At 41.5% G+C, this 144,179-nt stretch overlaps 2 protein-coding genes across 4 annotated transcripts; one reads left to right on the top strand and one right to left on the bottom strand.

Moving 5' to 3' along the window:
• Window positions 1-25,009: 25,009 nt before the first annotated feature.
• SCML2 (Scm polycomb group protein like 2) lies at window positions 25,010-98,144 on the top strand. 3 transcript variants are annotated; one of them, XM_060234036.1, is made up of 16 exons: window positions 25,010-25,324; window positions 33,412-33,505; window positions 45,748-45,850; window positions 48,660-48,728; window positions 59,077-59,147; window positions 60,586-60,820; window positions 70,402-70,490; window positions 72,759-73,002; window positions 79,991-80,253; window positions 81,156-81,288; window positions 84,675-84,878; window positions 87,062-87,244; window positions 89,535-89,651; window positions 92,100-92,381; window positions 96,206-96,369; window positions 97,654-98,144. In XM_060234036.1, exons 3-16 carry the CDS (start codon window positions 45,829-45,831, stop codon window positions 97,777-97,779), a joined length of 2,202 nt encoding a protein of 733 aa, XP_060090019.1. In that variant the 5' UTR covers window positions 25,010-25,324; window positions 33,412-33,505; window positions 45,748-45,828; the 3' UTR covers window positions 97,780-98,144. The 3 variants fall into 3 exon arrangements, with proteins under 3 accessions (XP_060090019.1, XP_060090020.1, XP_060090021.1); XM_060234037.1 differs by lacking the exon at window positions 25,010-25,324 and having other exon boundaries at window positions 33,398-33,505; XM_060234038.1 differs by lacking the exons at window positions 25,010-25,324; window positions 33,412-33,505; window positions 45,748-45,850 and having other exon boundaries at window positions 48,658-48,728; window positions 60,586-60,660; window positions 97,654-97,873.
• A 4,755-nt stretch (window positions 98,145-102,899) lies between these two features.
• On the bottom strand, window positions 102,900-143,824 carry RAI2 (retinoic acid induced 2). Its single transcript, XM_060234026.1, has 2 exons — window positions 143,377-143,824; window positions 102,900-105,033 (listed from the first exon to the last, which is right to left on the bottom strand). Exon 2 carries the CDS (start codon window positions 104,935-104,937, stop codon window positions 103,282-103,284), a length of 1,656 nt encoding a protein of 551 aa, XP_060090009.1. The 5' UTR covers window positions 104,938-105,033; window positions 143,377-143,824; the 3' UTR covers window positions 102,900-103,281.
• Window positions 143,825-144,179: the final 355 nt, after the last annotated feature.

The raw sequence follows: 144,179 nt of genomic DNA, 5'->3' as shown, positions 1-144,179 counted from the left end.
TGGTACGGTCAGAAAATCTATATAGGGACAATAGGACTTGGAATATGTAAAACCAAAGAAGGCAGGAGAGCACATGCGACGGGCACAGATAATAGTGCTGTTTAAGTCCCACTGAAAGCCAGGAGTATTGAACTCATTTGTTATGAGGTCCAGTTCTTACATAAATGAGACCTTGTTGGGCCAGGCCATGTGTGTTATAAAATGTAATACTAGGTAGTGGAAATATAGATTGTATAAAGGACACAGACACAATTAAAGTTTTTTTTTAAAAAAACTTAAAACATGCTTAAAAGATTAGCACTCCTGCAATATTTTGTTTATTTAACAGACTCTGATAATTGACACCTTTTGCTCAGAATTATTGCATAAAAATCTGGAGACAATGTTTGTGCTGTAGCAATCTTTTTTTTTCATTCTCTTTTTTTAAATTAAATTTTAAAAAATGACAAGTGCAGTCAATTTTGAGTATGCTGTTCAAGTGTTGTTGGTGTGTTTCTGTAAGTTGCAAACCTACTTTTGATTTATTGACATTAATTACAGAAATCTCATCGTCAATCCTTTGAGCCTAAGACACAGAGGAAAACATTAAATGGATGGGCATTGCGAGCTTTTGTACATAAGTTGCTTCATGTGCTGGTCAAAAACATGCGAAGACACAATGATTTTGTCTACAAAACTATAGTCTTCTCCAGAGAAATAGCTACAGCTCTTATGAAGCAGTGCAAGAATACAGAGACAGCAATGTATAGTGTTCAGGATCAGTGTAATTATATGGGAAGCCAAAGTTAAACCCCCCCAGTCTGCAAAGGAAATGTACTGGGTAAACTTGGTCTGGATGCACACTCTCAACCTAATCTACCTCACTGGCTTGTTATTCCTCATCTAAATAGTTCACATTGCTTTCCTACTGAGAAAGACTGTATCATGAAGGCATAAATACAGTGAAAAAGGAGAGCATCCACGAGAGCCCTGGAATAACCAACAAAACTTTTTCTCTCTCTCCAAAAAACCTGTTGGCCTTAAAGGTGCTTTGTATCTCTCGGTTGTGATCAAGGGAACTGGGCAAAGGAAGCTCTTGCACTTTCCCTCCCTCCCTGGGGATGAGAAGGGGAAGGAGCCTCAGCCAACAGAAGGAAGAGAGGCTGGCTCAGTAGCTCTGCCGGCAAAGTCTGGCAAAGCAAGCTCTCCCTCCCTCCCTCCTCCCCAAGGGAGGAACCTCAGCCAATGCAGAAAATAAAGGCTTTGCTCTATAGTGCCTGTGTGATTGAGAAAGCCTGGCAAAGCAAGCAGTGATGCAGAAAAAAGCAAGACAGGGAGAAGGAAGCAGATGACAGTTAACTGCTTGTGAGCCCGATAAGAGCCTCCAGGGGCCTGATAGGCTGCGGGATGTGCATGTGATGCCCCTGTTCTAAACTCTGTTTGCCTACCTATCAACATGTCCTACGCTGTGTACCTTCACCAGCTAAAGAAAGGAGAGTAGCCACCAAAGACAAAGCCTTTCCTGTTATAGTATTCCATTTATATGATGTCCTCCCCAATGTTCACATAGCAACTGACTTGTTATCTATCAGGCACTAGATAAACACTTTATTTATCCTAGAATTTGGTTTTGTGTAATTATGTTGTATTCCTTTGGTCTCATGATAGTATTTCATCTGTTCACACAGTAACTTCTGGGATCTTTTCTATTGCTTTCATTTGCTACTTTTGAATTAAATCATTTTATTACAGGGTTTTATTTGATGTTTTATCTGCTGCACAAAATAGTTTTATGTGCAATTTCTAGGTTGCTATTTTTAGTTCTATTTATTGTTGGACATGAAATTTGTCTCTTTAGCTTTTTATTTTGTGTCATGAACGTTTCCATGGAATATATGGCTTATAAATAATCTAAACAAAACAATGTAAAAGTAAATTTGTTTCATGACAAGAGTTTGTTTTAAGAAAGCAACAAAAGGTAACAGTACAACAATGATATTTACTAACACTGTAAAATGCAGCATTTGACAGCAGCTTGTAGCATATGGTAATTAATTCTGCCTGTTGCTTTTTGTACCGCTTTGTTCTTCGGTTAAAAGGAAAAAGAATACATGGATAAATTCCTCTTGCTGATTATGGGCTTGTTGTGTAAACTTCAGAATCTAAACTTTTGTGCCACTTCACACTCCTTTACCCCATTCCTGCATGGAAGCAAGTTTCAAATATTTATTTTAATCTTTTATTTTATTTTGGAAATGTGTGAAACATTCACCAGGTTGACTGGAGGAGGATTGGGGTACACCTTTCTACATGGGCAAGTCCCCAAAATCTGTTCTGGGAGATCCTTCCTGCCAACACAGGGCAGGATGGATTGAAAAGGTTGGTAACATTCATGGGTTCTGTAAGGGAAGATCTTGCCTCACTAACCTGTTACATTTCTTTGAGGGGGTGAACAAACATGTGGACAAAGGAGACCCAATAGATGTTGTTTACCTTGACTTCCAGAAAGCTTTTGATAAAGTTCCTCATCAAAGGCTCCTTAGAAAGCTCGAGAGTCATGGAGTAAAAGGACAGGTCCTCTTGTGGATCAAAAACTGGCTAATTAATAGGAAGCAGAGAGTGAGTATAAATGGGCAGTCTTCACAGTGGAGGACGGTAAGCAATGGGGTGCCACAGGGCTCAGTACTGGTTCCCATGCTCTTTAACTTGTTCATAAATGATTTAGAGTTGGGAGTGAGCAGTGAAGTGGCCAAGTTTGCATATGACACTAAATTGTTCAGGGTGGTGAGAACCAGAGAGGATTGTGAGGCATTCCAAAGGGATCTGTTGAGGCTGGGTGAGTGGGTGTCAACGTGGCAGATGAGGTTCAATGTGGCCAAGTGCAAAGTAATACACATTGGGGCCAAGAATCCCAGCTACAAATACAAGTTGATGGGGTGTAAAGTGGCAGAGACTGACTGGGGTCGTGGTAGATAACTCACTGAAAATGTCAAGACAGTGTGCGATTGCAATAAAAAAGGCCAACATCATGCTGGGAATTATTAGGAAGGGAATTGAAAACAAATCAACCAGTATCATAATGCCCCTGTATAAATCGATGGTGCAGTCTCATTTGGAATACTGTGTGCAATTCTGGTCACTGCACCTCAAAAATGATATTATAGCATTGGAAAAAGTCCAGAAAAGGGCAACTAGAATGATTAAATATAATTTTTTGGGACATTATGTGGGCCATTGGACTGGATGGGCCATTGGCCTGATCCAACATGGCTTCTCTTATGTTTGTTCAAATGCTTTGTCCAAATGCTGGGAATCAGAGGCAGGAGGAAGTCATAAGAACATAAGAGAAGCCATGTTGGATCAGGCCAATGGCCCATCCAGTCCAACACTCTGTGTCACACAGTGGCCAAAAATATATATATATATACACACACACACATACACACACTGTGGCTAATAGCCACCGATGGACCTCTGCTCCATATCTTTATCCAATCCCCTCTTGAAGCTGGCTATGCTTGTAGCCGCCACCACCTCCTGTGGCAGTGAATTCCACATTTTAATCACCCTTTGGGTGAAGAAGTACTTCCTTTTATCCATTTTAACCTGACTGCTCAGCAATTTCATCGAATGCCCACAAGTTCTTGTATTGTGAGAAAGGGAGAAAAATACTTCTTTTTCTACTTTCTTCATCCCATGCATTATCTTGTAAACCTCTATCATGTCACCCTGCAGTCGACGTTTATCCAAGCTAGAGAGCCCCAAGCATTTTAACCTTTCTTCATAGGGAAAGTGTTCCAACCCTTTAATCATTCTAGTTGCCCTTTTCTGGACTTTCTCCAATGCTATAATATCCTTTTTGAGGTGCGGCGACCAGAACTGCACACAGTACTCCAAATGAGACCGCACCATTGATTTATACAGGGGCATTATGATACTGGCTGATTTGTTATCAATTCCCTTCCTAATAATTCCCAGCATGGTGTTGGCTTTTTTTATTGCAATCGCACACTGTCTTGACATTTTCAGTGAGTTATCTACTACGACCTCAAGATCTTTCTCTTGGTCAGTCTCTGCCAGTTCTGGAGATACATTTGTTCTACAGACAGCAAAGTGCAGTTGTCAAGAGGTAACTGTTCTGCATTGTTAAATTAGCTTAAACTAAAGTTTTAACTTAGACTAATGTTAGACTAATGTTCTGCCTTAGACTAATGTTAGACAAATGTTTTCTGTTCTTTTCATTAGAGCTGTAACCAGTAGGCACTGATAGCTTTTCCCCCATGCCCTGGCTTAATCTGTAGCAATAAAGTGTTTTCCTGTTTAAGAACATAAACTGTGCTCTGACCTGGATAGCACAGGCAAGCCTGATCTCATCAGATCTCAAAAGCTAAGCAGGTTCAACTCTGACAAGTACTTCAGTTGGAAGCCTCTTTGGAATACCAGCAGCCTGGAGGCAAAGGCAGTTTTTATTCAACCACCCTCCTGAATATCCTCCAGGCCCCCAGTAGGGGTCAGTTACCAGAGGTCACCATTAGGGATGGGCACAGACCCGAATACCGAACAAAAGCCGGCCCGGACTTTACCTTGTTTGAGGCTCAGACAGTTCGGTTCGAAAGTCACATGTTCGGACCAGGAAGTCTCCGAACTTTCTGCCCGATTCAGAACCTCTTGAGCACTCTTGGCAAAGAAACCACCCATGGAGTTTTGTGCTGAAAAGTGGGTATGGATAGGATATTTCCAGCCATTGAGGGACCAATAGTGACAGTCCGAAGCTGACGGACAAGTCTGGTTTCCAATGACAGGGATCAATCTGACTTCCTCAGGAGGGGGGGGGGGATGTATATAATCACTGGAGGCGCATTCCTGTCCTCTGTTTGTATCTGGTTTTTGCAAGTCTTGTTCTCCTTGTGCATGAAAGAATATCTTTGGTGTACTGAAGGGGGTGGAATTACTGGGGTGGGTGGAGAAACCTGTTGAATCTCCTGGTCTCTATACCTGGAAAAGAGGGTTGGACATTGTCATCATATAAATTCTGGAAGAAAACAGTCCATGTTTCCGCCGGAATAAACATGTCCAGGGGCGAGGCTATCTTAAACCCCCCAATCTTTGTTAATTTCCAAAAAAGCGCAGAATTTTTTAGTTTTACAGCCTGTATAAGTTCCTCCCATAGTTTCTGAGTATACTCTTTCTTCTTCCTTTGAATAATGCCTTTATAGGTTTTTTTATGGCTCACTAGGGCACTTTGTGTCTCTACCCTTTTTTCTATGCTACTTCTCATAGCAAGATGATACAAACGATTTAGTTCTTTTTTTGCTTGGACACATTCAGAATCAAACCAACGTTTTGTTTCCTATAATGCTGATGTAATCTATTCCCTGCTGGCACAGTCATAATAGAGTAAATCTCCTGGATTATATCTTGGTAAACTATTAACGGGTCTTGGTTTTCCTCTAAAGCTGTGAACACTAACACATGCTTCTGCAAATTTTCTGGAGTTAAGATTTCTTTCACTTTTTTATCCAATTCCCCACCCCACCTTACTCTTTTCCCCATAATTCCTATCCTTGTTGTATAACATACCTCATTTTGGTTAGGATTTAATGGGAGAGCTATCTGCAGACATAGAGGTAGATGGTCACCCTCCAAGTATGGGAGTACTTGGAAATTTTTAATCAGAGGTAATAGAGAATTGCATACCAACATATAATCAATAGTGCTCATTCTATTCCCGGACAAAAAGTATATTCGCCTGGATGATCGCCATAGAATGCCCCATTTAGGATATGGAACTCTCTTCTTCCTGCTAATTTAGCTACACATAGGCCGGCAAAGTTTGCCTTACAATCTTTAAAATCTCTTGTGAAGGGAAGTCCATTCTGGCCTTGTTTCTGCTCATTTAGTAGGGAATTAAATTTATTTGCTAAGAAGGCATCATTCATTCCCATACAGGCATTGAAATCCCCTGCCAGTAAGATTTGAGCTTCCGGGTGTTCCAGGGAAAGATTTATTATAAATTGGTCTAGTGACGCCCAGTTTTCTTCTATAGATGTCTGTTTTGTTAGAGGTGGGAGGTATACATTTATAATAATCAGGATTCCCCTATCCCATCTCACCAATATAGCCATAGCTAAATGGGACAGCGAGGGTTTCAACACGCATTGAACCTTAAGGGCATTGGAAATAAAAATGCCCAAGCCTCCTCTTAACCTCCCTGGACCTTTTCCTGGAACTGCTGGTAAACTATAGGGGGGGTATTCTCTCTCCTCTCCCACACAGGCACCCAAACTACCTACAAATTTGGGGGGGGGGGCTTAGCTAACTGCCCTCTTCCTTGGCTGTGGGGTACTCTTTCTGCTCCTCCAAAAAGCACCTCATTTCTTCCTGCATTGCTTGAGTCTCTGCCTGGAGGGTTTCCTCTCTGCTCTCCCACTCAGGCACCCAAACTATCTACAGATTTCTGTGGGGCTTGGCTAACTGCCCTCTTCTCTGGCTGTGGGGTACCCTTTCTGCTCTTCCAAAGAAGCATCCTTTCTCCTCTGCCACATATTCCCACACATTCCCTTAGCTAGTCCACAAGTGCCGCCTCCCACAGCTGTGCAGTGAGTCCCAGTTGCCAGGCTTGGTTGTTCCTGTCACCTTCCCAGGTAGGATAGAAGGTTTGGTCCCAATCAGTTATCATGTCGCCAGGGCTGGATGGCTGGTCCCTGCAGCCATGTGGGTGTTCCCTGGGGAGGTACTCTGGGAGTCTGATGCCTGTAGCTTAATCAGGTCCACACTGTAGTGTCTCAAAATGACGCTGGACAACTCCCCCCAAAAGTTTCCTAGATACACCTTGCTTGGTGGTCTGCTACTTGGATCCCCCCAAATCTGATATGCATGTAACATGTGGGCCATGTGGAGGGTCAGCCCAAGGAGGAATTATGTGCGTTGAAGGCCTCTAGCTCACCCAGGTCAGTTTTTGTCACTCCTGAACCAGCAGAGGTAGCATCCTTTTGAAAAGCATTGCACTGAATGACCTTTTTTAGGGGTCTGTAACTCAGCCCCCTGAAGTCCAATGTGGACCAAACTTGGTGGGTACATTGAAGAGAGTGATCTGGAGACAACCTGCCATTTTGGAGTCTTGAAGCCCTGTGTGGGGCTTTTTAAAAACAGGACCAGTTCACAAACTGGTTTGCGAACCAAGCTGTCGTTCGGTTTGTGAACTGGTCTGGGAACTGGTCCAGTTCTGTTCGTGAACTGAACCAGCATTTTCTGGTCTGTGCGCATCCCTAGTCACCATATCTGCCACATGCACGCAGTCACACTCACATTTAAAAAATACAAAAATACCACAAGAAATGGGAAAAAAGACTGTGATTCAAACTCCTCTCACGTTGTTGTAGATCACTTACTCATGCTTAGTCACGCTCACATGCTTTCACACAGGATGTGCTGAGGTAATTGCAAAGCTCTGCCCTTTGTACTTGCTCAGAAGAAACATTTACTAGAGTTTTCCCAGTCACCAGTTTTGTGGGAGGCTGGATTTTATCTTGGGGTGGTGGCACAACAAATAACACATTTTTCATTACACACATGCAAGTACACAACACACATGTAAGAACACAGACCCAGTATGGATTTATGACAGCTCCTTCATTATGGAATGGACTGCCTAAAGAGATCAGGATTGTTCCCATGTTCTTCTAACTCTGGAGAAGATGTAAAATAGTACTGTTTAGAAGAATGTGTTTGTTCAGTCAGGAAGGCTTCCGCTCTCCTACCATTCTGCAGAATGTAAAATAAGCCTTTTCTGGAGGGCATTTGAAAAGAGTAGGATTGCAGCTAATTTAAGGTAGTCTTCATTGTGCATATTATGCTTTTTGAAATGTTCTCTAATTTTGGGAAGGCATCATTACTCTGTTTATTGTATGTAATATAATGTTTCACTGTATTGATTTATAGTCCTTCAGTCCTCCTTATTGGTATTTAGGGCTACCATAGTGGGAGGCTTCATGCTGTCAGCCCTTATTGCCTGAGGCTGCTCTGAGTAGCAGTGGAGAAACCTTTTTTTAAAAAAATGGCAATGTCAGTTACATTTTTAAGTCACTGTGTCTCTTCTGGGTTTGCCCCATGAGTGATGTAGAAACATAGCCAATGTTGCAGCTCCCCCATATCTCAGTGGTTGCTAGGTGTAGGTATTATATTGTATTTTCAGTGCAACTTTGTTGGTTGTATGTATGTTACTGCATTGTTTTTAGTTGTACTCCTGCATGAGTCTTAGTTAGAAAGGTGGACTATAACATAAATAAACAAAAAGGGCACATCAACTGCCAGGGGCTCGAAGCCTCATACCAAGAGACAGTCCTTGGGAAGGAATCAGCCTACCAAGCCTGAAGTTTATCATTCTGCTGATTCCCATCATACATAGGAAGTAGCTTGTTTCTGCACCTTTAAAAAGGAATCTGTCTTCTTTGCTTGCCTTTCTGTTTCTCATCTCATCCCTTCATATTTCTTTGGGTTTTTGCTTCTCCTTATGCCCACAGTTCTCATTTCCCCTGTTCTCTTTTAGAATTATTTCCTTTCCTTTCTTTTTTTTTTTAAATTAAGAAGCAATTTTCCTTCAGCTTTTCTTCCTTAAGAGATTTCATAATTCCCCAGGAATTGCAGTTCATCTCCAGGTGACAGATATCAGTCCCTCTGGAAAAAAAATGGATGCTTTGGAGAGTGGACTCTACAATATTATACCCCACGGAGGTCTCTGTCCTCCCCAGGCTCCATCCCCAACCTGGATCTGGCCACTCTACCCTTCAACCTCCTGCTGCAGGGAGGACTTGGCAACCCTAAAAAAAAGTGAAAGGGAGAAGGATAGTATACATTACTTTTGCAAACTCTGACTTCCCTTTCTGGTCTTTTTTTTTCTTCTTCCCTTGCTATCTCATCAGTTTTCCTCTTTAAAAAATATTCTCTAAGAACCATTTTATTAATTTACCTACATTATTGTTATTCCTTCTTTTATATAAGTATTTTCCCCCATCAAGTCAACTTTTGGCAACCCCGTAGGATTTTCAAGGTGTTTTGCCATTGCCTGCCTCTAGGTAGCGACCCTGATATTCCTTGGTGGTCTCCTGTACTGACCAGGGTGAACCCAACTTAACTTCTGAGATCTGACAAGATCAGGTTAGCTTGGGTTATCTAAGTCAGAGAGACATAAGTATTACATATGTATTAAAAAGGTTATGTGGCAAATGGCAATTGCATAGAAATTGGATAGTGAGGCCAAACGGGTCACTGAATCATAAAATTTATCACATTTATCTGTTTTTCTTAAATGGGAAGAGATTACATATTTGCTCCTGCAAAAGTAATAAATGTTTAGACAGATAAAATATCTAAATATAGCTTGGGTTTTTGTATTCATCTGTGAGCACACAAAATGTCATCCATCACTTAGAGGACAGTTGTGAACATTCTGAACACACACACACACACACCAGCTCTTTGACAAAGCTGGTCATCTGTTTAGGGGATAGGATTGCCATCTCTTCGTTGGGAAATTCCTGGAGATTTGGGGGAGGAGCCTGGGAAGGGTGTGCTTTGGGCAGAGGAGGGACCTCAGCAGGGTATAACGCCATCAAGTCCACCCTCCAAAGCTGCCATTTTCTCCAGAAGAACTGGTCTCTGTGGTTTGGAGATCAGCTGTAATTCAGTTAACCCCAGGCCAAACATGGAGGTTAACACAACAAAAAATGCAAGCTAGTGACCAATTTACTAAGAAGTATATAGAAATTTACTAAGAAGTATATAGAAATCAGTCCAAATATCCAAAACATGTATATTCAAGTCCCAAAGTAGCGCGGTGACAAGCCAATCGATTAAGTACTTGTTTCTTTCCAGTCTTCATCAGACCTGGGACCAATATTGATTCAATTATATGGATTTTTTACACAATTTTCAAAAAAGAGGGATGCGGAGTGTCTCCAGCATCAATTTCACCTCGGCTACAGCTATGTGGCTTCTTGTGCCACCCTCCAAAGCTGCCATTTTCTCCAGAAGAACTGGTCTCTGTGGTTTGGAGATCAGCTGCAATTCAGTTAACCCCAGGCCAAACCTGGAGGTTGGCAACAATAATAGAGAATGAATCTAGGCATGTCTTTTCTCTAATAACAGTTTTCAGCAGAGGTAAATTCCTGTTTATTTCAGTGTGCAAACTGTGTGCCAATGTTTGCTATAATTCCAAAGAAATATCCATGTGCACTTCTGACAGCACTTAGAAGGCAAAGAAAATTAATTTCTCTTCTGTTTTGATAATACTAGAAATGTATGCTGTTGGACTGAGGCAAATAAGGATGTCACATCCACAACTTTTTATCACTGCATGTTCATTCTTTGATAAACAAGTTTGGTGACATGATTTTTCTACCCATGCAAGCATTTTAAAAATTTCAGCAGTCAGAGAAACTTCTCCAGTTATTACTCAATTATTGTGCAAAACAGACAGTAATATATAAAAGATGAATTTCCAAAGGCACTGAACAAGGATATTTGATCAAAATAGAATGAAAGACAAAACAGAATGAAAGACAAAACAGAAAAGACAAAATTTCAGTGGAAAATGCTTAGAAGGGACATTATTATTGAAAGCCCTGAACAATTTTCCTTTTAAAGAGAACAGCAAAACACATATGACTTTAATGAAAGCATAATTGGATAAATTATACTGTGGACATTTGTTTTGCTTCTTCATGTCCTTCATAATCTCATCACTAAGGATGGGCATGGACCAAACCACAGACCTAATACCTGGAGAAGTTTCTCCGACTGCTGAAATTTTAAAATGCTTACATGGGTAGAACAGATAAAAGGAAGAACTTCTTCACACATAGGGTGAAATTCACTGCCACAGGAGGTGGCGGTTGCTGCAAGCATAGATGGCTTCAAGAGTAGATTGGATAAACATATGGAGCAGAGATCCATCAGTGGCTATTAGCCACAGGGTATAGATGGAACTCTTTGAATGGCGCAGTAATGGTCTGCATTCTTGGTGCTTGCGGGAGGGGGGAGCACAACAGTGGCAGGGCTTCTAGTGTCCTGGCCCCACTGGTGGACCTCCTGATGGCACCTGTTTTTTTGGCCGTTGTGTGACAGAGTTTTGGACTGGATGTGCCATTGCCCTGATCTGGCATGGCTTTCTAAAATTCTTATGTTCACAGGTAGGTTCCTAGTCTGTTTGCTTAGTCTGTGCATTTTCCCCTTTTGAAGGACTGCCCATGGACCATGTTTTGATTTTGGGCAGTCTGTTTGGTCCATTTTGGCAGTCTGTGGGCCAGACAACCTGGTGCCGAGGCATTAATTGTTCTACAGCCCTTCTGTAGTTGTGGAGTGTTGGTAGGACTGGGTAAGTGAACTGTAAACATTTAAAGTTTAATTGCATTCATTCAACACAATCCCCCCCCCTTTGCACATGGACCCTAGGATGTCCCTCCTTCCCCAAATTTCATCTGCACACAATGGAGGACAATCCCTCTCCCCCAAAGCCAATCTGCACACATTTTGGAGGGTGAGTAGATGGGCATCCTAGGGAGGTCTGCTGCCAGTTTGATGCCTCTAACTCATGGAGGGGCATTTGACATACTCCTCTCCCTTTTGCACATTGGACCCTAGGAACAACCCCTTCCCCAAAGTTAATTTGCACACAACTTGCTGGCTGCTAGAGGGGCATCCCAGAGAGGTCCACTGTGAGTGTGATGGCTAGCTTGCAGGGGTCCATTTGACATACTTCTGAACTTGCAGTTTCCTTTGACGGGTCATAACTCAGCTCCCCCTAAATCCAACCTTCATCAAACGTGATGGATATGTAGAGGACAGTCAGTTGGAGACTAGCTGCAATTTTGGCATCTCTAGTCCACAGGGGGGCATTTTACTGCATCTGGAAGTCACTAACCTAATAAACAATGGACCGGTCCATTAAATTAGAAGGTTCATCGTGGTCTGTGGTCCATGAAAACCCATGGACCACACACCCATACAAGCCTCCATTTTTTTTGGTTGGTGCCCATCACTTATCACTATCTACCCCCTTTCAAATGCATGTAGTTTTAGTACAGGGGCAAAATATTAGTATGGACTGGGCAGTACAGAGAAAGCTGGTATCTAGTGCTTTTTATACACACTGTTAACACAAAAAATGTATCAGCTCTCACCATGTGTTCCCTGGTATATACTAATGATACACAGGAATGCATGGGGTTGCTTAGAGTTTCCAGCTGTAAAAAATATTCATGCTTATTCTTTTGAAGCTATATATATTTATGTGGAAGATGGTATTTTTCTAGTTAGGGCAAAACATGAAAGCATCATGAAAAATATGATTAAAAACATGTCAGTGTTATCCATTGGTGCTTTCAGTAGGACATCTGAAACTGTGTTATAAAGTTTCAGCTTAATTTCTACTCTCTGCTTCTATCCCCAAAGCTGGATCAAATGTTTTCCTTGATGTAAACAAATGGATGAACATCATCAGGAGCTGAATTCAATTTATGGGTAATCTGCATCCTTTAAAATCAATTAATATGTAACCATTGATTACAATGAAATGCAAACTGTGGACAGCACCTTTTTTGGGTGTAAACTATTGGCACTCAAATAATTTGCAGTATATAATTCCGTTGCTACTTACAATACTTACATAAAAGATTCAAAAGTAACGAGATATGGCATGAAGGCAAATTTAAACTTCAAAAAGAAAGTTTAAAGGATCTGATTGAAGCAATGATATCTGCAGAGAGCAGTAGGGGTCTTTCAACAAGGTCTCTGAATCATTGCAAAAATATATATAATGCAAAATATAAACCACCAGAACCCAGTAGGTTTTTTTCAAAGTTTGGTAGAGAGCACATATGGGATTAATAATAATACTTTGCATTTATATAGTACTTTTGAGTTATGGCAGTGTCATTCAGTAATGCTATTCAAAGTTTTAAGAGGCTTGTTACATCTAAAAGTCTCTGGGAACAAATAGTGGATTTGCTTCGCAAATAAATCACTCACACCTGATTGAACCTGGACTTCACAGTTTATGCAACCTGACAGTGTGGAAAGGATAGCCAGAGTTCTGAGGCCCATCATTTTGTTATCCAGGTGCTGTATTTACTGGCTAATAAGATTTTACAAGAAGAGAGAGTTCTATGAATCATTAATATTATCACTTCATCATCTTCTGGGAGAGGATCCACACCTCCAAACTTAAAGGAGGCAATCTTCTAAAGGCCTCCTTTTAAAAAGTTTGATACATTAGCTTTACATAATTATCAGGCTGTGTCTAATATTCTGGAGAAAGAGGTAGATGCTTATTCAAGTACTGATTAGACAAAATGTCTAAATCCTTTTTCAGTCTGGCTTTTATCCTGTGTATGGCCCCACCTTGGTCACACTGATGGTGATCTATGCAGGTCAACTGATGCTGGAATACATCTCCTGGTCCTGTCAGTGACCTTCAGTTACATCAACCATGGTAGGTTGCCTGATAGGAATGTTTTAGAGGTGTGCTTGTTCTGTTTTGTCCCACCTACCCCCATTAAGTTCTAAAAGGTGAACTATGAGGACTTCTGTCGTGTCCTTTGCCTATGAAACTGCTGTGAAAGATAATCTGGGGATTGCATGAGAATCCATTTAATTCCAGGTAATAGTGGACAGGGGTTGTTTTGTAGAAAAACAGGTGGCGAAGCTTACTCGTTAACATATGCCGTCCCCTCCCCCCAGCCAAAAGCAACCCAATGCAAGGAAGGAGAGCTCTGGGTGAGCAAGGCCTGCTTGGGCTAGCTAGAGAGCCAGCCAGCCCAAGCAGGCCTCGCTTGTCTGGGGCTCTCCTGGGCCACTGCCCCCAGTCAAAAGGCCAGCAAGCCACCTGCCACCCCAAATCACATAAGAAGTGAAGAAAGGGTGGTGCGGGCTTCTCCAGGGGTTAATGAGGACTGCTGGGGACATGGCAAAACCCCGGTGGCTGTCCACTCTCCTAAGCCAGGGATTCCTTTGGGTGGGGGGAGGTTCAGAGACAAAGGAACCTTGCCTGCTCATGTGGGACTACCATTCTCTGAAGTCCCACAGAATTTTGGTTTCAAATCCTCAAATGGGATGCGCTAAGGACAGAAAATTTCTGGCATAAAGGGCTGAGGCTTGCTCATGTAGGAGTGTCTGGAGCAAGTCCTTGCTAAAAGGAATACCTTGTGCCATAAGTGTGGAACTCTGCATAGGCTCAGAGACCACATTTCCTTCATGATTCTGGGGTAAGAGAACTGAAACAGGGACTGTCTTCTCATTTTCATGGGGGAAAGAAGTCTGGGGCTGCACAGCTGGGTTTGCCCCGCCATATCTCCTCTCTGTGGTCCTGCAAGACTCCAGGACATGCTGCTGGAGACTGGCAGTTTCCTTTTCTTTAATACTAGCTTCTAACTTTTGCTGAAGTTCCTGATTTTTCTTAGCAAGCTGTTTGATTTCTAAATCTTTTTCATGAGTAGGATTTGTAAGTTTCCCTACCTTTTCCTTATTAGGGAAATCTTCCAAAGCAGTAGCTTTGGGGAAGCTATATCCATTCTCTGCAAACCCTGTGGCTTTGGGAGCCATGTGCCCTGGTGGCTTCATGGCATCTAAAAGGGCAGTAAGTAGCACATGTGTGGGCTGCTTATCAAACTGCCTCATGTCTGCTCCAGTGGCTCTAAGCTGGGACCAAGCTGCCATTCTGACTTTGTCTCGAGGGATCCGCTGGGCTGAGTGAGGACAGGGTTGCTTTAAGGCTGACTGTGTCTGCCTCGGAGCATAAGCCTGCTTGTGGAAGGGAACCCTTGGGGCAAGCTGGGGATGGCAAGAAGAGCTGGAACCAAGGCCATTGTTTTGGAACTTCCAGTTCTGACTTTCTTCTCCATGCCCATCTTGTTCTTGATTCCAGTAAGCAGGGTGCCTGCCTCTGCTATTCTTATATTGTGCCTGAGTGAGCTGTGTTTCTAAAACAGCAACTTTCTGTTCAGAGACTTGGGCATGCTTTAAAGCATTTTCCAGTCCGCATTTGACCTCCTGGAGGGTGTGGGTTAGATTTTTTGTTTCTTTTAGGTACTCATGTTTCTCAGCCCTGAACCTTTCTATCTCCTTCTCATAATCATTTAATCTAGCTGTGTAGTCTTCTTGCATAGTCAGCTTTCATTCGACTCTTTTTTAACATAAATTTGCCAATTTGGTAGAGATTAGCCTCTAGATCTTTCCAGGTGGTTTTTCTCATGGCTGCTATGCCTAACAACTCCAAGGTGGGTCTATTGAGACCTGTGATCACATCAGATATGAAATCTTGATTCTCATAATCTGGTTCCACACTGTCTTTGGGTAAAATTATTTTAGCTGCTTCTGTTAGGAATTCCTTCCTGGTTAAATATACAGCAGGGACCTCGTCTGGGCTCTGCACATGGTGGTAGTAGATTTGCCTTATGGTATCTCCATCCCACGTGTAAGATATTACCTCAGCCATCCATTCTAAGATGGTGGTATTAGAAGGGTTCAGGCGATCCATTACATTTCTTACTTTGACTAGTTCTGGGCCTGAGGCGCATAATCTCAGCACATGGTTTAATTCAGTTATGGAGGCTTCTTTGTAGTGAATTCTAGCTCTGGCCATCCACAACACTGAGGTGTCTATGTTATAGGGACCGAGGAAGCTGGCAGTCATTTTAATATCCTCTGATCCCCAAGCTCTAGTTTCCTTCACTACTTTTACAGATTCAGATCCATCCTGTGCCCTGGTTGTGGTCTTTTTAGTGACCACAGGACGGACTAGGGCTGACTGTCCTGCTCTGAACTTCCCAACTGCCTTGTCCTCACTCTCTTCGTCTGAGGAGAAGTCACAGAGAGCAGGGGCCGACACAGTTGCTATCTATGTCTTTTTAACCTTTAATTTCTTCCTAAGCATGGCTATTTCTTTTTGGCAAGCCTTGTGACTGACTGCGTCACGTACCTTCCGGCTTTTCTCAGTCATGTACTTGATAGCATGCTGCAATTTACTATTTTGCGCCTTAAGTTGCTCTAATTCCTTTTCCAATGTGGCTACCTGCATTTGGGACTTTTTTTGGGCAGGTAGTGTGTCTTGTTGTGCCAAAGTTAAAGCACGTTTCTCCAATTTAAGTTCCTCTATAGTTTCATTTGCTTTTTGCCATTCAAGTTCTAGATTATTATTTTCCTCCATGAGCTCTTTTACATATATTTCATGTCCTTTACTCAATTGTTCTACTTTTTGCTCTTGCTGCTTAACTTGTTCCCTGAGCTGCTTAATCATAGCTGAGCTATCCTGCAAGGCTGTGAACAACCCCCATGATGCAAAAAGATCTCTCTTCCCTGAGCTGATCTTTTTATTAGCACAATAGTCCTGGAATGTGTCCCGAAAGAACTGGAGGGGATCGGGTTCTTTAAAAGCACCCAATTTCCAAGGGTTGTCTCCCTTCTTCACAAGCCACTTCTCTAGCTTGGGAAGCTCCTGTTCTTTCTTGGCCAGAAATTCCATGGCTTACACTTTAGTTCCTCTCAAAGTTCTTACTTTACTTGCAGGGCTGGTTTTCCTGCACTGTTAGGTGCCTAGCCAAAGGCCACCAAAATTAACTGATGCAGGAGCTTTCCCGGGCACTTTCCTGACTATTGGGAAGCAAAGAACTTGCAGGACACCTCTGTGTGTCTCACAAGTGAAGGAGGGAGTTGCAGGACCTTCCTTAGTCCTCTGCAACACTAACAAATGTGTGTGGCATGGGCTTATGGCCTTGCACACATTGCTGGGCTCCTCAGGAGGGGCTTTTCTCTAGCCTCTGCCTCCAAACGAATCAAAAGTCACTGCCCCTGCACCTTTCCTTGGTGGGGCAGTCCTGAGTTCACCAAAAGGTTTTAAAAGTCTCAGAGCCTGAGCTTTTCCTCAGTTGGCCCTAAGCAAAAGGGAAATTTTTTGGCTGGGAAGAGTGCCTATCTCCTCAGACCCAGGACAAATTATTAACCCTAAGGAAGAGCTTCTTGCTCCTTTCACTAAATTCTCTTAAAGGCACAGCCAAGAGAAAGAACTAGCAGCATATTTCCAGATGCTCTCTGGCTCCTATGTGCTATTTTAACACTTGGGTTGGTTTCTTTGATTATGTTCCCTTCTAACCTAGCGGATTGCTACACCCAGCAATTTTGTCTAGGACAGTGGCTCAAACTAAAGGTCACAGTGGTAGCTAGTCACTGGCCCCAGGACTTTTGGTTTCCTTACCTAGTGGAATGCTACTCCCAGCATTTCCGTCTAGGACAATGGCCCGAACTAAAGGTCACAACAGTGTCTTATCCGCTGGCTCCGAGACTTTGATGCCTAGGGAGTTTATCCTAACTGGCCTAGGACTTGTTTTGGTGCCTTAGACTAGTCTTATCCTAGACTGTGTAAGGACCTAAGGTGTGTATGAGTGTGTGGATGCGTGTACAGTGTGTGTGCATGTGTGCACTAGGCTCCAAGAAAAGAGGAAAGAGGGACGGGTTCTCTACCGATCTTAAACAGTCCTGACCTATCCTGATGTTCCCTCCCCAAACAGACGTGTTTAGAAAGGCCTCAGGACGACGGCTGGGCTTCACGAGACTCTCCCCTTGCATTCTATCTGGCTCAGTCCTTTTGCAAGGTTTCTGGCCTTCTAGGTGCGGCTGGAGAGTCTGCGCTGAATGATAGAGTGAGAGCAGCCCAACCCACAAGATAGAAATGCTCACTAGAGCCGTTCACACAGATCTCAATCACTCATTCGCTCATACAATAGCCTAACTAGCAAGACTTTCTGGGTGGTGTAACCTCACTTCTGGCTATGTGAAGATACGCATGTTGACTCACGTGTTCACACAGTCAGGGTTACCCGCGTTCTCCACCAATATCTGTAAGCCGAAATTCCCTCAAAACGAGGTTGGGGAATTAGTTAGGTGGGCACCTGGCTCACTAGGGATCGTTTTCCCAATGTATACAAGATTAACCAACCAGAGAGTAATGCTTAAATAATGGGGACTCTAATTTAGTAAAATCAATTATAATCTATTGATTTATTAATTTATAATTTATCTTCCATACAAGATAAAATGCTCATACAATCATACATACAGTCCTAAGAAATATAGAGAGATATATAGAGACAACACATGGGTAGACAAACAGGGTGATATTCACCTATCGTAGTCTTCAAGGAAGGCTCCAATGGTGACAAAAGAGGACGGGGGAAATGGACCCCAAACTGTGGCCAGAATTGGGGATGGATCTAGACAGCGGAACTGGGGTACTGCTAGATGCACACATGAGTGGAGTTGGGTCAGAGGTTAAATAGACTACCTTAGACCCTCATGGGCTGGGAGGTATGAGGGAGGAGAAAGGGGAGGCTCTGCAGTGACGATAAGGGCTGGACTACTGCAGTGACACCTTTGGTGACACCTAATTGGGTACTTGCTCTTGACCAATGGACTTGCCTGGATCCTGGATACCTGAGAGAACTTTCAGATTGAAACGGACTAGGGGGAGACTCCAAAGTGACAGTTGGGAAGAAGAATAGAAGTGATTACTGGGTGGGGAACACTTAAGATTAAATGGACTTATCTGAAAGGGTGACAATGGAGAGTCTAATTGTGGCTTAGGTAACACCCAGCATGTACAATGGAACTTGGCTCTTGGCTGAAGATGGTCTTCCTCTTCTTTAGTCTTCTTGGCACCAGTCTTTGTCTTGAGTTCCATTAGACAAAGGCTTGAGTGGTCTGGCAGGATATGCTTGATTGCCTTATGCAGAAGTTGAAGCAGCTGTTGGATATGGAGTCAGGAAAACAAGATGGATTCTGGTGGTGTTAGCCTTTGGTTCATGGAAACGAGCTGGAAACATGGTGGCATGGCTTCTTCCACTGCAGCGGCCAAGACTGGGCACACAAGGAGCAGCTGGAAGCTTGTCTGTAGTTCTGGCTAACACCCATCCAGAGATGTAGAATGCTGCTGAAAAGCTGAGGCTTATAGTATCCACACAAGCCTTAGAAACTGTGGGCAAAGTCCACTTCTTAGAGCAGATGTGTGTGAGTCAAAACTCTAGGCACCCTGGCAACCATACTGGTGATCACGATGTCCATGTGTATGAAAAGTAGGGGGCTTTTCCTTACATTACGCAGCTGCACCTACTATTCAATGGACAAGGTAGGTGGGGAGGAAGAGGGGGAACCCTCAGAAAGGTTCAGGAGCTCCTGTGAGCTCCTGCTGAATCTGATGCCTGATGGTGGACATATTTATCTAGAGACAGTGAGAGGCTGGGACAGACTGAAAAACTTAAAATTAATACAGACGAAATGTGGATGGGGTAAGACTAACTGGGCAATAGGTCTTCATCCTGTTGTACTCTCCTTGAAAGAACAAACTTGTAGGCTGGTAGTATTCTAAGGCTCCTGATGGAATCGTGATACCCAGGTAACAGAATTGGCTAAGAATGCTTTTGGCCAGTTTAAGCTGATTTACCAAGTGCAGTCATTCTTGGAGAAAGAGGATCTTACAGTCATATATGTCTTGGTAATATCCAGGTTGGAAACTGTAATATGTAGTACATGGCCCTGCCCTTGAAAATGGTTCAGAAGTTTCAGCTGGTTCAGAATGTGGCAGCCAGAATGTTAGTGAAAATTTACTGCAATGAGAATCTCCTGCCTGATGCCAAATATAATGGTGCCCATTTTATTTCCAGTTTTGATTTGTAAATGCCTTTTTGTTTCTAATGGTTCTAAATGAATACAACTTTGGGTCCCTTTTTAGGTTGCCAATCCCCGGTTGGGGGCAAGGGATCCCACGGTTTGGAGGCCCTTCCCCTTCTTTAGGGTTATCAGAAAGCAGGATGGGGTGGTTTGAATATCTGCTGGGCACTCCATTATATCCTATGGAGACTAGTCCCCATAGGTTATAATAGAGAATCAATCCATGGATTTCTGGTGCTCTGAGGAGGCTGTTTTTTTAGACAGAGGCACCACATTTTCAGCACAACATCTGATGCCTCTCCTGAAAACACTCCCCAAGTTTCAAAAAGGTTGGACCAGGAGGTCCAGTTCTATGAACCCCAAAATAAGGTGCCCCTATCCTCCATTATTTCAAATTGAGGGAAAGCATTTAAAAGGTCCCTTTAAATGTGATGGCCAGATCTCCCTTTGGAGTTCAATCCTGCTTGTTGCAACCTTGCTCCTGGTTCAACCCCCAAAGTCCCCAGATATTTCCTGAGTCACACCTGGCAATCCTAGTCCCTTTTTTCAGGGGAAGAAAACTAAGCAGGCTGAAAACATTGACATAAAGTCTTCAGTGCATTAATGTATATTTTGATCTATAAAGCAACTGAAGAGTGTTATTGTCATGTTGCAAATGGGGTAACTTGTTTAAGATTGTCTGTTCTGTAGTTCAGTTGGACTAGTCTCCCTTCACCCACAAAAAAAGCAAAGAAATACCAGTCAGGGTTTACTGTTATCCTTACCATTTAGATTTGATTGTGTTGCTATCGCATTGTCAGGAAACAACCTGGAAAAGAAACATAAATAAAAAACTAAGTGGTATTTAATGAAGCATAAAATGAGATGGTGCTTCCACACTGACCCCTTTCCTTAGTATTAACAGTTTACTCACTCATTTGTTTCTGAAAAGCCAGATACAATTCTTTCTGAACTACTACATTCCCATGTTCCTTTCTACACACACTCCATTTTCTCTCATTTTTCGGCTAGAAACTATTTTTGGAACTTTGTAGTACAACCCAAATATAGTACTGTTGTATCCTTCGGAGTGGAAAAGTGTTTTGGACACAGAGTGACCTTTCTCAATTTCCTAGGAATTTCTTTATAAAATTTCAGTTCAACCTATTCTGGAATTCGAGTCCCATGTAAATCTGCTCCCTGCCCTACAGTGACCTGAAATTCATAGAGTTCCTCAAATTCTGCTAAAATTTTGTGCTACTGTTGTCAGTGCTTAATATTTTATGTTGTGGTAGACAGGTAAAATACCTGTAAAATCAACCAGGATCATAGCTTTGCTGTGAAATGCCTGCACATCCTTTCATATCTTTCTGGATTGCCATAACTTTTTCTTCTGAGAGAGGAGAGGGAATGTGACAGAGCTTACACAGGCACACACGCATATGTATATATGTATGTATCCCAGCATGGGGGTGGAGAACATGACACAGCAGCCCTGCTAGAGCTAAGAAAGTCTCTGGATGTAGTCTGTGGCTACATGGGAGACCTCCTGGGAATCCCATATGACATGGAAGAAAGGCATGATATTAATGCAGGGAAATAATACAAATATGTTAATTGACTGCATTAAATTAGTATAAGATAATAGAGAAGAGCTCTGTGGTGCAGAGTGGTAAAGATGCAGTACTGCAGTCCTAAGCTCTGCTCATGACCTGAGTTCAATCCCGGCAGAAGCTGGGTTCAGGTAGCCAGCTCGAGGTTGTCTCAGCCTTTCATCCTTCTGAGGTCGGTAAAATGAGTACCCAGCTTGCTGTGGGTAAAGTATAGATGACTGGGGAAGGCAATGGCAAACCACCCCATAAAAAGTCTGCCATGAAAACGTTGTGAAAGCAACGCCACCCCAGAATCAGAAATGACTGGTGCTTGCACAGGAGACTTTACCTTTACTAATAGAGAACACATAGCTCCACATACACATATTTTTACAATTTATTTAATTCACTTAGACCTCATTTTTTCCCCTAATGGGAATCTAAAGCAGTTTACATTGTTCTCGCTCCATTTTATCCTCATAACAATCCCATGAGGTAGTTTAGGCTGAGAGAATGTTACTGGTCCAAGGTCACCCAGCAAGCTCCCATGGCAGAATAGACATTTGAATTTCGGTCTCCCAGATCCAAGTCTGACACTCTAACCACCACACCAGCTGGCACACTGATTTACATACTGCCTTGAATAACAGAATTTTATTTATTTGGGTCCTTTATAGTTTGGCTTTCTAACTGAGAGTCAAGGTGGATTACACAGTGCAAAACAATTTAAACTGGCAGGAATGGGACATCCAGTAAACACTGCTATAGAGTAATAGACAGTACACACTAGACATAGTAGCATAGACCACAGTCTCTATCCCTTTACCAAAGCATCATTCTGAAATATTTAATTACAGTATACCATTACCTATGTAAAAAAGCCCTCCCGAATAATTCAGTTGTGCATAGTTTGCAGAAAGCAAGAAGACCGGGAGCCTTCCTGACCACATGTGGCAAGTCATTCCACAAAGGGCCACAATGCAGAATGTACATGTTCAGGCAGTTGTTGATGTTGCCAATTTGAAGAATGGCAACTACAGAAGACCCTGCTCAGATGAGAGGAGATGATCCTGCACATGTGATGGATCCAGGCCATGAAGCACTTGGTATGTGGGATGATGCCCGGTTTCTTGAATTGAGCCAGGTAGCTGATAGGCTGCCAGTTGAGTGATTGCAGAATGGAAGTGATGAGCTCCTGACAGTAACCAAGCTATGGGGTTCTGCACCAGTTGGAGTATCCAGGTTGACTTTAAGGGGAGACCTATACAGAGTGCATTGCAGTAGTCAATGTGTAGCAATACAGTAGTTAATATTAATTCAGTATTACTGTGGAATGGATCCAGGTGGCCAAATCAGCCATGTCTAGATGTAGGGATCAGGCATGTCAAGGTGTAGGGCAAGACTGAGTTGGCAGAAAGCATTTTTGTTGCTGCATTACTTTGCTTCTCCAGCATGATCTCTAGGCTCAACTAAATTAGCAGGGGTCAGCTGAATCCCATAAAAAATGGGAAGTACAGTGTTTTTCAAGATCTCTGCCTTTCCAAAGAGCATCACTTTCATTTTGTCAGGGTTCAGTTTCAATTTTTGTTGTTTGGTCTTCACTTTTGCACAGAACATATAACATATTGTTTAATATCTAAAGAAAGTTATTAAAATAAGTGGTGGTGTTATTATGCATACATACTCTTCATACAAAATGAAAGAGTCTTGTGGCATATTAAAAATAAAATATTTGCAATTGTAATCAAAGTTATCATTTTAAACCACTGAAACAAATGGGGTTAGGAGGGTATAACTATGATTAGAAGTGCATTATGAGTGAACATAAGATTTGGTAGGCTAGAGATTATGCTTCAACCAATCTGTTGCTTTTAGGGTACGATAAGGTACAATTTGGTTTTAATCAAACAGCAAATAGTGTTATACCACAGTCACACAATTGACTTTGATGGACTTAGAAGGGTGTAACTCTGCTTACGATTGTAATGTGACATGACTCCCCCAATAGCCTACTTTTAATTGAATCTGAAACCTCAGGACCAAGATTGTCCTTTCTTAACCACTGGAGAAAGCTGGATGGATGATGGCTAAGCAAGCAGAGCTCAATCTAAACAAAATGGAAAATATGAGGGTTGGAAATCTTTGATATCTGGGTATAATCATTCATGTTATGAGACCACTGTGCAGCAATCACATTCACAGTATGCGTAAACTGTTGAAGCCCATTCCCAGACTGCTTCTCATACTCTGATTTCAGTCATGTCCATATTTAGATTCTTGTCATCTATGTTTGATTAGGGGGCAGCAGATTTATCTGAATGAAACAGGCCACTATTCATTCTTTTGAAAAATCCAAGGATGTCTAATGCAAAGTGCTCTACATATGAGTGCTGCTGAAGAACATCTGCCACTACTGTAGAAAGATACAACCCACTTTCACATGAAAATTAGATACTGAGGATCGAATAATCCCATGCTTGAACTGCAGGTTCTGTACTGGTTGCCACTGACTTCTGGGTATAAATCAAGCTATTAGGTAAAGGTTAAAACCTTTAAATCCATAACTGAGGGAACTCTTCTTCCCATGTGAACCCTCCCATCCATAGATACCAACAAAGACATGTCTGTTCAAAATCCCGAAGAGATGTATTATCCATTAGGGCAAAGGTCAGGGTTTTTAACAGTAAGCAGGGCTTTTCTTTTTAGCAGGAACGCACAGGAATGCAGTTCCGGCTGGCTTGGTGTCAGGGGATGTGGCCTAATATGCAATGAGTTTCTGCAGGGCTTTTTCTACAAAAAACCCATGCAAAACAATGGTGACCCCCAAGGGGTGTGGCCTAATATGCAAATGAGTTCCTGCTGGCTTTTTCTGCAAAAAAAGCCTTGACTGTAAGCCACCTCTAACAGGACTCTGATAAAGTGGCAAAGAAATATTGGAAAGGAATAAATGTTATAATTAAAGTGCACTAGATCAACAGATCCAATATAAGAAAGTTACAGTTTAACATTACTAAAAACTGAAATGCTGATTAATAATTTGTAAAGTTTCTGCAGCCTTTTGATGGTTGTCGTTTGGGAGTCCTTTTAGAAAGTGACTCTGGTGAGATCTCACCATAACTGTTAAGTACACACAGAAGTACCCCTTGCAACTGGGATCTGTTCAGCTCTATAATTTCTGTGGTATTATATTTCCCATTGACCTTCACACATAGGTTATTCTAGCATCTCATTCGCTCAAAATACCTTATATCTTAAAGATTTAATTTTCTCTTCTAAAGAGCACTATGTGGTTCCCCTACCGCCCACCTCTGGCTGTGAAGGCATAGGTTGCAGATTCTTGTTAGGTAAAGACAAGAGTTTTTCTGTAACTACTTGGCTTTTATGGAGCTTCTTCATTGACCCACTAGGTGCCTAACACAGATTTTTTAAAAGTCAGAGGTTTGGAGGGAAAACATTCAGGAAAAGCATGCGATTGATTACTGGAAAGCATTTCATTATTGCGGATAGTTCAGAAGATTTTAAATACAAAAAGTGATGATTTTTGTATTGTTATTTGTTTTTTGCATTGTTCAGATTATCATATTAATTAATTTTTTTTTTTAAAAACCCGATATTAAAGCATTCCGATGTCCAATTTCCACGGGCCGCTATATATCAAAAGGTGCGCGCGTGCTCGATGAACGCGCGCCCGCTCAGCGCGCTCCCCGCAAGGCCGAGCAAGTGCAGGGGAGCAGCTCTGCCGCCGCAGAGTGTGGTGGGTGTGGACAGCTACCCGAGCGCACTCGCCGGGTCAGTAGTATGGTGGCAGCGGCGGTGGGCGAGCCGCCGCCAGCCCCCTCCGCTCCCTTGTCAGTGGGCTGCTAAGGGAGGACGCGAAGGCGGAGGGAAGCCCCCAGTGCCGCTGCCGGGCATGCGCGGCGCCCCAGGAACATGGCGGAGGCGGCGGCGTGAATCCAGGCGACCGGAGCAGCGCGCAGCTGACAGACACGCGAGCCGCGCCGCCGGCGCTTGGAGGGGGGACCGGCGGCTGCCTTCGCTTCCCTCCTTCCCCTTCCCCTTCGGTGAGTGGCGGCGGCTCCTGAGGAAGGTCTGCGCGGCACTGGCCAGGGAGCCCGCCGATTTTGTCCATGAGGAAGAAAAGGAGGCAAAGCCGGCGCCGCCTCCTCCTCCCCTTTGCCGCCGCTTGCCTCCTCCGGCTGCTGCGTGCGGCGTCTCGGGTCCCGTGCTGGCAAGGGAGGGCAAGCGGCGGCCCGCCCGCCCGCCTTCCGGACAAGGGCTACGAGAGGGGAAGAGAAGAGTGCGTGGTCGGGACCGGGTGGCTGGTCCAGAGCCTCGCCGGCTCTCTCGTAGGCGGGTCTGGCGGAGGAGGGAAGCGGCGGCTCTCCCGAGCGGCTTGGCATTTTGCACTCTCAGCCGCCCTCCGGCCCCACTCCAGTTTGGGGGTCTCTCGCCCTCCGTTGTGGTTTTCTTTTTTAAACGACGGAGTGAGGCTGGCTCTCGGGGGCGCAGATAGAGCGAGCAGCCCACCCGGGAGGGGGGGGGTCTTCGCTCTTTCCCTGCTTCCATCTCCTGAACAGCCGGTCCACCTTCCAGGGATGAAAAGGAGGAGGGGAGGGGAGGGGAGGGGAGACACGCATTCCTCTTTGGGGAGAGGCAGCAGGAATGGAGGAGGTGGGGGATCTGGCGAAGGGCGCTAACCTTCTGTCTTAGCCAGGGGGCATGGCAGGTCTCTCTCTCTGTCTCCCGCTCTCTCCGGAAAGCCCCCTGGGAGTAGGCTAGGAAGAGAGCAGCAAGTACTGGGTTGCCCGGGAGTAGAGATGGAGACACCAACCATATGCATATATAATCTTTAAAATATGATCTGCCGGAGGAGCTGAGGCGTGGCAGCTGGTTACTCTTAGCCCAAACTGTAGCAACCTCAACAAACCTCTCTATTTGTTGCTTGCACTGGTCATGTAACTTTAGCAGAAGTAGAAGGACTTGACAAGCTTTCAGGGAATGGAGAGGTCAAGCCTTAAAGGTGTTCACAGGGCTCTTCACTTTGAAATAAATTTGCTTTTCCTTCTTGGAAGTCTCCCTCTACATTGCCACCTACCCCCATCAGCCTTCTTGTTTTTGGGGAGGGGGTATCTTTTTGAAGTCTGTTTGACAGGACCACAGAGAAGGACACTCCTCCTTGAGCTGTAGCTTCCTGCAGGCTGAATGTTCCCCTCCCTCTTTCCTCCTTAGCAGCAGCAGGAGGAGTGGCGCCTAAAATTCACTTGCTTGGGGACCGGTTGCAGCTGTCGATCTAGGGCAGGCGCCTTCAGCCTGGCAGATGGGCAGTTGAGGCGGAGACCAGCTTTGCATCTCCTCTCCAACGAATCTTTTAACACGCTAGGATGTTGTGCTGCTCCTTTTCTTTACAATAGAGCTCAGCAGAATATGGCTAAAAGTGTGCTGATAATGGGTGAAAGACATTTAACAAAGGAGTACAGTGTAGTGTGTATCTGGCTTTTTTCATGCCAAAACAGCAGACTTCAGCAAATGTGAAGTTTCCCTCCATCATAAACACCTTTATTTAGAAGATATTTAGAACTTTATAAGTTATTGTAGTTAGGTCTGTGATCATATATATACTTACCTGGTGGTTGAAAATGCCTTCAAATCATAGGTGACATGACTGCCTCATACTGTTGATGAGACATCCAAAGGTGGTTTGCCATTTTCTGCCTTCATGTCTTGACCCTAGTGTTCCTTGGAGGTTTCCCATCTGAATACTAGCCAGGGCCGACTGCTTAGCTTCCGAGATCTGACAAGATTAGGCTAGCTTGGACTATCGAGGTTAGGTGGTAAGCCTCATTGAATAAAGGGGACTACCCTCTGAGTAAACATGCATCCCATTGAAGATAACAGTGCAGACTGATTACTGTGAAGCAAGACACAGTGGAGCAAGACACTGTGAAGCAAGTACAGTGGGATTTGTTTCCATTTAAATTTAGCATTACAACCGTAGTTATTTACAAGAGAAGTTTCAACAACATGCTGAAGATGATTTCATTGCAAGTTAGTCACCAGTGCTAGAGTAGTTGTGCAGACAGTTTGAAAGTTTAGAATATTGATGAAGACAAAATATTACAATTGTTTTGATCAGTTAATCCTTACCACTTCTGATTTGAATATTGAGCAAAGATTTACAGCATAATTCTAAATGGAGTTTTACTTTGCTAAATCATTTGAAATCAATGGATTTAGAAGAGTGTAACTGTTGAGGATTGCTGTCTAAATGAAACATTTTAAAAAGTGGATGTGCTAAAATAAATTTAAAGGACACAGATTACTGTGAGTATTCTATTCCATATATAAGACACAGTTTAGACGTGGACAGGATATCTTAATTTCAGTGTGGTTTAGGGTGGGTTGCATCTAAATAGATAGAAATAAACACTGAGCGATTAACATGCAAAAATTGTTTGACACGTATTTTGCAGAGAGACACAGTTTTAGATGCTGTGTGCATAGACCAAGTTTGAAATTAAATCCCAACTTTGATGCTGTGAAATGTTACGGATTAGCTACTGCCTGTGGCTCAGTAAATTGCAGTACAGATTGCCTCATGGTAGTAATTAAGTAGAACCTTTACTTTATATAGCGGTGTTTCATGCTCAGTTAAACTTCAGTAATAAAAAGCACTTTCTTGTGTGTTCCTTTTCTAAATAGTTACTTATTGCAGCCTAAAATATGTTAATTTTTTTCCGCTTGCCATCACATTTTCTTAATTATTAAATTAGTTAGCAGCATAATTTGGCAATGAAAGACATCTTAAATCAAATAATTCTGCACAAAGCACAGTAAGAAACAAAGTCCTTATATTAGTAATATCCTCAGAATTTTAATTTGATAATGTGGATCACAAGAATATTACCTTGCAACAAGTTTGCTAAGAGGAAAAATGTACATTTGCAGATCTTTCTATTCCAGGGGTTGAACTACTAATCTAGGATTAGCTGTTTTAATTGAATAATTTATATGTGCTTTTTATTTCTTTAGTAACCATTACAGTTAATGACAAAATATATTGAAATAAGAATAACTAAATTTTAGTACAGCATGAAAAAGCACACAGGTAAAATCTCAGTTCAATAATAGTATAATGTGTCTTCTGATTATCCTATTTAAATTTGTTTCTGCATTATCATGCATGGGTTAAGAACATGAACGAATTGCAAATGACAATCAAGGTGATCAGGTGAATAATATGAAAGCATTGTGAAGAGGACATTTGTAGTAAGGAGTGAAGTAACCTAACAACTAGAAACAAATGGCTACAAAAAGCTTTGCCTTAGCTAACAAGTTGTCTGATTTCCCCTAAGATGTATCCTTTATACCCTCACTCTAAACATGGTCCTCCCAATCCATACATGTGCAGGCACACCAATGATGAATGAAACTTCATTAGGGTTTGTAGAATCTTTCGAGCTCAAGTGCCGTGTTCTACTGGAGAAAGTTTTCCTTCCAGACGTTTCGTTCTCAGCTGCGGAGAACATCCTCAGTGGCATTGCAGCTGGAGTAGGCGCTCTGACCTTCTTGGCTGCTGTGCATTGATGCACAGCTGAGAACGAAACGTCTGGAAGGAAAACTTTCTCCAGTAGAACACGGCACTTGAGCCCAAAAGATTCTACAAACCCTAATGATGTTACCAGCCGTGAAAACCTGAAATCTTTGATGAATGAAACTGTTAGAAAGCATGCCAACTGCCTAGAGCATGAGCATGTCTAAACAGGTGGCAGTATCTGTCAACACTTTTTTGCCAAAGTGGCCACCTCTTAAAGGCAAGAAGCCTTTAATAGAGGTTTTATGGCTGTGACATTGTCGTGTGATTGTCTGACCTTTCAGTAATACGGAACCACCAGTCTCTGGCATAGGGGAAGTAAAATTTAATATACTCCCATTCACAGGAAGTATGCTTTGTAAAATTCCACTTGTAAAATGTGCAGAGAAAGTGGATTCCATTACAGATAATAGTCTAATAGTTGCAGAGAGCCCAGTCTTGAATTCTGCTGTGCATAGTGCAGCATGCTGCCAATAAAATGCTATCCAAGAAGTGGAGAAATGTAGATTTAGCGAAGCTATCAAAGGCACTTTTATCAGGGAATGTGTTCATTAAATGGTTTTCCTCCATCTTGTGAATCCAACAGGGATGACCTGCTTCAGAGTTACTGGTTTGCAGAAACTACCCCCCCCCCCCACACACATGCTCTTTTTGATTGCAAGGAAGGTAGTGTGCAAATAATGTTCTGCCCAGGTTTGGAAATATCAAATTCTGTAGCATTAAATCGTGTGCCACCATCAATCAGAATTTTTTTCCTGTGTAAATCCAGTTGAAATGAAAGGAAGCCATGCTGTGTTGCAGGCTCTTGTACATTTTCTATTCAGTTCAGTGGAACCTGTGTGGGAATTTATGGATTTATGATATTGCATATGAAACATGCAGGAATTTACCAGCTCCAGTGGTTTGACTTATAATTTTTAAAATATGTATAATTTATTTTATTAGATGTCATAATGATAATTGAAGATTGTAATGCCCCTTCATAGATCTATGATGCAGCCTAATTTAGAATACTGTCTGCAGTTCTGGTTACCATATCTCAAAAAAGGACATTGCAGGGCTGGAAAAAGTACAGAAGAGAGCAACCCCAAGACAATTAAGGAGGTGGAATACTTTTAAAATGTGGGGTCAATGGCTGAAGAGTCTTTTCCGTTTTGAAAAGAGATGACGGGGGGGGGGGGGACATGATAGACGTTTATTAAATTATCCATTGGGCCGAGTGGAGAGACCCTGCCCCCCTCGAGACTAGAACTTGGAAACATCCAATGAAATTGGTGGGCAGTAGATTGACGACAGATAAAAAACACTTTACGCACTGGAACAAAGTTTTGAGTCCAGTGGCATTTTTAAAACCAAAAAGGTTTTATTTGAGGTATAAGCTTCAGTATGCATGCCTACTTCTTCAGATACAGAAGTGTGCATGCACGCAAAAGCTTATTCCTTGAATAAAAGTTTGTTGGTCTTAAAGGTGCCACTGGACTCAGACTTTGTTCTGTGCTTCAGACCAACAACTTGAATTCACTTCACTCACTGAGTAATTCAGACAACAAAGGTTCATGGAGGATGCATCTGTCATTGACTACTAGGCATGGTGACTAAAGTAAACCTCCACATTTAGAAGCACTAAGCCTCTGAATAGCTTTGTCAGGAGGCAACATCAGGGGAAGGCATTGGCCTCTATGCACTGTTGTTGAGGCTTCAGATTAATGGTTGGCCACTGTGAGACAGAATGTTGGATTAGGTGGTGGGCTGTTATTAAGTTATTATAAAACCTAATCTAAATTGTGTTAAATGTTACAGCTGAAGAGTTAAATTTAGAAATTTTTTGAGATATTTTAATTAAATCAGGACAAGCTGCTGTCTTTTGATTATAGGAATGGAAGCAATTCCATTTGCTAAAATATTCTTTTAGATTTTCAGTGGTCAGTATATTTGTATTCACTTGCATGTTAAGCTACAGATTTCAGCATAGCACTGTGTAGTGAAGAATCCAGCTGCAAAAAACTACCCAGCTGCAAAGAACTATCATGAGTATCATTAAATTCCAGAAGTGCTTAAGGTTAAAAATTAAACTTTGCCTTTATGCATTAGAAACTATGATACCAGTTGCTTCTTATTTGTACAATTAATACATTTATGTTTATTAACTGGTCTAAAATTCTGTTCATTTTGTTTTTAGCTAGACTATAGGCATGTTCGTACAAAATAATTATCTTGAAGAAATATTTATGAGGCTTTAACATTGCTGAATCTCTCAGTAGGTAGCTATTCTTGGTTTAAAGAAAGGTCTGTTATGCTACTGCTTTAAATTTGTCACCCTTCTGTCCTTTACAAAAATCAGATACTATCAGAAAATCCTGTGATATTTTAGAAATCCTTGGACCCACAATGTTTCCATTTGTATTTATGGGAAAGCATTAAACTTGGTGGGCAGTAGATTCAGGACCGATAAAAGGAATCCCTTTACTCATGAACAAAGTTTGAGTCTAGTGGTACCTTCAAGACCTTCAGGTTTTATTTAAGGTATAAGCTTTTGTGTGCATGCACACTTCTGTATTTGAAACTCCTCTCCTGTAGAAATCAGTGAGTATTAAATGTGCTTTTGTGTGCGTGGATCACACTCTTAAAATCTGGAGACAGTTAAGCCATCAGGATAAGATTCCTTAGCATACCATTTTAAAATAAGAAGCAGCTCTTACAGTGCCTTTTTTTAGACCATTGAGTGTACCTCTTGTAGCTCTTGCTTAGGACTAAACTGTGAATCATGACAGCATGTGGGAAATGTATATTTAAAAGTGAGTCAGTTCTTATATAACACTTCTGTTCCATTCTTATATGTGGCTCACATCTAGGTCTACATCTACTTAGGTGTAGCAATATCAAGTGCTTCTAGATTCCCAGACAGAAACATAAAATAACAATGCCCCTTTTAGGGCCCTTTTTCATTTTTTTCTGATGGAAAAAAAGGAATTTTTAGGGAGCACTGGGGAAAAAGTCCTATGAAATATTTTCTCTTTTTGAATGAATAAAATCTTTTAAAGATAAGATTATTTAACTCATATACAATGAAATGTTTTGTGTAGAGGATCCTGCAGCATTAGATAATCTAATTAGAATACAAATCTGTCTCTCTTACTGATCTCCTTTCCCTCAGGAAAAAACACTTTTCCTGTAGCTTCAGAATTTCCACAATTTTTGCATTTTGCCAGAGAATGGAACTATGTCAGTATATTATGCTGACATAGTTGTACTAGTTGTAGATGCTTTTTAGTTGTACTAATTTGTATTCTGAAAATTAATTTTAGTGCTTAGTTCCAAAAACTACTGTCTGATTAGTGGTTTTACGCACCTAAGGATTGGTGGATACCTGAAATTGCTCAGGCTCATCTCTCTAATTATCAAGATCATCCAGTTGATTATTTTAGAATGGAAGCACAAAAAGGGGATATTATCATTCAGAATGCCTCTTCAACTAATAATTTATATTTCTAGTGTGTAACTAATCAAGTGGCACTCCTATAACTGGGGGTAAAGTTTAGACACATTGAGATTCTTTAATTAAATAAGCAGCTGTGTAGTGCACAAATGGTTTAAGAGATTGGAGGATAGTTTACACTTCACCCCCCCCCCTGTAGTCAGTAAAATTACTTGTTAGTTTTAGATGGTAAATGTTTGATGGTACTAGTCGGTAAGATGGTACTTGTTAGTTTTGGTTGACGAATTGCAAGGTTTAGATCTTTATAAATCTCTTATTGCAGCAGATAGAATGCAGGGTTAATTCTCATATGCATAATTTAGAATCACTTTGCTCACAGACCTGCAAAACTGCAGCACTACACTCAATTAACAGTAGTTTTTAAGAAGTGAGAGTCCAGAACAGGTTCCTTACTGAAACAATATTTTCACTGTGTTTTTAATGATAATTAAAAAGCTTTTAATTAGATTGAATACAACACTTTTATACACTTTTAATATATATATTTTAAAAATTACTTAGTTTAAAATCATCCTCTAATTCTGAAGAATACTTCATCTGTTGTTTATTTTTGCTTCAAGTCAGTATCCTTGTGGCCTTTTAGTGCTTTGAATTCCTGTCAACCAGTAAAGCAGCTGCACTTAGTACATTTGAGAGGGTGAAAAGGCAGATGATGTATGAGATGAAGAAAACTGCAACCTGATCAACAGTGTAATTCTTTATATTAGAATACAGCATAACTGTATAGATTAATGTGTAGACTATGCTTCTGGTCTGAGTTTAATGATAGCTTTATACATTATTTTCCCATGCTGGACAAAGTGCTGTTATTGTCATGTGCTTGACCGTGCAAGTGTTTGGTTTGTCAGCTATGCATAATAGATAAATGATTCCTGTAGCTTCCCCATCCTTAAATGAAAATGTGAATTCTCAAAATCCCAATAATTGCATGATCCTCAGAACGGTATATGGACTGCCCATTGCCCACCTGTATTTTACGTTGCTTTGTCAAGAGACAGCTGTGTATCTCTAAAGCTATGCAGACTCCTGAAACACTGGAATTCTTTTTATGTTTCTAACAGGCACTCCAGTGGCAAAGGGATGATTATCACTGCAGGGTTGGAATCTTTATTACAGGAGCAAGTGCAATCTGGTGGTTAGAACGGCAACAAAAAGGTAACACCCACTGCTCTAAACACACACTCTGTTTAAAGTAGTCCGCACATAAAGGTAGCCACTTAGACTCAACATCAGCTTTCACAGTTTATTGCTCATGGATGGCAGGGATGTGTTTGACTTCGGCAACTATTTGTAATGTTACCGACTTGCTTTCATTGTGGTGTCTTTTATTTGATGGAAGTAATATAAATGTGAAATAGGCTTAGATATTAGTTGTTTTTACTTTTTACAGTACTGTTGGCCATCCCTTAAAACCTTTGTATATGTTCAAAATGTATTTGCAGAAATTCATCCAATTTTCCTTGCTGCTTAAACTATCACAGAATTTTAGAGTTCAGACAGTATTTCTCCAGGGAACTGAATAATGAAGCATCCAATATTCAGTGTTTACATTGCAGATACATATTTTCCTGAAGTTCTGAACTGTAAAAGTTTTATAGTTCTTTAGCACCATCATGAAAAGTGTACATTTACATACTCTGCTAATGCTTTGTGAAGTCTGACAGATTAAGATACTACTTTGATAACTATCCATGGCTTTTTAACAGTGTTAACTACAGTATTTGCTGGCGTATAAGACTACTTTTTTGCCCTGAAAAACATGCCTCCAAGCGGGGGGTCATCTTATACGCCGGGTGCACTTCAGTTGGGATAGACATAGCTGCCCATAGTGGCCTTCCGATGCTCGCCCGGTGCCCATAGTGGCCTCCCGATGCCCGCCCACTTCATTCTACATACCGTCCAGTATCACGCGGTATCCAGCGCGGCCGTGGCGGGTCATCAGCGTGGCTGCGGCGAGCATCAGCAGCGAGACAGGGGTGACAGCCTTTTTGGCGTGACCGGCCCGTTCTGCTCGGTGGGAAGCAGCGGCGCTCCGGCCCGCCCCTTGTCTACGCAGAGCTTGCACATGCGCACTTGCGCACTAGTGCCAGTCACAGGGAGATGCAGGGGCAGGCCGGATGTTCTTTTACCTTTTATTTGGTGTGTGGAAGGTGTGCGGAAGAGGGGGTAGTCTTATACGGCAAGTATATAACAAACTCTATATTTTGAGTGGAAATGTTGGGGGGTCGTCTTATACGCCCAGTCGTCTTATACGCCGGCAAATACGGTAATATCAAAGTCTTTAATGAAATTTACTTTCTCTCTTTCTCACAATACAAGAACTCATGGGCAATCAATGACATTGCTGAGCAGCTGGGTTAGAACTGATAAAAGGAAGTACTTCTTCACCCAAAGGGTGATTAACATGGGAGGTGGCAGTGGCTACAAGCATAGACAGCTCCAAGATGGGAATAGATAAGTATATGGAGCAGAGGTCCATCAATGACATAGCATATTGTTGGAACTCTCTGTCTGGGGCAGTGATGCTCTGTATTCTTGTGCTGGAGGGGACACAGTGGAAGTGCTTCTAGCCCCACAGGTGGACCTCTTGATGGCACTTGGTTTTATTGGTCACTGTGTGACATAGAGAGTTGGACTGGATGGGCCATTGGCCTGATCCAACATGGCTTTTCTTATGTTCTTATCTACTAAGTTCAGAAGTCAGGTTTAAAATTATTTAATGAAAATAAAATTATACAAAAATTACATATACAAAGATGAGCTATTAATGTCAATTTATTTATATGTATATAACCTGCTTTTTGTATCAGTATTTATAATGTAATTTAAAATGATTTTATTCATCCATAGTATGCCAAATCTGTGCTTAACTGTGTCAGAAGTACTTTAATACTTTCCATTTCAGTGAATCTGGTTAATTTTATACTTACATGTTCCCATGGTTTAGTTGGTTTAGCTGCCTCCCTGCAGGCCACTTTAATAAAAAATGAATGTTATAGCTTAGAGATTTACATTGAAGAAAAATAGATTTCATTTTCATCCTGGCATTTTCCCCTTTTTTATTTGCTGTCAAACACATTGTAAATATGCCATTGGAAAAAGATTTTTCAAATTCAAAACTTAATCTATGTTAACTAATTAGAGTATATGTGTGGTCTAACACACTTCATTGGGTTTTTTTCTTGTCATATTAAATAAATCAAGTTGCTAAAAATTAGATCAGTTCTAAATTGTAGCCTAATCTAGTAATACATAGTGGAGGATCCAGAGTGCTGTGCACAGATTTCCACATATGCAGCATGACTTTTCCACTTCCTTTTGTAGCTTTGCAGGTGTCCTTGTATACTGTTGACCAGGCCTTTTTTTGTAATAGGAACTCATTTGCAGTCCTCCGAGAGTTTACAGGCCTCAGTACAGGGACTACTGTAAGCTCTTGGAGGATTGGCTACATCAGGGGTGTGTGGCCTAATATGCAAAGGAGTTCCTGCTACGAACAAAGCCCTGCTGTTGACACATTAAGGCTTAAGTGGAGTCCTGCTTTATCGAACCAAATTAACATGTAGATCAGTATCCTGTTTCCTCTAGTGAATAATCGGATAACTCTAAAAAGCCCCAAAGCAGAGTACAGAAGCCATATATTCCTGTTATCACTGCTTCCCAACAATTGGTACTGAGAAGTTTCTTGGAAGCTTTGTTTAGTTGTTATGGACTATGGATTTGTATTGTAAAGCAATTTTGTGTTGTGAAATATAGAAAGATTGATTTATGTCCCTCTTCCCAATGAAGCCTATTTCCTCTGCTACTGTGGAAAGTGGGGTGAACCTGAAGAATGGCATTTGATGCGAAAAAACAAACAAACAGTGACCTCTCCTGCCATTGCTTTACTCTCGCTCATGGGGATGTGTTACATTCTCAACCATATACATGTTTCATGGTAGGAAACTATTAGCATTTATCAAGGCTGCACACCTCAGGAAGGCAAGGACAGTAAATGACAACTTAATTCAAGTGCTACCACAAGCTTCTGGTGGAACTTGGAAAACTAGCATATTCACAGCTACTTAAATTTTTTATTTTTTAAGTTTTAGGAATGAATAAAAACAACTTTCCACCGTTACTGCTGTGAGGTCCACTACTACAGCTGTTTATGAACTCGTGTTGTAAAATGGAAAACGGTGTGGACTACAGTAGAGAAACTGTAGAATAATGATGTTTTCTTTACTGTTAAAACACTGGTTTTAAAACACAGTTTAATGAATTAACTATCTTGCTGGCAATGTACTTAAGAATTCAAAATTGTGTGCACTACAAAATTATTGCACCTGCAGACTGAAGCAAACAGTTTAACTAATATTTATTCCTATATTTATCCATACAAACAAAACAATTATGTATGCACTCATTTCTACAAAAGTATACATAGCACCACACTTTAATAAATAGATTTTAAAAACAACAAATGTATACAATATTGTTAGGAAATGGCATTGGAATTTTTTGCTGTTGAGATTATTAGAGGCATCTAGTTAGTCATAAAAAGCATATAATAATACTACTTTGTAGTGTATATATAACAGTAATTTTAACCATAGCCAACAAGACACTTAATAGGCCTTCATTCATAGAAGAGTTTTAGATTTCTAGAATTTGCAAAGCTTAATTTTGCTGCCACAATTAAATGTGATTTATAAGCTTGATGTAAAATATTTATAAAGCATGAGGTATATTAATAAGCAATGCATATTTGAATAATAGGAGTTAGGAACAATAGTCTAATTTTAATATTGAAATAGAATATATAAGCTCAAGGTTAAATACACTAATATGATATTAAGTTTCTTAGTGTTTGTTTCCAAATAAATGTCTTTTGTGGATGAAATGTAGATATATTTATCATTGTGGTCTCTGTAAAAACTCACATCTGGGATCTGTGCAGGTGCTGACCTGCTGCAGTAGAAGTTTCCAAATATTTCCAAACCCCTAGAAAAGAGGTGTTGAACTCATGAGGACTAGATCTGACATAAGTGTCACTTTTTTGTGCCAGGCCATGTGTACCATAAAATGTAACAAGAAGTACTGGAGATTATAAACGTGATTTCAGATGTCAAGTGGCAATAGCAGGCTTAATTGGATTAGGTGTGATATACAGAGGGGTAGTAGGCATGGAGATACCAGTGTTGGTAATGAGACAGGAAACCTAGGTCTCAATTCCATCCAGGAGGATTCAGATCAGAAAGATGCAAAGAATAAATGGACATAAGTCTGATATTAGAAACCACAACATTCAGTAGCTAACCTAAGAGTAGCTGTGCTCTTATGAAGGAATTTTAAAGGGTGGTTAGAAAGAGAGACTGCTGAATTGCAGTTGATAATGAAGCTCAAGACAATTCATCCTCCTGGACTGAGCTGAGACCTAGTTTTCCTGTACTATTATCATTTGACATCTGACACTCTCTAAGATGCAAGGACCAACCCAAGTGTTCTAATTCCTCATCAGATTTATTTTGAAAGAAAATAAATCCAAATAGGAACAGAGAAATCCAATTTTAAAAAACTTTTCAGAATAAGCCAAAATAATTTCCTCAGTGTATATTGTGCTTGTCAGAAGAATCCATCCATCCATCCACTCACCCACCCTCCAAAGAAGGTGTTTGCACGCAAAAGTTTGTACCTGGAATAAAATGTTGTTGGTCTTAAAGCTGTCATCATGGGACTCCGACTTTGTTTCCTCTCTCTCTCTTTTCTCCCCTTGTCTTCCTCTCCAAAAGAGGAGGAGCAGCACTGGAAAAGGAAGCAGAAGTTGTGTGTGTGTGTGTGTGTGTGTGTGTCTGTTAGTGAGTGAGAGTAAGAGAGAGGGAGAGAGGCTTGTTTTCATATCTCTCCTGCACAAAGCAGGAAGCAGCCACAGAGCTCTGTGTGTGTGTGTGTGTAAGAGAGAGAGAGGAGGGGGAGGGAGGCAAGAGGCAGGAAGTGAAGAGCCACTGAGGGAGCTGGGAAAAAAGCAAGCTATGGTGCGACTGTAGTAGCAGCCATGGAAAGAAAGCAGAAGGACGTAGCTTGTGGGATGGATTTGAGTCTTGCATGGGCTCAACTGGCCTTCCTGCCAAAACGGACACATGATAGGAGAAAAGAGGGCCAGTTTCTTTGGCCCTTTTTCTGCCAGAGGTTTCTGGCTTCAACTGTTCCTTTTCTCTTTTTGTCTGAATAATTTCCTTTCTCCAAAAGAGTCAATTTGGTGTAGTGGTTAAGAGCAGAGGATTCTAATCTGGAGAACTGGGTTTGATTCCCACTCCTCCACATGCAGCTGCTGGGTGGCCTTGCTTCAGTTACAGTTCTCTCACGTATGTTCTCTCAAGAATAGTTCTTGAAAGAGCTCTGTCAGCCCAACCTACCTCACAGGTTAACTATTGTGGAGAGAGGGAGGGGAGGGAGATTGTAAACTACTCTGAGAGAAGAGTGGGGTATAAATCCAATCCTCTCCTCTTCTTCGCAAGTTTACAGCCATGCATTGAAATAGCCCCATATAGGTTATTTAAGAAGCAGTACCAAATGGTTCAAATTGATGACCATTCCCGATGGCTGCCATATCTCGGTTAAGCGCAGAACCAAAAACCAAAAGTGCAGAACCAAAATACAGTATTTTTTGCACCATAAGACTCACTTTCCCCCCCCCAAAAAAGTGGAGGGAAAAGTGTGTGCGTCTTAAGGAGCGAATACTGCAAAAAATTCCTCTAAATTCCTCTAAATTCACACAAACGCCTCTAAATTCACACAAACGGCTCTAAAAACTAGGTGCGTCTTATGCTCAGGTGCGTCTTATGGAGCGAAAAATAGTAACTGTGATAGCGCCCCAAGAATGGACATATTTGATGGGCTCAGTAACTACGTAGCTTTTTGATACCACAGAACTGGCCCAAGCCTGAAATCCAAAGAGGGAAACAGGTGGTGGCTACCTTGACCATCTGTGGCTGCCAAAACCTAAAGGGATATAGAAGAAACTCTATAATGCCTGGCTTTCAGAAAGAAGTGCTTGCAAAGAGAGCAAGCACATACATCATGACCTTCATACAATCTTAAGTTCACAAAATACCATCCAAAGCATAGAAGAATTCAGTGTTCATTGCAGAGTTCAGAATCAAAAATACGAGTTCACATGAGAAATCCCAGGTACAGATCTCGTTCCAGTCACTTTCATCAGTGAACCCTCTTGAATGTGGTAGACAACTAATGACCACCGATACTAAGTACAATTCTGTGTTGTTATTCCACAGGACATACTGTGCCATCAGGACTTCTTGGAATATATTGAAGCACTATTTTTCAGTGTGAGACTATACTGTGAATTTGAGATTGTATCTTCAGGAATGAACTCCGGACTCTTCCATGTTTTGGATTGTTCCTTGATATTTGTATCTGATTGATCATTGATAGTGTATTGTGTATTGCAAAAGGATTTTGTGTATTGGCTTGAATGAATTTTTGTGGAAACTATATGTTCCATGAGTCTTGTACATGATTCTTTACATGATGTTTGGATTTTCATATTTTGGGTGCTATTGCAGTAATTCATTTTTTTTGTATCTCACTGAAGGTCATGATGCGTGTGCTTGCTCTCTTTGCAAGCACTTCTTTCTGAAAGCCAGGCATAATAGAGCTTCTTGCCTAAATATATCCCTTTGGGACAAGGTTCTGGCAGCCATAGATGGTCAAGGTAGCTACCACCTGTTTTCAGGCTTGGGCCAGTTCTGTGGTATCAAAAAGCTACTTAGTTCCACTAAGCCCATCAAAAAGTAGCTCATACTTCCTACCCAAAAAATCCAAGTCAGAGGACAAACACAAGGATAAGTCCAGCAGGAAGTTCTGTTCTGCCTGGTAACTTCAATAGCTACCTGCAGTGATTGATCCTCCATTGGTGGTCTTGGAGCTATCTCATCCTTCTTATATACCCCTTGCCCCGTGATCCAGGTAATTTTGAGTTGACTTTTGCAGTCCAAGGATGAGATTGAAGTTGAACTTTTGTTCAGCTCTAACATGCATGAACATGGCATTCCCCTGTTCTCCTGGGTTCTGCTGAAGAATTGGCTGAAGTGAGTTAAACATATGAAGAACATATGAAGCTGCCTTATACTTTATCAGACCCTCGGTCCATCAAAGTCAGTATTGTCTACTCAGACTGGCAGCAGCTCTCCAGAGTCTCAAGTTGAGGTTTTTCACGCCTATTTGCCTGGACCCTTTTTAGCTGGAGATGCCGGGGATTGAACCTGGGACCTTCTGCTTACCAAGCAGATGCTCTACCACTGAGCCACCGTCCCTCCCAAATCATCTCCCGTAAACACTTATTTATCATGGGCAGATTGATGACACCTCAAAAAGGAAGAGGATAGGGTGATCAAATCACACAACTGTGTTGATCACAGTTTAAGAGGAAACAGACCTGCAGAGATCGTGGCCACCAAAGTCCATCAATATCTTCTTGATGCCAGCCTTCTCATTTGGATCCAACATGAAAAAATAAAGATCCATTTTAGGCAATGAAGAACTGCACCACTACTTGAAGCAGATATTAAGGGTAGCTGCTTTCCTCAAGAAGCGACATGTTTTCATTAGTTCTTAAAGCTGCAGAGTCTGCTGCATTTTCTGGCCAAACTATGGCAGAATCCTGCTTCCCTGGAACGTAGAGTCTATATACAAGTTTAAGAAGGATGGTCCTGTGTTTCTTTTCTCTCACCCAAGATTTAATTCTCTGGTTGTGGAAACCAAGCCCTACAATAAGCAAAATGCACCCTATCTTTCAGCCCCTGTAGATAGGAAGGGCCACAAATTGAATAGTTTGGGTAGAAATTTTATTCTTCCACTTATCTGTCACTCAGAGTAGCCAACTATATGGGTTGCTATTAGTTTTTTTTCTATGGATACAGATGTCATACTTTTTAAAGTCCCTCTCTAATGAAAATGTTGGTTAAAGTGCAGCAGGCTGAAGCCATTAAGCTCTCCAAATTAAAACGCAGAGCATGTAGTAGATTCTGCTGATGGGGAGTAGTTTCTTCCATAGAACTCAAGTGCCATGCTTGACTGCAGTCAACTGACCAAGAGAGAGATCTTGGGGTCGTGGTAGATAACTCACTGAAAATGTCAAGACAGTGTGCGTTTGCAATAAAAAAGGCCAACGCCATGCTGGGAATTATTAGGAAGGGAATTGAAAACAAATCAGCCAGTATCATAATGCCACTGTATAAATCGATGGTGCGGTCTCATTTGGAGTACTGTGTGCAGTTCTGGTCGCCGCAACTCAAAAAGGATATTATAGCATTGGAGAAAGTCCAGAGAAGGGCAACTAGAATGATTAAAGGGCTGGAGCACTTTCCCTATGAAGAAAGGTTGAAACGCTTGGGACTCTTTAGCTTGGAGAAACGTCGACTGCGGGGTGACATGATAGAGGTTTACAAGATAATGCATGGGATGGAGAAAGTAGAGAAAGAAGTACTTTTCTCCCTTTCTCACAATACAAGAACTCGTGGGCATTCGATGAAATTGCTGAGCAGACAAGTTAAAACGGATAAAAGGAAGTACTTCTTCACCCAAAGGGTGATTAACATGTGGAATTCACTGCCACAGGAGGTGGTTACGGCCACAAGTATAGCCACCTTCAAGAAGGGTTTAGATAAATATATGGAGCACAGGTCCATCAGTGGCTATTAGCCACAGTGTATGTGTGTATATAAAATTTTTTGCCACTGTGTGACACAGAGTGTTGGACTTGATGGGCCGTTGGCCTGATCCAACATGGCTTCTCTTATGTTCTTATGCCCCTCCCAGCCACTCCAAGGTAAGACTGAAGATTGTTCTTTTGAAAGCAATACCCTCTTTAGCACAGAAACAGACCATGCTCTTGAGCACCTTCAGACAAACAAGTTTGGTCTGCTTTTCTCCCTCCATCTGCTTATCAACCCAGACAGTACCCAGGTACAGGTCATCATACTGCAGCAGGCAGGATTTTTATTGTCCCCAGGGCCAGTATCGGTGGGCTCCATCCTACAAGTCCAGTACACTTTCCAGTAGTGGCATAATACAGACAGCAAACAAAGTCCTAAAGGTAGATCTCAGTCCCCTAATGGCTACCAGCCTCACCACAAACAGCCTTTCTAGCTACTTTCCTTAGGAAAGAGGGGGCTCTAGTACGCCATTCTGTACTAGGCTATGCCACTTTTTATTGGCCTGGTCTTCTCTCACCATGGATAGCTGGGTGTTATTCATTGTCAAGTGCTGATATTTCTTACTGTTTTCTACCCGCACATCTACTTTGTCAGCAGCTGCCACAACCCTTGCTGGATGAGGTTGAAATCTTGTTAAAGGTGTGATTGAGGCTTTTCTGCACTTACACCAAGGGTCTGTTTTTTATTCCAGGCATCTTTGCCCCCAAACACAATGAGGGCTCTGTTTTGGACCATAGAAATCTTAATGTTTCCCTTACAGTTTATAAGTTTGATGATTTCTTGCTATTACAAATAAAGATGTGGTTTGCTTTTTTGGATCTCAAAGATGAATATTTCCACATTTATTTTGCCCCTGCTTCATGGCAGTACCTTTGTTTTTCTTGTGGTCATAAACACTTCCACTGTCCTGCCTGTTGGGTTGACCACAGCTCCTAGGGTTTCACCAGATGCTTAGCTACCATGATCACACACCTGAAGATCCTTGGATGTAGTGTTTTTCTATATTTGGAAAACTAGTTATTATCTCCCAAGACATCCTAAATTCATGTTAAGCTAGCATTGGGCATTCTTGAGAGCTATGGCTTCATGGTTAATTGTATAAGTCTTTCTTGTCCCTCACATAGTGTGCACAATCTACATTGGAACAATGTTAGACTCCTACTAGGTAAGGCCTTCTTATCTGAGTCTAGGTTGTGTGATCTGATCACCCTATCCTCTTCCTTTTTGAGGTGTCATCAATCTGTCCATGATAAATAAGTGTTTATGGGAGATGATTTCATATTCTACTGGTTTCTTGCCCTGGTCCCCCTACTTGTATAGACCCTACAAAACTTTTTTTTAGTCTATTTAAGCAGTGGTACACAGAAGAGGCATTTCGGTATCCTTAGAAAGGTGTTAAGATCTCTGACCGGGTAGAGCCTTTTGGATAAATTGTCCCAGGACATGATTTTTGGCTATAGGTTCCTTGACATCATAGTCACCATCAAAGCCTCATTGTTGGCATTGGGTGCCCAATGGGAAGGCTCATCAGTTAGTGGTACACTGTCTCCTTGAGAGGGCATTTTACACATTAATCTTTTGGAACTCAAAAGATTCTTTTGCAGCCTCTGTTCAAGGTCATGTTGTTCAAGTTGTGGCAGACAACACAATAGCCATGTTCTGAATAAACAAGGTGGCACAGTGTCTTGCACTCTGTGAGGAAGCCATGCAAGTATGGAAGTGGGCAATTCAGCATCATTGTTGGCTAGGCTATTTATATGGCTGGTGTGGAAAACATCTGGGCAGATTCAATGATCAGAAAGGAGCATTGCAAGTGGATGCTTCACAAAAAAAATCTGACATTTTCAGGCTTTGGAGTCACCCACAAATGCCACAATGCAAAGTGTGCCTCATACTGCTCCCTAGCAGCGAAGAACCCTCATTACCTGGGGGACAAATTCCAGTAGCTGTGGTACAGCAAACTATTTTACTCTTTTACAGCCTTACCCTTAATTGTCCATGTTATTTGCAAACTATGGAAGGACACATCTCAATGCCTTCTGCTTGCTCCTTCCTGGCGCAGACAGCCATGATTCCATAGTCAGCACTCTAGCACACAGGCAATACATCTGTCTACCTCCAGAAGCTGATCTAATTTCATACAACAACATTCTTCATCACAATGTGGCATCAGCTTGGAGAAATGTTGACTGAGGGGTGACATGATAGAGGTTTACAAAATTATTCATGGGATAGAGATGGTAGAGAAAGAAGTACTTTTCTCCCTTTCTCACAATACAAGAACTCATGGACATTCAATGAAATTGCTGAGCAGTCGGGTTAGAACTGATAAAAGGAAGTATTACTTCACCCAAAGGGTGATTAACAAATGGAATTCACTGCCACAAGAGGTGGCGGCTGCTGCAAGCATAGACAGCTTCAAGAGGGGATTGGATGGAGCAGAGGTCCATCAGTGCCTATTAGCTACAGCATATTGTTGGAACTCTCTGTCTGGGGCAGTGATGCTCTGTATTCTTGGTGCTTGGGGAGGGAGCACAGCAGGAGGCTTCTAGTGTCCTGGTCCCACTGATGGACCTCCTGATGGCGCCTGGTTTTCTTGACCACTGTATGACACAGAGTGTTGGACTGGATGGGCCATTGGCTTGATCCAACATGGCTTCTCTTATTCTTATGTCCATGTCACAGCTTTGGAGGTTTCCCTGAGCACTTATTTTTTTCTGATGCTGGACATGATGAGAGAGGCCAAGAACCACCCTACATGATAACCCTGTTCTGTAAAGTGGGTTAGGTATGCCTACTAGGCTACAGAAAAATGGCTGCAAACTTCATCTTGTAGTCTCTCCCAAGGCTCATTAGGTGGCTATATCTACGTCTCATGGGGTTTAATGGTAAACCTCTATTTTTACACCCTGACAGCATTTCCTCAAGGGTGTACAATGTATTCTTACCACTGATGCTCCCAGCCCCTCAGTAACGCCTCTCATTCTCTCCAAACCATGGCTAAACCATTTGAAGCCTTAGCTGCTTGCTCCTTAGCTCATATGTCTGTTGAGGTGTTTTTAGTAGCTGTCTCTTCAACTAGATGAGTGAGTGAATTGGCTGCCCACTGCCATAATCCTCCTTTTATTAACTTGTATCCTGATAAGTTGATCCTCAGAACTAGGTTGTCTTTTATCCCAAAGTGGTCTCCTCTTTCTCATAAACCAACCTGTATTTTTCTCTCACACTGAGGATGGCAAGAAGGACCACTACACACAATCAGTGCTTGTAAAGCACTGTTGTTTTATTTAGGCAGGACTCAACCTGGGTATTCACCATATGCTGTGTCCTAGTGGTGGTATACTTTCTTGGCAATGGCAGTGTGAGCATTGAGGATACAGATGCTCTCCCTTCCTGTCAGATGATAATATTGATATTGCCAGTTGGAGGGGGGATTGTCCTCTATGATTTTTGAATGCTTTGGAAGCTTCTACCATGGGAGGCCTGCTCAGATCCCGGATATAGATCATTTGATGAACAACAGTTGTGGGTAAGCACAATTCTGTTTTCTTTTTCATCTTTAAAAGGATTTTAAAAATCATAGGGTGTTTTGTTTAGTGTAACTTCGTAATTTCTCCCCTCAAGTAATTTTTGTAGTTCTTTATAAATCTATTTGACCTAATCTGCTGTATTACTACTTCACAGGAAACTTGTACTAAACAGAAGAGCAAAGTGTTCATACAGCATTTATGTTTTTGTTGTGAAAGGAAGATCAAACATTGTACCATGGGGAAAACAGCAGCTAAAGGTAAAGCTATTTTAAAGAAGTTAAAAGAATTTTTTAACCTCAACCATTCAGTCCTAAGAGCCTGGTAGACATGGCTGCTTGGAGATGATAGCACGAAGGAAGGGTCATGTAAGATTCCTTATGGTAACCATAGCCCCATAGCCAAGAAGAAGGCATAGGCAACTAAGAGGTAGGCAGCTTGTGGTTCTTCTGTTGGGTATGTCTCAGCATATGGATCTTACATCAATCAAAAGTTTATTTGGTATATAACCAGGATAATCTCTATGTTGAAATCACAGTAACATTGTCTGTGCCATCACAGTATAAAGGTTTAAAAGTTCAATTGACTTATCTGCAATGTTTACATTAACACAATTTTAAAAGCACTCATATAGAACTTAGACCTCACAAAATCACTTTATCTCTAAATTACTTCTGGACATTATCTTTGTGAGTTTTATGAGCAGTGGCTAAAACCTTAGCCCAGTTCAATGTGACCTGCGGATTAGGGTCAGATAATTTCTGGCTCACTTCCATGTCTGAAAACCCATGAAACCTCCTTAATATAGGATGGATTATCTTTTATCTATTGGCTTCATAATGCAGTGTAATTGTGTATGTTCAATTCATTCTATATTGCCTGAACCACAAGAGCAGAACTGCTCTGTCAGTGATACCTTTTTATACTGGCCTTCTGTTACCAATGAGGGGAAAATTCTGCATCTTGCCATTGAAAAAGCCCTGTGGTGTGATGGAATCTCTAGAAGCGATAAATATGTTACAGGCGATATGGATTTTAATTAGCCAAACCAAGTTTAAGGTGTTCTATTTGACTGGATTGTGGGTTGGATGTAAATTTGCTCATTAAAATATATTGCAAGTTGTACATTGGAGTATTTCTGTAATTAGAACAATCTGTTGGTTTAATATTGGTTCAGGATTCCATTCATGGAACTGAGGCTATGTGCTTCCTTCTGTGACCTTTTCCCTATAGCTCTGGTAGAATTATACAACTGACAGGGGGGATGTCTCAGATTTGAACTGCTAGCATTTTTATGTCTCAGGGTCAGTAAAATTCCACATGTCTTTCCTTACAATGAGGAAAGAGGGACAATTAGGCCACTTGTGGCATCACTGTGGGTTAAATAGATTCTAGTTTTTAAAAATCCAACTTTAGAAGCTGCTGAACTACTTTAACTTTGAAAGAGCTTGGGTTGTTTCTAAGCACTTTCATAAGAAAATTGAAGGAATTTTTAAAATGTTGTTTCATGCTAAGATAATAGATTTGCGCAAGATACCTTACTGTTATTATTCTTTACTTTGGTTTGTGGCCCATGATAAGTAGGGAAACATTTCCCACCTAAGATCTTAACATTGCTTCTTTTTTTCTGGACCACAGTTAGTAACGTTTTGGAGGCTGGTTAGATTGACTTTTGTTTATGTAAAATAAAGAAACTTTGCTCAGAATTGTGTTTCCTTGTTTCAGAAGATTCAAAAACTTGTTAGAATTCTAGCATATATTTAGTGCTGCTTGCTTGCTACATCTAGGTTGGAAACAGGTACTTAAACCACTTCTGAACTGTGGAAACTAGGAATGGGCACCAACTGAATTATGAACCAGGGTTTGTCACAACCAGGCTGGCTCATGATTCATGAATCCCTGGTTAAATGCCTTCTGAGTTCACTTGCAAGAGCCGTTGCAGCTTCCATGGCTTCTATTATATGCAAGCCAGTTCAGCAATGCTTTCACTCCAATTTGCCACTTGATAGTGGGCGCTGCGCAGGAGTGGAGTGCAAGCAGTGAATTTACCACTTCCAGGTGAATTTGCCGCTTGGACTCCACTCCCCCATGGTGCCTGCTGTCAAAACCTATTTAAAGGGAATGTTTGTGATCCAATTCATGAACCAGGGGAGGTCCATAGATCCCTGGTTTGTAAACCAGATGTAAGAACAGCTAATAATCAGTCCAAATCAACAGATTCCCAAGATGAGGCAAGATGGCATGCATTCTTGTTACTTGTCAGCCATTGCTCAATCTGTTCTTTGTGTTTCTATGTATATGTAATGAAGTTAGCTGCTATTGCAGCAATATGTGGCAATGAATTATGTAGGGTGACTATGGGAAAGGAAAGACTTGGTGTTATAAGGGAATATATTTTTCAATTTAAATTAATATATATTTTCTTAATAATGAAACATGTTTAGGTTTCTTTTTTGTACCTTCCTTTCATACTATAAGAGCCTCGTGGCGCAGAGTGTTAAAGCTGCAGTACTGCGGTCCTAAGCTCTGCTCATGACCTGAGTTTGATCACCGGCAGAAGCTGGGTTTTCAGGTAGCCGGCTCCAGGTTGACTCAGCCTTCCATCCTTCCAAGGTTGGTAAAGTGAGTACCTAGCTTGCTGGGGGGAAAGTGTAGATGACTGGGGAAGGCAATGGCAAACCACCTCGTAAAACGTCTGCCATGAAAATGTTGTGAAAGCAACGTCACCCCAGAGTCGGAAACGACTGGTGCTTGCACAGGGGACCTTTCCTTTCCTTTTTCTTCATACTATACCTCTCCCAGTTCCTCCAAATTTCATTGAGTACATGGCTTGTGTATCATGCTCCTAAACATGTTTACATAGAAGTAACTCTTGTTATCTTCTGTGGGTCTTTTTGCTTCTAGGTAAATGTGCTTAGGATTGTAGCCGTAGCATTTTTGTCATTTCATGTGTGTGCCTAAACTTAACCATTAGTTTTATTAATTTCATCCTGTTAACAGGTTTGCATTAATACAATTTTCAACAGAAATGTTTTTATACTATAAAAATTATGTCCTATATCTCTTTAGATTCCAAGACTATTAAAAAAGAAAAAAATGGGAAGAATAATCAGTCAAGCAATCAGTTGGTAAATAATGGTACGTATCATAAAAGCAAACAACACATTGTCTTTTAAAACTATCACATGTTGCTATATATGAGTGGCAGCCTAACAAAACATGTTCGCAATCCTGTAAACCATTAGTATTACATATGTGACTTCTACATAGTCTTGGGACTTAAGGTTGTATATCATCATTATGTTAACTTCGGTTTCTTTGTATCTGAGGAAGTGTGCCTGCACACGAAAGCTCATACCTTGAATAAACTTTTGTTCATCTTAAAGGTGCCACTGGACTCAAAATTTGTTCTATTGCTTCAGACAAACATGGGTGCCCACCTGGATCTATCATGATGTTCTCTGTGTGTTTCTTCTAAGGCAGGATGTCTTACATGGCCGTGGGATGAGACCGGCCATGAGCAACTGGTCATTATCCTTATTGCCAGATTGTTGAGGCTGGGCATTTTGTCCCTGTATACTGTCCCAGTAGTAATAAGTAATAGGTGGGAAAAGTGGGAGGGTGGAATCAGAGAGATACTTTAAGATAATACTGTTGTAACAATGTTTTAAGCATATTTGTATTTTGAGTAAAAAATAATATCATTAATTGCGTTTGCTTGTATCCTTCATCAAATTTATATCTCCCATACCTGGCATTACATTTAATGGCACATATGTGCCAGCCCTACAAATTGACATTTATGTCAGATCCAGCCCTTGTGACAAATGAATTCGGCACTTCTGCCTGAGGGAACTTATCATGTTTTTAGGCAAGGGTGCCCAACATTTTTGAGCCTGCAGTCTCTTTGGAGTTTTGACACAGGGTAGTGGGCATGACCACAGAATGGCTATTACAGGAAGTGATGCCAACAGAATGGCTGCCACAGGAGGCAAAGCTAACATATGAGGTTAGGGAGTTGTGTTATGCATAACTCTAATAGTGACTCTTCTGCATTTCAGGCAAAAGGTCTGTTTACCAGGATGCCTTTTTAAATGAACATTGTTTTAAAATATATTCCTGCGTATACACAGTTTACCTTCAGTCATGCAGTGAATATCCTTGTGCCATGGTGGCAGCTGCTACAACATTTTTAAAGATCTGCACAGCCAATCAGATCTCCAGTGGCTAGAAGTCCAGCTAGAAAAAAGCAGGGTCCCACCCACTTTCTAAAACACTTGGTATGATCCAGGAAAAGATATCAGTAGGCCCCTTAGGCACCTATGGACATCACATTGAAGACCCCTGCTCTTAGGCATGGATTTTACAGCACTGTTTTCTAATGAAAAGAGTAAAGACACTATCATGTACATGCATGTACATATGTGTACCTAAAACATATGTGGACTTGGAATGACTCTATGCATGTTGTCTGTCAGCAGTTTGGTACCTGCTTATTTTCATTACATGTCAATTTCCAACGGCAGGACATAGGTTTGAGTTTTCAGTATTGCAGCTGTGAGAGGGAAAGCAAGGTGAGAAAAAGAGATTTTGCATAAAACTGAGAGTGGTAAGCAGAAGGGGGAAGGTCCTAACGAATGGTGTGGCATTAGATTTGTTAACAAGACAGGCTGAACACTAGGTGGAAGAATTTGAAAGTATTTGAATAACATAAAATCATACAAAAGGTATTTCCACATAATAAACCAATACAGTACTGTAAGCCAAACCTCATATTCTGCTTTATGTAATACTCATACAAGCTCCAATTAGCTAATAGTAGTGTGATGTTTGTCAGGGATGGAGAGGTATCTCACAATAGATCCTCCAAGGGCCAGGCGTCACTCTGTACAGTTGCATTCATCTTCCTACAAGTGTGGGTCTTTTACTGTTTCCCTATCAGCCTGTCAGTTTTGGTCCTGCAAGGATTCCACTCCAGGAACTAACGCTGACTATTGTTGAACAGCCAAGCAGATGCTCTGTTGCCTCTCCTGAGTCTCCAAGAGTTCTCTTCTTGTTTTCTGCTCTCCCGGCTCAGGAGAGGCTGGTAGACAAGCCAGCCTCTGTGGCGTCCATTTCTTCTCCTGGAAGATTAAGCAGCCCAGCCATGACTGGGAAGCATTCTTGCTTCCCAATGCTCACCCCATTGGGTCTGCTGCCAGATCTGTCTGCTCAGGTGGGGATTCCATTAGTGTCAAGCTCAGTTCATCAGATTCCTCAGAGGAGGTGGCAATTGGTTGGCCCATGACATCCTATAGGTGTAAAAGCTGCTGAGGTGAGACTCTCGATTTGGAATAGAGAAATGGAGGATAGGGTAAGGCATCCTCTCTTCCTGAAGAGTAGTTTTAATCATCTGCCAGACTTTACACACATTTGCTTGTAATATTTAGATAAGCCCTCAATCTGTGCTATTTGTAACTGAAATGTTATTTTTGTTGTTAGAAATATGACTGAATTATTACTGAGAATTCTTAGCTGAAACTCCAGAAGTGGCTTAAAGTTAAGTAAGAACAGCCATTAAAAACAGAACAAAAAATCCAAAAAGATTTAAACAGTCTTGCAGTCATTTATGATAGTTGACAATAAAATCATCTCTTAAATAACAGCAGCATCAGACCCCTGGAGCTCAACACAATTCACATAAAATTTGAGTGAATATGAAGGTTTTCACTTGGTACATAAGGATTAGAGAGGGTGGGTGTCTAGCATGCATCGTGTGGGGTACAGGGTGGGGGTCAAAAGTTGATAAATCATCTGCAGAAAATGTTTCCGCTTTGGTGACTACTCGCCCCAGCTTTGAGAGTCAGAGGCACTTGGTCAAAATCTTAAATGTCAGGTAGGCTCATATGGGAGGAGGCAGTCCTTTCAACAGTGTAATCCTAAACCCTTGTAAATTTGTAACTCCAGTGGGATTAGGAGGATGTAACCCTGTTAGGATGGCAGTGTAAATCTCAAATTCTGCTAACACTGAGATCTTTAAAGGTAGTAATAACTAGCCCTTTGAATTATGCCTGGAAGTGGCAGCCAATGTAGGTATTGGCAAATTATGTTCTGATAGCTTGTGCCACTTAGCAATCTTGTTGCCATGTTTTGCACTGCTCAGAGCTTCCAAACAGACCTTATATATAGTTCCACATTCATTATATTGTATTAGTATAATGTAGATGTGATCAAAGTGTGGATAACTGTGCCTAAATCTTGTGTATTTAGAAAAAAAATGCAGCTGGTGTGGAAACTAGAGATGGGCAAAAGCACTTTGGTGTAGTGGTTAAGTGTGCGGACTCTTATCTGGGAGAACCGGGTTTGATTCCCCACTCCTCCACTTGCACCTGCTGGAATGGCCTTGGGTCAGCCATAGCTCTGGCAGAGGTTGTCCTTGAAAGGGCAGCTGCTGTGAGAGCCCTCTCCAGCCCCACCCACCTCATAGGGTGTCTGTTGTGAGGGGAGAAGACATAGGAGATTGTAAGCCGCTCTGAGTCTCTGATTCAGGGAGAAGGGCGGGATATAAATCTGCAATTCTTCTTCTTCTTCTTCTTCTTCACTTTATGCCACAGAGGAAGCATATGCTTCCATCTGTAAGCAAAAGTCTAATATACTTAGTTTGTGCGTATATGTGTAAAGTAGTTCTAGATATGCTAGTCTTATGACAATACGGTCATATTGTGAATATCCTTCTTTTAAAAAATTGCAAAACTTTTCTTTATGGACACCAAAAATCCTTGTAGGACTGTATCTGCTAGAATATTAATACTAGGAGTAAGGCCCATTGGGAAGAAAAATACAATGGGCTCTAGAAGGAGACTCTGGGCAAGTGCCCTCCCACCCTTGCTGTCTTTCAGCCACCCAACTGAAGGCATTCACTCCCCACCCCTACCTCAAAGGGAGCTGATCTCTGCCATCTGGAGAGCAGTTGTAATTCTGAGTGATCTTAGCCCTCACCTGGAGACTGGCAACAGTGGTTCCCCAGGAGGAAATGGCATTATACCTGTCTGAAGTCCCACGCCTCCTCAAACTCACCTTCTCTAGGTCCCATCCCTTAGATCTCCAGGAAATTCCTAAGCTGGAATTGGCAACCCTGCATAGGAAAAGGACAGTGTTTGTCACAGTGTGTGTGGAGGGGGGGAATCAAAGCAGTTTACATAATTCTCCTCATTCCTCTTCCCTCCTTTGATCTGAACAACAACCTGTGAGGCTTCGCTATCTCCTTCTTAGGCGACCATCCTGGGGCGAGGCTGAGGGGAGGAGGGAGTGACAGGAAAGAGGCAGGAAAGATAGTAAAAGTGGGACAGCCATGCTCTCTGAGGAAAAGCCTGGTGGTGCCAGGCTCTCTGGCTATTTCAGCGGCCTTTGGAGGTTGCATGTGTTGGACGCTGTCTGTGTGCCGTTGATAGGGTGGCAGAGGTCTGTTACCAGCAGTGGTTGTGATGCCTTTTGTGAAGCCGCAGTAGAGCAGCAGGCCTTTCTGAGGCCGACTGACAGAGAAGACAGAGAGAAGCATCAAAGATGTGTCTCTCTCGGAGGTAAGACTGTTTTGACGGTTGTCAATATTCCTGGTCCTGCAGTAGGTGGGGGCAGGGGAGTCAGCCAATGGGAGGTCAGAGATGGTGACAGGTGGTTCATTAGCCAGTAGTGGATATCCCACCTCCAAGAGTGAGGGAACTGTGATTTGCCACCATGCCATGGGTTTCATTACTAAAAGATGTTTGCTGTATAGATACTAGTTTGTGTCTTTATATGTATATGCACGTTTCATAAAAAGCAGAAATTTGGTACACTTGAAGCTTGAGACACTGATCACTAGCAAGATCTGAAAATTGGATACCTCTCCCTCAAAATGGGAAGAATCCATAGAACTACCTTGCAGGAGAATGAAAATTAATTTACATTCAGGAGGCTTAGGTTGCTAGCAGTGTTCCCTCTAAGCTAAGTTAATATGAGCTAGCTCACAGATTTTTAGACTCCAGCTCACACATTTTTGTTTTTGCTCAGGAAGGATGACCCTAGAGCACAATAATTTATGCAGTAGCTTGCAACTTTAATGCCTGTAGCTCACAACTTTAATACAAGTAGCCCACAAAACAGAATTTTTGCTAACAAGACTCTGCAGCTTAGAGGGAACATTGGTTGCTAGTAAGATTTTAAAGTGATTTATTCCATCTGAAAGCCTAAATTAAGGACAAGAATCTCACAATAAAGCTGAGGCTTCAGGACAGTGCAAGCTAAACCTTACTTGAGATGGAACGTTGTCCTGTGGGGGCTTCAGAGTACTTCATTTCAGTCACCTCTGGGAGAGTTCTAATATTTTTTTTAAAAAATATATATATCCTGTATCAGTCATTGCTTTTGGAAAGAGCAAGGAAAGGAAAAAGCAATTTAAAAAGCAGTCTTGCCTGATGATGATGATATTTCATTAAAAGTGCTCAGTATTCTACACTTCCCCACAGGCTAAATTAGTCCCCTTCAGTTGGAATTTTTCAGTGGACTTTTTCTGTGTTACTCAGCCCATTTGTGGCTGTTCAGCCAGCTGCTTCAATGTATTCTTTCTTAACAGTACAGTACAGTCTAGTCTCAGGGTTACCATGGCATGGATCCAGGTGGTCAGATCACCTGAGTAAAGGTAGGGGGCCAGCTTCCTAGCTTGCCTGAATTGGTAGAAAGTGTCCCCCCCCCCCCCCCGCACATTAACTTGGTTTCTCCAGCAGTAATGCTGGATCAGTATAAACCCCTAGGCTCTTGAGCAGGGGTGTTGAACTTATTTGTTATGAGTGCCGAATCTGACATAAATGAGACCTTGTCAGGCTGGCCCATATGTGTACTTTAAAGTTTTAAAGGACACAGACAAACACAAATATATTTTTTAAAAAAACTTAAAATGAAACATGCTTAAAACTTCAGCACACATTGGTTTTAAAGATGCTTTCTTTGTATCTCTCCCATAGGATCCAGGGAAGTGTGCAAAGGAAGCTCTGGCTCTTTCCTTCCTTCCCCAGGGGACCAGGAGCCTCAGCCAATAGAAGTAAGAGAGGCTTGGCTTAGCACTGCTGTGAGATTAAGACAGCCTGGGAAAGCAAGCTATCCCTCCCCTGTTCTTCTCCAAGGGAGGAGCCTCAGCCAATGTAGAAAGCAGAGGCTTTGCTCTGTAGCTCCTGTGTGATTGAGGGAGCCTGACAAAGCAAGCTGTTATGCAGAAGGAAGCAAGAGAGAGGGAGAAGGAAGCAGATGACAGTCAGTTGCTTGGAGGCCTGATAGGAGCCTTCTGGAGGCCTGATTTGCCCCCCCCCCCCCCGCCGACCACATGCTTGACACCCCTGCGAGTCTTGAGGAAGTGAGCAAGGATCAGCGAACCCCATTGAAAGTATGAAGCACACTGTTGTTCAAGAACTCTACCTTCCCAGCTGGTATTATCTCTGTCTTGTCAGGTTTAAGTAGATGTAAATAGCTGTTGATCTGTTTGGACTAACAACATTTTTAGAGAAATCTAATTCATACCTGTTCATCAGGCATTCAAATCACGGGGTCAAACCTAGTGGGCCAAACTCACTATTATTATGGAAAGATCCGATGACACATCTGTCTAGAGAAGCCACTAGGTGGCAGCATTGTATTTTAGTGGTGCAACCTTTATGTTGGAATTAGATGAATGCAGAAAAAAATGACAAGTGTGCCTGTTCACAGGAAGGCCTGAAGAATGTGCAGCTATTGCCAGTATAAACAGGGATTTTCAACACATTCCCACTCAATAGGCATAGTCCAAAGTTATGTCTATTGACTGAGCAATACATAAAATACCCTGTTTGTACTATCAGTTTGATATACTCTGCTTGCCTAGCAGCTTAGCTCAGCTTGAGAGGCTTGTAAGCCCTCTTCTACCTTTGCTTCTAGTTTGACTTTTGGAAGGGAAAGGGGAAGGAAAAAAGCAAGGATGTGGGAAAGTGGCAACATATACTACTTTTGTTTGTGTAACAGAAGAGGAAGGCAAAGAGATTCTCTTTCTGCCCCATCCCTTTTTGTGTATAGATAATATTGCGACATATCTGCTTGTGTATGTATGTGGCTCTATGTGTTTTTGCAAGAGATAAAACAAGTTCAGGTCCATGCCTGCCTTCTCCTCACTTCCAGAAATGGTTGCAAGGCATTTGTAAGACCTATTTTCAGTGCTGACTAAAGGCTTAGAGGAGGGACTGTTCCTTGAGCTTTAAACAATTTATTGTTCACCTTAAACAATTTTAAAAAAAACTGGTGCATTTTAAATGCAAATAAAAACTTTTTAAAAAGATTATGAACATGGTGAAGAAGTATGTGCCTCTCCATGAAGTGAATGGGTGGGTGGGAGAAGAGCTGATCTTTATAGATTGAGTACATCTTTACTGATTCAGGGTAACTTGCTTGTGAACATAATCAGTGGTGCTTGAAGAAGTGAGTGGGTACAGCAGTCATATCCAGGGCTTTTTTGTAGCAGGAACTCCTTTGTATATTAGGCCACCCCCCCCCCATGTAGCCAATCCTCCAAGAGCTTACAGGGCCTACTGTAAACTCCGGGTGGATTGGCTACCTCAGAGGTATGTGGCCTAACATGCAAAGTAGTTCTTGCAACAAAAAAGCCCTGGAACTATCATAAATTGCAGTACAGCCACATGGTAAATACAAATTTATTTTTAAAAGTCAATATAGGAAGATAGTGGTCCTTTTCTTCCTTGTCCCCCATACAAAAGAATGGTTATATTGTCCTGCTAATTCTCTTAAGCCTTGATGCATAAACTACTTTATTCTATTGGACTGCTATACAAATTAAGATCCAAGTAGTGAGACTCAAAGTCTACGTATTTGTTGATTATTGGTGCCTTTGGAACTGTCCATTGTAAATTTGGTAAAATGACGTTGAGTTAGATCCCAGTGGGATGCTTTCCTCTGGCATTAGGAGTCACACTTGGAGCTCTTGTGTCAGTAGAAAGATTCTTGCACCTGAGGAAAAAGCTACTGTTCTGCAGAATCAGTCCTTAGAGAATGCAGTTGTTTAAAAACACTGTTAATGTGGAATCCAAAGCATCTGTATTTTGATTGATATCTGGAATGATTTTTTAATTTTACTCTGGAGTAATTTTTGCCCAAATGCCCCATGGCGCAGAGTGGTAAAGCTGCAGTACTGTAGTCTGAACTCTCTGCTCACGACCTGAGTTCGATTCCGGCAGAAGCTGGATTCAGGTAATCGGTTCAAGGTTGACTCAGCCTTCCATCCTTCTGAGGTCGGTAAAATGAGTACCCAGCTTGCTGGGGAGAAAGTGTAGCTGACTGGGGAAGGCAATGGCAAACCACCCCGTAAAAAAGTGTTGTGAAAACATTGTTTATTTATTTATTTTATTCGATTTATATCCCGCCCTACCCCACCGAGGTGGGCTCAGGGCGGCTTACAACATAAAAACCAACAGAATCCATTTAAATACATTCATGATAGATTAATAATTATAATTATACAATACAATATATAAAATACATAAAAACACATAAAACTTACTACAATATGTACTATGCTAACCTTCCTTAAATCAATTCTTCAATATTCCAGTATGAAATAATCTGGTGTTATAGATTGGAGTGTTCAGGCATTCTGATAGCAATTAATTATATGCCAGCCGGAAGAGGACTGTTTTGCAGGCCCTGCGGAACTGTTCAAGGCTCCGCAGGGCCCTCACCTCTTCCGGGAGCTGATTCCACCAACAGGGAGCTGCAATCGAGAAAGCCCTGTCTCTGGTCACTTTCAGACGGGCCTCCTTTGGCCCAGGGATTGTAAGGAGGTTTTGGGACCCCGATCTCAGCACTCTCTGGGGAACATGTGGGGAGAGACGGTCCCTAAGGTAGGCAGGTCCCAGGCCATAAAGGGCTTTAAAGGTCATAACCAGCACCTTGTACCGAACTCGATATGTTATCGGCAGCCAGTGCAGTCCCCGAAGCCCCGGCTGAATGTGCTCCCATCTAGGGAGCCCTAATAACAGCCGGGCAGCGGCATTCTGCACTAGCTGCAACTTCCGGGTTCGGCACAGGGGCAGCCCCATGTAGAGGGCATTGCAGTAGTCTAACCTCGAGGTGACCGTTGCATGGATCACTGTTGCCAGGTCGTCGTCCTCCAGGAAAGGAGCCAACTGCCTTGCCCGCCTAAGATGAAAAAATGCGGACTTGGCAGTGGCCGCTATCTGGGCCTCCATAGTTAAGGTAGGCTCCAATAGCACCCCCAGGCTCCTAACCCTGTGCGCCGCTGACAGAGGCACACCATCAAGGGCCGGTAAGGGAATCTCCCTCCCCGGACCACGGCGACCCAGGCAGAGGACCTCTGTCTTCGATGGATTTAGCTTCAGCCCGCTCAGCCTGAGCCATCTAGATACAGCCTGCAATGCCAGGTCCAGGTTTTCTGGGACACAGGCAGGCCGGCCGTCCATAAGTAGATAGAGCTGGGTGTCATCTGCATACTGGTGACAACCCAGCCCATATCTCTGGGCAATCTGGGCAAGAGGGCGCATGTAGATGTTAAACAACATCGGGGAGAGAACTGCCCCCTGAGGGACTCCGCAGTCCAGCGGGTACCTCTGGGACAGTTCACCCCCAATCGCCACTCTTTGTCCCCGACCCGTGAGGAAAGAGGTAAGCCATTGTAAAGCCAACCCCTGAATCCCCACGTCGGCGAGACGGCAAGTCAGCACCCGATGGTCGACCGTATCGAACGCTGCCGATAGGTCTAACAACATCAGTACTGCCGAGCCGCCTCGGTCCAGATGCCGCTGGAGATCATCCACTAGGGCAACCAGCACTGTCTCCGTCCCATGACCCGGGCGGAAGCCCGAGTGATGGGCATCAAGGACGGAAGCATCCTCCAGGAAGCTCTGTAATTGCAGCGCCACTGCCCTTTCAATAAGTTTACCCAAAAAGGGTAAATTCGAGACCGGCCGATAGTGTGCCAATTCGGCCGGATCCAGTGTTGGTTTTTTTAAAAGGGGGCGGACCACTGCCTCCTTAAGAGGTGTTGGAAATTGCCCTTCCATGAGGGATCTATTTATGATATCCCGTATAGGATACCTGAGCTCCCTCTGGCAGGATTTAATAAGCCAGGAGGGGCACGGGTCCGAATTGCAAGTTGTGGGGCGTGCAGATAAGAGGATCCTGTCAACTTCCTCCAGGCTGAGAGCGCCGAAACCATCCAGAATACAGTCTGAAGACAGGCAAGGAGCCTCGGATTCGCATACTGCCTCCAATATGGCGGGGGTGTCGCGGCGGAGCGACGCGATTTTATCTGCAAAAAATTGTGATGCGACGTCACCCCAGAGTCGAAACCTTTCCTTTTCAATTTTTGCCCAACCTCCCACAAGTATGGCAAATATGCATAATTATAAAAATATCCAATGCATTTTTATATATATTTAAAAGGAAGTATGTTTAATTGTTTTTCTATTTTTTAAAGACTATTTTAGCTGGGATGACTACTTGAAAGAGACTGGATCCATAGCTGCACCCTCATGTTGCTTCAGACAGGTAGACCATTTGATATATTAATGCTTTATAATATTAAAATAAATGTTATACATTAGGTTTCCATTGTAGTTTTTTTATGTTGCTTGCATTTAATATAAGGTTGAGTTACAATTCAGATGGATGTTACATGTTTTGTTTCCCCCCCCCCTCTTTTTTTTTTTGTGGCTGTGTATGTGTCCATGCCGGGCGACTTCTACTGGGGCATGGAGAATGTTCAGAGAAGTCGGTTGATATTCTGCCTCTGCCTCTAGTTCTGGTATTTTTTGGAGGTCTCCTATCTAAATACTTGCCAGGGTCTTTCCTGCTTACCTTCTGAGATCTGACAAGATCAGGCTTTCTTGGGCTGTTCAAGTCATGGCTACCTGTTGTCTTAATTTTTTTTAAAAAAAGATGAGATTAATAAATGCCTTTAGTGACTTTTAAAATAATTAGTTTAAATTACATTCCACCATGAAATTAGTATAGTACAGCTTTTCCACATTGATCTGAAATGTACATGAGATGCCCATATTATCATCTCATTTAGGTCCCAGTCCTAGGATTGGATCTGCATTTTTTTTTAATCTTAAAAAACTCTGAAAGAACATGAGTGGAGAAAGAATGTCTACCTACCCCACCCCACCCCACCCCAGCGGTCCACTATCTACAAAGACTGCAGACACAGGGGAAAAACAATTCCTGATCCAGGCACTTACAAAACAAGATTGAAATGCCTAGGTTGCTTTGCCAAGTACTAAAATTTACAGATCTGGGGTCTAAGATATTAGAACTCACAGAACCATCAATAAGTCCCTGTCTTATTTCTAAAAGCTTCGAAGTGTGCCCATCTGGCTCAAAGAAATGACTCAGGCACTTACAGAGCCATCTCTTAAGTGCCAGGATTGATTCTTGGATGGTGAGACTGCTCCTCATGAGTCTCTTGCAATGTTATTTGATCAGATACAGTCTGAGAGATTGCAGGTCCTGTTTCAGTTGCAAAATTCATTCTAATAAGCTTTCACAGCCATCTCTAACTAAAATTTATATGACAATTGTTGCCTTACTACAATACACTACAAAATAATATATTTCTGTAAGGTCCTTTTGTTGAGTATGTATGGCAAGCTCGGTTCTAAGTCTCTGCTTCAACACCCAAGTTGATTTGAGTATACTGCTGTCTTTTAGCAAATCTGCCTTAGTAATATGTAATTGATAAATTTGTTTGTAAGATGCACTTTGTGTAGGGCTGGAAACCTTTTCAGATTGCTAGGTATTGGAGTCAATTGATTATCTGAAATTTTCTAGCCATGTACACTTTACCTTGGTGTAAAAGGACAAGAAGCAATTTTCTAGCAACTCTATAAAAGTACTGCTGGTTCATTCTCTCCACCTCCACCCCCCCCCCCCCGACACCCTGAGAATATTGTCCAATAAATATCTCACTTTTTCCTTCCTGCAGTCTAGGATTCCACCTACTAATGATTTCAAAGTGGGCATGAAACTGGAAGCTCATGATCCTCGCAACATTACCTCAGTATGTATAGCTACAGTCATTGGAATTACGGGTGCCAGATTAAGGTTACGACTGGATGGAAGTGACAACAAAAATGACTTTTGGAGGCTTGTTGATTCATCTGACATACAGCCTGTTGGAACCTGTGAGAAGAATGGAGGGATGCTTCAGCCTCCACTAGGTAAAGATTTTTTTTTTAATTCTCACACACGTGAAAACTAAGTTTTCTCTGAGGCCAAAGGTGTTTGAAATTAATGACCTTAGAACAACAGCAATGGCCAGGAGAGATGTTAGCCTCCTAAGAAAACAAAGAAAGGCTAAACTTTGTACATTTTGGGTTCTTGGGACTTAAATAGGCAATGTATGAGAGCTGCTTAATTGGATCACCTGATGTCTTTAAGATCATTTAGTAACAGCCCATTTGAATGAGGGTTCGTGTGTGAATAACTGTTTCTGCCTCACTATTTCCCTCATAGAACGTGCACCCTGACCCAAAATCTATTAGCCTTGAAAAGGTGGCATGTCGTTTTTTCTAACTCAGCTGCCAGCTGCCAGAGAGTGTAGTGGGAAAGGAACTGTATCCAGGAAACCTTGTGTGCAGAGGGAGGGGACAATCTCCAGGACTTCCACCCTGATTCAGGTTCTCTATGACTATTTTAAAAATGAAATTAAAGATATTGAAAAATCTGGTCAGATCTTTCTCATCTTATTACAGCTTGTCATTTCCTTCATGTGGTCACTACATGTGTGTGTTATACATTCTTCTCATATGTTCCCATATGCCAGCTGATCCCACACAAAAGGTAGCCTGCCTGGCATCAATTAGATCCTGTGCTATTTACATCATAGCTCCCATTGTATGGAAGTGCTCCCTGTGAAGATGGATGGGGTGTTGTCTCTAGAGTATCTCTGTACCAGATGCTGTTCCAAGGTGGGAGCCACCTGCCAATCATAAGCACCACTGGGCAATTCCTGAAACATGGAACAGGTGCCACATTGGTGAACAGTGGTCAGAAGAGTCACAGATGGCATGTCAAAATGCCAAATGTGTTTCTTGAGCCATTAATTATCACTGCTGTAGAGGTATTTAGGAGATGCGGAAAGGTTACTGAATTTTCTAGGGCTTTTAGAAAATAAGAAAAGTATGGCTGATCCAACCAGTGGTCAATTTAGTCCAACATTCGGTTTCACATAGAGACCAACAGTTGAAGGGACAACAATAGGGCATAGAGGCCAAGGCCTTCCGCTGGTGTTGCCTCCTGGCACTGTGATATTCAGAGGTTTACTGCCTCTGAATGTAAATTCCCTTTATTCATCATGTCTGGTAGCCACTGATGAATCAACATCCATTAATCAGCGCTAGTGACCGTCACTACATCTTCTTACAGTGAATTCCATAATTTAATCACATCAAGATTGCTTTTGTTTGTCCTGAAACAGTACCATGCATCAACTACATTGATTTCCTCTGAGTTCTAGTATTTAGGAGAGGAAGAAAACATACTATCTGCTCTTTCTGCCCAATGCATAATTTTATAAGCCTCTATCATTCCCCACCACCCCTGCGCTTGCCCTAATGAGGTATAGGTTGAAGGCATTTGGGGCGGTTCTAAATTGGGGTGCACTCCTTTTGAAGGAACAGGACCATAGTCGGGGTGTTGTCTGTAACCCAAGCATACTGCTAGTAAGTAGATAGCAGCTGTAGCCAGGAGTGCCTTTTACCAGCTTTGACTGGTTAGCCAGCTGTGGCCTTTCCTGGGCAGATAAGATCTGTCCACTGTGGTGCGTGCCCTGCTTACATCTAGATTAGATTACTGCAATGTACTCTATAGGTAAGGTAAGGTAAGGTAAGTTTTATTCTTATATCCCGCCCTCCCCCGCCAAAGGCGGGCTCAGGGCGGCTCACAAACATGGCGTGCCATGATTTAGTTAAAATACAAAATATAATATAAACAAAATATAATATAAACAAAATACAAAATAAAATATAAACAATGATTTAAAATACAGTTCAATTACATAAATTAATTAAAATAGATAAAATAGGTGCTATATGTGTGATTGCCTTTGAGAAGTGTTAGGAAACTTCAGTTGGTGCAGAATGCTACAGCCAAGGTGTTGACTGGAATGAGCTGTAGTAATGATATCACTAGTTTTGACCATCTGCACTGGTTCCCAGTTTGTTTCTGGGCACAATTTAAGGTGTTGGTGTTGATATTTAAAACCCTATTTGGTTTGAGCCCAACATACCAGAAGGACCACCTACTCTCTTGTGAACCTACCCAATCATTGTAGTCATTGTTGAAGCCACTGCTTTGGATACACCTGATCTTCTGAGATTAAGTGGGTGGCAACCTGAATAGGGCTGCCTTGGTCATGGCACCAGAACTCTGGAACTCTCTCTGTAGGGAGATTTGTCTGTCCCCATCTTTTACTGTCTTCTGCTAATGGATGAAGACTTTTTGTTTGTTTTGGCATTCCCTCTGTAGTTCCTTTTTCCTGCCCGAGTTTTTAATTTAAAAAAATGTTTTATTGTTTTAATGACATTGTGTGTTTTTAGTTCTGATTTTAATTATGTGTTGTTGTTTGGATGAGTTTTAATGGTTTTAAAATGTGATTGGACTATGTATGTTTTAATTTATAAGCTGCATTGATGGCTCTTGTGCAAACAGAAAGACAGGACATAAATGCTGCAAAAGTTTTAGGGGAAAAGGGTTTTGTGAGATTTTAGAGTGTCTTGAATTTTTTCAATTTGAGCCATCCTGAGCTATGGGAAAGATGGGGTATAAATATTTAAATGTGGCTTGAATAGTGCCACTTCCCAAACTGGATTCTGATGTCATGCTAGATTAGTTGAGCATGCAAAAGGAGTCTTTTTGCCATCATCTTTAATGCCTGTTCTGAAAAGAGCTGGTGACTTTGAATTTATCACCTGCGTAGACTAACAAAATCCTCAGGGGCTAATGACCTTATTTTTAAAAGATGGATTTATTTCATACTGGACAAAAAGGGTTCTCCAGAATCTTCAATCTATTGGCCTAGTGGAGAACAATATCCTTCAACTTGACAGCTCTCATGCTAAAACTCTGATACAGCAAAGGATCCTTGACACTGAGAGATAAGACATCGAGAGACAAAGTACCCCACTTCCTGATCGCAGAGGACAACAAGTATCTAACTGCATCGGTTCCATGTCTTGCACTTTTGGTGGTACCTAGGCAGAGAAGAGCCTATATGCTGGCAAGATGGCAGGCTCTTCTCTCAGCAGTCCTTGATGGAAAATTCAAGAATATTTCTCTAGATAAAAGATTGTGTATGTGCAGATCTAATGAGATTGAATCCATTGATCATATTTTATTATACTGCAATATGTATGTAGATTTGTGAGTTCATTATACCCTTTGTACAATTTTATCCTAGATGCTCAGATAAAGTAAATACAGAGAGTTTACTGAAAGGGAACAACTCTCAACTAACTACTAGTTGTGCAGAATTTCTTTCGGCTGCTTACCAAATATGTAAGAATTTTATAGCAATAAGATTAATTTATCTAAGGACATATTACTACTATGGTTATGTACCAACATGTTTTACTGTATTCAGTTTTTTACAACTAGCATTCTTATGTTATTCTGATCTATGATCGTAACAAAGTAAGTAAAGAGTGACCAAAATGTCCAAATCTGGATTCAGGCTGCAGGGCATTTGTCTTAACCAAATGTGAATGAAAAACTGACATTTGTAGTAATTGTTGAAGTCACTGCTTTGGATACACCTGATCTTCTGAGATTAAGTGGGTGGCATCCTGGATATTCAATTAGCGGAGATATCTGTACTTCTGTTTGTAGCTTTGTTGGGTATGTAACTGAATGCAACACTTATTTATCTGAGAGCGGGCTTGAAGGTTGCACAAGCTTATGCCACAAGTAATATGTTAGTCTTTAAGGTACCATAAGAGTGTGGTATAGTGGTTAAGAGTTGTGGATTCTAATCTGAAGAACCAGGGTTGATTCCCCACTCCTTCATTTGATGCCAGCTGGCTTCAACTTTGGATGGCCTTGGGCCAGTCACAGTTCTCTCAGAGCTTTCTCAGCCCCACCTACTTCACAAGGTGCCTGTTGTGGGGAGAGGAAGGAAAGGTGATTGTAAGTTAGTTTGAGACTCCTTAAGGTAGAGAAAAGTGGGATACAATAACTACGGTACCTCTTCATTATGTTAAAAGAAGTTAGTGTTTCAACTTCAAACACTGTGTGGGAAATCTACTGTTTACTTATTTTTTTATATATCTATAATACTGATTCTCCTGTTGTGCTGGCAAATCTGAGCATCCTGATTGGTTGAGGCTCAATGGGATTGTAGGGTATCAGCCTTTGGCCTGCCAACTATCAAACAAGAGTACTAGCGGGCCTTTGGTTGAGTATGCTTCTCTCTCCCACCTGAGTGGCTGTTGTTAGCCAGCAAAGTTGATTCTGTCAGTAAAAGGCAACCATACTTAGTTCTGGCAGTTAATGTAGGAACACACTATTGACCCATCACAGGTTGATCACTGTCTCTGACCTTCCATTAGCTGTCTCTCCTGCCCCCGCCTACTGCAGGCCCAGGAATGTTGAACAGACTGCCAAAAACAGTCTTACCTCAGAGACACCCACATCTCCAACCCTTCTCTAGAGCTACTGCAGCCTCGCAAAAGGCCTGCCAACACATGCAGCCTCCAAAGTCCACAAAAATGACCAGGGCCTGCCGGGGAGTGTTTCCTTAGAGCCCATGGCTGCCCCCTGGGAAGTGATAGCCAGAGACTGTTGCTAGGCAACTCAAGCTGCTTTTATCAGGAAAGGGAGAGGTCTCAGGGGAATACAATACCAGACAGTACATCCTCCAAATCAGTTTTTTTCTCCAGGATGGGGTGAGAGGTATGTTGTCTGGAGTTCAGTTGTGATTCCAGAAGATCTTCAGGCTCCATCTGGGGATTGGCTAGCCTACATCTGGCTGCTTGCTACTGTTCAGCTGCAGTCCCCCTATGACAGCCAGTGTGGCATAGGAGTTAGGGCTTCAGAGCGGGTCTGCTAGACCCAGGTTCTTGCTATGGAAACTGGAGATTTTGTGGTGAAATCTAAGGAAGCCAAAATTTGGAGAGAGGAGAGGGGTCAACAGAATATAATGCCATTAGAGTCCACCCTCCAAAGCAGTTACTTTCTCCAGAAGGAGACATATCTGTTGTCTGGATTTCAGTTGTGATACTAAGAAATCTTCAGGCTCTATCTGGAGTTTGGTTACACTAGGCCTGGCTGCTTGCTGCTGCTGTAGGGAAGGAAATAGGGTTGCCAACTTTAGATTGGGAAATTCCTGGAGATTTGAGGGGTGGAGCTTGGAGAGGGTGGGGTTTGAGGTGTGGAACCTCAGACAGGTACAATGCCATAGACTTCACCATCCAAAGCAGTCATTTCCTTCTGGGGAACCATTTCTGTCAATTTCCAGGTTAGGGCTCTAGATCACTCAGCATTACAAATGCTTTCCAGATGGCAGAGATCAGGTCCTGTGGAGAAAACGGCTGCTGTGCAGGGTGGACTCTGTGTCATTATACCTTGCTGAGGTCACTTCCCTCCTGCTTTATCAATGCTGTGATATTGGACCACTCACAGACTTTCAACCTAACCTACTTCACAGGGTTACTGTGCAGATCAAAAGGGGGAGAAGAGAATGATATGAACTGCATTGGTCCACAGAGTGGCCAGACCGTCCCGGTCACCTGGGAAAGTCCCGGTTCTCGCCCCCAATTCCCGCCTCACGGGCTGGCTATACAGGGACCATTAAAGTCCCGGTTTAGCCAGCGGGGAGCCGGCGGGCCACGCGCGGGCGGGGAAGGCGGCGAGTGAGGGAGCCAGCGTCCCTGCGCGTGCGCACGGCGGTGTGGCGGGCTCTGCGCATGCGTGGGGACCGCCACAACGCCGTGCGCACGCGCAGGGACGCTGGCTCCCTCACTCACCGCCTTCCCCGCCGGCGGGCCCCGCGCGCGGGCGGGGAAGGCGGCGAGTGAGGGAGCCAGCGTCCCTGCGCGTGCGCACGGCGTTGTGGCGGAGGCCGGGGAGGCGGTGGAGAGGCCGATGCTGGTCCCTGGAGGCCCGCGCGCGCGGCCCGGTGGCGGAGGCCAGGGAGGCGGCGGAGAGGCCGGCGCTGGTCGCGGGAGGCCCCGGGTTGGTGGGCTCGGCCACCTCCTCCTCAGCCGCCGCCAGCCCCGCCAGCAGCACCAGCCGCCGCTGCGCCTCCTGGCCAGCCCGCCCGCCCGGAGGGGAGGCCGCCACCCGCCCTGGAAGAAGGTAAGCAGGCAGGGAGGGAGGGGGCCGAAAGCGGGGCGGCCTTCCTTCCTTCCTTCCCTCCTCCCTTCCTTCCTTCCCTCCCTCCTTCCTTCCTCCCTCCTTCCTTCCCTCCCTCCTCCCTTCCTTCCCTCCCTCCTTCCTCCCTCCTTCCTTCCTCCTTCCTTCCTTCCCTCCCTCCCTGCTCCCTCCCTCCCTCCTTCCTTCCTTCCTTCCTTCCCTCCCTCCTTCCTTCCCTCCTTCCTTCCCTCCCTCCCTCCCTCCTCCCTTCCTTCCCTCCCTCCTTCCTTCCTCCCTCCTTCCTTTCTTCCTTCCTCCCTCCTTCCCTCCTTCCTTCCTTCCCTCCCTCCTTCCTTCCTTCCTCCAGCCTGTCGGTCACTTCCGGGTTCCTGTCCTGCATCTCGACCTGTGTTATTAGTGACAGGCTGCTTCGGCGGGCCACTGCGCCGGCCCCCTGGGTCCCACAACGATGGGACCGATGCCACAGGGACGGGCTCGAAACACTCTATAACCCCTCAAAAGAACAGCAGTCTAGCTCGCTTCCCCCGAGCCCTGCCGCCATAAGCCTCAAGGGGGCTCATTTTGCGGCATCTCCCGGCGGGAGGGTGGCACCCACACGGGACACATATCAAATGAAAGAGGGGGCGCAGGGCTATCAGAAACAGCCGGCGGAGGGAGTCGGGAGACCACCCCAATGGGGGATCCACACCCCGAAAGTGATGAAGGTGGCGCAGATAGAGCCAACAGAGCAAACAGGACAAAATAAATAGGCTGCATTATGCAGCACAGTCTCACTGGAATCTCACTGGAATCTGACTGGCTTCTCAGCATGGAACCCGTTCTCTCTAGTCTTCTCACTTTGAAAAAAGTAAAAAAAGAGTTTTATTTAAATTTATTTCCCTCTTTCCCTCTCTATAAATAATCTTGGTGTTTCCGGCGGTGATATTTGGGGGATTTTTGGGGACGTCACAGGAAGTGCTGTGAAGTCACTTCCTGTTTCCGGCAGTGGCATTTGGGGGAAATGATGTCATTTGGGGGGGAATGATGTCACAGGAAGTGATGTCACTTCCTGCTTCCGGCAGGTGGCGCGTGGGGGGAAATGATGTCACAGGAAGTGATGTCACTTCCTGTTTCTGGCGGTGGCATGACATCACCGGAAGTGACGTCACCGGAAGTGATGTCACTTCCTGTTTCCGGCAGAGCGCGCACGCACACACATTCCTTCCCCCCTCAAGGTGTCCCTGGCTGGCCTGCAGATATTATGGCCACCCTACTAGAGAAACACTGTAGAGACTGCAGGGAGGAGGAAGAAGATGGAAAGCTAAAGTCAGATCAGTTCACCTACAGAAAATGGCTGTCTTGGGTGGGTGGGAAGAAACCAAGGTTGGAGGGAGCAAATGTCTTCACTTGGGTGAGTGGATGGGAAGACAGCAAGGCACTTGCCCACAGTCTCTTTCTAGAGCCCTTTGTATTTTCCTTCACAACAGACCTTATTCCTAGTTGCAGATAAAGCATTAAGATGCTGGAGATGGATAGGTGAGTTGGATTCGGAGTCTTACAGATGATACAAACAAGCCATGCATCACAGATAGCATCACTTTCCTATCTGTAAAATAGCATAAGTATCAATAATTGAGGCCTGTGAAATATGAACTAAAATGGCTATATTATATGGCTGTATTCTGTGTGGTTATATTATATAGTACATATCATGGTTATCTTAATGTATTTCAAATAAAATGAAGGGAAAATACATTGTGGGTATATTTAATTCAGTGTTTGGATTTATATCCTGCCCTATCCCGCAAATGGGCTTAGGGTGGCTTACAACAGTAAAATCAAAAAGTTAAAATAATGTCATAAAAACAGGAATTACAAAATCAGGAGCAGCACAATAAATAATCTTACAGACATAGGTGGCAAAACCACCCAACAGCAAGTGGCTGATTACTAATAGCATGACATAAACACCATAATGGTGAAATGCTGGGGGAAGCGATGACTTTCAGACACCCACTGGATTAATTAAAAGCCTGGTGGAAGAGCTCCATCTTGCAGGCCCTGCAAAACCTTGGTAAGTCCCTCAGGGCCTATATCTCCAGCAGAAGCTCATTTCACCAAGTAGGGGCCTGGACTGAAAAGGCCCTGGCCCTTGTTGACGCCAGCTGGCGATCCTTAGGACTAGGGACTATGAGAAGATGTTGAGTATCAGAGCTCAGAACCCGAGGGGTTCATATGGGGAGAGGCGGTCCCAAAGATATGCAGGCCCCTGGCTGTAAAGGGCCTTAAAGGTAAGGACCAACACCTTGAACCTGATCCAGTACTCGAGAGATAGCCAGTGCAGTTCGCGCAGCATCAGATGCATCCACACCTGCGTAGACTTTGATGCCAACAATCAGGCTGCTGTGTTCTGCACCTGCTGGAGTTTCTGGAGCAGGATCAAGGGAAGCCCCACGTAAAGAGAGTTACAATAATCTAATCTGGAGGTGACTGTTGCATGAATCACTGTGGCTAGATTGTGGGAGGTAAGGTAGGGGACCAATTGCCGGGTCCACTTCGGATGGAGAAAGGCGGCCCTTGCCGTGGTGGCGACCTTTCTCCATCTGAGGTGGACCTGGCAGTTGGTCCCCTACCTTACCCACAGAGAAAGAGGCATCCAGAATACCTCCAGGCTCTACACCTCTGTTGATGGCATCAAATGGGTGCCATCGAAGGGCAGGAGCCTAATCCCACTCTCCACCCCTGACCCAGACACAGGACTTCCATCTTTGATTGATTCAGTTTCATTAAATAAGTATAATCATAGTATCGTGAGATAGAAAGTTGGAAACAAAGCTGCTTGAATTTGTATGTTTCAGCATCATCTATAATTTTTAAAATGTTGGAAGCAGTATTTGCCCGCTATTATGCAATCAGCTGCTGTGGTAGATGTAAACTGACACCTGTTGTGTTCTCTGAACCTTACTTGGGTTTCTGCATGTTCTGGAAGAGAGACTGTGATAATAGACTGTTTCACGCTACTTTATTTTTCCATGTTTTCTGGAGATAAGCCTGATGCTAATGTGTTAGCTGAATTCATTTTGAAATACTTATTAACAGGTTTACAATTTGTTCATAGATTGATCTGGGAGCTAATTTTGTATATAATTGTCTCCAGCTATCTTTACATAAAAACGGTCTTTCCCAAGTGATATGGAACCTTCTGGTTCCAACAGCTTATTATTTTAAAATGTAAGTTAAAATGCTTCATTTCACCCTAGCTTTAAACATATTGCATTCCTATGTGTTGTAACAGAAATTTAACTTGGTATTGCTTATAGTTATCGTTGCATTTTTTAGTGCAAAGATATCCTGTTTTTTAATTCAAATGTACCCTGTGGAGATAATACCAATTATGAAACATCTGTTTTGCTAAGCTGTATGCACCATTTATCTACTTTCATCAATATAGGATTCCAGATGAATGCATCTTCTTGGCCAATGTTTCTCTTAAGAACATTAAATGGCGCTGACATGGCACCTGCAACATTCTTTAAGAAGGTAATGTGAAAAGATATCCTCATTCGTCTTTTACAGAAACTTTCTAAAATAGGAACTACAGCAGCATTGTTTGCTCAAGATTCCAGTGTATTATACTGTTCTTTTCAGCACACAAATGCAAGGAAGTTTTTAAAAATGGCTTTTACCCCAGCTGTCAAGTAGCTCCTTCCAGAATTGGCCTGGAAAAAATATTTTAATCTAAATGTATAGCAGCACTTCCTACTGTGCTTGTATTTGAAGAGTGTGCTATATTGAAATGATACTTTTAGCTTGGTTTCTGTTTCATGAATTCAAAACATATGTTTAAGCATATGTATTGTGCCTATGTGAGAGAGACTTCAAAACATTATAATTCAATACAATAAATGTGGACATTTTGTAATGTATGATCCTAAACGAGTGTAAACCACTATGTTTAATTGCATACTACAGGCTACATATAAGAAGCATGTTAATTCTTACATGGAGATCTGATTTGACCCATATGTGCATTATGGGCCAAACTACGTTACAATTTGTAACTTGTAGGGTCTATGTTTTCCCAAACACACTTTAAATCTGACTGTCAGATGTCAGGAGCAGCCCATCACTACTGTATCATCACGGCCCTATATGCTTGGAAATTAGTTCCTCCAATCTTGATGTCTGACTGACAAAAGCTAAGTTAGGTCCAAGGAACCAAGACCCTACATGTTACAAAAATTAACATGTAATTTGGACCTAAGAGAACAGAAGAAAATATGTAAACAATTGTGGGCAACGCTTTCAATACAGAGACTGTCTGTAAAATAACCATACTTTAAGGAAATATATAATATACCCTCCTTCCTCCTTTTCATGATTTGTCACTCTCATTCAGATTGCATATGATGTGCCCATCACATTTTAATGCATACAAAAGTATTGCATGTTTGTTATATTTAAGAAAATTTTTCATATCAACAAACAATGGAATTTTGCTCAAAATTAGCACCAAGAAATATTTTATATTTGCCCCGTAATATGCCACTGATTTTTTTTTTACATTATCTTTTATGGTGAATTTTTGGACTGTTCTTTTGACAAAAATAGTTACACTGTTCCTATTCTAATTAAAATATTATTTCTGTTCAAGAATGCTTTTATGTTGTGTGTAAAGTAATCTTATTTTGTGTCTCCATGTGCAAGGCTGTGTGTCTGTCCAGAAATCTCAGATTTATACAGAGAAAGCAGCCAGTGTAGGTAGGCTAGGGGAGCCTGGATACATAAAATAACCAAGATACAGGGAGAGCAGAGAAGAGAGATGAAATAGAATAGGCAGAGTTGTCAGGTGAGAGGTCATGTGAAAAGAGTCAGAGAAAAAATGAGAACTATACCCTCAACAAATACCATATACTAAATGGATTTGCAACTAATACCTCTCCTTCCTTTGTCATAAATTGTCTCAGCTTTTTCCCTTGATGCATAACATACTTAGTGAATTACTATAGCTAGAACAGTACAAGTCTGGGCTTTATGAAGAGAAGGGGCTAACGTGGAAAAAAAGAAAAGTTTACTTAAATTGTAAAAAGAGTAATAAAGTTATGTTTGTCTTGTCAAATGAGATTGAAGTGTTACTTTTAAAAATCAGTGTTGATTCATTATATCTTAACATTAAAATGTTAAGCCTCCCTATCAAACTCACAAACTAGCATAACAATTCGAAATGTTAAAGGGAGAGGGAGGGGAAACTCCATCATGGTAGTAATTCATCATTTGAGCATCCATTGAAGCCACATTATGCAAGTTTGAATGGTTTTATAAGAGAGACTCCTGCTAGTTTACAAATGTGCTTCAGCAAAGCCTTGATGGTCTCCAAGACTTCAGTTCATGGCCCCTTTGACATTGACAAGTATGACACTGAAAACTATTGTATCTTTTCATCAACACTGTAACTTTTGTTCCCTTGAGGCGGGAAGCAGAACCATTATTGTTATGCTGCCTTTAAATGTTGCTTGATAGCTATCTTTGAGGGTGAAAACACATCTTATTCCCCCCCCCCCAAAAATTGCCCATTGTCTCTTTTTTATTCTTGACTTATCTTTAACCCACAAAGAATTAGTAATTAAGGTGTGAATTCACTCATTTTGGAGCAGCGAGGCAATAGAAAGGGTGAGGAAAATACCTACATATTATGTGTAGTCAGTGCCCCTTTTTGAACATGAGTATTTTTAGGCCAAATGGTTATAGAAAATGTGTATTCTTTAATATTTCATACATATAAATATATGGATCTTTTTTATTTTGTAGGAGCCACCAAAGCCTTCTCTAAATTGTTTTAAAGTTGGAATGAAACTAGAAGCAATAGACAGAAAAAATCCTTTTTTAATATGCCCTGCAACAATTGGTGATGTTAAAGGAGATGAAATTTTTATTACCTTTGATGGCTGGCGAGGGGCATTTGACTATTGGTGTAAATATGATTCCCGGGATATCTTTCCGGTTGGGTGGTGTGATTTAACAAGAGATGCTCTACAGCCACCGGGAAATAATGGTAAGAAACTGATAAATATCACATCAATTCACAAACAACCTGATCCTTTAAACTGAAGATGTTAGGGACCTGGGACCTGAAGCAGATGCTGTACCCCTGAGTCATGGTTGCATATAATAATTTAAAGTTGTTCTGGCAATGTGTGTGTGTGTATATGCACATACAGCTGCTTTTAGGGTGATTTTAGTGTGATCACAGAGATGTTGGAGGCACTTGTAGGTGTTGTGTCACCACTATTCACAACTTGTTACAGTTCCGCAGTGCCTGTTGTTCCACTGGACCTGTGGTTGAAGGCAGCGACAGGTTCCTTTCTGATGGGCTGCATCCATGGCTGGTCTCCCCCTCGTTCACCTTTCTCCCCTCCCCTTTCCTTCTCATCAGACAGTTATATTGCATTCCATAGGAACACCATATTTAGCTGCATGTATTTTATGGACCTTATGATATTATAATCATTATAATTTATAGTGTATTTATTGTATTGTAATGTTTTTAGAATCTTATATGATTTTTAAATTGATGTTATATGCTCTGAGCCAGTTCCAGGAGAGCAGGTTATAAATTGTATAAAATAAAAATAAAAAATAATATACATGTTATAAATACAGCCAATTTTTGCAGCAACAGAGGCATGATAAAGGGGGATGTAGATCCCCAGCAAAATCTTGGAAACTTTTTTTTCCCTTTTGAACAGGTATTCTCCTATCTCAATTCTGTTCTTATTTAGAGTTCTGAAAAATCTGGCTGTTAGGTTGATTTTGTTGGCTCTGCTTGGAGAATGGATGATCATGGGTTTAGAGGATAACGTTATGGTCATAATTTAAGCTCATCTGAAAATGGCACAGTAATAAAAATTGTAGGAGTGATCAAATGATTAGCATCCTGATTTCTAGTATAGGTAGCATAAATAATTATCTGAGCAACTACATCAGTATTCTAATGCAGGAAATGCATGGTAATGTTCTTTGCTTCCACTGTCTCTGTTGTTTTCATGGTGGTTGTAAGGATATACTATTGCTCAGGTTAAGGAGGCGTTCTGTTTCAAAAGCCTTTAGTGAAGTCATTGCATAGGGTTGAAGACATGACAAGAGATTGCATACAAGAATCCTAAATGGTTGATACCTTAATTGTTCTGCCAGGACAGCTAGAAACTAAATGCTTTGTTTTGTTTGTGGATTTGAGAGGAGCATTGTGATGCAAAGCAGTGTCCTGAAAAGAGCAAACATGCTGTTCTTTCTTTTGGATCCCCCCCCCCCTTTCCAACTATACACTTTACATTAATTACAAAAACAGGCTGTCATTCCCCCTTTTTAATTTTTTTTTAAGTTTTGTTGTGATCAGCAAACTGTTAAAATAGTTTTAACAACTCTGGCCCAGTTGGGTCAGCTTTGTCTACAGATTTAGTGAGTTGGCAATTAGATTTCTTTGCATGTCCTTTCACTTCTTTCCAAATTCTTTGACCCCATCTAACATTTGCTCTCTTCCTGAAGGCGGGTGAGGGAAGTATGGGCAGGTGACTGATGATCTTTGGCAGGAGAGCCTGTAGACAATAAGTGAATTGCTTTCACAGTTTTCTCCACTCTGTTGCCTCCCCCTTTCCCTTTCTGTTAATCCAACCAATGCAAATAGCTTCATTCTGATTTGCTAGCACATTTGAGTACCCACTTGTAGGTTTTGTTACAGATTTGCTTTTTCAGTCTCAGTCTTGCTAAGAAAGCAGACATGTTGGGTTAGGTCCTGAACTTTCTCAGTGGCTAATATAAATGATATTTTCATCTCTGGAATATAAAGGTAGGAAACTCTGTTTTAGAGGAAGCAATTTTTAGGAGTCGTTATTATTGCACTGCCAGCTGGTATGATGAATGATAGATATCACTTGCTAAGCAAAGAGCAGAAAGTTTCAATGTGTAAAAAAGGGTACCTGCGGTTTTACTACCTGTGACATTGAAGCTTATTTTCTTTCTAGTGGACTTATTTGATCTCATAGATTTTTATTGTACAGCAATCCATTAAAATAAAAAGCCAAGACTGTAGTAACTGTTGGTATTTGTTTTTCTTTTACATACGTGAAATATTAGACATAAATGTATTTTAGTGTATGGTAAAGAAGTTCTGCTTCTAGAAAAAGGGCGTTTGAATTACATTCTTGAAAGATTCACTGTTTTGATTTGCCCTGTCTTTCAGTTAAAGCCTTTCGATACTACTTTAGTCTTAACAGACTAAGTTAAGTCTTCAACAGTTTTTGTGCATAGTGTAACCTATAATTTTTTATTGTCTAATCTTATATTAGTGAATGTACTCTAAGCAGTGTCAAAATGTTTGGCATACATCTTACCTTAATGTACAATTATGGTGAATTCTGATATTTTTCAAGATATAATTTATTGAATATTTGAGGATTGTATATAATTGCAATCAATGTTCTGTCTAAGCTGTCCTGTGAGCAAAATATCTATTTCAAGAGCTACTGGCATTCAAGTTGTGAGCTGCTGTATAAATTAGTTTGCTCTGGGGCCATTTTTCCTGAGCTAAGAAAAATTGTGTGAGGCTTAAAAATTGTGAGCTAGCTCACACTAACTCAGCTTAGAGGGAACATTGATTGCAATGTATTATGGGAAATGCTAATGGTAGCTAGCTTAAAATGCATTTTAAAAAAATGACATTTAGAAATAGATGAGAGAAATTATATTCCGAAAACTGGGAGTTAGATCCAACCAGTTTTTCCATTGATGAAAAAGGGAAAAGAGGGTTCTCACTGACTTCCAAAAAGGTTATGCTGGAGATCATGAGACCTGCCTTGATGAAAGGAATGTATGATCGGAGCTGGAATAAGGAATGGAATTGGGTGAAATGGAATGAAAAGGCTGGCTAGATCCAACTCTGAAACAGGCACTTGCCCACAATTGTGTGGTGTCTGCTATTATTTATGATGAAAAAGCAATCACAAGTATTTTATTTTAATTTATTTTAAATATTTCTGTGCTCCCTTTGCTGCCTAAGTAGGGTTCCCAGTGCACCAAGCGTCAAAATATTTCAACATTAAAACAACATTTAAAATAAAGTATACATAATTAATTCAATAAAACATATAAGTTCAAGCACACATAAACACAACCAGAGAGGATGGCCAATAACAGTGAAGGATGCCAAACAAAAGAAAAAAGTATTTACCTGCTGGTGGAGGAACAATGATAGAGGAAGGCAGATGGATCTCCTTGGGCAAGGGCTCCAGAGTTTTACCATCATTCATTCATTTATTTATTTATATCCCGCCCTTCCCAACAAGTGGCTCAGGGCGGCTCACAGCATAAGATTTCACATAGTAACATTTAAGCATAAAACAGTTAAAATTAATTAATACATTTAAAATTATAAAATATTTAAATTATAAGACATTTAAACCATTTAAAACATTAGGGACAGCAACCTCTAATATAACTACACCTGGATTTCTTGTACCAGCTAGTCATAGGCCAGCCGGAAGAGGGTTGTCTTACAGGCCCTGCGGAACTGGGCAAGGTCCTGCAGGGCCCTCACCTCCTCCGGCAGCTGGTTCCACCGGCAGCTGGTTCATGACGAACAAGGCCTTTTCTCAGGTTGCCACCCATCTAGCCTGAGATGGTGGGATCACATGAAGTAGGGCCTCTGAAGATGCCTGAAGTGGGTGGTGGGTAGATTTGTATGGGAGAAGGTGATCCTTCAGATATGCTGGCCTCAAGCCATTTAGGGCCTTAAAGGTTAGTAGCAGCACTTCATGTTCAGAAACAGAGCCAGTGTTGATGGAACAAGACTGGAGTTGACTCCAGTCAACATTCTGGGCAGTCTTTGAGGGCAGCCGCACATACAGTAATCTACAGCATTGCAGTAATCTAATCTTGATGTTTCTAGGACATGCACCATAGTGGCAAGATCTTTCCTGCTGAGAAAGGGCTGCACCCTTGGCCACTTTTGACACCTGTTTAACCAACTGGAGGTCTGGGTTCAGCAGCACCTCCAAGCTACAGACCTGCTTTTTGGGGGAGGTGCGGGGAAGTGCAACCAATCCAGAGCAGGAGATACCCAGATTCCAGGGTCAAACCTTCCTCTCCCACAATAGCACCTCCATTTTTTTTTAAATTAGGGCAGCTTGTTAGCCCTTATCCATCCCAAAAATGGCTCCAGGCATCTGTTCACAGTTTCCACAGCCTCTTTGGGATATGCTGGAAATGAAAGAATTGAGTGGCATTCACAGATTGGTGGCAACTCAGCTAGAAAATCTGGATTTCCTCTCCCAGTGGTTTCATGGAAGTGTTAAACGCATAGGGAATAAGTTGGAGCCTTTTGAGACCTGCAGGCTAAAGGCCGAGGAGCTGAGCAGCAGTTCCTCAGGACCACATTCTGAAATCTACCTTGAATGTAGGCCTGAAACCACCACAGAACAGTGCTTCCAACCCTCACCAGGTGGTTCAAAAAGACACCATGATTGATGGTGTCAAAAGCCAGAAGAGGTCCAGAGTAATACCGTAGTCAAACTTCAGAAAACGATGGAAAAGGGTAATGTGACTTACAGTTGAAAGAATTAGTGCATAAATAATCATAGATAATAATTCCCTTACGGTAGTGGTCAAATGGAGCACTTCCATTGGCTGACAGGCAGTGTTCACTCTAAGCTGAGTTAACATGAGCTAGCTCACAGATTTTTAACCTCTAGCTCACACCTTTTTGTCTTAGCTCAGGAAAAATAGCCCCAGAGCACAATAATTTATGCAGTAGCTCACAGCTTTAATGCCAGTAGCTCACAAAGTAGAATTTTTGCTCATAAAACTGCAGGTTAGAGGGAACATTGCTGACAGGTGCACTCTATAAACCATTGGTCCATCATGCATCAGTCACCACCTCTGGGTTTCCATTGGCTGACTAATCTGTCCCCTGCCTACTGCAGGCCCGGGAATACTGAACAAACTGCCAAAACAATCTTACCTCAGATACAGACAAATCTCTGATGCTTCCCTGTGTCCTCTTCTTTGACCAGTCTCAGAAAGGGCTCCCAATCTACTGTGGCCTCACAAAGTGTTTCCTCAGATGCCATGGTGGCCACCTCTTTCCTGTCACTCCCTCCCTCCTTCCCCATTGGGGAAGCTGCTAGCCAGAGGCTGTTGCTAGGCAACCAGTGTTCCCCTCAGCTGAATATAATGCTGTAGAGTCCACCCTCAAAAGCAGTTATTTTCTCTGTCATCTGGAGTTCAGTTTTGATGATATGATATTTGATGATATTGGATTTATATCCCGCCCTCCACTCCGAAGAGTCTCAGAGCGGCTCACAATCTCCTTTACCTTCCTCCCCCACAACAGACACCCTGTGAGGTGGGTGGGGCTGGAGAGGGCTCTCACAGCAGCTGCCCTTTCAAGGACAACCTCTGCCAGAGCTATGGCTGCCCCAAGGCCATTCCAGCAGGTGCAAGTGGAGGAGTGGGGAATCAAACCCGGTTCTCCCAGATAAGAGTCCATGCACTTAACCACTACACCAAACTGGCTCTCCCAGGAGAGCTTCAGGATCCACCTAGAGGTTGGGTACCCTAGGCCTGGCAGCACCCTCTGGGTGACTTGATGCCACCTGACTGGCATGACTTAACTAGACCTGGCTGCTTGATTCCATTCAGCATCAGCCTCCTATGACAGTCAGTGTGACTTAGCAGTTGCCAACTCCAGAGGATTTGAGGGGTGGGGCCTGGAGAGGATGGGACCTCAGAGAGATACAATGCCAAGACTCCATCCTCTAGCCATTTCCTCTTGGGATATCAATGTTGCCAATCTCCACGTGAGGGCAGGAGATCACTCAGAATTACAGTTGCTCTCCAGATGACAGAGATCAGCTCCACTTGACGTGTGTGGGGAAGTGGAGTGAATGCCTTCACTTGGGTGGGTGGGAAGACAGCAAGGGTGGAGGGGCACTCACCCAGAGCCCCATTGTATTTATATTCACAACGGCCCTTATTTCTAGTAGTATCATAATTTATCATCTATGTAAAGCTAGACTAGTTTCTATGGTTTAAAATTGGTCTTTATTTCAGAAGGAAACTTCTGCTTTTGCAGGCAATTTGAATTTTCTTTCTGTAGAATTTTGCCCATTTGTACTGGTAAAGAACGGGGACCCATAGTGCTTAATTTAAAAATTAAAGTATGTTAATTGAAAAATAATGTGTTCAGTTTGTCCAATATTGTGAAACAAACGTGTTTGGAAAGCAAAACAGTTTTTCTTTTCATGTTGAATTCTGTTTAGATTTTAGCAAGCAGTTACTATACAACTTTTAATCAATATGGGATACCTCTTAGATACTAGAAAAAATAGGCTGATTTGACACATCTTAGCTGTCTTCATTTTTGTATGAAAGTTATGTCTTGAAATAGGGTAAAAATGTTCTCTAAGATTCATGGTTGGCTAGAACTTCCAAGATGTTGACCGAGGGATACTATCTCAGGGATCAAAATGCCCAGGAAGTAAATTGTGGGATGAAACAAATTAAAATGTTCAGCTAATAAAAAGCATGCAGAAATTGATACTTTGCTGCTTTCAAAGAGTTCCACTGAATATACTCAAATTCCATTCATTTATGTCAAATTGGTGTAAGAGAAATTTTCAGTGGACTGCTAAGAGATGAGAAACTGAAAGTCAGATAGTGGGGATTCCAATAGAATCTGGTTGTTTTCCAGCTGGAGCTGCCAACTCTGCAGAAAAGAAATAGCCTGGTCTGTTGTTGTACATTTACCAGCAACATGATGTATGGAAAAATCAGCAGGTGAAGGACAACAGAATAGGGACAAATATTAGTTGCAGATTTTCATGCATGATACCATTTTGAAAAGCTGGCATCCCCTCATTTTAAGTAAAATAGCATGAAGGTATGTCATTGTATTTTAAAGACTAATTAAGAGGTTTTAAATAGTCATTCCAAATTATTAACACCTAGAAAACATTTTTGGTACATGTATCTTTTCACTTGCCTTTCAGTTTCTAGTACAAAGGGTAATGCAAAAAACCAAACATCGCCTTCCAAAGTGACCCGACGTTCAATGCAGTCTCCACAGAAATCAGTTTCGGTCCCAGCTCCTGCTCCTACACCTAAAGGAAAGAAACCTGGGCGGGGAAAACCACCAGCTTCCTCTGCAGTTCTTAGGAAAGGCAGGTCTCTCAAAAACATTCATGTGACAAAAAATACGTCTCATAAGGAAAACCTCAAAACAAAACAAAAGAGCTTGAAACCAGGCAGGAAGGTTAGTGAACCTCATTATGTTCATTTTGTTGCTGGGGATGTCTGTGCTTTACTGGGATGCTTAGCAGGGAAATCAACATTTTGTTTATGTTTTATACATATATTTAGTCAAATTGTGTACAAAATGTGTTACAGATTTTCTTTCTAGTGTGCTTACAAATCATGCAGTGCAAGCAGTATATTATTTTAGAGTGTGATGAATGCAGATTTATTCCTTTTATTCCTCTGAGTTGCTTTGAGAAGTCAGTTTTGACTAAAAAGCAAGGCAAAAATATGTAAAAATAACAAAAGATACCTGTTGCAAGTTAGAAAGTTGCTGGTTTCCATTTATCTCTCTTATATTCTTGAGCTATTCAGTGAGTTTTAGTTAGGATCACTTGGAAACCCAGTATAGTTGCCAACAGAACTTTCCCTTTATGAATTTCTTGCTGATGTTTTCTACCTCTAGGTTTTTAAGAAAACCCTTTTCAACATAGTCTAGTCTCACTAAGGTAATTTATTAGGGTAAGCACATACATTTGTCTTCTACAGTCACAAGGACAGCTCAGTATATTCTAATTTTAGCAGCTTTTGGTCCTTGTAAAACATGAAAGTGGAGCAGTATTAATGTGCTTATCCATAGCTGTTGACCCTGTAATTTGAAGGCAATCTGATGAAGCCATCTCGAGTTGATTTTTGTGTGTGTGTGCCTTATGCATGCTTTGACTTGTGTCTTATATGTATTGAGATAATGAATCTCCTCCTTCTAGAAGATCTGAAATATGGGTTGGGACTGTTAGAAGCAAGCTACAGTCTTGGTATTTGTCAACAGATCAGAGAGGCCATAGCTGAGGTGGTTTTACAGATTATACAGGCATTTATTTTTTTTAAAAAAATTTCCTTTTCCCCCCTCCAAAAAAACAGAAAAAAATCTTACCAGTGCAGTCTGCAGTATTTTCTCCTTCCCTTACTTCTGCAAAAGTGGAAAATAGCACTACACAGATTCACAAAGAAGTGTCTGCTATTACCGGTGCAACAACAGCGGTCATTTCTACTGGTGAGCTAATTTAATGCAAGTATAAAAATAATGCTCTCTTCTGAGAAGAAACTGTGTTATAGAATTGCCATCAAAGTATTGGTGAATTTGAATTAGAAAAATCCTTTTAGACATTGGTTTGAAAGTAGCTCATTACGTTTTTAAACTTGTTCTGGCTGCTGAGAACGTCATTCCAGCTCCACCCAACTCTCTCTCTGATCTTTATTTTCTCCACCCTTCTGGCTTTTCTTTTCAAATCTCCTTTCTGTTTGTTTATTTACAAAATGTATATCCTACACCTTTGGGCCCTCATGAGGGCTATCAAGTCAGCTAGCAACATCAAACATACATGATAAAAATCACACTTTAAAAACATTAAAATCACCTCCCCTCAAACACACATCATTAAAACAGAGTTAAAATACATTAAAAACTGTAATTAATATACTGATAAGGAACATGGGATTTTTTACTCCCCATGCTTCTTTATCATGCATCATACAAAGTTCTGGTGTTAAACTTTAAGGCTGTAAGTGGCTTGGGTCTAACTGTCTAGTTAGCTTCCCATGCCTACATGTGCTCTGTACCAAATATTTATTTTAACATTTGCTTTAAAAAAATGAGCATGGATTTTAGCATGGGAAGCCACATTAAACATTTATTTTCATATACAAAGGTGATATATAAATGTGTATGTAGAAAGTGCCATCAAGTCATAGCCAACTTAAGGTGACTCCATAGGATTTTCAAGGCAAGTGATGAAGCAGTGCCATTGCCTTCCTCTGCAAGTGCCATTGCCTTCCTCTGCAAAGTCTTCCTTGGTGGTCTCTCATCCAAGTACCAACCCTGCAGAGCTTCCAAGATCTAAGAGATTGGGCTATACTATATTATTCCACATAATGTATATATCAGGGGCGGCTAAACTGTGGCTCAGGAGCCACATGTGGCTCTTCCACACATACTGTGTGGCTCTTGAAGCCCCCAATAGATGTTGTTTACCTTGACTTCCAGAAAGCTTTTGATAAAGTTCCTCATCAAAGGCTCTTTAGAAAGCTCGAGAGTCATGGAGTAAAAGGACAGGTCCTCTTGTGGATCAAAAACTGGCTAATTAATAGAAAGCAGAGAGTGAGTATAAATGGGTAGTCTTCACAGTGGAGGACGGTAAGCAGTGGGGTACTGCAGGGCTCAGTACTGGGTCCCATGCTCTTTAACTTGTTCATTAATGATTTGGAGTTGGGAGTAAGCAGTGAAGTAGCCAAGTTTGCAGTTGACACTAAATTGTTCAGGATGGTGAGAACCAGAGAGGATCGATCGTGAGGCACTCCAACGGGATCTGTTGAGGCTGGGTGAGTGAGCGACAATGTGGCCAAGTGCAAAGTAATGCACATTGGGGCCAAGAATCCCAGCTACAAATACAAGTCGTTGGGGTGTGAACTGGCAGAGACTGACCAAGAGAGAGATCTTGGGGTCGTGGTAGATAACTCACTGAAAATGTCAAGACAGTGTGCGGTTGCAATAAAAAAGACCAACGCCATGCTGGGAATTATTAGGAAGGGAATTGAAAACAAATTAGCCAGTATTATAATGCCCCTGTATAAATCGATGGTGCGGTCTCATTTGGAATACTGTGTACAATTCTGGTTACCGCACTTCAAAAAGGATATTATAGCATTGGAAAAAGTCCAGAAAAGGCAACTAGAATGATTAAAGGTTTGGAACACTTTCCCTATGAAGAAAATTTAAAACGCTTGGGGCTCTTTAGCTTGGAGAACGTCGACTGCAGGGTGACATGATAGAGGTTTACAAGATTATGCATGGGATGGAGAAAGTAGAGAAAGAAGTACTTTTCTCCCTTTCTTAGAATATAAGAACTCATGGGCATTCAATGAAATTGCTGAGCAGTCAGGTTAAAACGGATAAAAGGAAGTACTTCTTCACCCAAAGGGTGATTAACATGTGGAATTCACTGCCATAGGAGGTGGTGGTGGCTACAAGCATAGCCAGTTTCAAGAGGGGATTGGATAAAAATATGGAGCAGAGGTCCATCAGTGGCTATTAACCATAGTATATTACTGGAACTGTCCGGGGCAGCGATGATCTGTATTCTTGGTGCTTGGCGGAGGGCAAAGTAGAAGGGCTTCTAGACCCACTTGTGAACCTCCTGATGGCACTTGAGGGTTTTTTTTGGGGGGGGGGGGTTGGCCACTGTGTGACACAGAGTGTTGGACTGGATGGGCCATTGGTCTGATCCAACATGGTTTCTCTTATGTTCCCAGCGGGCAGCTTGGAGAAGACATTTCTCTCTTTAAATCACTTCTCCCAACCAAGCCAGCTGGCAGCTTGGAGAATGCATTTAAAGTTGCTTTCTTTCTACTTCTCCCTCCCCCAATCTATTTGCTTTCCTTCCTGCCGCCTTGCGGCTCGCAAACATCTGACGTTCATGTTTTGCAGCTCTCAAACATCTGAGATTTCTTCTATGTGGCTCTTCCGTTAAGCAAGTTTGGCCATCCCTAGTATATATAAACACTCTGATAATAAAAATATTTTCTCTCCTGCTGTCCCATTCTTTTCATGTTTTTATTTATCCAGTTGTTACATTCTTCCTGTTCCCAAACCACTGCATGTGCCCTCCTTCTAGCTATTTCCTTCTCCTTGTTTATCTTAACCCTTTTTCTCTGCCTTCCCTTATCTCTTTTTATACCTCTCCTTCCACTTTACCCTCATTGTGGTTATTTATCATAGGTACATTGGGAAAGGACCACCAGATTAAGTTTTACATCTCCATCATCAATTTTGTTGTCTTTCAGGCTATCGCTTTATCATCTGTTATAGAAATTAACATTATACTGCAGGTTCACTGTATATGCTTGGAGCAATTGGTTTTGTTAAATAATTTTTTGCTTTATGGTTTCCGCTCTTGGCAAGTCAGTTTCAATCTGTTTCATATCTGAATTAGGATATCTACATTTCAAGGATTTAGGAAGATGCAAAATAGACACTAGAAAAAGCAGCATTTGTTTGTGAAAATGATTTTGTTATTAAGTCTTGGAAAAGAAAGGTACTAGTCTAGTTGCTAACTAGTCTAGTTGGGTTTGTATAGATGTGCCAGGTGTGTGTGAATTCGGGTTCCTTCCCCTGAGAACTGGAGGTCTTGGGAAAACTAGCGGGTGGGGGGGGGGAGGATTTATGGGCAGACGATTAGCAATTCATGTTCATTACTATGAAGCCTAAATTTTACCTCTGGCAAGTCTTAGAACTAGGAATGAATCTGCACATAAGTTGATCAGTGTGCCTTTTCATTAATAATTCTATGAAATGAGTAGGTCCAGAATGTAATGCCTGTTCTTGAAGAGCAACAAGTTTCATTGCATAAAATTGCCAGTGATCCTTTCTTTTTTTTTTTGTAGTTTGTGTCTATGTTAACAAACATGGAAACTCTGGGCCTCATCTGGATAAAAAGAAGGTACAGCAGCTTCCTGATCACTTTGGACCAGGTCCTGTGAACGTGGTGCTTCAGCAGGCTGTGCAAGCTTGTGTAGACTGTGCTTATCAATCCAAAACTGTCTTTGGATTCCTGAAGTCAGGGCATCATGCAGGAGAACTGATTACCGGTAATGGCAGAACATTTAACATTTCCTATTGATCGCAAATGAGCAGGTTTCGAAAGATTTGGGGTTAGGAATCTATGATGTTAAGGGGCAGTGTAAACAATTTTTGCTAGTTTCTGAGCATAGCAAAATACGTTCAGGAACTAACGGGGGGGAATCAGGATTACAGGTTATGGTAACAGGTATATGAAACAGCTTTGTTGAGTTTTTTCATACTGAGACAGTAAGACTAAATAATGCCTCACTGCTTTGCTTTCTTTATATGAAAGCACAGTCACCTTATCTAAATGCTGTCAAAAGACTGTATGTTGTTTATGCTGTAATTCAGAAGGAAACACACCTGCATAAGTTGTGCTTCTGCTCTTTTAGGTAGGTGCATAGTCGAACTTCCTACTAAATGGCTCCCATACGTTTAAAGTAAAATGTTGTCACTGCTCCTCCTTTTCCTGTGAAAATATTATAGACGTGCAGGAGGGTCAGTTTTCCAAGCACCTGTGTCATGTTATAGAATAAGCCTTAATAGCAGCTGTGTTTTCATAAAAGTACTATCTTGTTCTAAATTGGGAGCTGTTGTCACTTTTTTTCCTGGCAGAAGCTATATTCAGGACAGATGTTACTACATCAATTCATACTTAACTCATAGGCTCTTACTTCACTTTCCTTGCATTAGTACCAGATGGCAACAATAACTTGTAGTATGCGATTTAATAAGACCCTCATAAACCTGATGTCTAGCAGTATTAAAATGTCACAGTGAAAAGTCATTAATTTTTACACCACCATTAATTTTTACACCTGCCCATGTAGGGCAGTATCAGTCTCTTATCAGGTAATGAGTGAAATTCAGTTTGTAAGAACTGTGTTCAGTTTTACACAGAGTGCTTTTAAGGATGCCACCTTCCAGGTGGGGCTTGGAAACTCCTTGTAATTACAGCTTATCTCCAAACAATGCAGATCAGTTCACCTGGAGAAAATGGATGCTTTGGATGGTGGACTTTATGACTTTGTATCCCACTGAGTTCCCAGTTCTCACCAGGCTCTGTCCCGAGTTCTCCAGGAGTTTCCCAACCGGGATCTGGCAACCCTCCCCCCCCCCCCACATCCCCTGCCGGTGGCACCTGGCAATCCTAGCTTTGAATGACAAGGAAGATCAAGCTAGGAATGTAGTCACATTGAATTGCCATGTATCAAATTTGTAGTGATTTCCTCCCGTTATTTTTATAAATTAGTGAGTCCTATCTTACATAGGTAAGAGCCCCGTGGCGCAGAGTGGTAAAGCCGCAGTATTGCAGTCCGAGCCCTCTGCTCATGACCTGAGTTCGATCCCAGCGGAAGCTGGTTCAGGTAGCCGGCTCCAGGTTGACTCAGCCTTCCATCCTTCTGTGGTCGGTAAAATGAGTACCCAGCTTGCTGGAGGGAAAGTGTAGATGACTGGGGAAGGCAATGGCAAACCACCTCGTAAAAAGTCTGCCGTGAAAACGTGAAAGCAACGTCACCCCAGAGTCGAAAACGACTGGTGCTTGCACAGGGGACTACCTTTACTTTTTTTTTTTTTATCTTACACAGGTATTTCATAAATACTATTGATATTAATAAAGTAGTTAAAATGATTCATAAAGTGCTAGAAATATTGCTTAGGTTGTAACAGTACAGCAGAGGTTTTCTTATCATAGCCTAACCAGTCCAGGAAGTTGTCCAGCCATTGCAAAATTATAAGACAAAATGATGACGTTTCCGCTTTCACCCTTCACCATGGTTGGCTTGGGGGCAGAAATACTGTCAACATAAGGGATGGTGCTGTGACTCTTGGCCAGACTATATTTTGAGATGGGGCAAAAATAACAGAAATCTGTTCTGACAGCTCCTCTGCCTGTGGCACTAGCTTTTAATGAAAAGCCTGCCACAATAAAAGAAAGCCGGACACAGATTTTGTAGTGTTGTGATATGCCTTAAAGCTGTATGCTTTTTAAAAAAGGCTTGTTGCTTGACATTTACACAAGAGTAAATGAAAGTATCCAAGGCTCTGAAAGTAGGCGTGCCAGAAAAGAAATACAGGAATATGTTCTATCTTCTTTTATCCCTTTGTTTCAAACAAAGGAGAGGATGTGTTTTGGGCACTGGTAGTATTCTTGTCAGTTTCATAGTATAGTCCAAGAATAGTGTTTTGACTTTTTCTCCTCTAACAGCCTCTTTTGATGGGGAAAAGCACGCCATCAGTCTTCCTTCAGTAAACAGTGCATCGTTTGTCCTGCGTTTCTTGGAGAAGCTCTGCCACAGCCTTCAATGTGATAATCTTTTTAGCAGCCAGCCTTTCAGTCCTTATATGGGGAGTGCTCATAGTCCTACAGATTATGATAGAAACAAGCCAGGTAATTTTCTTTTGCACCATTATTTCCCCTGCCTAGAAGTTAATGATATATACTGTAGAATAGAATTTGACAGTTATGTTTTGAGTTCCAGTGCAAATGAATTCATTAGGACTTAAGAGAGTAGTTCCAATATAAATATACACAAAGATCAGAATACAAAGGAAAAACAACACTTTCCACTTACATTTCCAAATATGCTTTTAAATCCCTGGCTTTTTTGTTACAGTCTGATCCTGTATATGTATTTATTCTTAGAAATAAATTCTTGTAAGTATAATAGAATGTGACACCATGTAAGTACTCCTTTAATATAGTACAGAATAGGACTCCCATGGTCTTTGATCAAAAGTATTGATTGGCAAGTATAAACGTCTTGCTGCTTCAGCTTACTCCCAAGCTGTGATGTAAAGTGCAGCAAGTTCAGGGGAAGACTGAAAGGGAAAAATTGGCCCTGCCTCTGCTCCCCCTAAGGAGGAAGAGAGCCATAACGAGCCAACCTGAATGCTCAGCCATCCCTGCATCACATGAGGCTAGGCTGGGTGCTGCCTTCCCACACTGCACAGGGCTCAGCCAGGTGAGCCTTCTAACAACTAGGCTGGCCGGGTGCAGGTCATCAGTCCACTGGGAGGAGTTCTGGCAGCTCTAATGGCCAGTCCATCTCTGAGCAAGAACCCATAATGAAAATAAAATATATGATTATGCTTTTTACCAAGTGCTTTGCTTGTACAGTAGTGGTTTCACACTACACACTTGTTTGTTGAGCAGCTGCTCAAGTCCTATAGTGGTGGTTTCCTTTTAGAGATCTTTTAAAAACTGAGATTAATTTAAATTACTTACTGTCAAACCTGCTACTCTGGACCATAAGAGCTCTAAAATAAATTCAGAATTTTTTTTAAGTGCTGGACCTGGGCAGCTGCTAAGAGACCCTCTCGTTTCCAAGAATGTACCTTCAGGAAACAGCAGGTCTGTTCTCTCCAATCCATCTAATAGTAGAATGGGTAAAAGTTATGGATATTGTGTCAATAACCTTTTTACCTGCCCTATGAAGTAGTCAAGTCTCTTATCGCCATATTGATGGCAAGAAGGAAGGCCTTAAGGTGAGGGTGCACATGTGTGAACGGGGACTTCCTTGGTCATAGTTCACACTTTTAGTATTACACTGTACTAGCCTTGTTATTTATACATTCACATCAGAAGTTGTAACATTTTGAAGGCCATGCTTGTAGTTTTCTAGAAGAACCGGCATTTGGCATCTGCTGTGTCCATAAAAAAAAGAAGATACGCAGATGGTTAAGTATGCACATTTTAATTGTTGCCTATTATGTCAATTTCCTGCAGCCGAAATGAATAAATTTGCTCTCTGACTTGGAGTATATATTGCATGCAGCCCTGAGACCAGACTACCCCCACCCCCAAGATGCATCTTAGGTCCAATTACATTATAATGATTTGCTTTGAGGGAGAACTTTGAAATGATTTCTGTGGAATAATACATGTAAAAAAGTGATACACTGGCTACCAGCTGTCTCGTGCTTATGGGTCTTTCCAGAAAAATCTGTGTTATATTGCCAGTATGTATTCCTTTACAGGAATCTATTCAAAGTGCTTCCATGGAAGATGACTGTTAAAACTAGAAATGTAGAAAGACTTTGTAGGAAAATAAAACACTGTTGAATTTGAACTACTGAGTCCTGTGGTGCAGAGTGGTAAGCTGCAGTATTGCAGTCCAAACTCTGCTCACAACCTGAGCTCAATCCCGGCGGAAGCAGGTTCATGTAGCCAGATCAAGGTTGACTCAGCCTTCCATCCTTCTGAGGTCGGTAAAATGAAGAAGATGATGATATTGGATTTATATCGCGCCCTCCACTCCGAAGAGTCTCAGAGCGGCTCACAATCTCCTCCCCCACAACAGACACCCTGTGAGATGGGTGGGGCTGGAGAGGGCTCTCACAGCAGCTGCCCTTTCAAGGACAACCTCTGCCAGAGCTATGGCTGACCCAAGGCCATGCTAGCAGGTGCAAGTGGAGGAGTGGGGAATCAAACCCGGTTCTCCCAGATAAGAGTCCGCACACTTAACCACTACACCAAACTGGCTCTCAGAACCCAGCTTGCTTGGGGTAGAGTGTAGGTAACTGGGGAAGGCAATGGCAAACCACCCCACAACAAATAGTCTGCCAGAAAATGTGATGTGATGTCATCCCATGGGTCAGTAATGACTCGGTGCTTGCACAGGGTGCTTTTCCTTTTTTACTTATAATGTACTCCTTGCTTTGTTTTTGTGTTTTTGCAGCAAAAGAAGAAATATCAGACAACAGAAGTACTATTAAGCGGTATTCTCAGGATTCACCACCCTACACTGCTCCCCTGTCTCCTAAACTACCAAGAACTGAAGTTCATCCCTCAGAAGGTAACTGTGTAACACAACACACAGGATTTTCAATGCAGTTTGTAGCACTGTAAGCAAAAACGTAAGGCATACGCTTGAAAGGTAGACATGCATTGAGGGCTTATATGGCAGAGGAAACAAATTAACACTCTTTTCTTAGAAACATTGTAACATAAGCACAAACTAGATTGCTGAGAACAACTGGGATCCAAAGATCTCTATGCAACAACTCTCTGTGCCTGTGAAGAGCTGCTGAGGGGAATAGTATTGCAGTGTGATACAAGGAACTGTAACCTAGAGGATAGAACGCATAGAAATTATGAGTAGAAGGTATCTTCCACACATGGAAGCCAGGACTTGGATTGAACCCTGAGTTTGTAATTCACTCACCACAGACAACTGTGTGAAACTGTGAGTGCATACCTGTACATTCATACAGTAGTTTGTGGTGAGTGAATTACGTCTTGATAATTTCATTGGATCTCTTCTTTGTGTAATGGATTCAGAAATAGGGCATCCCATTGTAAGCCAGGACCTGGTAAATACTCATTATGATCACACCTGAGAACAGGCTGATGAATATTGAACAAAGGCAGGATTTTCCTTCCTGTATCTGGAATTCAGATACAACATTTGCATGTGAGAGTATATGGCTCACAGGCATGCTTAAGCTGTATTACTCTTCTTACTTCAAAACCTTAGTCTTGTTAGCAGAATTACAGGTAGCAGTGCTTGCAGACAGTCATCACAATATTCCACTTCCACTGATACATTTTGCAGGGGTGTCCAAACTTGCTTAATGTAAGAGCCACATAGAATAAATGTCAGATGTTTGAGAGCCACAAGACATGAACATCAGGTTTTAAGAGCAGGAAGGAAGGAAATAGATGGGAAAGGTGGAAAGGAAGCAACTTTAATTTTAAATGCATTCTTCAAGCCATCAGCTGGCTTGACTTGGAGAAGTGATTTAAAGAGAGAAATGTCTTCTCCAAGCTGGCCAATGGGGCAGTGGGGGTTTTGAGAGTCACGCAATATGTGTGAAAGAGCCACATGTTGCTCCCAAGCCGCAGTTTGGCCACCTCAGCTATATTTATCTATTTTATTGTGTCTATAGCATCTTTAATTTTAAAACAGAATAATTACGCTTATGCACTTGCAATAGAGGTCTATGTTGCTGACAAAATAAAAAACCCAGTTGGCATTATTGGTTTTTGATTACTTTTATTTATCAAGGTTGTTTCAAATGTTATTTTCCCCTATGTCAGTAGAAAACAGGTGTAAAATGACAAAATAATACACATCCTTTTGTTGCCAGCATGACACACACAACTAGCAAAACTGCTCTGCTGATCAACTTCCAGTGTTCTTATATTGCAATGATAGATGTGTCCACCTAATTTCTGACACATTATTTTATTTATATCATTTATACCCCAGTTTTCTCCTCAGTGGGGAACCAGAATGGCTTATGGCATTTTCCGTGTCTCTATTTTATCTCTTTGAGAAGCCCTGTGAAGTAGTTAGGCTGAATGTGTGTGACTGACCCAAGGTCACCCAACAAGCTTCCATGATAGAGTGGGGATTCAAACCTGGGTCTCCCAGATTCTAGCCACGTTCACTTACCTTACCTTATATAAAGTGCACTACAGGACTTCATACCTCATGCCATCTATTTCTCCAAGCCAGAAAGCAGCCAAGAGGTTTGTTCCCTAGCATATGGGTGAGGAAACCCAGCTTCTTTTGAGAAACTCCTTCCTCCCCAATGAAGTTTTGGGCTCCCTTTTCTCCAGTAGCTGTCACCATTCAAGGTACCTTTTATGTCTTCATGAAATATTTCATCGTGGGATATTTATAAATTACTGGTTATGTTCAGGTCTCGGATTCAGCGGGAGCTCACGGGAGTGCAGCTACTGAACCTTTCTGACAGTTCCACCTCCTCCTCCTCACCTTGTCCATTAAATAGTAGGTGCAGCTGCATAACAATCCCTCCACCACCAATTAGCTCACCACCTTTTTTTCTACAAAACAACCCCTGAACCCATATCACATTGGTCAAGATGTAGAGAATCAAACAGGAGCAACAGACACCCCCCCCCCCCCAATTCCATGGTTAGGATCACTGATGAAATAATTCATAAACAGATTAATGACAAAGCTATATAAGAGCACAGATCAGCTGAATAATAGAATCGCTTTTTTAGCATCAAAGACAGAAATATCACACACGGGAGTTGTGAAGTGATCTCAATTGTTTCCTCATGCATCCTGGTAACAACTCTGTGATGCACAGGATGATTATTTCCAGTTCACAGGTGGGAGAACTGAGGTTGAGAAAACTTGGCTGACTAAAGTCAACAACTCTTTGATGAATATTTAAAACTATGTATACCATGTCCACAAACACCAACACATTTTCCTATATCATTGCAATTCTGGTGCTAATTAGTTGTTTGTGTTAACTTCATATAGCAGAAATTCTGCCGAGTGAAGAAAACAGCACACCTAAAGAACACAGGTTTTCTGAAGACTCAATGGATTCTGCACTAAATTCAATCAATCCTTCAAGCCCTAGTTGTCAGAGTTCCACTGAATATCGTACCTCAGGGAGTGCAGCCTATTACAGGAATTCTCTTCCACCAGTGACTGCTACCTCAAATACAGCCCCAGTCCTACGCAGGCTATCAACAAGTTCTGCTGGAAACAACAGCTATTATGAAGTCAACAGGAATCGACTGCAGAGGAGGATTGAAGGTACAATTAAACCTTTTCAAAGTGTATGCTTCACTTGCCTGCTTCTTGAACAGTGCAGTAGAGGAGAATGGTTTTCCATGAGAAATTTATGGTACAGTGTTGGAATATGGCTTTTTTGCTCCTGGAACTGGAATTCATATGCTGCCAGGCCCACACGGGCTGCAAAAAGAGGAAGGGGATCACGATGGCTCTCAGTGGCCATTTCAGGGTTGCTGTGCAGCCATAACAATACTGCCAAGTCTTCCAAGCACTGGTTTCTGTAAAGCAAGGGGAGGGGGGAAGGAGGAGAGATGGACAGGGATACAAGGACAGCCCTCCCTGATGGAAGAGAAGTCACTGAGGTCAGGCCTGATGATGACTTATAACCCAAGCAATTTGCCTGGGTTTGGCAGCTAATTATTTTGCTAGATACTTTCCCTATTATTGAACCTGATGTACCTTAGTTTGAATCCTGGGTTTTCTTTCCTGACCTGTGGTAGGTTTTCAACAAAGGCAAGCAAGTATTACAACATATAATTATTTTACACAACTAAGTGTGACAGAGTGTAGTGATCTCTTTAAAAGGGAACTATATATCTTGAATTATGCTGTTGCATACCGGGGGTTTTTTTGGGGGGGGGAGGGGGAATTGCAGTGGAAGAGTTGGGCAGCCCAATCCAGAGCTGAGGGGCGGCCGGCCGCGGCATAGCTGCCACGCCGCTAGTAGATTTCCTGAGGACTTTGGCACGCTGGAGCGTGGGGAGGGGAGAGGCGTAGCCTGGCGTGAGGGAGACGGTTGCCATGGCAACGGCGCTGGCAGAGGCATGGGAGGTGGAGGCAGCCAGAGGGGAGGGCCGCCCCCCCCCCAATGGCCAGTCCTGGCACATACACCGCGATCCATGGCAGTCCAGGATGGGGAGATGTGGCCCCAGAGAGGCTGATAGCCATCCCCAACCTGCCCCCCAACAGAGAACGGAGCCAATGATGGGCAGACCATCACAGGCGAAGGAGAGACGGCCCACCAACACAGGTAGGGAACAGGAGTGACGCCGGGCATGTACGCACGAGCTGCCTGGCTTGGTGGTGAGGCGGGGGTGGGGGCGAGAGAGGCTCCCACGTGGGACCACGCAGAAGCTATCAATCCCCGCACACCCTCCTGTCTGTGATTCTGCCAGTGGCAGGCAGACAAGCAGAAGGTGGCAAGTGCAAGAGTTCGCTGTCATAGACAGCAGCTGGAAAAACACCAGCCAGGCTGAGGGACGGCACTCCCCCTCCCGTGTCCAGCCACGCGGGGGGCAGCATGGCGGCTCATAGCCCGTTTCCCCCCTCCAAGTCCGCCTACCCTCCCAGGCATTCCCTCAGAGAGGCCAGTGATGGGGGTGAGCGTTGCCCAGGGAACATGCAGCAGATACCACGTGGGAGAGACAACCGAGGGCACAGCTCAGACTTTATTTTTCTGGAACATGGTGCAGCAGTCTCCCTTGTGTGTGTTGGCCAGTGTCTCCATGGGCGGGCCGCCATTCTGATCGGCGAGCAGAAATAGCTGAGGGAGTGGGGGCCTGGTGGATTGGCCCCCGCCGAAGTCCCTGTGTTGGAGTCCCACCTGCAAAACGGAGATAGAGAGCAAGAGCACCTGCAGGGATGGCGGCTGGAAGAGCAGGCTGCGTTGCAGCCGGCCGCTATCTGAAAGGGACAGTCTCTGACCCACCTCCCCACATCAGGGCAGCTGCCGCATACACACACACCCCGTGCCCTGCTAGGGGTTGGGAACGCGGCAGAGGGCAGACCAAGGGAAGGGAGCAGGCGGCAGCACATGGGAGCGGGACCAGCAAATGCCCCCTGCCGGAGCCCACTGTCTGGGTGAGGTGTCAGTGACGCTCGCGCACCGAGTGGCCAAGAGCGAGGGGAGGGGGGAGAGCGGAACTTACCCAGCCATGGGTGGCAGGTCTCACATGCAGAACCTCCAGGAGGCCGGAACCTGTGGTGACCTGCAAACAAGAGTAGTTAGCCGCAGGGGAGAGACCTCTCTCTCTCCCTTGCAATGCAAAGATACTGTCAAAGCAACTGCGAGGTGAAACACCTGTCACCAATGTGCCTGCCTGTCCCTTACTCTTAAGTCCGCATGGCTGGGAGCTTGCCCGCAGAGCTTTCCGCCATATGCTCCTTTCCCTAACAACTGAGTTGTGTGAGGCTGGAGTGGAAGTACTTCTAGGAGGAGGGGGCCATGATTGGGTGCTGGGGAGGGGGCTCGTCAGCCCGAGGTGCAAGGGGATTGGTGAGGCAATTACGTCACTCCCTAAGGAGTTTGCGATCTTCCGCAGCAGCGGCGATGACCTCTGTTTCTGGTTTCAACGAGTGCCTATAGGGCACGCGGCCGTTTTTCTGGGTGTAAAGTTGCACCTCTGGGGGGGCATGTCATGGGCCAAATTGCTCAGGAGTCTGCCTAAGCCTGGCTATGCCTTCAACTCCACCCCCTCCTCCGCCTGAACGCCACGCTCCACCTTACTCCCACCCGCGCTCGGGTGCAGCGATCAGGTACTGCTGCCCTCGAGCAGGGCGCAGCTCAGGCGGTCCCCTGCCCACGTACCTCCCCTCCGGCGGCACCTGCTCCCACAAGACTTTCTGCCCCCCCCCCCGGATTGAGCTCTTAATGTCTTAATGCCCTCCATGTAGCCACCCTTTGAAAAGACAAACTTATGTATATTTTAGGCCTGATCTGTCAAGGCTCTTAGATTTCCTGCAAGAGGAACTATATATTTATTTATTTATTTATTACTTTGCATTTATATCCCGCCCTCTCCGCAAGCGGAAGGACTTTTATGGCTTATATGTGATTCAGAATACATGGTAACAGTGAACAGGAAAAAAAATCATCGTATTGTATTGTATTTTCTCCTGTTACTCTTCCATGATAAGACTTCTGTTGAACACCTTCCAAAATAGTCAGATACATACACAGCTGTACTGTAAACATCATAAAAAGATGACAATCCAGAAAAATGTTGTAAGATGACTGATGATGACTGTAGAGAATATGAAATGAATAATGTATGAGCAGAAATACTATAACAATATTGAATTATTTTCTTAGTTTTTCACTTTCTTTTTACCCTTAACCCTATTTTACCAGAAAAGCTAATAAAACTATTTTGGAAAAAAATCATAAAAACTACTGAATACATATAGATGATTATGATCAAACCATGATTGACTGGAGAAGCATTCCTAAAAAAAGAGTTCCCCCACCCCATTCATTAATAGCTATCTAAAAGCCTTCTTAAGCAATATACACGTGTGTATATATCCAATGCGTGTATGCATACCAGGGGTGGGGAACGTCCAGCCCGAGGGCCATTTACAACCTTCAAGATCACTTGGTCTGGCCCTCATGGATTGCTGGTCCCTTTCTTCTCCCCATTTCTTTATTTTCCTTTATTAGCCTTTCTTCCCCCCGTTTCTTTCTTTTCCTTCCTTTCCCTTTCTCTCCCTCTCTCAGCTTTTTCTACAAAAAATGCCCTGGACCTAGGCATTTGCCTAGGGCAGCGGGCCGTGTGTGTGTGTGCCAAATTAGGCTCTCCCTATGACTTCAAATAGAAAAACAATTATTTGCATTAATTTTGCCAGCATGAATCATTCTCCTTCGGCGGAGCACTGTTTTTTAAGTTGATAATTTTGTATAGACTGCGAATGATGTTATAAATATCCAAATGGCCCTTGGCAGAAAAAAGGTTCCCCACTCGTGGTATATACATACACATATATCCAAAATATGCTAATTTAAACAAATTGTAATAAGTTGTTATATTATACCAATTTCCTCACTTTCATCATGTTATGTATTTTAGCTGCAAGCTCCACAACAGGACCGGACCTCAGTGCACTAAAACGAGAACCTTCCAGAATACCCAATAAAGATCCTTCTACGTGGTCAATAGATGAAGTAATGCGATTTGTGAAAGAAGCTGATCCTCAAGCATTAGCACCCCATGCAGAGCTCTTCAGAAGACATGTAAGAAAGCCTTTTTTTGTTTTGATTCTGCCATTTACTCTGCTGTACTTTATAGCAGCATATTTTGCGTCAGAAGGAGAAAAGGCAGGGGTGGAATTCTAGCAGGAGCTCTTTTGCATATCAGGCCACACTCCCTGATGTAGCCAATCCTCCAAGAGCTTACAGGGCTCTTTTTACAGGGTCTACTATAAGCTCCAGGAGGATTGGCTACATTAGGAGTGTGTGGCCTAATATGCAAAGGAGCTCCTGCTAGAATTCCACCCCTGAGAAAAGGTCAGAAAGTTCATGAGACTACAGATCATCTCCCTTCCTTGTTCCCAAGGTTTCCCCTCTCCCCCCCCCCCTTTATTTTTACTGCTTGGAACTGTCCTTTAGGATAAGTCTATTAACTATGCATAGTTGATTTTCCCAAAGTAAACAATATCAGTTACTTACAAGAAGCCATCCTTAAAGTTAATTAGAAATCAGAAAGAGTTGCTTGACTGGTTAAGAGGGATTAGTCTGCAGAAAGTTTGTTCCACCCACGCTAATGAGTGCTGTTGTAGCATGTTGCCTTTAAGAACCAGCTGCAGCAAAATCTGGCTGGAAAGAGGAAAGATGTGTCTTTGCTTCCTGGAGTGTGATTACCCTGTTAAGGACCTGGGCTACAAAAAATTGATAGCTGAACTAAAATATTGTTGTCCCCTAAATACTTGTTTTTTGTCAGACACTCCTCTCTTTGTATCATCATTTTGAAACTGTTTGCCAGATAAGCAGATCTAATGAGGATCTTTACACACAACATGAAGAGGTATATGGTACCTTCTCAGGTACTGGGTGCTTTGCAGTTTTAAATGGACAAGATCCATGGACAAAAAGACCTTTTTCAAATATGCTGCACAGTGATATAATCAGCGATTGCAGTGTGTTTGGGCCCCTTGCAATAGTGATCAGTGAAACTAATCAGGGTGAAATATCAGAACTGCAATATCAAGGGATACTTACTGTTTTATTTAGTTGAAAGAAAATTCATGGGTATGGGCTATTATCACCAAAGCATATTTATATTCATTTAATTGAAAGTAACTTCAAGTTTGTGGGTGATTGTTAGCCACCTGTTATAGACAATAAAAAATTTCAGAATTTGAAAATAGCAGGTTATAACAGCTGATTGTTAAAAACAATGATATAATCAAAGTTATTGTTTAGCCTGTTTCATTAAAATTCGTTTTCCCTGTAAAGTTTATTCCCTAAAGCCTGCAGAAATAAATTTCACTTAAATCTTCATTGTCTTTTTTTCTACAGGAAATAGATGGAAAAGCTCTTCTCTTGCTGAGGAGTGATATGATAATGAAATATATGGGGCTAAAATTAGGCCCAGCATTAAAGCTGTGCTACCACATTGAAAGACTTAAACAAGGAAAGTACTAGGCAATGGCTGCACGACGACAATATTATGTGTTTCAGACAATTTCTCAGGTTCACAAAAGTCATTGGACACAATGCAGCAAAATTTTTGCTGAATCAAGCTGGTCTCATTCACATTGCAAAACAAAGAGTCCAGGAGACTGTGTCCAATGTTTATTTGAAAAGCATTGCACACCTAGCAATTGTCACTGGTCTGCGGAAGTTTCCTCTCAAAGGATAGAATAAATTGATCACACTGTAGTATTTAATAACTTTTGTGAAGACATACTGGGAAAAGAGAAGTCGCAAAGTATATTCTCAACTATTCAGCTTCAGCTGGTGCATTTTCATTTAGAACCAAAACAGCTGAATTCCAAAGGAGTAATCATTTTTAAAAAAAATTTATCTGAACCCTGCAGGTTCTTAAAGCAATGACTGAATATATGATAAAAGTGGTGGTTGTGAGGGAATAGTAAGAAGCATTTTTGTGATGAATTTCATTTCCTCAGCTAATATTTTATACCTGACACTCCAGAGTTTTAATATTGAGATATTGCTATGTAGATTTCCATAAAGGGAATAGCCATATGAATTATTTTCTATGTATGGTGTTCTAAAAACAAACACACTTTTTTTGAAGTACAGCTATTATCTTTTTAAATTATGAAAGAAAATATTACATTACACTGACAATTAAAAAGCTGGCTATATATAAAATGTTTTTGTTTTTGATAAGGAAGTCTTCAGTGCTGATTTGAGCAGCCAACTTCCAGAGGGACAAACATTATTTCCAGCTTCCTTACTGGAATAAACCACCTCTTACTTTAAAACATTCCATCTTTGTGAAGCTTTGCATGAATATTAATATTCATGCACTTGTATATTTATATATGTGTGTATGGTACATGCATATATGCTGTACATATGTGTTCATTTTAAATCGTCTTTTAAAGGTACTTTGCACTGTGATGGACAATAAACTGTAGAAGTGCTTTGATAAACCAGTTAAACAAAAGCATGCACAAAATACTTTGGCCCAATGTACAGTGGTAGGGTGTATACTAGGAACTTCAAATACACAGGCACTAAACATATATAGGTGAGTGGTGGAATGCCTCTACACAGGTGAATTCATACTGCATCTTCACTGATGTGTGTTCTAGCAAGGACTCCATGGTGTGTGCATCTTTAAGACTAGATGCAAAACAGCCTTCACAGCCACAAAATTGGTCTTGCAAGATTAAAAAGTGAATGTGTTCTCTTACTATTCATTGACACTTGTCTGCTTTACTTTCCATTTCTGGAAAGGCAAAAAACAATCAATAGACAGGTGTATTCATACAGGGATATTCCCTGCACTATGCAATATTCCTAGATTTTCATGTTGCGCTGAGCCATTTTATTTTGGGAAGTTTTCCGGGGGGGTGGGGAGTGTGGATTTTACTGATTTTTCAGCTTCTTTTAAATGTACAGATGGAAATTTTGAACAAAGAAGTTGAACTGCACGTGGGATGTGTGTGTGTTTTACATAAACCTTGGTGCTGTATTCTATAAGCTACAAGAAATTGTGCTGATAGTAAAACACTTTGCTGTCACTGCCAATATAATATCAGGGACAATTTGTGTACATTTGCTCTTTAGTTAACCAAATGTACTATATTTAATAGTACAACTGATGTTAGTTGATGGGTAGATTTTATATTTCTTACTGCATTTTTATATCAAAGCTTCTAGTTAAATTTTTTAAAAGTATTTTTACACATTACTGGTTTGAAAATGCCTTGCTTACTGGTATACTAATAACTCAGGTTTAACAAAAATATTGCAACATAATAAAGAAATCTGTCTGAGACTTAAGTATGTTTTTAAATGATACCCATACGGTTTAAATTTGACTCAACTGCAGAGGTTTGTCTTACAACAAGCAGTCCTTTGTTGATTTGTGTCAGCTAAATAGTTGCATCCAATGATCATATACCAAACCTTCTTACTAGGCCAGTGTCATGGCTTTATATCACTGACGAAGGAATATAAATTCATGCAAATATATAGTAACAAGCTGCCGAAGTTGTGACACAGTTCACATGCTGTTTTGCATGCATGTGTCCTCCAGCAGATGTTGCATATGCACAAGATTCTAACAATGAAAACTGGAAGCATGGCAGCAAACATTTTGCATATTTATATACTGCTGGCTGAGATCCGAAAAGAGAGTACAAAAATCTGAGTTCTTGAGTAGCTGTAGTAAAGTAATAACCTCAGACAGACATTCAGATTGCCAAATAATTTTAAACTTGAGAACCTTTAGTTCACTGATCACAGGGATAGTGGAAAACTACGTGGGGCGGGGAACGGAATCAGGAAATCTGCCATTATTGGCACTTTATAGGCAACGTTAAACCACCTTTCTGTTTCTAATGGCACTTCGAAATGCTATTAATATGATGGGGAGGGGGGAAGACCGTTAAGTCTATCGTATTTTCTGATCAGTGTGGCTCTGTCATTCCACTCACCAACACAGAATATTCAGAAACAGATTTGCATAGAACAGAAACAAACTTTTGCAAGTCTTCTGGGTTGCAGCTAGGAACTCTGAAAATATCACAAACACAGTTCAGTTAATTTTATTTAAGCTATAGATGGCTTTAAAAATTGTGTCTTTTATATTCTTACATTTTGTCAGTGTGATGCAAAGATTTGTTAGCATTGCATAAAGACATGTGCTATATCACATTCACACATCTGAACATGAAATGAGAATATCACAGTGAAATTTAACCTTGTATAATAGCATGATATCAAAGTCTGTCCATTGTTTGTAACAGAATATATTTTTGATTCTTTATTTTCAACTGGATGTCATTATCTAAGCAGAAAATTAAACTTTTTCAGTGTTTATGTGTCATTTGTTTTATGATTTAGGCCTTCATACTTCTGTTTTCTTTAATTTTACAACCTCTGCAGCATTCTGCACACTGCCAATCTTCTAATAAAGCTGCAGTTAGATTATAGGAGAATCAGAGCCAAACTGGTGTCACTTTATACACCAAGACTAAAGCATGTTGCACAGGTTTGAGAAAGCCAGCATGGTGTAGTGACTAGAGTGTTGGGCTAGGATCCAGGAGACCCTGGTTTGAATCCCCACTTTTAACAAAAACTTGATGGATGATCTTGGGCCAGTCACACAGATACAGCCTAACCTGTTTCACAATGGAAGAGAGAGTAACAATATAGTGTTTTTTTGCAATAAATTGCATCTCTGTCTACCAAGGTAGTACATACACAAAATCATGTTGCCGTCTGTGGTCAAGGAGGGGGCCTCCACTTCCTGTGGGAAGGTCTGGATGAATCCTTCCCAGAAAGGAAGGGGGAAAGTTGCTTTTGCATATGCAATAGATTTTTAAGAAGAGGCTAAAAGTCTAGAGAAAAGAATGTGCTGCTTGCTGCTGACATTTCAGAAAGGGGCAGGGATTCTAGAAAGGTCCACAGTAGTTGTGAGTAGTTTTCTGAGAAAACTTTGCTTGTTCTTAACACGTGCCATGTTCAACTATCAATTGAGAGCATCTTTAGCATGCAAGATAAAAACTCATATATTTGGAAGGGAAGAGATGCTGCATTTGATTCTTAAAAGTGATCTGGTCAGATTTCCACTGCAAGGAAAGAAAAAAGAAACGTGCAACTTTAGCATTTAAAAAAAAACTATGCAAGTTTCACTAAGTTTTTACATCACTGACACGACCATCATGGTACATTATTGGTGTTCAGCGTTCTTAAGATATAGCTAGACAAGTGGAGGACGATGAACAGGAGCAGGAGTGTTTCAGACCTCACTAAAGACTGGTAGACCAATGGATTAATGGCATTGTTCCCCTTTTGTCAAGAAAGCCTGGGTCTAACAAGGCTTGACCATTCCTAGGTAGTACTGCAGACATGCATCGCTCTTCAGGTCACTATTTTAAGGTCAGTCCATTTTAACTTTATAAGCCACATTCAGTAGTATATGAATACATAGTAAAACCAACCGTACCATTTTAGGTTAAGGGTTACTACAGTAAAGAAAACCACATAAAAAAACAGGCATGAAGATTGTAACTATGGCTAGGCTTTTCATCAACTAACATTAGACTCATACAACTGTAGGGTTCCAAGGGAATATGAAATATGTCTGAACCAGCCTCTAATAAAACCCTTACATGATTACTTGTACCCAGATACTTGTGCCACCATTCAAAACAGCACAGAATTTTTCTTACAGTGTTATTTAGCAGTCCATTTAGACATTCCACTTGTCCCAATATGAGACTTCCATGCTGATTGCAGTTTTTTACTAGATCAAAATCAGTATGTTTTCTTATTCTTTAAAAATGCCCCTTGTCAATGAGGCTATTGTAAAATAAATTGTGAAATAAATATTTTTGTATATTTGTTAATATCTGTTAATGTTTAAAATAACCCACAGTATTATTTAGTCTGTGTGTTTCCTTAACTTTTAGGTATGTACGTAATTCAATTTGTTTTGTGTTAAATCCCTCCCTCTTTTAGCTTTATTTGCCAGTCAGTTATAACCTGCTCCGTAGCAAGCTTTATAAAATACAGTGCTGTCCCTCCAGTGTTCAGCTGCCCTATCCTCCTTCCTGTTAGTGTAGTGGGTGGTATCCTGCCATTCTTCTCTTTGTGGAATTCCACAGGCAAGGCACAGGTGGCTTTTATACCATAATGAAATGCATTTACATTGTCCTGCATTTCCATGTACATAAGAAATGACAAAGAATAAATAACTATCGAGTGGGAAAAAGTTTTTCCTCATCTATTATGCAGTTAAATCCCATCTTAGCCTTCAAAATAATCTTTTTAGGCTGAACTTATTTTTTTAAAACCAAAACCAAAATGAAGAATGCTACTTGTTGCTTGCTGGACAATGTTAATGAGCTTGACACTGCAATGCCAATATAATTCAGTTCCTTTCAGTTAACATGTTTCATTATTGGAGAAACACCTAGGTTGACATTGAACAATACCATTGAGCTTGGACAACACAGGGATATAATGACTTAACTGTGCACTTACTGTACAGTTCACAGACTCATGTTCAACCTTTCCTAATAATAAAAGTAAATTATAAGGAACAAAATACTGCAACAGAATTAGCACATACAAACATTTATTCTCAGAGTTCCATTCTACCCACCATTGTTCAGAATGACATCATCAAAGCACTTTATGGCAGTGAAAATAGCTTTTACCCTTCTGAATTACCCATCCATTATACTCCATTAAAGCTGCAAAATGTGCAATCCACTTGAAAAATACGTTGCCTTTTATTTACTTTTAATGAAAAGTAAGAACACAATGGGGAAAAGAATAGGTTTACTGGGAAGATATATCCAGTCTTCTCCCACTATCCCTCCCACCCTCCTCCACTTCCAAATAACTTAAAAGATATCTAAAAATTTTAATGTAATTTAAAATGAAGTGCATTTATTTATTCATAATAATTATACCTTAAACATTCTAAAACCTCATAAATTACTTTCTTGGGAAAAAGGCTGCAAGCCTCTGCTTTTTGATTGGAAGAATATGTATATCCTGTGAGTTCATTTTCTTTAACTTGATACTTCTGTTTTTGATGGGTTTCCTAAGAGCGTCTCCATTATCCCGGGCTTCTGGCTGGTTCTTCACATCATAACACTGTAGCACTGAGTCCTGGGGCATGTCCCTTTTAAAAGAAAAGTTTTTTGTGGAAACACCCGAGAGGCCTTTAATCTTGCCACAGAAAATAGTAGGCACTGCATCCTTGACGGACACTATCACTTTGGCTGTCTGTGAAGTGCTCATAAGCTCAAGGTTATTACCTGCAGAGGGCTCACTCGGTATACTAGTCTGATCCACCAGCCACTTGGGCTGTTGTCTTAGGAATTCAGAGGAGTTGTTAATCACTCTGCTCTCACCCTTTGCTGGAATGTCATGAGATTTTGAAGGAACAAAGGGAGAAACACCACTAGAAAGTTTATCTGCTCCAGAATGAACAGTATTATCCATCATGGACCCAGACCGAATGGTACTTGTTAATTCAGCACTCCCAGTCTTCCGACAAGAAGCAATTGATAGATCCAGAGCACCATCTTCAGGTGAGTGCTGGGAACTGTCCTCATTTTCCTTCAGTAAAGGTGCTGTTTTCATCGACAGATCAAGGACCTCATTCTCATTGCTCATCTTGATGACAGTGTGTCGAGTCAGCTGAGAAAGCTCCCTGTAGTGGATGAAATCAAATGGTTTAGTTTCTTCCTTCTCCAGGGGAGTCTGGGTGCCTTTGCAGGAATGCAATATAAACGAAGAAGCTGGCTTAGAGCGATCCAGGTTGGCTTTGGATTCTGCATTATGGGGCACTGGAATAGGGATGGGGATAGGGATAGGGACTGGGACAGGCAGGGGAACAATAACAGGGTATGGTACTAAGAGTGTAGCTGGGGGAACCAGAGGAGACAATGGAGAACTGAAAGGTGGTGTAGGGATAGAAGAGCAGTCTGGTGGTGGCTGATAAGGTGACGAACCAAGGGCACCTTGGGTAGGAAAGAGATCCTGAAGAACCGCAGCAAATCCTGGTGTCTGAAACACAGGGGGCAAGACATGCTCCTGAGTCTGACTGGAAGGCTTGTGATCCAGGAGCTGTGGCTGTCCAACTGGGGCAGAAGACCCCTGAAAAAGATTACTGTGTATAGGATTGGGTGCACAGGGAGAACTCTGAGGTAATACCAGTGGAGAATTTAAATGCTGAAAGACGTGTTGCTCTAACAGGACAGGCAGGGGAACAGGGCCTTGTGTTGTCATGACATAGGGAGTATTACTGGCAGGAGCAATTTGCGGAGCAGCACTTCCTGCTACTTGCAGATGTATTGGCAGAACCACAGGGCTGTCCCCTAAGCAAATTGGCTGAAGCACTGTGGCGGCTACCTTGAGAGCAACACCACTCTGTGGTTCTGTTGGTGGTGTCAATATTGATGGGGCAGGAACAGTCACCAGGGGTGAAAGTGCTTTCTTCATCAGGTCAGCTGAATTGATATTCCATGCTTCTGCGGTTATTAGCTGGGCAACTCCATTTTCAAGCTTATTGTTGGCTATTGCTGAAGGAGAATTGGTAACATCCATGGGCAGGTTTTGTGTATCCTTATAGAGTTCCTCCATTTTATAGGATTTCCCAGGCTTGGCAGTATTTTAGTTTACATAGCTGTCTCCAGCATCCACTTTATCTCCAGGCTGCTCACATGAATACTATCTGGCCTGAAAAACAGAGACATGTTTTAAGCACTGCATAAATCTCTTGCTTATAATAACATTTGCTACTTGAGAGCCTATCACCAAAATATCTATTAAATGTTTCTTCACTTCTAGTACCTAGTTCTATCACTGTGTATTCTGGGCATATGTGCAGAGTATGTGCATACTTAAACACATACACAAAGACATACATATATATACATATCCAAGTGTTATATGAAGAGTCCTGGGAATTTAAGCTTAGCCATAAACAAAAAAGGCTAAAGCAACTACCGTCCAGTGGAAGCCAAGCTCCAGAATGCAGTGTTCATTTCATACTTTTAAACAAAACCTCAGCCAATGGCATCATGTGTTCTAATTACACTCTTAAGAGCCCCCAACTGATGAGTACTTAAAATAACCCTTGATAGAATGATGCTTCTGGAATTGGAAGGCTTCCCTTGTCATAAAAGAATTACACGACTGAACTAAACTCCTAAGAACAATCAATCCAAGCATGTCATTTTTCATGCATCTGACAGACTGCAGGAAGCAGTGTTGCAGGGTCCTTAGCAATTCCATCATATCAATGCATTCACTGATGCAATATGCTCATTTTGCAAAGTTTTCTTTCATCAATGTTTAAAACCAGTTCATTCTTCAGAGCTACCCCATGACAGAAAAAGAGAAACAGAAATCTTATCAATAGATGTAAATTACAAATTAAAATTAGGTTTGTTTTAAGTTTAGTAGGGCGTGCTATTCTTTACTGTGCAGATGTTAGAAAAAAAGGTTTAGCATGTCATTGCCACCTTCCCCAAGCAGTAAGCACAAATCTGTTTCACCCAAGGGGGGGGGGGAGTTGACATCAGGTAATGCAAGTGTGTTTTTAAAGCAATGTGGGGACCCAAATTATCTTGATATCACTATGTAAACTATGCTCAAAATCTTAATCCAAAGAATACTTTTTTCCCAAGTGCCCATCCCTACAAAATACTGAGCCTGAGAATGGTGTTCATTGAGACTAGACTAAATCACTGCATTATGATTGGTCCTAATGAAGAAATTAGGAAATTGTCTCTGTAAATTTTGGTACACCACGGTTATCCCCAGATAAAGAATATTCACTTTATAGATATGAAGCTAGGATAAGGTGAGGAGTGCAATTTGTGGCTGTTAGATAATCATATACTATTTTATGCAGGCAAAAAACAGTTTGATACAAAAAACTTGAAACTTCATTATTCAGCTGAGCACTAGTGTTCAGAAGAAATATTATTTTATTAGATAGCATCTGTTCTAAAAACACAAATCAGAAGTATGCATATGTATTCGTCCCTCAAATACAACAGCCTGAACAGCCTGAAAAGCTGAACATTATAGTCAGAGCTTTTCTTGTAGCAGGGAGTCCTTTGCATATTAGGCCACATCCCCTGATGTAGCCAATCTTCCTGGAGCTTACAGTAGGCTCTGTACTAAGAGCCCTGTAAGCTCTTGGAAGATTGGCTACATCAGGGGTGTGTGACCTAATATGCAAAGGTGTTCCTGCTACAAAAAAGTTATAAAGTGTTATCACAGTACATCATATAGCTATATCTTCCACTGGCTGGTGGACTGTAAGCACACAGTGGCTTAGCTCCAATGATATACTTAGAGCAATTCTGCTTGGACAGGTGTTTGTGCAACACCTAATGCTTTCTTCCCTATATATTATAGTGTAGAACTTGTGCAAGTGGATGCACAAGTGGGGTTACAATAAAGATGTCATCACAAGCAGCTACTATGGTCTTTAGCTTGTATTAACACTTGTGCAAGAGCTCTAGCACAAGGGGAAATTTTGTGCTGGACCCATCCAATATATTGATAATGTGGTTGCATCCCCTAGGTCCTACTGAGCCAGCAAACACTCATTTATAAGGAGAACACAGAGACTGCTAGTTCCATCCTGTTATACAAAAAATGAAGAACTGAGTCACTGAAAAACACACATTGAACTGAGTCAAACTTCTTGGTTGAAAATATGGAGATAAGTTTTAAATATTTACTTTTTTGTTCTTTGGATTCTTTTAAAAGTCTGTTGCTGCTTAATTAATACTGGTTTCTGTTTTCATGAGAAACTAATGACCTTGTAGGACCCAAAGGAGCCCCATTCCCCTGCCTAATCCATTTAACTATGAAAAATAGAGAAATTATAGAGAAAATGATACTACAAGGGAGACTTGTAAGGCAGGCTAGGGAAATATACATGTTATGTAGCATGGAGAAGAAAACATATAACTACAGTCTATACTTTTATACTAAATCATAAAAAGTAACGACCACTACTTATCGGCTTGCTTAAAGATTTGCAACAATGAAACTGTGCACTAATTATTAGGTCCATTTTTCTTACATCCTGAAGGAATAATTTACAGAGCCCTGTGAGAAGCAGTCATTCCCTGTATCCCTTATTCTCAACCCTTTCTTCAGAGACAAGCTATACTTTTATTATTTTCTTGTTCTCTCCATGTGATCTGTCATATTGCTTATTATGCCTGGAACACATCCTTCCATCTCTCGCCATCTTTTCCCTTGCATATAGATTGAAAATATGCTCGGGTTGTAAAAGGACAAGAAGTAATCACAGCATGATAATAACCAAGTGTTCTTTATGACAAATGTAGTGGTCATGTAAGGAACTAAGGTAAAAGCAGGAACTCATTTGCATATTAGGCCACACCCCTTGACCTCACCATTGTTTCGCGCATGCCTTTTTTGTAGAAAGAGTGCAGCAGGAACTCATTTGCATATTAGGCCACACCCCCTTATGCCACGCCAGCCAGAACTGCATTTCTGTGTGCTCCTGCTCAAAAAAAGCCCTGGGTAAAAGTCATATCCAGGGGATGTGTGGGTGGCTCCTGGGCCCCAGGCAGGGGATTTGGCCCTGCCCCGTCATCACTGAAACTGCCCACAAAGGGAGGGAGAAAGGATGGGGCCAGGTGTCAACAGGCTCCCACAGCTTAAGAGGGGCTCCCGGGCCTAGGTGTGGTGGATGGGTGGTCTTCCTGATCAATGAATACATTTTCAGTCAGATGGAATGTGGTTTGGTCAATTTACTCATGAACCCATGCCCAAAATATTTCCAAAAAGCACCTTTCTGGGGGCTCCTTGCTTGGGTAAAATGTTATGATAATAATTAATATTGGGGGCTGTATCTCAGACCCCCAATCCAACCCGCATGTGACTTGTTAGGTATATGGAGGGACATCCTCAGGAGTACATTGCAAGGTTGATACTTCTGGCTCAATCTGTACAATTCTGAACAGGTGCATGACCTCTCACTGAAAAGCATTGTCTGCGGACACCTGGTTTGGGGAGTACATAACTTATACCCCTGAAATCTTTGGCAAACTTGGTGGTCATGTAGAGATCCCCTGAAATTTTGGAGCCTCTAGGCTCCCAGGGGGCATTTTTTATTCAAACCAGTTTGGGAATTGAGCTGGTCTGTGCCCATCCCTATGCAAACGAGATTAGAATGTTGTCAGTTAGGTGCCTGCTAAACAACAAGAGACAGAGATGCATAAGGATGCTAAAAACTATTCAAGTAGGTTATTGTGCCTGATTTTCCACTCCCTCTTGCCCCCACTTACAAAAATGGTTTAACATAATTTCTTAACACATCAAAAACAGATCTGCAGTATAAAACTGCTAGGCATCTCATAATGGCAGTGACAGCGCATAAGTGCATCATGGTTCAATGATAAATATTACAGGAAGCTACTTGGAAATGCTATTAAAGAAAGTGATGATTAATTCTATATCATAGTTTTAGTTCCTTGATGATAGCTGTGCAATTAAGTCATATAGCGCAGTTACATGCCGTAAGGTATAATCACAGGATTTGAATCAGGGAAATCAGCAAACACAAATCGCCTCATTAACAGACCCTTCATATGCTGTTTAATCTTCACTGTTACTTATCTTTTATTCTGATTCAAGCCTGGTATTCTGAACTAGATTCCTGCCCCCAGTAGTTAGATTTTGATTATAAATGTAATACAAAAGCTAGGGATGAAACAAGAAGAGTGGGTATAAAGATAACTGAAAGTGAAGTTTGCTAGAATTCAGCCATGAAAAACATTTAAAAACAGCATATCCATAAGCAGAGCTATACCCTTTTAAGCCCACAGAAACCAATGAGCTTAGCCAACTCTGCATAGAGTTGAACTGGAAAAGGAGCAAATCCAGCCACAGGAGTTTTTCATGGGTTGCAGGTAGTCACACTGAGTCTATGTAATTACTAGGACCAAAAAGCATGCATACACAGAGACACACACCCCATAAAAACATTATACAAGCTTTTGAGTTATCCAGAATTCTTCACCAGGCTTTATGCTAACATGTGTATGTATGTGCATGCATACACACGCCATGCCTGGAAAGGAGGAAGATGTTGCAAAACTTGATCTTATGGCCTCTCTACAGCCTGTGCAGTGGACTTTTCATTACCCATTCACATATTTAAGGCACCAATCAGGGCCTTAAAATAGCATCTCCATCCTTTTTGCACAAGGATTATACAATCTAGATATAGATTAAATTTCCATGGTCAAATTTAAAATGTTTTCATAATTTTTACAGTCAAAACTGTAAAATGTTCCAAAGGCTAAAACTTACCAATAAGAAAACAGTTGTGGAATAATTCTAAAATATGATTACTTTCAAATGAATTATATACGGGTTAAAAAAACAAGTGATAAATCGAAATAAAAGCATGGCAATGATGTATTCAGTAGCCTTTTCTTATAATGACGTTATCTTTTACTGGCGATTCCAATTGCTGGATGAAACAGGCAAGGGCTGACATAAGGCACAGTGCTAGTAATAAATAAGGATTGCAATATAGAAGGAAATATTGGCACTTTGCCTCGCTGCCTTCAATCAGTGTAAATATGTTCCTGTTTATTTTTCTAACCCTAAATGGTTTTATTTTATATCAAGCAACAATGGAGTTTTAAAATCCCACATACTGCCCAGAGAAATATAACATTGCTCTGTTGATAGGTAGCTCAATGTAAAACTGAAGTATCCTTCAGAAATTTAGGAGGCAACAAGAAATATGACAGGTTATGTCAGTCTAGCCTGCTGTATATTTGGTTAAGACATTCTGGAGATCCCTAGCATCTTTCCCATTTGAAATCAAGTCCAGACAATTATACTATATTTAGCTCTCAATAATGTCAGCAATATGTTGAGTGCCAATATAACAACAGTAGCAGTGATAAATGAATCATGGATGACTAGCTTGTAGTTCTGTAGTTTTGTATATTATTGTTTTATTATATAGTTTTGTTTTTAAGCTGTATTGTTAATTTTAAAATGTTTTTAGCCACATGAGCCCATAAGGGGAGGGCGGGATACAAATCTGATGAAATAAATAAATATTCAGAGGCAGTGACAAAATATATATATTCAGTTGAATCTGTCTTCAATATTTATGAAAAATTACTAACTCCAAAACTTGGTGCTTAATTGCAAAACACTGAAGAAAAGAAAATGTGCTGATGGAAACATGTAAAGAATAGCATAACTATGTCTCCCTCAAAGAAACATGTCTTTTGGGTCAGGATGATCCTATGATGAGGAACATTCTTTATTGACTATATCTCTATGTCACTTCAGACATCCATAGCTAATTTTTTCCTGAATGTGTGCATACAAATTTGCTCCAACCATTTACTTATTATTTGCATTTATACCCCGCCCTCCCCAGTTGGGCTCAGGGCGGCCATAAGATCAACCATGCATGCCCACGTCTACCCATTTTTTGGTATCATCTATCCTAAATAGCCCCATAGCTGCTTTTAATTTCTGTATACTTGAACTCATATTTAAATCATTTCTCAGAGGTTCTGTAAAAGCACCCAAGCACCCTGATTCATTCCCTCACATCTGTTCTACCTCATCCACAATAAAATAATAATTAATGGTAGACTGTAGTAGGGATTCAGATTTCCTGATAAGATTTAATTGGAACCTTAGAATGTTACTAAAATTAATCTCTTGCTGGGACTCAGCCTAGAAATATGAGATAGGATGAAAATGGGTGCAGTGTATCCTCAAGGAGGTTCTACTAAGGGCATTCTATCTGGCAGAGGACTCTAAGCAAACACGAGACCAACATTTCTGTTTTTGGAAATGTTGCAGCTAGGACTAGCCACCAGTGGGCTCATGATTTAGAGTGGACTACCAGAGCATTGGATAATTGCAGAAATGCCATACATTGTACAGGAAGATCATTGCTAGAATGTTTACAGTTCAGGTCTTTTATCATATCAATTAATATAATATACATTCAACAGTATTAGGCAATGGCTCAAAGGAAAGCCAATGCAGGTCTGCAATATCCATGTTTGGAGAAGTAAAGACTGTGCAGAAAATGAATAGGTTGTTGACCTGCATAATACAACATCCACTTCCACATCCACTATGCATTCTTTCCATGTGAGTGGCTCTTCTAATTTCAAGCAGTCACACAGACCCTTCATGAAAAGATGCCCTTGGGATAGTTCAGTTTTGATGTTTATGTTAGGAATGAGAATGCAGGAAGTACATGGGGCTAAGCTAGTATTAGAAATTGCATTATTCTCCTATGGGAAAATGTATCTTAAACAAAATTATATTCTTTGTAATTGAAGTCTCCCTGTTGACTGATTATTTAGTATCATTTTTCAATGATATTCTAGTCCCCAGCAAAACAAAGACAGGAGTATTTTGAGAACACAGTTACTAAAAACAAACAAGATGAATACTTTTTATAAATAATACTTGGATGTTTTTTAAGATATCACTTACTGAGGAAACAAAAGATAAAGGATAAAAATACATTGTAAAATACAAACCCACCAACAACTCCGGTGTCAGGATCTTTGATATGCTGTTTTTGCAGTCCAAATATAAAACACAGCTGGCAAAAGTCAACACCTCCCAAACATCAGAAGCTCTTCTTAAGGTGCCTCACTTTCTGATATCAGGCAGGTAGCAGCCTTCTTGGTCACAGCACTGAAACTCTCCTCAGGAAAATTCTTCTGTCCCTTTCTGTTGCCATTTTCCACCAGTGGGTGAAGACTTTTTATTTATTTGTTTGGCACTTCCTCAGTGATCCCTCCTTCTAGACCAATGTTTAAATTGTTGTTTGCCTTTTTATGTATTTCAATTTTGGATTTAATTGTTATGATGATGTGATGTTCTTTTTGGTTGGTTATGATTTTATTATATTTATTTTAATAATATATTTTTATATTTTAACGTCGACTGCGGGGTGACATGATAGAGGTTTACAAGATAATGCATGGGATGGAGAAAGTAGAGAAAGAGGTACTTTTCTCCCTTTCTCACAATACAAGAACTCGTGGGCATTCGATGAAATTGCTGAGCAGACAGGTTAAAATGGATAAAAGGAAGTACTTCTTCACCCAAAGGGCGATTAACATGTGGAATTCACTGCCACAGGAGTGGCCACCTTCAAGAGGGGTTTAGATAAAAATATGGAGCAGAGGTCCATCAGTGGCTATTAGCCACAGTGTGTGTGTGTATAAAAAATTTTTGGCCACTGTGTGACACAGAGTGTTGGACTGGATGGGCCATTGGCCTGATCCAACATGGCTTCTCTTATGTTCTTATCACTTATGTTAGCCAATTTTGTGGCTTTTGTGAGGGCAGAAAAGTGGGATATAAATTTGTAAAAATGAATAATTGGTGTTAGCAAATATACATATAACTGAGAACCAAATCTAGTTGTTGCATTATAGCCCAAGTTTCATGTGTCTAGAAGCATCAGATCAGGCAATGCCAAACTTACGACAGTACATTGCGAAAAGAAGGCAAACAACAACTGAGGAATGGACGTACCAGTCATCCTTCAGGTTTCTGCAGGAGGACCTGGTACTAGCACAGTTGCAAAAGGTAGGAGGAATGGCTGGTAAAAGACAAGGTAAAAGACAAGGCTGCCTTACCCCTGGCTTTCCATATTGCATAGACTTGGTATCGATGCTGGCCAATATGAGGAAACTACAGGAATGAGCAAGAAACTACAACAGGGTTTCCCAAACTTTTCCCTCCCATGGCCCGGTTATTTTTACACTTCTCCTTCATGGCCCACTAAAATCTGGGGGCGGAGCCAGGAGACTTTGGAAATGATGTGCAAACATGCTTAAAACTCTTGCAATATTTTGTTTAGGAAAGGTAGAATAGTGGGATTTTGCAATGTAATTTTAAAAATAAAACATAAAGAAAAAGCACAAGGATCACACAGCAGAAAACTAAAAATATAAAATGCTCTAAGCCTGGGAAAACATGAAATGACATGAAGGAAGGAAGGAAAGGAAGAGGGGGAAAGAATGACAGAGAGAGAGAGAGAGAGAAAGAAAGACAGACAGCCAGAAAGAAAGAAAGAAGGAAGGAAGGAGAGGGAGAGAGAGAGACAGGGGGAATGAAAGAAAGAGAAAGTCAGAAAAACAGAAAGAAAAGAGAAGGGGAGAAAGAGAGAGAAAGCCAGAAATAAAGACATCCAGAAAGAAGGAAGGAGAGGGACAAGGAGAAAGAGAGAAAGAGAGAAAGAGAGAAAGAGAGAAAGAGAGAAAGAGAGAAAGAGAGAAAGAGAGAAAGAGACAAAGAGACAAAGAGAGAAAGAGAGAAAGAAAGAGAGAAAGAAAGAGAGAGAGAAAGAGAGAGAGAAAGAAAGAAAGAAAGAAAGAAAGAAAGAAAGAAAGAAAGAAAGAAAGAAAGAAAGAAAGAAAGAAAGAAAGAAGAGAGACAGGGGGAAAGAATGACACAGAGAGAGAGAAAGACAGCCAGAAAGAAAGAGAGAAAAAAAGAGAAAGAAAGAGAGAAAGAAGGAAGAAAAGACTGACTGACAAAAAGAGGGATGTGTGTGTGGAAAATAAAGCAAATAGGGTTGCCTTCCAGCTCTCTTCAGGACATTGAAATTGACCTGGGGTGGGGAAGGGAGGGAGGATGGGGGGAAACTAGGCATTTGCCTCCCCTCTTTCCCCCTTGTCATGCCTAGTTTGCCCCCTCCTCCCTCCCTCCCTTCCCCATCCCAGGTCAATTTCAATGTCCGGAAGGGAGCTGTAAGATGCCCCCCCATCACCTGATCCTTGGGGGAAACCGTGCTGAGCTCAGTCAGCCCGGGCAGGCCAGCGGCAGCAGGAACCATCCCAGTCCCGAAAGGGCTCCGTCGCTGCAGCCGGTAGAGCTGAGCCGCATCACCGCTGGCCCCTCCCCCCCCCGCAGGATCAGAGGGACACCACTAGGAGGCTCCAGAAGCTTTGGCAAGGCGGGGTTGATTTGAATCATGCTGAAGGAAGTGAGGGAGGGGCAAAACTCCTCCTCCAGCCTGCTTTTCCAACAACGTCGAAGTGGGTAGGGCCTCTGAGCTTCCTCTGATCGCACAGTTGAAGAGTGGCTCGTTGCCATGCTGTGAGGGCAGGCAGCGGGGGGGGGGGGGGTTGTCAGAGGGCAGGGAGTGGTGGCCTGGTTGCAACAGGCCCCGGACCGGGACCAGTCCCTGACCCAGGGTTTGGGAACCCCTGAACTACAGGATTTTGCTGCATGCTCCATGCTTGCAGAAACATGTATTCATTTACTACCAGGCTTTTCTTTTTTTAAAGGAATGCACAGGAACACAGTTCTGGCTGGCTTGGCATTAGGGGATGTGGCCTAATATGCAAATGAGCTCCTGCTGGGCTTTTTTTTTAAAACAAAAAAGCCCAGTGTGAAACAATGGTGATGTCAGGGGATGGGGCCTCATATGAAAATGAGTTCTTGCTTGTCTTTGTCTACACAAAAAGCCCTATTTCCTACCAAAGGTATTACTTCTAACTGTATTCTTTTCTGTTCTGCTGTGAGCAGACCACTTCATCCAGTTGAACATATGACCTTTTCTCCTTGACAAAATTCTAGTCTTCTGATTAAATTAAAGGCAGCATCAGAGTGCACTACTTTGGTATTGATATGATGAGATGAGAAAGCTCTCTAACTTTTCCTCAACATGAAGCCATTCAGGATTAAATTTTGCATTCCTTGAGATTCACACACTTAGCCTTGGAATATTTAATGATGTCTCTATGTCACAAAAATGAACTTCTTCTTAAGAATACTGCAGGATTTCTGTTGGCATCTTACAATTACACAAACTAGAACCTACATATGTTTAACCTAAGTAACTCCATTATGCTTGTTCCTGTGTGCATGCATGCAGAATCACACAAGCATGGTATTTTTGCTTAACCCACTGGGGTTTGGAGATTCTTGTGAGCACGCTGAGAATATCAGACCACTTAGAGACCTTAATTTCAGGTGTCTTTTGCATTACGACTAATTTGGTGACAACTTGAAGTAATACTAGAACTTGATTTCACCCCTCATGTATGCCGTTAACAGACATCACTCTTTATTGGAGGCAGGATTTCTCCATTATAAACAATATTTTGGATTTTGCTGCATGCTCCATGCTTGCGGAAACATGTATCCTAGTGCTGGTTAGCCACACTGTGTGGATTTTTTGATGTGCACAATGCTGCTATAAGGCTTTCTTGATCTGCACATTGCTATAAGGTTTTTTTAAAAAATGCATCCCATCTTTCCCACCAACTATTATGGTTTAAAGAGGCATACAGAGCCCTCCCCAGCAGGCAATAAAAAAATTAGAAACATGAGCAACCCAAATTCAACAAGCAACATTATCAACCAACAAATGACCCCATATCTCCAGAGCATCACTCCCCATCATCCTTGATCACATGCCAAAAAACTGTTTAAATAACAAAGCTTTTGCATTATTCATAGAAGCAGGCAAATATATTCTCCCCCTGCACCTCTTCCACGAAAGCATTCCAAAAGAGTAGAGCTACTGCTGAGAAGGAAGAAGCCTGGGCAGTAGAAGATCAAACAAGGGGTTCTTCAGAGTGGAAGGCTAGTGACTTCTCCAGAGTACAGTTCAAAATGCTGTAAAACTGTGGATGACTACTTTATTCAGAGGTGGGAACAAGACGCGCATAAAAAGATTTATATAAGTTTAAAAGAAAACAAAAGATTCAACACAAAATATATGGAAATAATTCCTGCTAGGAAAATTTTCTTCTACATACTAAAATATATGGTGATATTGTCATAATATAGTATCATTTTGGAAGAAATGTACAATTCATATGATAACAGTTCTTTAAAACCATACCTTATAACTTGCTAGTGGGCACTTCTTCGATGTCCTACAGAACATGTTAATAACACCCATTATGGATTTACAAAGCATATGTTTACTATAGTTAAAATCCTTACAGAAACTAAACAACATATAAACAAAGGGTTGACCCCAAGAAGCTTCCCTGGTGGTGAAAAATGAAGCAAGGTTTCCTTTATCACAAAAGGTGATATCTTCATGAACAAAGACCATATGGGATGAGGAGTGTAGTAAGAAGCAGAAATGGGTGATACTGAGTGAAAAGTTGGTTGGTTCCTGCCCAAAGACACTGTCAATAAAATGGTTCATTAAAAGATAAAATGAGGCAGAAACGGTTTATTACTGATTCCTTGTTAACAAGGTATGAATTAAATTTGCATTTAAGTTTGTGCTTCTTGTTTGTGGGTTTTAAAAATTGTTTGTGACTTCTTGTGTTATAATGAAGAGGGAAAAAATAAGAGAAAATACTGTAATGGTTTTCCAAATTCTAAACTATGCAATTGTGAAATATAGGAAAAACAACTCAAGGGACATTAGGTATTGCAGTCTTCAAACTTTGAATATCTGTGAGCTTGAATTTTGACAGTATTTAGTAATGTTGCATGGAAACTGGCAAATGTATTGTTATATCCTATGTTATTTTTTATTATTGTTATTATAAGATTTAATGTTCCTTGTTCATCTGCCTTGCATTTAAAAATGAATATATGTACCACAGATAGCAACATTAACATAGGTCTCTAGAATTCTACTGTGCACGCTGGAAACATGGACTTGAATAGATCTCCATCACTGGGGACCACTGGTCCAAACACCACTAGACATGAAACCCCAAAACTGTTCTGTGCAGTGTACGTTGTAGTCATAACTTTGATAAAATTTCCAGCTGTGATTCTGAATGATGTTCTAACACTACTGATTTGTAGCTTACAATGGTAGTAGTTATTTCTTATATTTTGAATGTTTTTTCTTTTAAAAATGAAAATGCAATGAATATGTAGTACTTTTCATTCTGTAATCAAAGACAGGGCTGAGGTTGTGTGCATGTATAACTTAAGTCCACAGTTTCATTTTTCACATATGAGGCAGCTACATTAATAGATCAATGTAATCCATCATCATCAAGCAACAGTCAAGGGACATATCACAAAGCCACACAATCGCCTTTAACAACACATTTTCTATTGGATTCTTTGCATAATTCCCCAGTCAATCAAATGTGTAGTCATAGAGCAATCTACAGATTTTAAGTCTTGCCCTGAGAAAAAATGGTAATACATATTTCTAGTCCTATTTTGAAAAACATGAACAAAAAACAATTATAATGGCTTAACTGAATCAACCATTCTGCACTTTGCTGAATGCACTTTACTGAATGCTGTAATTGGTTTTACTATGATTTTATTGTGATTTAATTTCTATTTGATGTACTCTGCTCTGTTCCCCAAATGGGGGAATGGGTGGAATATAAATAAACTAATAATAATAATAATAATTCTGATGCAAAAAGTAGACTGGAAAAATTGTGTATAGAAGGACAACATAATTATTAAAATTAATTCTAATTTGCTGATGGCCTAATAAAAGACATTGCTTCCAGTTCATGTACTGAAACCATTACATACTAGATAATTTATTCAAAAATGATGTAAAGTTCATTTTTGCATTGCTTATCTAAATTATAGAAAATCAGGAATTTGACATGAACATTTTATAACTTTATTCTCACTGAGTATGAATTACAGTGCCCTATTTAGTATTTATTTACACAATTTATATCCTGCTTGTCTATGCTCACAAGGGCTAAGAAGAAGGCTAACAATAAAAAAAAAACATATGATACAGTCACACTTTAAGTCACCCCCCCCCCAAAAGCATCATTAAAACTATTAAAAACAGAGTTTTAAAAATAAAAAGTTAAAAAGGGAAAAACACAGAACAGCAATTAAAACACTGGTAATGAAGGAAGGTTCATGGAGGGGATGCCCAAGGAAACAAACAACTCTTTACCCACTGGAAGAAGATTCCACCAGAAGAGGACAGATCGATCTCCCTGGGGAAAACGTTCCAGAGTTATGATCGCAGAGTAGAAATTTCATTTAGGCAGAAAGCAGTAAGTAATAGAACATTCTTTACCTGATGTTTCAATGTTTTGGTTCTAAGTAATGCCCAAGACTTGGTGAGAGATGTAAAAGTGATCACACCGCTTGGCAGCAGTGACCATAACGTTATTGATTTCACCATTTGTATAAATAGGGAGTTGCCCCAAAAGACCAGCACAACCACGTTTAACTTTAAAAGGGGCAAATTCTCTGAAATTAGGAGGCATGTGAAGAGGAAACTGAAAGGAAAGGTAAATACAGTCAAAACCCTTGGGGAAGCTTGGAGGCTATTTAAAACTACAATCCTAGAAGCGCAGATAAAATATATATACCATAAGTTACGAAAGCCACAAACAGGTATAAGAAAAGGCCTGCATGGTTAATAAACAAAGTAATGGAAGCTGTAAGAGGTAAGAAGGACTCCTTTAAGGACTCCTTAAAGCTAGTCTAAGTGAGATTAATAAAAGGGAACACAGACTATGGCAAATCAAATGCAAGACTGTGATCAGGCAGGCAAAAAGGGACTATGAGGAGCATATTGCAAAAAACATAAAGACCAACAATAAAAATTTCTTCAAATATATTAGAAGCAGGAAATCAGCCAGGGAGGCAGTGAGGCCCTTGGATGACCAAGGGGTAAAAGGATTACTTAAGGAGGATAGCGAAATGGCTGAGAAGCTGAATGCATTTTTTGTCTCCGTCTTCACTGTGGAAGATGAGAAGTGTTTGCCCACTCCAGAATCACTAATTTTGGAAGGGGTGTTGAAAAACCTGAGTCAGATTGAGGTGACAAGAGAGGAGGTCCTACAACTGATTGACAAATTAAAAACTAATAAGTCACCAGGTCCGGATGGCATACATCCAAGAATTCTGAAAGAACTCAAAGTTGAACTTGTGGATCTCCTGACAAAAATATGTAATCTTTCATTGAAATCTGCCTCCGTTCCTGAGGACTGGAAGGTAGCAAATGTCACCCCCATCTTTAAAAAGGGTTCCAGAGAAGATCCGTGAAATTACAGGCCAGTCAGTCTGACTTCAATACTGGGAAAGTTGGTAGAAACCATTATCAAGGACAGAATGAGTAAGCACATTGATGAACACAAGTTATTGAGGAAGACTCAGTATGGGTTCTATAAGGGAAAATCTTGCCTCACTAACCTGTTACAATTCTTTGAGGGGGTGAACAAACATGTGGACAAAGGGGACCCAATAGATGTTTATCTTGACTTCCAGAAAGCTTTTGATAAAGTTCCTCATCAAAGGCTCCTTAGTAATCTCGAGAGTGATGGAGTAAAAGGACAGGTCCTCTTGTGGATCAAAAACTGGCTAATTAATAGGAAGCAGAGAGTAAGTATAAATGGGCAGTCTTTGCAGTGGACAGTAAGCAGTGGGGTGCCGCAGGACTCAGTACTGGGTCCCATGCTCTTTAACTTGTTCATAAATGATTTGGAGTTGGGAGTAAGCAGTGAAGTGGCTACGTTTGCAGATGACACTAAATGTTCAGGGTGGTGAGAACCAGAGAAGATTGTGAGGCACTCCAAAGGGATCTGTTGAGGCTGGGTGAGTGGGCATCAACGTGACAGATAAGGTTTAATGTGGCCAAGTGCAAAGTAATGCACATTGGGGCCAAGAATCCCAGCTACAAATACAAGTTGATGGGGTGTGAACTGGCAGAGACTGACCAAGAAAGAGATCTTGGGGTCGTGGTAGATAACTCACTGAAAATGTCAAGACAGTGTGCGTTTGCAATAAAAAAGGCCAATGTCATGCTGGGAATTATTAGGAAGGGAATTGAAAACAAATCAGCCAGTATCATAATGCCCCTGTATAAATCGATGGTGCAATCTCATTTGGAATACTGTGTACAATTCTGGTCACCTCACCTCAAAAGGGATATTGGAAAAAGTCCAGAAAAGGGCAACTAGAATGATTAAAGGTCTGGAACACTTTCCCTATGAAGAAAGGTTAAAACGCTTGGGGATTGGATGGGCCATTGGCCTGATCCAACATGGCTTCTCTTATGTTCTTAATGTTAATATTGGCAGCATCAAGCAGATTTATCAGAGTAGGTTGTTCCATGTTGGGAGTAACTGGTATATTTAATCCAGTAACTTGTCTCAATTTAACAGAGTTACTTAGGCTACATGCAGTAGAAGCTTTTTGTTCTCTATGCTGGCAGAGTTCCACAGAGTCAGTTTTACATATTTCAAACTTTCATAATTTCTGAATAATTGTGTGGGTTTTGCATTTCTCATTTAAAAATTAGTGGGAATTCAGGTGTAATATAAGATTCCTCCCATCTTTTCCTCACAACAACCTTGTGAAGTACATTAAGTGGAGAGTCATGAGCTATTATTATAATCTACAGTACTCTAGTTGCTTTATTACAAAAGTTAAAATAACTGCAATTTAAATAGAATAAAAATGTTATAAGCCACCTTGATTGTACTATCTTTTAGTAGTAAAGAGTACATCTCTCAAGTAAATACAATTAAGTTTTTTGGTGCTTATTGCAGTATTGCCAAGCACTCGTATTGGTTACCAGTTTGTAGCCAAATTGTATTCCTACTCAATGGTACAACTATTTGTTATGTTAGTATTGACAGTATTCAATATATTAGCAATACTTGGTAGGGTAAGTGCATGCATCCAGAATTACAACAAAGTTGAATTAAACATAGCTTTGTTGGTGTTGGACATGACCACAGCCTGTCAGCTGTGCATTTCTCCCACTTCTCTCTTCTTGTAATATGCAGCACACAATCAAACACTTCTTCATTTGTTTTAGTTCCAATACAATCACCTCTACCAATGAGGGTTTCTAAACCTTGGTTAGATCTCAGTTTAGAATCCTGATTTGTGGAACAACATGAATCAATACTTCCTGGTCTCCAATGCATCAAAGCCTTGTCTGCATTTGGACATCATAGTAAAGTGGAGCTTCATCAGACAAAGAACTATTTAGCATTCTCCAAAAACTACAGAAGCAATCTGTGATCATGTCCAACACCAAAAGTGGTTTATTAAACTCTGTCATGGGCTGCATTCCATTAACACTGGCAGCTCATGGCAGTGGCCTCTCAGCTTTAAGAGAAGTCATCACAGTTTGAGGCACCCTGCCATGAATAGATGGTGCACGCCCAGCTGCTGAGAGAGGCACAGACTGTGCATGTCCCAGAGGAGCAGTCTCACCACTTGTGTGCTTCCAGGGTGCTTCTGTGATTCATTCCAGCCATTCAGACAGACAGATATGCACCAAGGAAGCCCTCCAGCAATTTTGTCACAGAAGTACCCAGTGGCTTTTTGACATGACACAGAGGTATTAGGAGGTGAATAAGGGTGAGTGCATGGCAGGACCCAGATGTGCACATGTAAATGCACCATTTTAATCCAGGTGTGAGGGGTGGCTGTGTCAGCCCAAATAACCCATCTGAATGCAGCCATGGTGCCTGAATGCAGCCTGTTTGCAAAACATCAGAAGTAAAAGGAAAATGAAGTATTCATCTTGTTGTGGATGACAGAAGCAAGTGGGACAGAAATGCAATATGCTAACTGCACTCCTGCTAAAAACACAAATGCAGACTGCCTCCAATTTGAAAGTCATGCCTTCTGGCTTCCTTTTATAAGAGGAAGAGCACAGGTAACCAAAAAGAAGAAATCACTTTCTATGGATGAACTACAATTACATTAGAACTTCATCTGCAAGTCGCTGGGAGCCCTCATCCTCACTGACTTCTACAGTAAGAATGACGACTCAGTATTTCACAGGGTTTGGCCTGCCACTACTGTAGCAGAAGACTAACAATTGCCCTACAATTGTTCAGATGTTCCTGTCACAAGAACACTAGGTTACAGAAGTCATAGGACTGTGATCTGGAGTAAATTGCTTACTGGCTTGAAGTACCAGCAGAATCAGACAGAAAAGGATGAGTACACAGTAGTATAGCGGGTTTTCCCGCTACAGTAGTAATTTTTTAAGCCAATAGATGAAGATTGGGTGGCAAAAACTGGCTGTGATAAGCATTCTCCTCTGTGCAAACAGAGAAGATGACCGATTTCTGCCTCCAACAAGTGATGTTCCATTTTTGGGATAATTTAGAAAGCAAACACAGCTAATTTGATTATATCATTTGTATGTATCCTATTTCTTTTGAGGTAAAATTAAATAGTAAACATTAAATCTTACGCAAACAATAAAAGACAAGATCACATACCGTAGGATTAGGTGTTGCTACTAGGCATGCCAGTCCCTGGGTTGGGGTGGGTAATGCCCTGCTGTTGTGGGCTCTGGCCCACCACCGACCAACAGACGTCCCTGTGCAATGTAAGTGATGCACTGATGTCATTTCTGGAACTGACACCATTGCATTGGTGACATCGAGGTGACTCTATACTTTTTTTGTTACCCAGGTAGACAGTAAAATGATGTTGTTAACTGGACAATAAGAGCCTGACCATGGGATTACAGGGACACGGTATGTAATTAAGCTTGTAAATAATCTAAATTTGAATATGTTAATTTTAAGAGTCTTTGACTGCTTTTAACTTGTAAGTTGCTGTAATTGTAATGGCCAATAGTTTTATGCAATAAATTTTTCCTATTACTACTATTATACTTTTTGGGCAAAACTCTCTGGTTTGTAGTTGTTTTTACCATAGTGTTTTGCCCAAAAAGTAGAACACTGCTGATGCAATGATGTCACTTTTGGAAGTAATGTTAATGCATCACAAACATCTCCACCCACCCTCGGAAACCCCCACCCATCCCTCCACCAGCAAGGCACCTGGCAACTGCTACACGTGTTCTGAGAGCCTTTTCCCCTTAACAGGCAAAAATTCAAGATGTGCAGTTTTTCCTATCACATAGATGCACCGCTGTGAAGCCACAATGCTACTGTAAGAAAAAAACATGGCAATCCTGTTTAGCAATTCTTGACTATAACAACAAGATATCAATTCTTGTAGAATGTATGAATCCCTAAACCCTTAGGCCCAGAGTCTTTTTTGTAGAAAAAACCCAGCAGGGACTTATTTATATATTAGCCACACCCCCTGATATCACCATTGCTTCACACAGGGATTTTTCTACAAAAAAGCCAAGCGGGGCTCATTTGCATATCAGGCCATTAACCCCTGACACCAAGTCAGCAGGAAGGGTTCCTGTGCTTTCCTGCTCAAAAAAAGCCCTGCTTAGGCAATTTCTGATGCTAACAAGAAACCCATTATTTGATTTTTATTATTTTTATTTATTTACATTATTTATAGTCCATCTTTCTCACTTGGGGTCAAGTGAAATTACACAGAGCAAGTCAATACAATCCACAGATGGGACATTTAACAAACAATGCAAGAGGATTAGGGGTTGTAGAATCAGCCAGAAGTCTAAAAGCAGAACTGAAGCAAAGCAGGAGGATTAATGTAACACATTAAATGAAGAAAAATTCCATAATAGGATCCTAGTTTCAGCAAGTGATACACAATAGACCAAAGTCCCTAGTAATTTTTCAAGTAACTTTGTGAATCATTTAGTATAGTGCAACTCTATTGAGAAAAAAAAATCTTTTGAATAATCCTGTTTTGCATGATTTATGGAAAGCCAGGAGAATGGGAGGCTTCCTGACTTCCTCAAGCAGGACGTTCCAAGAAGGTGGAGGCACATGCATGGACAGTTGTTGATTCTACCCTTTTGCTGGTTGGTACCTGCAAAAGACCCTGCTCCAATGACACATATGCCAGTCATGTATACGTAACTTCCTTAATATTTTGTGTGAATACCTGAGAAGCTATGATCACTCTGGGATTCCTAGCACATGCACAGTAAGCTGCACTCAGAATTCAATGCATAAGGAAGGACAGATCAAGTCAGGGGTGTCTAATTTGTTATGAGGGCCGGATCTGACATAAAAGAGACCTTGGTGGGCAGGGTCATGTCGGGTTGGCCCGGGCCATATCGGGCAGGGCCATGTGTGTACCTATTTAAGATTAAGTAGCAGAGATATAAATTTTATAAAGAACACAGACAAACACAAATACATTTAAAAAAAATAACTTAAAACATGTTTAAAACGTTAGCACTCATTGGTCTTAAAGGTACCTTCATTGTATATCTCCCATGAGATCCAGGGAACTGGGCAAATGAAGCTCTGGCTCTTTCCTTCCTTTCCCAGGGAATGAGGAGGGGAAGGAGCCTTAGCCAACAAAGGGAAGAGAGGCTTGGCCTAGTAGCTCTGCTGTGTGATTAAGAGAGCCTGGCAAAGCAAGCTGTTTCTCAGCCCCACCTACCTCACAGGGTGTCTGTTGTGGGGGGAGAAGATATAGGAGATTGTAAGCAACTCTGAGTCTCTGATTCAGGGAGAAGGGTGGGGTATAAATCTGCAATTCTTCTTCTTCTTATGCAGAAGGAAGCAAGATATAGGGAGAAGGAAGCAGATGACAGCAAGTTGCTCAGAGGCCTGATAGGAGCCCTCTGGGGGCCTGATTCGGCCCCTGAACTGCATGTTTGACACCCCTAGATTGTTATTTCCAAGCCTTTTTTCAGATACTAAATTTTAAAAGCCTGTTGTGCCTAGGTCAGGTCCAGCTACCAACAACAAAGCTTCCTTCCAATGAAAAAAAAAGGCAAAAAATGATCCACCCAGCTCCAGTTGATAGCCCCTCTCCTCCTAACTGCCAGCCTCCACTGTTTGGGTCGGGGAAAGAAGAGACAGCAACTGTGCTTAGTTGACATACCCAGATGTGAATCCTACAGATGACAGCCATGCTAATCCAGCTGTACATCTATCTATACTGTGTTAATTTCAACAGGATGTGCGTCCAAATCTTCACCCTCATCTATGCTCTTTCCCCACTAGCTACACATAATTGTATATGACTATGGATTATAATGGACTGTATATGACTATGGATTATAATTTATAACCCAACTTTCTGCACTCATAAGGAACACATAGGTAGCTAACACATTAAAACATATATTATAAAATCACATCTGAAAAACCATTAAACACAAGAAAACCACATAAAACCAGAGCTAAAATACATACAAAAGCATAAACGCTACAATTAAAGCTTTGGGCAGGAAGGCAGGATCACCAGGGCAATGTCAAATGAAACAAACAAAAAAGTCTTCACCTGCTGGCAGAAGATGGCAACAGAAGGAGACTGAAGCTGAACCAAGAGTAAAGACTTATTGGGCAATGAAACTGCCAGCAGTGTAGCAAGGCAAAAAGTGTTGCTCAGCTGCCTGGTCACACACAGCCCATTACATAGCAACAGGGCTTTTTTGGTAGAAAAAGCCCAGCAGGAACCTATTTGCATATTAGGCCACACCCTTTGATGTCACCATTGTTTCACCATGAGTTCCAGCGGGAACTCATTTGCATCTTAGGCCCTTGACGCCAAGCCAGCAGGAACTGTGTTCCTGTGCGTTCCTGCTCAAAAAAAGCCCTGCATAGCAGCAAGTCAATGGAAGAAAGTATTGCAGACAGGCACAAAAAATACCTCTTTGCATGTTTTCCAGCCCTAGACTCTACATCTGATTTTCCACAGGCAATGGTACCCTGAATGTTTTCACCATGTATGCCATGTTAGGTTAGGCCATTCCTGATTTTCCATGGGCAATGGTATTCTAAATGTTTTCACCAAATCTGCATGTATGTCATGTTAGGTTAGGTCATTCCCATTCCACTATTTTTTTTAAATTGTGAATTCCAGCCAAGAGCACTATTTATGATACACCCCATAATAAATAGTACTTGAGCTGGTCTTTGATTCAGAAGAGAGAAAAAAACCCCAGCAATTCATGAAGAATTCTGACTCACTTTTCTATATTTTTAACAACTTTCCCAGTGTACAAGAAAAGGGGACAGATTAAATATGAAAGAACCTTAATGAGATGATCTTTACCTTGTAGCACTTAAGCATTTACTCTCATGCACACTTATCAGATTGATGCCTGTTAGAACAAACAATTTTAATAAATGGTGTCCTTCCTAAGTTCCTTGAACCTTCTAGGCAATTTATAGACCGTTTACAGGCACATATCTGCTTTGCTAGCAGTTATTCTTTCTTGTATAAACACGTACAACTCTGCTGCTTCTACAGTTTGTCACCTTATACTATAACTTACTTTAGTATATACATTTTGGATACATTTTGGGGAAATGGTCTGTGACCTACCGATCTGTTGCATTTTTTAGTTTAGTGGTGCTGGTTAAAGCTAAATACTTAATTTTACAATGTAATACTTTCTCATGCTTAAATGACAATTCTATGGAAATGTGAAGAAATAAAGTTACCCCTTCCATATTATTCTGAATTAAACTGTATGGTGGTTTTATGATGATTGCTGATATGCTTTTACTCCCTAAACAGATGCTGTCAATGGCTAATCACTGAATGTAAACTGAATATGAAACACTGGCTATGACAATTTACTTTTCAGTTGAAGAATTTTTACTGCAGAACTTTATACTGGTGAGTTATATTTAGTTTGAAACTCATTTGCACAGAACATATAGTCAAGGAAGGCAATAACAGCAAATATTTGAACCTGCTATTTTGTGTAGATCTCAAAACCACACAATTCAACTATCATAGCAAAATGCACAAAGCTACAATACTGAGCTGTCCAAACTAACTAAACTAGCTAATTTACATGGTAGTTCTATGTAGTCTTACTCAGTCAAAGCCCATTGACTTTATACTGTAGTATTGCTGCACAGGATTGCACTATTGGAAACCTTCTGCCTGTAGATTAGCCATCCTGGTTGTTGAACAAAGAAATTAATCTCCTAAGGATTATGTCTCTATTTAGCTGTGCTTCAAAAGAGGCTCCTTAAAGCAAATTCAGAAAATCAATTCAGTAACAGGTATTTGATTTACAGCCTTCCAACTGTGCAAACATTACATGTTAAAATTCTGACATTAAAATGTTGAGTTACAAGGACAGTCTTTATAACTTTTTAAAAACCAGCATTTAAACTAATCCTTAGATTTTGTCTTATCTCCAAAATTGATGTTTGCCTGTTTTCTACTCTCCTGCTAGTGGCTACATACCAGTTTGTTTGTTTTTTTAAAAAAACATAATTAAATACACACAGAGAGGCATCTGTACATTCTAATTTTTTTTGTTATACAAATAAGTAAAAACTCAGAACCTACAGGGATATTTAAATACTATTAAAAAAGTCAGGGTTATACAAAATCAGAACAAGCTTCCAGTCCCCTAAAAAGCAAGAAGAATGCATATGCAGATACAGAAGGTTTGGGATGTGTGTATTTTAAAATTTAGAAAAAGCGAAAGGAATGAACAATGCCTACCTCAGCTCAGTTCACAATCTACACTGACTTTAAATTTTTTATTATGCATACCTAGGAAACATAATACAGTTTTCAGTTCAATTTTTTACGTTCAAAAGAGTTTTACATTTTTTTAAAACTCTGAATAACCAACAAATAATGCTCTCTCTCTAAAGAAGGGTTTCAGAGTCCTAATGATCTCTTTTATTGTTCAGTCGCACAGTCGATTCCGACCGACTCTTTGCGACCCCATGGACAAAGTCACGCCAGGCCCTCCTGTCTTTCACCATCCAAAGTCTGCTCAAATTCGTGTTTGTTACATCAGTAACACTGTCCAGCCATCTCATCTTTTGCTGTCCCCTTCTTCTTTTGCCTTCTGTCTTTCCTAGCATCAGGAGTGCTTCCTTCTCATTTGGTGGCCAAAGTATTTGAGCTTCAGCTTCAGCATCTGACCTTCCAGGGAACAGTCTGGGTTGATTTCCCTTAAGACTGACTGATTTGATCTTCTTGCAGTCCAAGGGACTCTCAAGAGTCTTCAAGAATACTACGATCTCTAGTAGAGTGCTAACTAAAATTCAATACAGATTTTACCAAAAACCTCATAGTTTTTAAACTTTTTTAAAAATATATCTAAAATCAGGTAATAATAACAGTACAAAGCACAAGATTTGTAGATGTCAGCTTATATAAGAATGGACACATCATACATCTGTTATTTTTTCCCTCAGTCCTACTATAATTCTGTTTGTCATTTTGGTGGCTGCAGCATACTGAGATGTTTAGAACATTATTTATAATGTCAAAGATTTTCTTGGAAAGCTAATCCAGTAAAACTTATTGTTTAATTGATGTCATTTTCCCCTTGCCAACATGAATTTAATATTTCATTCTGTTGGCCACTTTCCAAGTGTCATGAGATCTTTCTGTAGCTAAATAATGCATAATTTTAAAATGCTGGATTTTACTATTCACTTTTTAAAAGAGGTTTTTACAAACAATATGTCTCATCTTAGATCCTCAGGTAAACCTTCTAAATGAGAATCTAACACTTACACCCCACCCCCATTTATTTAGCTGCTAATCCAAAAGGGAGGGAGCATTTCAATTTCACACTATGTTACATTTATTCATTTCTCTTAACCCTTTCCTGAAGGACCTAGGGCTCCATCCACACTGCAAGCATTCTCTTGTTTTGCATTAATTGCTGGTGTGAATGCAGAGGCATACACAAGTTTTCTGCACACTTTCCTACATCAGCAATAATTTCCCCACCACCCTCAGAGGCCTTTTTTAAAAAAGGAAGATTAGTAATTGCTATACTGCTATAATTTTTATTAATCCATCAAAAAAACCCTCTAGTAGCACAACAGGGGAAACAGTGGCTGTGAAGAGCGGACAGAAGGCTTATGGCTGTGATGCAGATGGGATCTTTGAAAATGTGCACCATCTTGTCCAGATTGCATAATAACATGTTTAGACTATTCTTTTTCCAAAAGCAGTTTTGAAAACAGCACACTGAGGAGCGTGATTAAACAATGACGTCATGTGGATTTTTTTTTAAAGGAGCACATGTAGACTTATTAGAAAAGTATCTTTGCAGAAGGTAGGGATGCCAGGCCTCCTGCTCTGTTGGGAGACCTCCCTACATGTCATTGCTTTGCCTGCCAGCACCCAAAAATGAGGGGAGGGTGAGAGCATCCACTGTTGTACAATAAAAAACCAGAACTGGCATTGTAGATGCTCTAAGAATTTTCAAAAACTCTATGTTAAAACCATGGCTTTTTGTAAACTCTAGAGCAGGGGTGCCAAACATGTGGCCTGGGGGGCTGAATCAGGTCCTCAAAGGGCTATCAGACCCTCAAGCAACTGGCTGTCATCTGCTTCCTTCTCCCTCTCTCATGTTTCCTTCTGCATAAAAATGCTTGCTTTGCAAAGTTTGCTCAATTGCACAGGAGATGCAAAGCAGCAACTCTATTTTCTTCATTGGCTTCCCCTTGAGGAGGAAGGGGGGAGAGCTTGCTTTGTCAGGCTCTCTCAATTGCACAGCAGAGCTACTGGCCAAGTCTCTCTTCCTTCTATTAGCTAAGGCTCTTCTCCCCCCTCCCCAGTCCCATGGGAAAGGAAGGAAAGAGTCAGAGTTTCCTTTGCCCAGTTCCCAGGATTCCATGGGAGAAAAACAAAGAAAGTACCTTTAAGACTAACAAGTACTAATGTTTTAAGCATGTTTTATTTTAAGGGGCTTTAAAAAAAAAAAAATCTTTAATTGTGTTTGTCTGTGTCCTTTATAAAGTTTCTACCTCTGCTACCTAATCTTAAATAGTGGCTTGGCCTGGCATGAATCGGCCCAACGAAGTCTCATTTATGTCATATCCACCCCTCATAACAGATGAGTTCGACATCCCTGAGCATATAACAATGCTAATTCTGGTTTTACTGGAAGTGATGTCAGTACACTGGTACAATGGTGGAGCACCATTTTCTCCTGGCACAGGAGGGGGAGGGGGGAGTGTGCGTTGGCTGTGTCCTGGCAATCCGAACAGAAGCATAATTTGGCCTAAAACAGGTGGGTTCAGTGGTTGATGACCAGTTATACAGCAGCTATCTATAGTACAGCTCTTACTTTCTTATATGTGTATGTTTTGTAATTGACCTGGAAATATCTAGTGCATCATTTAAAAGTTAGCACAACATACATCTGCAAGGAAATAATGCTAATACATTAGAAAAGCTTAAGTGAATGGAACCCTATTAAAAGAGTGTATGCATGCATGCATGCACATTTTTCAATCTGTGTGTGTATACAATTCATTTCCCTGTTATATTTCAGCTTATATATGTAAAAAATGAAGGAGCTTTTTGGCTGCTAAAGTATATATATCATTATAAGTTTAGCAGAGATTTATCTAGTGGAACCGGGGGTAAGGGGGGAGACATCTTTAATCAGAAATGTTTTAAATGACATTTACTTCTACCAAAGTGGGATGGCAGTACATTGTGGAAGGACATTACTAATGAAGGAACAATCAACTGGCAATATGAACTTTATGACATTCTCACACTAAAACATAGATTGATCATGTCATTTCACTATGCTGCTGTTTTGTCCTTTTCACTACTCATCTTCAGCTACCCTCTGTGCCTATCATGTTTGTTCTTCCAGTTATCTCCCCTCCCACCCAGCACCTTCTTTACCTTGCTTTCTAATGCATGGCTTCAACACCCCATCTCCATTCACCTCCTTTTAATGGTAGACTTGAATGAATGGGATAATTTACAAAAATGTGTTGTCTCATAACCAATGTTCCCTCTAAGCTGAGTGTGAGCTAGCTCACAATTTTTTAGCCTCAGGCTCATACATTTTTGTCTTAGCTCAGGAAAAATGGCCCCAGAGCAAACTAACTTATGCAGCAGTCAAATTGCCCTCTCACAACTCTAATGCCAGTAGCTCACAAAGCAGAATTTTGGCTCACAAGACTCCACAGCTTAGAGGGAGTATTGCTCATGAAAGAAAAATAAAATGTTAGTCCCTGAATATGTTCTGCTAAAGTAATAGAGTTTTCATAGTAATTTGCCTCAAAGGTCACAGTAGAGGATAATGACACAGATTTGCTTTATTTGTGCCTAGGGCTTTTTTTGGTAGAAAAGTCCAGCAGGAACTCATTCGCGTATTAGGCCACGCCCCCGGGTGCCAGCCAGCTGGAACTGCATTTCTGTGCATTCCTGCTAAAAAAAGCCGTGTCTGTGCCTATAATTTTTCCCAAGCCAGTCTGTTTTTGTTTATACATGGGAGGAGTCAAATCACATGTCTGGATGCGGCCCAGGAGCCACCCCTTGTTTCCTCTCCTATGCCCAGGTTCTGCTGCCATTAAGAACAATTCCATTATGTGGGAACACACTGAAGGGATGAAGGTTCATAACCATGCAAGCGACTGAATTAGAAACTTCACAGCACTGAAAAATTCATTTTAAACTGCTGTCCAGATGCAAAATTATTATTACTAAAGTTTCCTCCAGCACAGGGACCATTTCTTCTCACTGCAACCACAGGAAACAGAGTAGAAAGTGCTCTTATCTGGCCCATAAATATGAAGTGAGCTATTAAAGGATACACAAGACCTAGTCAGTTTGGCACCAGACACCTTCTGCAATAGATAATTCAGCCAAAGGGAGGCCTTGGTATGGATGAAGAAGAGGGGCATTTCTCAATTGGAGAACACATAATTGCTTATATAGATGACACAAGTTACATCTTTGTTCCTCAGGCATGACTGGGGAAACTGGGAAAACTGTGTACATAACTGGAAAGCTGTCTATATGCATCTATCCATCAATATAAACAGTACTTGATTAAGAAGACAAAGATGCACACAGGACAGTTCCATGCATCAACAGTCCTATGGAGCCAAGCCTATGAATCTCTTATGAACACCACTGGTTCTCACAACACTGTATCCTGAATACAGCTAACTAATCTGTGACAGCTAAGAAGTCTGTGATGAGAACCTCCAGTGCCTAGAGAAGTGAACATAGGAAGGAGTGGAATGAACTGTATATATTACACAAAGATCATGAATTTGATAACCACCTTGGGGAACCTGAATTGGGTTGAAAGCTGGCATAGAACTGTATTAAATACATTCTTAAATAAATAGCCAGTTTCTCCATAATAACTAGAGTTTGAAGCCATGGTTTTAACCTTGGCCAAGAGAGAATTAGTTAGTCTTAGCCATGTCTCAGATCACATCTGCAGCCAAAGTTAAGTCTGTCAAGGAAAAGCAGAGTGTCAGTCATGACAGAGATGGAAAGAAGGAAGAAGGGGAGCATGCATTCCTGAGGCTGGCTTCCAATGCACAAATCATGGTTTGAAGGGAGGGAAGCATGGAGTTCAGAAGCCCTAATTCTGCAACATGCCCAGGCCTTGAATTCAGCAGGAGCTCACAGGAGCACAGCTCTTGAACCTTTCTGAGGGTTCCTCCTCCGCCTCTCCACCTACCTTGTCCTTTGAATAGTAGGTGCAGCTCCATAACCTGGATTAGGAGAGCAGGCAGCCAGCCACCAGGAGCTTTGCCACGCCTCCAGCAGCCCTTATTAACCCCTGTGCCATCCTTTCACTTCTTATGTGATTTTGGGTGGCGGGTGGCTTACTGGCCTTTTAACTGTTGTGGGGTGGTGGCCAAGGAGAGCCCCAGATGAGGAAGGCCTGCTTAAACTGGCTGGATCTCTAGCCAGCCCAAACAGGCCTTGCTTGCCTGAGGCTCTCCTTTCTTGCATTGGGTTGCTTTTGGCTGGTGGAGGGGTTATGCTAATGAGCCTCACAACCTACATTTCTACAAAATGATCCCTAAACATGCCTCAAAGTCTCAGACAGTTTCGCCAAAGGAAAACACTATATTACATTAAAAGTTAATACTGCAATAATTCTGATGGAGATGTATACTTTTTCAAAAGAAGAAAGAAACATGAGATTCTTTACTGCTTTGCATTTAGCTAACAGAGAGCAATATATATTTTTTACTTTTTTTAAAAATTTCTCTGGCTGTTTAAAAATCTAAGCAGATTAAACACTGTTAAGACTAAAAAGTCCCAAGAGGGGTAAATATTGCTGACTGTCATTAGTCACCCATAATTTCTTCAGTTCAGGATAGTAATAGTAGGACACAAAGTTTCCTGACTGTGAAATATAACTAGTTCATGAATAACTCAGTAACATATTCCAGATGGCTCAAACAAGTGAATCACACCCTATGTAACAGTGGATAAGAGGAAAAAAGCCAGAATTTACCACAGACGGTGCATTTAGACAGATTAACCAACAAGCATGAAAGCAAAACCAAGTACAGTAAACCTGGCCTCAAGCAGCCTAATTTTCTTGGCTCCTCAATCACTCATCTCCTTTCTTGTTACAGCATCTCATTCTAACCATAACAAACAAAAATTCCATTCCACTAGGGAAGGAAGAGGTCATGAAGACGATGCATGAAAAACCAAAAGTTCATTAGCTCAAAACATCTAGAAAATGAAGGAACCCATGTGTGAAGCAAAGTCATTAAAATATATTATGGGACAACTTTTGTATTTATTGTGGGTATCATTAAGCTAAAAATAGTTGAGTTTTATCTGCCCAGTATCTGAATTCCCTACTTCCAGGTTTTAATCCATATTCAGCCATCTAACTTTATTAATCCATATTTAGCCTTCTGACCTTATTATGACCTCCAGAAAGCATAAAAACTCTTCTCCAGATTACATCTTTGAACCTATGCCATAGAAAGCACATTACAGCATTAGTGTATACACTGCTATACTGCCACAAGTTGATGGCATCCCTTTGATTCCAAACATTTCAAGGCTGGGGTGGAATAAAACTGTGTTTCTTTAAAACTACAATGTGGAATCCATGTTTTCAAAAACAGAAACAAACATCTCTCTCTCTCTCTCACACACACACACACACTCACATAGGTGGGATCAGGGATATGGCAAAGTGGGAAGGGCAGATAACTTTTCCAAACCATTCTGTTGCCCTGACCTCAAATGCCCATGAAAACTCTTACTGCTCCATTAGGGAAATATGCAGCTAACAGGTATGGCAGCTCTGAGGAGCTGCCTTAGATCAGGACAAAGTGCAAAGAAAAATAAATTTCCCAAGTAGATATACTGAAATTCTGTCCCCAGATAATTCTCATCTGGCTTGACATGCAGGCAAAACATCCACTTAATGAAATTATGAAAATTTGATCAGAATCAATTTTCTTGACTTTCTCTCTGATATTTCCAGGATATATACTCTGTATGTGTGTATGCAGCAGGAGTTTCCTTCCAGGAAGGAACCTGGCTTTCCGAGAATCTCTGGTCACCTCAAGCAGTTACATTTCATGATCATACAAGTAATCACACTATCCTTCAAAATGCTGTGCTAGCAGCACCGATATAAGACCTGAGTTTGTTTCTCCTCTGCTACAGGTTCAGCATGTCCAGGGGCACAAGCCAAAGACCAATAAGCCCTTCAGTTCTTAGCCTGAGGGCTGTACTGAACTGCAAGGAAGATCCACTGAGAGAGAGACCTGCTTTATATTCACATACACACCATTTGTTTCTTTTATATTTTTATTGTAAGTCACCTTGGGTTCCTATTAGGAAGAAAAGTGGGATATACACAAACAAACATCTGAGAAGAGAACTGCATCACAACTGCAACAAACAGGCTGCACCTATTTTATTTACTTCATTTATAACCCCCATTTATTCTCAATGAGTACCCAAGCAGTTTACAGCATCTACCATTTTTATACTCTCAGCAATGCTTTCAGTTATGTTAGGCTGACTGTGTATGACTAGCCCGAGGTTATCTAGCAAACTTCCATGACAGAATAAGGATTTGAACCTTGGTTGCCTAGATTCTGGTCTATCACAGTACTAGGAAGCTACATGTCATTTGTGGTTCTTAGCATTATTTGCCAATATGACACTTTCCCTATTTTCCAGCATATAAGGCCATTGTCCAATGGGGTTATGGTTACCACCTTCAGACACTGCAGGGACAGCAGGAGGGGTAAGCTGTGGGCCAGAGACAAAGAGCTCAACCCTTCTAACAACCTCCCACCTTCTTCCACAACCTCCACGCTTTCATCCCAACATCCAGACATCAGAGCAAGCTGGCTACAGAAAAGAGAAAGTAAAACCACCACCAGGGCAGCCACTCAGAAAAACAACAAGCTGGTCACAATCAGGTAGTGATAGTTTAAGGCTCCGTTCTCTGTGATCAGTTTCCTCTATTCCAAAGCCTTGGAAATCTCATTTTTTTTTGTATAAACTTCTATAACTCATGCTGTGGAGAATGAGAAAGCAGAGCAGAAGCCCTTCCACTCATTCCAGATACACAAGGGCTTGCTAAGAGTCAAGAGCAATGGGGGTAGATAACCCTATATTTCAGGGGTGGCCAACAGTAGCTCTCCAGATGCTGGCTGGGGCTGATGGGATTTGTAGGCAAAAAAAAAATCTGGAGAGCTACCGTTGGCCACCCCTGCTATATTTATTACTTAGAAATACATAATTACCTTCAGAAGGATTCTATCGCCCATTTCCCCAAAAAAACTATCAACCACTATCCTGAATAAGAGCTGCAACAATTAAATCTGCACCACCAACACAGTATTTTCAAACCAGAGTAATATAAGAGCATTGTTAGATGCTACTTGGGCTTGCAGAAAAAGAAAATTTGGTCCAAAACAGTTAGCAATAATTATGTGGGTTATCAAGGAAAATGGCTACAGTGGTATCTGAATGCACACCAATTGTGATGTATGTGTCTTTAAGTAGGAATATCTCCATCCCATTGTTATGTATTTAACTTGCTTAGAGTGGAATGGTCACAGAACTCTCCTGCTATAGTTGTTTGTTGTTGGTTCCCCTTCCTTGTGTTCCATCCTTGCCAATAAAACTGTTCTGTAAACAACTTGCTGTTGCTGTTCATTGTTCCAAGGTGCCAGACCTTGGAATCAGGAGTGGGATTGTTTTTGACCTCCACCTCTGCTTGTTTTAACTGGTTACCTTGCAGAAAATTGGAAGGTGTGGGAGCAGGCTTTTCATTTCTATTTGGTTGCTATTGGAATTGATAATGCACCAGATAAGAGCAATGCATGCTCTTACAATTACAACGGTACCAGCTTAGTGTGCAGTATACTCCTGGTAAGCACATGTATCTAGCTGATACCTTATCAAGAGCTACAGTGGATCCCCCAACAAATGATGAGGAAGAAAAAGTGGTACATGAAGTAGAAGTAATAGAGGCATGCCCAGTAGGGCTAGAGGTCATACAGGAAGCTACAAAGCAAGATGAACATCTCCAGTTGGTAATGAATTTCATAAAGATAGGTTGGCCACAATACTATAAGGATGTTTCTGCATCTATAAAATTCTTTTGGGCCATCTTTTGGGATATATTGCATAATGAAGATGGTATTTTATATGTTGGTGAGAAATTCTCATGTCCTTGAGACAAAGCATACTAGCTCAACTTCATGAATTGCATCAAGGGATGCAGAGAACTAAGGCCCGGGCAAAGGGGCTAATATATTGGCCTGGTATGTGTGCTGATATTGAACAGCTTGTTATAAATTGCTCTGTGTGTGCCAAATGTGCTGTAAAAAATCAAAAAGAGCCACTAATACCCCATGAGATTACAGATCTCCCATGAGAAAAAGTGGGTGTAGACATTTTTTAATATCAGTCCTCTCCATTTCTTATTATAGTGGATTATTTATCAAAGTACCCAGAAGTACTGGCATTGCCAGACAAAACTGCAGGAACAGTGATTCTTAGGTTAAAGACAGTGTTTGCACACCATGGAATTCAAGGAAGGTAATAAGTGACAACATGCCATTTGCTAGTAAAGAGTGTAGACAATTTGCCCAGGAGTGGGCATTTAAACAATCTTTTAATTGTCCTGGATATATCCTAGATCAAATGGGATGGTAGAGAAGGCTATCTGCTCCATAAAACAGCTAATAAGAAAAGTAGAACATTCAAAAGGGGACATACATCTTGCATTATTGGAATATCATAATACTGCTGTTACAGAAATGAAATACTAATGCGTAGAATGTTGAGGAGTAAATTACCAGCATCTAAGCAGAGATTATGTTCCCAAATACCAAGTGGAGTAAAGGAAACTCTACAGGAAATCCAGGACACAGAAACACTTCCATGATCGAACAGCAAAGCTGCTTAGGCCATTGAACAAAGGAGATGAGGTGTGGGTAGAGGGTAATAAGCAGTGGTGTCCTGCAGTAGTAATGGAGCAATGTGAACAACCTCGTACATATAGGGTACAGACTTCTGATGGTAGAAGTTATCGGCACAATAGAGTTCATCTTAGATGCAATTTAAGAGAAGAACAGAGGAGACAGAAGAGGTATGTATGATAGTCAAACAACAAAAAGAGAAAATGAATTCAATAGGGAACAGGGATAGGAAAAGAAGGTGTTGGGAGAACCAGATAGTTTTCAGGAGAGATATGATACTCAAGCAACAGAAAAGGAAAATTAAGAACTGAATAGTTTTCAGAGGAGAAACGATCCCTAGGTGTGTGACATCTTATGTAGGTGTGTATTCTCTCCAGAGAGATACACACCATAAATCTGAAATCAGTATTTTTACGTTGTTATATTCTTGTACCTTACTGTCACATTGGTTATATGAAGTTTTATTGTAGAATGTTATATAAAATATATGTTAATCATCAATTGTTTAACAGTTAGTTCAAATGTCTTTTTTGTATCTTTGAAGAAGAGATGTGATGTATGTGTCTTTAAGTAGGAGGGTCTCCATGCCATTGTTACATATTTAACTTGTTTCCAGTGGGATGGTCACAGAAGTCTCCTGCTATAAATTGTTTGTTGTTGGCTCTCCTTCATGCTGTTTTGTCTTTGCCAATAAAACTGTTCTGTAAACAACAACTCTGTGTTGTTGTATATTGTTCCTAAGTGCCAGACACTACACCAATATTCCCTCTAAGCTGAGTCAGTATGAGCTAGTTCACAGTTTTTTAACCTCCAGCTCACACATTTTTGTCTTAACTCAGGAAAGATGGCCCCAGAGCAAACTAATTTATTCAGTAACTCACAACTATAATACCAGTACCTCACAATGTAGAATTTTTGCTCACAAGACTCCACAGTTTAGAGGGAGCATTGATGCAGACTATAAAATAGTTTGATTTAAAAACAAAATAATTCACAGTTAAGGCAGCCCATTTTCCACTCCATCTTTCTGTTCAACAAGGAAAAACAAAAACATTCATCCATTACTGTGCCATTACAAGAAATTCTGCAGGCTCCAATTCTTGTTCTCTGTTTCTTGCTCAGCAGTTGTTCTAGAAAACCATTTTAGATAGAGTTGCCAGCTTCCCTCCTGCCACTAGCAGGGGATGAGAGGACAGAGGTGCCACATTCATGTTGGGAAACTCCTGGAGATCTGGGAACAGAGCCTGGGGAGGACAGGGACCTCAGTGAGGTACAATGCCACAGAGCACTCATTTTTCTCCAGCCATCCTCCAAAGCGGCCATTTTTTCTCCAGGCCAACTGATCTATTTAGCCTTTAAATGTGCTGTAATTCAGGTAGCATTCCCATTCCCCAGGGTGAAGAAAACCAGAGCGTCACCACACAGGGCCCCCAATGTGATGATGACATCACTTTTGTGTGATGTCATAGTGTTGGGGATGTTGTGTAAGGACGTTGCTGCTTGGGGCAAAGCCCTGACCCTCCCAGATCACTTCCTGTACCCCCTGTCAGTGAGTCATGGTGACTTGGCAACCCTAATTCCAGAGGATCCTCAGGTCCCATTGGAGGCTGGCATCTCTAATTTCAGCTCAGGAGAGCTAGTTAAGTGCAATGTTCCCTCTAAGCTGGAGAGTTTTGTGAGAAAAATTCTACTTTGTGAGCTACTGACATTAAAGTTGTGAGCTACTGCATAAATTAGTGTGCTCTGGGATCATCCTTCCTTAGCTAAGACAAAAATGTGTGAGCTGGAGGCTAAAAATCTGTGAGCTTGCTCACACTAACTCAGAGGGAACACTGGTTAGGTGCAGTGGTTAGGAATACAGATTCTAATCTGGGAGAACCGGGTTTGATTTCCTACTTCTTCACATGTACCAGTTGAGTGACCTTGAGTTAGTCACAGTTCTCAAAAGAGCTGCTCTCTCCAGAGCAGTTCTCAAAAGAGCTCTCTCAGCTCCACCTATTTCACAGGGTGTCTGTTGTGGGGTAAGGAAAGGAAAGGAGACTGTAAAATACTCTGAGACTCCAAGTGAAGGGCAGAGTATAAATCCACTCTTTTCTCTTCTTCTTTTCTAACTGCAGACTTACTAATGCACAAAACCAAAGCACTTTCAATCTTAAACATTTCCTTGCCTATAAATCCCCTTAAATTTCAACAGATTTGAGCAAGCCCACCTAGCACCACAGCCTAGTAGTCCAAATCCAATTCAGCCTATCCAGAAGAAGGTCCCATTGAGTTTTATGCTAAACACACATACACTGCTGTGCCTCACAGCTTTGAATACCATAACCTAATTAACCTTACACAGCCTTACATGCTCATTCTATCAACTTCTCTCAGAACTTTCTGGAATATATGAAGCACATTCTACTTTTTATCCTGTCCTTTTACAGCTTTTGTGGCAGATGGGCTGGCATTAGGAGGGGTTCAGAAATGAGTGTCTTCTGAGGAAGGGGTGGGCCTCAAGAACCCTAAAATCTTATCTTCTCACAGGGATCTATCTAGTAGCACCACTATTATTACCATTGTATGAGAAACAAGGTGAGAGGACCATTTGTCTATCTGTAGTGTAATGAACCAGGGTTTTGTGATGGCAGGGGTAGAATTAAAGTTCCTGGCAGTGACAAACTAAGTGTCACAGGGTGGTATGACAAGGGGAAATCTCTGGCTGCCAGAGGTTGACGCATGCCTGTCAGAGAAAAAGAAAACAGAGGATTCAGCTAAGCAACAGACAAGAACTTTAAGAGAGCAGACTGCAGGATGCATAGGAAAGGTGATTTGGAACAGAGACTGTAAAGGTTTGGAAATAAGAATTTAAATTTGCAATTTTAAATACATTTTCTTGCGAGTAAAAGCCAGTTTACTTTTAGTTTACTTCTGAGTAAACATGCTTTGGATTTCACTGGGAAATGAAGCAGAACAAACAGAATGAATAGGTAGATGCAGCTGTCGCCAGGACCTGCAGACCAGAGGAAGACTTAATGTCATACTGTATATTGATTTGAAATAACCAACTAAATTTTTTGTTATAGGCCAAAGTAATACCACATGTATCCCCATGTGTGTTTAGCACCTTCTGGCAGTCACTCATATGATTTATGTAAAAGTAATTGGGGTTAAATTTTTGCCACATAAAAATCTTTACATCCAAGCTTAACTTTGCAACCTAGAAACATCTGAAATAAACAAACCCACATGCCATTTAATGAGGCCCAGGCAGCTGGGTCTAATTAGGACCACTTTAATTCTCTTGAAACACTTTTCTACAGATTACTATCCTTATGTCTTTAAACCAGTCCTGTCTTGGGGAGCCAGCAGGTAGAGAAAATTCCTCTTTTAAAAAGCAAGATAACAATTTCCCATCTTTGACCTTTTCCCCTGATACTAAGAACAGTTTCCATTCTCTCACTAATTAATGTTGCTGATTACTATAAAAATAAAATTTGAATAAGTATGTATGCTCACAAATTTCCTTCAGTATTAAATATTGCACTTTCACCTAGAGAAACATCTTTAAAAAGTCAGAGATTTACCACATTAAAATGGATTTAAAATTTTTGTATCATATGAGAATTCATTCAGTGCTGCCATTCCAGATAACCCATTCTTTGCGACTATGAAATCACCCTAGATTTCTTGAAGAACTTCTATTCTCTCTCTCACACACACACAGGCCAAAAAAATTAACTTTGATCTTATGTAGCTTTGAGAGTCCTAGTGAGGCCCCTAGTGGAGATCTCAGCTTATCACATTGACATTTTGTTCAGTATATTGGAAAAAATGAATGGAGTTTTAAGAAGCTAATTTTTCTTGTAGATTCTAGAAAATCTGAAAGAACATAATTCCTGTCCTGCATACAGATTTCTTATTAGAGGTATATCTGGTCTACCGTTGCTTACCACTAATCTGCTTCTTTCCCCCTTTCCCTTGCATTTGCAGATGCAAGGCAGTAAAAACTACACACATTTTTAAAAGGCTGGGGTGAGGGAGACAGACCTGAGCCAACACTGAAGATGGGAACTTTCCATAAATCAGCACACACAAAAATGCCTACAAACCTATTCTTTTAAACTATTTCCCTTAGAAAAGGGGGTGCGTAAAAACAGGAGAAGACTAAATAACCCATCAATTAGAGTTCATAGGATCATACAGGAATTTTGAGATGCAAATAATAATAAAATATTTTATCTTCTAGGCAGTCTGCATCTAATCAAAGGTAATTACTGTGAAATACTGACAAACAAAATGTTTTATGAAAAGACGAAGATTTTAGTCCTGACAATGTGACAAACTGCATGTATACTAAGAACTCTTGCATGTAGAACCTGGACCCGCATAAAGCCTCCACAGAAATATTTACACATGCTCCAGTAATCAAGATAATAATGTGCTTTCAAAACCCGAAACACAGGAAAAACACAATCCTACAATTACCGTGTCAAAAAAAATCCACAAGAGGTGGCAAAAGCAGCACAGGTTTATTTTTCTATTGAGTAACTGTAACAATGAGCTGCAATTGTTAAAAAGGATTTGCCATAAGAAAATGTCTTTGCAATGATGATTAAAGCCTGTCAGGTTGTGTGTGTGTTTTTTAAAATTAAGTATTCTTAAATGAACTTTGCTTTAGATCAGGGACTATTCAAATCAGTATTACTAATGAGATGATGGAAGGTAGTATCTCTGGTGTTGTGTTACTGCTTCCCCCACATCACTATTTTAAAGAATTTTCAGGGAGAGATCTATATACCCATAAATCTGCACTGGATCCCTGTCCCTCTCTTTTGTCATCGTTTACATACCATGTCACTCTCTGTCCAAAACCCACTCTTGGGACCTCAGCAATTGAAACACAAAGCAGCAGCTGTTTGGCAACATTTCTAACCCTAAACAGCAAAGCCAATGAGATTTCATTCCATGGAACATGCAGGCTTCCTTCAAAGCTGGATGGAAACAATAGCCACGTTTTGTAAAAATGGGGAATGCAGTGGAAAAAAGAACCACATCAACCCAAATGTGTCTGTCAACTTTTATCCATATAATACGGCCATAAGAAATACAGACCCTAAGCAGCTTTAAGGCTGCCTACTGAAAGGCAACCAATAGATGTCTTTCTTTTTAAAACAGAGGTCGGGTTCAGTCATTCCTGGTACATTTGGAGCGCTCAATCTCTCGTCTTCCCGGTGCCGCACCATTTCAAAGAACCAGTCTTGCCAGGCCCAACACATGAAGACTGCGGGTCCAATTTGGGACTGCTACATGAAAGTCACAACGAGGCGTACAGTCGAAGAATAGCAGCACGGCCCTCCCCCCGCCCAAACGATTTAGCAAAACACAACTTCACATCACACCGCGACATTGGTCGCCTTTCCGAAGCAGCCGGTGCATGTCTCAAGCATCCGTCGCTAAGGTGCGTGCAGCTAAACCCGTCAGATGGCAATATGGATGCTTCACAACAACCTCTCCCCTCATGTACCGAACTGGACGCAAATCAGCCTTAAAATACAGGGGGAAGGGCCTGTCCCCCCTTCCCCTCCCCGGAGGCCACATTTGCGGCCCCCTCCCTATGATGAGACAAACATGACTTGGCCTTCCCACAGCTCCCCCCCCCCCCCCCAATAACACACACACACACGTCTACCCCTACAAAGCGTCCTCCGCCGCAGAGCCGGGCACGTTCGTTGCCATCGCTGGCTCGTGCAGCCCTCCCGGGGCTCCAGCAACCTGTCACCCGGCTGCAGCACGCCTCGCATCGCCCTCCGGGGCTTCCCAACTCCAGCGAGCTCCCCGGCTCGTCACCAGGCAAATCTGCTCCCCCCCCCCCGCCGCCTTCAGCCCTCCCCCGGTCCACGCGCAGAGCGATCGCGGGGGGGGGGCGGGGGGAGAGGGCTGCTACAGCTGCGTATCTCCCGGGTCTTTCCTGCAGCTTAGCGGCTTCCCCATCTGTTCCCGACCGGAGAGCTTTTACCTCGGTCTCTTCGGCTTGCGTCGCCCTAGCTGGGCTCCATGGGCCAGGCAGGCTGCCTCGGAAAAGGGTGGCAGGCAGCCTCTTCGCCTCCCTCTGAGTGCAGCTGCAGCAGAGGCGGCCGAGGGGAAGGTCCCCTCCCGGACCCGCGCCCTTGCCAGGCTCTACCGCTGCTTCTCCGCCCGACTGGCAGCTTGGAGCCGCTCCAGCGCCGCCTTCTCTTCCCCTCTGGCGTCCGGGTATCCCTGGTATCTGTCTCCCCTGCGCTGAGGGGAGAGGGAGAGGGAGAGGAGGGGCGGGGCAGGGCAGGAGGAAGCAGAGTTGTGCCCGCCTCCAGGGCGCGCGGAGCAGGAGGGAGGGTCACCGCTCCCGCCTCTTCCCAAATTGCTGCTGGGTGGCTTAAGGCGCATGCCCATCCCCGGGACGGCATCACGCGACACGCCTCGGCAGCGCTCAAGCTGGCACGCGCCGTCCTTTATCAGGCAGCCCAAGGACACGGGGGGGGGGGGGGGAGAGGAGGTGTGCTGCGCGCGAGGAAGCCGGCGGACTCTCGGCCGCAGAAGCGGCGCAAAGTGAAGACGGCCGGGAATGCCTCCTGGCAGCAAAAGGGAAGAGGCTGACCTTGAGGGAAGGGGACTGTGACAGTCGGGGGGAAAGCGACGTGGCCGCAAGAGCTGAGATATTTGCGGCGCCCCGCAGCCAGGGCGAGGCGTCGGAGCTGCAAGATTGTGCCTGCCCTCCCTTCGGTTCAGTTGAATTCGTTGGAGGTGGGGAAGCCTCTGCTACGATGGGGCTGCACGGAATCC

The sequence above is a fragment of the Heteronotia binoei genome, chromosome 3, assembly GCF_032191835.1.
Source record: "Heteronotia binoei isolate CCM8104 ecotype False Entrance Well chromosome 3, APGP_CSIRO_Hbin_v1, whole genome shotgun sequence".
NCBI lineage: Eukaryota > Metazoa > Chordata > Lepidosauria > Squamata > Gekkonidae > Heteronotia > Heteronotia binoei.
This window is presented reverse-complemented; position numbering and strand designations above follow the sequence as displayed.

What these genes read in the sequence shown, in the direction of transcription:
- RAI2 (XM_060234026.1), bottom strand. Translation starts at nt 104,937, where the DNA reads ATGGAGGAACTCTATAAGGATACACAAAACCTGCCCATGGATGTTACC.
- SCML2 (XM_060234036.1), top strand. Translation starts at nt 45,829, where the DNA reads ATGGGGAAAACAGCAGCTAAAG. An exon ending in ACAGCCACCGGGAAATAATG is followed by an intron (nt 73,003 to 79,990) that starts GTAAGAAACTGA and finishes CTTGCCTTTCAG; the next exon opens with TTTCTAGTACAAAGGGTAAT. An exon ending in GCTTGAAACCAGGCAGGAAG is followed by an intron (nt 80,254 to 81,155) that starts GTTAGTGAACCT and finishes CCAAAAAAACAG; the next exon opens with AAAAAAATCTTACCAGTGCA.